Below are 144,179 nucleotides of genomic sequence, written 5' to 3' on the forward strand. Positions count from 1 at the left end.
AACATGTACATTTGTATTTTTAAAGATATACAGTATATTTGAAATATATTTTTAAAAATATTTTTCATATATATTTTGGTATATATATATATATATATATATATATATATATATATATATATATGAAATATATTGAATATGGCCAAAATTGTAATATTTCAAATATATGGCAATATATTTGGGAAGAATATTTTTAAAATATATTTCAAATATATTTTTCTTCCATGTGGGTTGTCTCTAGTAAATTTAGGTCTATCCTTGCTATTTAAAATTCTGGCTGACCTGGTGTCCTGGATGCTAGCAGGTAAAGAGGACTGTTCATCTTGGATGAAGGTACCTGTGGACACATCTGGGAGGCGAGCTCCAGAATTTGCCTGTCTGGTTCCGGTGCACACAGGAGCCACTACCTTTGGCCAGATGTAGTCCTAGGCCTGAGGAAGGAGATGGGAGAGGGAAATCTCCTTCTCTACCTCGACAAGAAACGACACATTAATATGTTAGCAAATGACAGCCCTGAGCAGAAGTGTTTTGGGAGCAGGTGGGCCCCCGGCAGTCACCACGATATCCAGATAGTCACAGTCGACTGGTGCTCACCCATGACCACTCACTTGGTTGGCACAGCAGTGTTGCCGGGGAGAACAGCTTCCTTTTCAGAAGGAACCTGGGTCTCCCGCAGTGCATATCACCCCAAGGTGAACCCCTGGGCACAGTGGCTCTGTGCCCTGGTCAGGCAAGCCCCCGGCAGAAGTGGGTTGCGTCAGGAGGGAAATTGCAGTCCCCTCCAATGCAACCACCTGAGGGGGGAGCAAGCGTACACACAGAGATGGACGCAGTCCAACCATTTTGCTCCAACCCTCCATTTTGTTAAGAATTATCCATGTCTCCCTCATTCTTCCCTCCTTCCTCTCTGTTCAGCCACAGTGACATCTGGTTGTGTGTGTGTGTTGGCAGTGTCACAGGAGACCAAAACCCAGCAGGGGGCTACGAGCTATAAAACTCCCAAGGGAGCTGGGGCCTCACTGTCCAAAGAACCTGTGCAACCTAGCACCTTGTAAAAAGATAACGCAAGCCTTTCCAGGAGTTTAAAGAAATTCCAGAGAAGCATGACCAGATAACACTTTTAAAAATCCATTTTTCCCCTATGTTTCATATCTTGGAATATGAGAGACTTACATAAAAACCAGGCATATCGTCAGATTGGCCAAGAGGAGACGAACAGTTTGGTAGGTCACTCTCCTTGGCTGGAATACATAGGAAAGCAGAAAATTAGATCTCGTGAACCATTCAGTGTAGAATTTCATATTTCATGTCTAATCAATCCTCAGACGTGTCTGCATAATAATCTACCCGCAGGTGGAGTGTCACTTGTGCACAGGGAAAGTTATGAGCCAAAATATGAACTAGAAGAGATTTTGGCTCTAGTTTAGGTCTACGCCCAGACCTTCCCGCCCTAAACGGAGTATTGGTCCTTGACTTCAGAGACACCCCTGCTGGGGAACTACAAAATGAGCTGTCAGGCCTAAGTGAGCTAAGTTGAAGAATTCTTCTGATTAACATCGGAACCACCTGGGGAGATCCGTACCCTTTCGCTCTGAAACTTGATCTGCAAACCCAAGGCTGATTGGCAAGTACTTTAACCCTTTAACCTCCTTCTGTTACCTCTTTGCTGTGCTGTTGTTCTCTGTATATTTATATATATATTGGTTACATCTTTTCCTGTAAATATTTTTATTGCACCCTTTTTGACCTTTCAGTAATAAATCTTTCCTTCTGAAAGTGTTGAACTGTTTCTATAGCTCTTAATTGCAATTTACGAATTCCTGCCTCTAAAAGAGTGCTACTGTGTTTGTTTAACCCTCTGTATATCCGGCCTGCGGTGACCGTGTTATACAGACGATTATCTCAACTATTATAGTGTTATAGCTGATATCGCCAAGTTTCCTCTTTCTCTGTACAAAAAGGAGGTGGTGGCAGGGTGAAGGGTTAATTGCGTAATTAACCTGACCCAAATGTCAGGGCAGGGCTGTGGAACGGACAGGTAGGCCTAGTGGCAGGGTAACGCACTGGCTGACGACAACCACCACCAACAGATCGAAGTCCCTCAGGGCGCGGAGTCTAAGTCCCAGGCTGCCCTTCACCAGGGCCCCTGATGGTGGGGATGGACTTGACGCAGCCAGGTATCAGGTCGCGGCCCCCGAGACACCCCGGCTGCGGTAATGGCCGCCGCCAATGGTGTGTAGCTGGTGAGAATGACAATAGCGTAGTCAGGCAAGCTGGGTCGACAACAACGGGACAAAACGGTACAGAACATTAGACAGAGAATCACAGGTCACGGGCCAGGTTCAGCAACGGAAGGTCAGATCAAAGGGAAACACAGAGAATGGTCTTAATCACAAGCCGAGTCAGAATACCAGAAGAGTCACGAGCGTATACACAGAGCTGTAGGAAGACCAAGACACAAGACACAAGTGCAAAGAGCATGTGCGGGCCACAGGCTTATATGTCATCAGCCACACCCCTCTGGGGGATGGACCTCAGAGACCTGAAGGCATAAAAGGATTCCCACCATGCACAGCAGAATCCAAGATGGACGCCAGCACATGGAGTAACAAAACCTCAGCGAAAAGGTAGGACCTTGACACCAGTGACAATCGCTCAGGCTGCTGGTACATAGATTGTGGTCCAATTAGCTGGAAAAGCGTTGTGCAGGGTGCAGCTGGGTGTGGCATTGTTACACACGTGACATCGTGGTTTTAGATTGGCTAGTCCTTCGGTCACGAGTTTGATGAGAAGGGCTGGGGTCTGACGCTGCGTTCGTCACAACTGGCCATTTTACACTGCTGTGTCCTCTGAAGTCTCTTAATTGTAGTCGTAGTAAAATATTTGCATGTACTCTTTTTCTCTAGTAAATTTCAGCCAATTCTCCTTAATTAAAAATGTCCTGCTGCTAGCCAGTTTTACACTGCTGTGTCATCGGTGGTCTCTTCATTCTTAATTCCAGTGGCAGAACTGTTTTGCATCAGAGAGCAACAGCCACAGTGAATTTCTGGCTAATTTCCATCTGCTAGACAAAGCTGGGTTATTACTGTTTGATGAAAAAAGTATGTATTGCTGCTAAATCTATCTGTAAAAAACTTTGATTTCAAACTGAAGGGGATGAGACGGAGGTGCTTCTGCTCTATGTAAAAATCAATTCCATACCCCAATATGCACTGCTGGTGTATGCTGTGGTTGTGACCAAGCATGAAAATCATGCTGTTCTGTAACAAACTGCACAGCTTTAAAGCATCCCCCAAACATGTTATGTAAATGTATTTTGCATTTCCAATGTTGTCCTTGAAGCTGAATGAAAAAAGCCATGGCTTAGTTTTATGGTAGTTTTCCTACTACCATCACTAAGCAGCAGAAACACAGCCTGGTAATAGACATACTCCCAGCACGCTGGTTGGACATTGAGAGAGCAAAAGCAAACTGAAGAGTCATCAGGCTGCTCTCTGCTCCTGTCAGCATGATTACATGTTAACACATTGCATAAACTGTTGGCACTATATAACTCTTCTATAACAGGGGTAGGCAACCTTAAAAAAGTGGAGATCTCCTAAACAATGGGCAGCACAGTGACTAAATGGTTAGCACTTCCGCCTGGCAGTACTAGGGTCGTTGGTTTGAATCCCAACCACAGCACCACCTGCCTGGAGTTTGCATGTTCTCCCTGTGCCTGCGTGGGATTCCTCTGGGTAGTCCGATTTCCTCCCACACTCCAAAGACATGCTGGTAGGTTAATTGGCTCCTGTCTAAATTGGCCCTAGTATGTGTATGTATGAATGTGGGTTGGGGACCTTAGATTGTACGCCCCTTGAGGGTTAGGGACTGATGTGAATGTACAATATATGTATGTGTAAAGCGCTGTGTGAATTGACAGCGCTATATAAGTACCTGAAATAAATAAACAACATGGGAGAAGTCAAAGATCACCAGGCACAGTGTCGCCTCCTCACACCTGATTAGTCTAACTGACGTACTACCATGTCACAATTGCGTGCGTCTCACAGCAATCATGGGTTTAAATCAGGTGGTGAGGGGGCAACATATGCTGCTATGTGTTATCATCCAGAGCCTGTGAAAGAAGCCCTATACTATTATGCCCAGTGTATTGCTTCATACTGACCTGACGATCTCTTCTCTCCTGCTGCTGGCATCACTCTGGAGACCGCTAGCTGGGATAAGTGGTGGGGTGCAGTTGGTATCACTCTGCATGGGACAGGAGCCAGCACTACAGAGGAGGCATTGCCTTATCTGGCTCTTACTCTCTGCTACAGCTCCAACACCAGCTCCAAGAAGTCCCTCCGCATTGCACTCTGTTTGATGCTCTGGGATGGTAGGTCAGCAAGCCCAGACTGTGATCTACCAGTCTCTTGGCTGCAATCTACTGGTAGATCATGATCTACTGCTTGCTGACCCCTGCTCTATAATAATATTAACATGTGCACTGCTGCAGAAAGTGCCTGACTCTCATTACTGTCCTCCCCTCTCACAAAATGACAGCTGCTGTACAGATGATTACAGGACAACACAAATTAATGTGTTGCAATATACATATATGTATTTTTTTCATTAGTGAGTTGTTTATTCAAAACATAAATGTCTGCATGTAGCTATTGGGGACGAAGACAAACTATTTTGGCCAAATGGCAGTACTGTCCCTGATGATATTACAAAGTATTTGTAAGAAAATAGTACTTCTGCCTGCTCGGACAATTTATTATGTGACTTGCTGAGATGAGTAAAGCTCCATGTACACGAGCCTACTCTGACCGCCAGCCACGGGAAAACGCAGATCGTGGCAAAACGCAGCAACCGCGGTACCGCTGTTTTGTCACATTTTGCAGTTTCCCCGCAGTCGGTGGTCAAAACGTTCCTATTCTGACCGCGATTCTTCCGCATTCAGGAGAGGGATGTTTAACCTGACCTAAATGCGGCAGCTCCTAAGCTCTGCTAAAAGTCTACAGTCATGGCCGAAATTGTTGGCACCCTTGATATTTCTCCAGGAAATCATGTATTTCTCACGAAACGTATTGCATTAACACATGTTTTGCTATACACATGTTTATTCCCTTTGTGTGTATTGGGACAAAACAAAAAAAGGGAGGAAAGAAAGCAAATTCGACATAATGTCACACAAACCTCCAAAAATGGGCTGGACAAAAGTATTGGCACCCTTTCACAACTGCGGATAAATAAGAATGTTACAAGCATGTGATGCTCCTGTAAACTCACCTGGGGCAAGTAACAGGTGTGGGCAATATAGAAATCACACCTGAAAGCAGATAAAAAGGAGAGACGTTCACTTAACCTTTGCATTGTGTGTCTGTCTGTGCCACACTAAGCATGGACAACAGAAAGAGGAGACGAGAACTGTCTGAGGACCTGAGAACCAAAATTGTGGCAAAATATCAACAATCTCAAGGTTACAAGTCCATCTCCAGAGAACTAGATTTGCCTTTGTCCACAGTGCGCAACATTATCAAGAAGTTTGCAACCCATGGCACTGTAGCTAATCTCCCTGGTCGTGGACGGATGAGGAAAATTGATGAAAGATTGCAACGCAGAATAGTCCGGATGGTGGATAAGCAGCCCCAAACATGTTCCAAAGACATTCAAGCTGTCCTGCAGGCTCAGGGAGCATCAGTGTCAGCGCGAACTATCCGTCGACATTTAAATGAAATGAAACGCTATGGCAGGAGACCCAGGAGGACCCCACTGCTGACACAGAGACATAAAAAAGCAAGACTACAGTTTGCCAAAATGTACTTGAGTAAGCCAAAAGCCTTCTGGGAAAACGTCTTGTGGACAGATGAGACCAAGATAGAGCTTTTCGGTAAAGCACATCATTCTACTGTTTACCGAAAACGGAATGAGGCCTACAAAGAACAAAACACAGTACCTACGGTAAAATATGGTGGAGGTTCAATGATGTTTTGGGGTTGTTTTGCTGCCTCTGGCACTGGGTGCCTTGACTGTGTGCAAGGCATCATGAAATCTGAGGATTACCAAAGGATTTTGGGTCGCACTGTAGGGCCCAGTGTCAGAAAGCTGGGTTTGCGTCCAAGATCCTGGGTCTTCCAGCAGGACAATGACCCCAAACATACGTCAAAAAGCACTCAGAAATGGATGGCAAAGAAGCGCTGGAGAGTTCTGAAGTGGCCAGCAATGAGCCCAGATCTAAATCCCATTGAACACCTGTGGAGAGATCTTAAAATTGCTGTTGGGAAAAGGTGTCCTTCCAATAAGAGAGACCTGGAGCTGTTTGCAAAGGAAGAGTGGTCCAAAATTCCGGGTGAGAGGTGTCAGAAGCTTATTGATGGTTATAGGAAGCGACTGATTTCAGTTATGTTTTCCAAAGGGTGTGCAACCAAATATTAAGTTAAGGGTGCCAATACTTTTGTCCAGCCCATTTTTGGGGTTTTGTGTGACATTATGTCATATTTGCTTTTCTGCCTCTGTTTTATATTTGTTCCAATACATACAAAGGGAATAAACATGTGTATAGCAAAACATGTGTTAATGCAATACCTTTTTTGTGTGAAATACTTGATTTTCAGGAAAAATATCAAGGGTGCCAACAATTTCGGCCATGACTGTATGTGTACACAGACACATAGGCTTTTATGGAGTTGAGTTCAGGAGCTTTGGCAAAAAAATGCCTAAAGCTCCTAAAATCAAGTTTAGGAGCTGCTCATGTACATGAAGTCTAAATGTTGCAGATTCCCTTAGTCCAATAGCTAGAGAATCTGGTAAACCACTATTCCCGCTTATTTCCTTGTACACACACAATATGTGTATTTTGTGTATACACTTTTATATCTGCATTGACTGTACTTCTTTTGCTACTAAACTCAATTTTTTAATGTATATATATTTTTTAGCTTGTGTCTGATGTAACAGTATCCCATGAAAAGGAAGTGGCAGTATAAAATAAGAAACCAACAATGGTACAAACAAGTTTAGACCTATGAAGATGTAGCCTGTGACAACCAATCAGATACCAGCTTTCCTCATTTTAAAGCAGCTTGGAAATTTAAATATTGTTGTTTTTACACATTACTGTTTTGCCTTCTTAACTTCCTATTCCCATAAATTGATCTGTTAAAATAAAAGTTAAGAACAGGAGAAGGGAAGAACAGAAGATGCTTAGACATGTTAATGACCGTGAAGGCAATAAAGCAGCCCACAGTCTCTGTATTGCTGTGCTATCAACAAATGGGTTTTTCAGACTTCTATATAGCTAGCTTCTATATAGCTAGCCATTTCCTCAAAATTACTTTCCCAAGATCACAACTCTTTAGATCCGGCTAAATGTATGTATTTGAAACTTAATGATATTGTCCATCTATTGTAAATGTTATCAGTTCTACCATAAAAAATGTATCTTGACTTTGATCTTTAGATTTTGCAATGCCTAAACCCATTTTTGCCTCTAGAGTCTGAATAGTTAGCTAAAGGCTTTAACATGCAACTAATAGAATAGTTTGTGCAGGACATCCTGAAAGCACAGGCAGGAAACCTTTGATGGTGAAACCTCTTGTTTGGAAAAATATTTAGTTAGTATTACACCATGGGTCATCCAGACATGTTTTTCAATACAGAGTAAACTGAACTCTAGGTGATGTCTTTTCGCAGTAAAGTCACAACATGCACAAAGCTGAGTTTACAGAGAATCAGTGAGTTTTGGGTTTGTTACCACTGTTCTCTGCAAAATGTAAACTGCATTAATCACAGCAAACTAAACAATCAAATAAGTACCATAGTGAATGCAAAGATTGTGAGACATCCATCCAATGCAGGTGCTGGTAACTTTCTACTTGATATCCCAAGCTATATAGGCCTGTACCATCATTAGAAATATTAAAACAGTGTAGGTTGTGTGTTGTACTGTTAATAATATTTGTTCCAAAAAAACAACTAAGGAAGAATTTAGTTTCCATATTTACATCAGAAACTGAATTCTCAGTATTGGACAGACCACTGTATAAAAGATCCAAAGAAAAAAATACTGTAACTGTATGTATGTCATTGAAATTTAGTTGTAGGGTAGTTTAAATAATTTACATCCACCTAAAACCAGGTTATTTGTAGACCCTTTATCACAGATTTGAGCAGATTCTTTGTGCTAACAGGAACTGATAGAAAGCAACTCCCCTACCCCTTCATGCCAAGATCTGCCTATACTTCTTCAAAACCTCTGAAGGTGGGATTGGAATTTTGACACCTGATAACTGCCAGACTACTGTCTTTACAGACTTACTTGCCGGCAACAGGTGACAGTCCATACTGGAAGGTAGCACACCAACAGTGAGGCAGAGTCATGGTCAGGTTCAGCAGTAGATCAGGTCAGGGCAGGCAGAAGCAATAACCAAGGGTACCTAAGCAGTAGTCTGAAGCTGGCTTTACACTAGAAGTAGTTAATCAGGAGAAGATATCAGAGACGATTACAGCAATCACAGGAATAATTTCAAAGAGTAACAACATTTTTACTGAGGCACCCAACATGTCCACTGAGCCATATTTAAACAGACCCTGTTGCCAGATCATTAACTCCAACAAAATTATTTCCATAAGTCTGTATGTGCATTTAACATATCTTAGGGTTGTTATTTACTTTTAAAAGCTTCCAATGTGCAGACATCCAGAAACTCTGAGGCTGACACTAGGCACTGCCATCTTGGATGTGACGTCAACAACCCAAGCCGACTCAGAGCTGACATATAGGTGGTTATTTACTAAAACTGGATGATGCAAAATCTGGTGCACCTCTGCACAGAAACCAATTAGCTTCCAGGTTTTATTGTCAAAGCTTAAGTGAACAAGCTGAAGATAGAAGCTGATTGACTGCTATGCACAGCTGAATCAGACTGAGTGCTCAATTTTTAGTAAATCTACCTCGTAGTGTTCCTTTTCTCTTCTATCCCAGTAGCTACATTAACGTTTATGTAGGGAGGTGAAAGCTGGGACAGCACAGACAGTAATTAGACACTCTCAGAAGAGCAGGGGGCTATAATATGCAAGGAAGGAGGGGGCTACGCTAAGGCATTCGCTCTTCCTAAAGAAACCAGATTTTGTAGCACATTCAAAGGCTCAAATCCCAGCCTAACCCAAGTTAGCAAGCATTCCAGGTAAGTCATTGCTATCACTAACATCACACTTTCTTTGTCTCCGATGTATTTTCTATTTTTTAAATATGTAATATGTGTGTGCAAAATGTAGATAAAATGCAAAAAAAAACTAAAACTTGTGATTGATTTTGAAACACTTTTGTAAAACATGCAAATTTTAAAACCAAACCAAATACAAAAACCGTCACCTTTTTACTTCAGTATGCTGGGTGTAATTATCAGTACTAGTATTCTGTATGTATAGTCTCTGCATCTTAGCACTTCCCTTCTTCTGTAATTGGGTATAATTCTCAATATCTGTTCTTATTCTTTATACAGTATATGGACAATGCATAGTAGCACTGCTCTTGCATCTCAGAGGTAATACTTGATTTTTTTCTTCTTTATGTGATGACAAGTGCCCTGCACCCATATCTGCTCAGTATGGTTTTCAGTGTCTCAGTAGCTGCTCATAATTGTAAAAGCACACATGTATGGTTCATTTGTTATATATTGAGAGTAATTCTCAGAATTAGTTTTTACGGTACATTGGTACTTTCAGAGTACAGAGTGGGTTGTAATTAGTGTTTGTTCTTACTCAGTATGTAAAGAGAACTGCACAGTGCCATTTATTTGATTACATATGATGAAAGTGAACCTCTATGTATGCTCTACAGTGTATGTTTGATGGGATTCATGTTATTTGTATTCATGCTAATAGTTTATAAGCTAAAAAGAAGATCCATCTAAATATGACTGAAATATACTGTACATTGGGGCTTATTTACTAAAGCTGGTTCACTCAGAATCTTGTGCACTTCTACATAGAAACCAATCAGTTTCCAGGTTTTATTTCTAAAGCTTAATTGAACAAGCTGAGGTTAGAAACTGATTGGCTACCATGCACAGGTGCATAAGATTCTAAGTGATCCAGATTTAGTAAATCTCCCCCAGTGGTTCACTATGTAAATAGAGGGTGTGAACTTTTTATCACTCCAACATGATTTTTATTATTCATTCAGATAAGTGACACCTGTGTTTCATAGATGTTAAGGTAAACTTTGATGTATTTCACCTGGGAGTTGTCACAGGGCCCCTGTGCTTTTGGCTCAATAGCAGTTATTATAGCTATAGTTATACAGTATGTTTGACTCTGAGAGGCATAGACAGGAAGCTATTGCCTTCAAAGAAATCAAATAGAGAATATTAGACTTTATGAGTTATTTATTGCAGCTATTTGTCACCAAGCACTTGATAATGCTACCAGAAATAATAAATAAATCCAAATCAGAATATTCTTTATTTTATTTTATGCCTTCACTAAAAGTAGAACTAAGTCTAGGTTCACACCTATGCAGGTTGAGTTTGAGGTGTTTCTGCATTGCGTTTTGCGTTTTTGCACTTGCTTTTTTGCCATGTTTTGCTGCGTTTTTGATGTGTTTTGCGTTTTTTTTTTCATTTTTTTTTTCTTGTTGCTAGGCAGATTTTAAATGTAAAACGCAGCAAAAACACAATGCATGCTTTTCTGAAGCATTTCCATTGAAGTCTATAGAACCAAAAATGCAATGTTTTGCGTTAAAAAAAGTCCCTGACCCTTTCCAAAAAACGCACCGGGTGAAAACGCGGAGATGTGAACCTGTCCCATAGGAAATCATGTTAAATGGACTGTACTGCGTGTCTGCAAAACGCTGCAGAAAATGCTTAGGTGTGAACCTGGGGTTAAGGCAAAACTTTTTTTTTTATTTTGGACTGAAGGGTTATAGCCCCTGCCATGTTTTGTGGCCTCTAGGATGTTGTCCTCCTAAAAACACACTTCTTTCCTGCTTTTAGTACCTTAGATCAGCCTTGTTCTTGTTCAAAAATGTCATTGATTTAACAAAAAGCATGGTACAAACAAAAGAGAAACAAGCCACCATAGTACACTAAATAATTCTGGGTTACAAAGAAATTGTAAGGAAAGGTCAACATCTGAAATGTCACATTACTCAAAAGAAGCGACTAATATTTAACTTATGCAATGACATGGTGTATTGAAAGAGTCGCTAATGAACTGAAACTAGGCGAGTACAACAGGTACTAGACCATTTTAGTACAAGGTGACAATAAGCATTACAATCCAGAGGTAGTCATAAATCAAATCATGTAACAGGCCTGAGAGAGAGAGAAACAGTATAGATTAGGGAGGGGAGAGTGAGCCTTAAAGTCTGTACAGTATGGTGAAGCCGACTGCCGAGTCACAGGCTCAGCCATATAGAGAGCTGTGATAGCAGAATACATAACCCATTCTATGATAAAGAAAGAATATAATAAAGAGGGAAGGAAAAGGAAAGTAGAAAGAATGAAGAAAGAAAGAAGACAAAGGAAGTGAGGTTATCCCAAACAATGACTGGAGTGTGAGCTGGGCATGCACACGGGGCTACAACGGTAGGAGCACTGTCCCATCAAAATCAGGGGGCAGACAGTGCTTGATCCATGGCTGCCAGATCTTATCAAATTTGCCTAACTGATCTTTTTCTATGGCTTCCATTTTAGCATTTATAAGAGTACGATGCACTCTGTGTTTAGTTTCAGCCAAGATTAAAGATGGAGATTTCTTTGCTTTAGCTATGGTCTGTTTTGCAGATGTCAGGACTGGAAGCAGGAGTTTTAATTATCTACACATCAAGGACGCTAGTCTCAGGTTTGGGAGAGCGATGGCAGAGTCTGGGTGTAAAAGTACCTCAAACAATTCCGAGGCCAGTGAAAAGATTGCCTTACAGAAATCCTGGACCACAGGGCAATCCCACCAAATGTGCATATGCATACCAGGTTCCTGACAGCTGCAAAAACAGCAAGCTGAAGCAGAGGGTATGAATTTTGAGATTTTGACTGGGACTAGATACCATCTAGTGAGCACTTTACAATTGGCTTCCACAGCCAGTACATTGGGTGAAGAAGCCTTGGTGGATTGCCACATCTCTGACCATTCTGCTGTATCGAAACTATGGCCTAGATCTTTCTCCCATTTCGATACATAAGAGCGGGTGCTTTCATTAGGTTTAAAAAGTATATGGTTGTAGAGACTTGAAACAAGGCCCCTGGCATGGGGATCTCGGTTTCAGTAATCCTCGAAGCGTGAGAGTTTGTTCAAGGGGTTGCCCCTCTGGATAAATTGTGAGTATAAGTACTTTATTTGTACATAGTTGAAGAGTTCTGACCGGAGGAGTCAGAAGGATTTGCACAGAGTCGGGAAAGAGAAGAATGAAGTTGTGTTGACCAATTTAAAGAGATGAAAGAGGCCTGTGGTAGTCCAGGTTTGGAAAGAAGCGGGGCTTACCCATGCAGGATAAAAGGCTGGGTTTTTAAGAAATGATAGGAGTTGGTTATGTGGAGACTGTAGTCCGTACGTAGCCTTCAGTTTGTGCCAAATGGGCTCGATCTGCTGGGTGAATCCATAGGAGGCTGGCCACTGACAAAGGATCGCAACCTACTGATTTGATTGCGACCCACAAAGGGGTTTCACATACAGAGTGATACTTTGGTAGGTGGGCCAAGTGAGCCGTATAATAGTGAGAGGTAAAGTTTGGGAGACCCAGTCCCCCTCGAAGTTTGGGAAGGTATAAGGTGACTTTGGGTACTCTCAGTTTAATTGTACCCCAGACAAATGACATGACTCTCCAGTGTAAAATCCTAAGATAGTAGGACGGAACAGGGATTGGTAAGACTCTGGATAGCTCAAGAAGCTAGTCATTTTGAGAACATTGATTTTACCTAGCCAGGAAAGTGGGAGAGAGGACCACTGTGTCATTAGGCCTGTCACCTGCTTCAACATTTGAGGGTAGTTTGCCACTAATAAGTTGGAAAGTTTAGCCATGAGCTGATTGCCCAAGTAGGGGAGGCGGTGTGTAGCCCATGTAAACAGCAGTGCTTCCTGCACCACACTTAGTTCCATTTCCAATAAAGAAATATTTAATGCTGTAGATTTCTGAGCATTAACTGTTAGTCCCAAAATCACAGCAAGCCGGTCCAAAGTGGCCAGCAAGTTAGGGAGAAAGCAGACAGCCTTGTCACGTACCCCTTCTTATATTGATTGTATCTGATTTTGTAACCAGCATATTTAATGTATGCCCTAGATGAGTTGTATAGAGTGGTGATCCAACGTAGAAAGTGGGGGCCAAAACCTCACTTTTGTAAAGAAAAATGTAGGTAAGACAATGATACAGTATCGAGCGCCTTCCTGATGTCTAACGACAGAAAACAGGAAGTGATAAGGCCTGATTTGGCTGCATGGGCTATGAGCATGGTGCGTCATATGTTATCACTACCTTGGCGGACTGGGATAAACCCTACCTGGTCACGGTGAATAAGACAACTGATAAAATTGTTTAGCAGGGTGGCAAGGACTTTAGCCAAGAGCTTCACGTCTAGGTTTAACAGAGAGGTCAGGCAGTAGTTAGTCCAGGAAGAGTCATCAGTGTGTGGTTTTGGGAGCATACATATAATAACAGTCAGAGTTTCCAGTCAGAAAGAGTAGATCAGCCTTTTTCAACCAGGGTGCCCAGGCACCCTGAGGTGCCTTGAGGTTTCTTCAGGTGTGCCTTGGCAAAATGTAAAAAAATTCCCAAAACTTGTATACAAGCCAGTGGTTGGAAAAAGCCTGCCTTTTAGTTACACAAAGCCACACTCTGTTCACTATTCACCATGACAACCTTCTAGCTTCCGGAGTCCTAACCAATGACATCATCAGTTGATAAGGAGAATGTCGGTTGCCTGCATAGCATCCTTGTTTGACCCTCCCTTGCCCCTCTCCATAAGTGCTGGGGTCACATTAGCTCAGTGATGGAGAAAAACTGAGGGAGAAGAGAATTCATTGGAATACTACTCAGTACCAGTGTGCAAAAGTGTATTTGCTTTGGAAGAATAAATTACCTCTAATTTTGGGTGTCCTACATGTGTGGATGTTGCTGCGTTATATAAAACTATTAGAATAGTTTTTACATTTTAGAATGGGGTGCCTCAAGACTGTCCATAATTTTAGAGGGTGCCTTGACATTCTCCATATTTTAAAGAGTGCCTTGACTGAAAAAAGGTTAGGTTCCCACACAGTCTAGGCAATCATAATGTTTATGGGTACATTTACAGCTGTGCAGATACTGCCATATGCTCTATCAGCAGTGGAAAAATCAGTTCATTCTTTTAGATGTTTCTAACTGTATGCTATTTTTACCCCATGATTAAAGTGGGAATTGGGGTGCTGTATAATTTCCAGCTTTAAGATGTAGATAGGTACCTGACACAGGATGGGTAGTGATGGGGGCAGGTTTTCCAAACTATGCAAATTGTCTATCCAATAAAGGAATAAAGTTCAAAAAGCACAGATTGATGATCTTCCCAACAGCAGATTTCTAGACAGACTTGTGACTGGAACAAATGGTAAAATTGCGCACTCACCGAAAGCGCATAGGTAATGCGCATATATATATGTGTAACCACCAGGGATCTCTTAGATAGGCAGATGGTATCAGATGTGTGGTGAGCTTCCTTCTATTATTATTATTATACAGGATTTATTTAGCACCTACAGTTTGCTCAGCGTTTTACAATATAACGGGAGACAATACAGCAATAATATAGTTCAATACAATATAGTTCAATAGCTTACAATCTAGGAAGGAGGGGCTAGTGGTACAAAAGGTAGTAACTGTAGGGGGTGGACTGGTTCGAAGAGTAGAAGATTCCAGTATTAGCTGAGGGCAGGATAGGCTTCCCTGAAGAGATAGGTTTTCAGAGAACACCTAAAAGTGAGCAGAGTAGGTGATAGTCTGATAAATTGGGGTAGAGAGTTCCAGAGGATGGGGGAAGCTCTGGAGAAGTCCTGGAGACGAGCATGGGAGGAGAAGACAAGGGAGCTAGAGAGTAGGAGTTCTTGCGAGGAGCGGAGAGTACGGTTTGGGTGATATTTAGAGACAAGATCGGTGATGTAATTTGGGGCAGTGTTATAAATGGCTTTATACGTTATTGTTAGTGTTTTGAATTCCCGCACTTCTTCCACTCAAACCACTCCGCCGCATCGCCCGCTCTGAGGCATCAACAGAGGAACTTCCGGGTCACACAAGCACTTCCTGCTGCCAGCTACGGAGAGCCCATGGGGGCATAAAGCTAGAAGCAATAATCCCCATTGATCCAGCATCCAGAGGAGGGAGCCCTGTACCCAGACTGAGCACCCACCCATCCTTAAGGGGACCTCTGGACCCAGCAGATTTCCATACTGCCCTAGGCTTGATGACCATACCATAGAAGGAAGCTCACCACACATCTGATACCATCCGCCTATCTAAGAGATCCCTGGTGGTTACACATATATCTGTGCATTACCTATGCGCTTTTGGTGAGTGCGCAATTTTACCATTTGTTCGTCACAAGTCTGTCTAGAAATCTGCTGTTGGGAAGATCATCAATCTGTGCTGTTTGAACTTTATTCCTTTATTGGATGAACTATTATTTACCATTTATTATCCACCATTTATGTTCACTATCTATTTTTATGACTGCATATTAGCGCTGCACTTTATTTATTGTCATTTGAAGGTTTATTGCGGTTACCTTGAGTGTTACAGCTGCTATTTTTAGAGCGCTCACTTATCACTATTCTTACTTTATGCAAATTGTCTACCTGATTCTATATATATGATTTATTGTCTTCAGCTGGATCAGGTGAATGCCATCATATGAATATGGACACCCAAAGAGCTGTGGTTACTGTAAATGTAACAGCAATCTTTCAAGGTAAAATTCTCCCATGACCAAACCTTTAACCTGTTTGAATTGAACATAATCAGCCAAGAGGGTATTGTTCCTTACTGTATGCTTTACAAGGTCAACAAGTCATTATGTTACACATGTACTTTAGAATTTAAGAAAAGCTGATGACATAAAAGGCTTCCTATGCAAAGGATATCATTGTAAAAGAGCAGAATACAGCAGCCCAATATACAGTAGATTTTTTATATATATATATATATATATATATATATATATATATACACACAGTGCTCAGCATAAATGAGTATATCTCAACGGATACAAAAATCTATACTTTCCTTTCAGGATCAACATTTTCTATGGGACACTGTACTGCAAAATACTCCCACAAATGCAAACAAGATTTGTTCATTTGCACACACAAAAAAGTATTTTTCCTAACAAATTCATTGAAGACCATGTTGCAAAAATGAATACACCCCAATGAAAGTCTTACGAGCAAAGCTAAATTTAAGACAACAAAATCCTAATTAACAAGAATTCAAATATAGGTCTAATTATTCATTAAACAGGTGTCCAGCAGACAGTTGATTATAAAAGGGCGATACTTAACAAAAAAAAAGCCCTTCCCATTTCATGCTGTCAGCAATGGCACCACATGGAAGAGAAATGTCACAAGGCCTGAGAAAGAAAATAATTTCTTTACACAAGAAAGGTGGAGGATACAAGAAGAACAGCAAAATCTTACTTATAATAAGAATACTATAGCAAAAGTGATACAAAATATAACAAAGATGGAACTGCAACTATCACACAGAGACGTGCAGGCCGTCCATGGCAGTTAACATCTCGACAGGAGCATCTTCTAAAGAGAAAGGTTGAAGAAAATCGTCATGCAAGTTCACTGCAGTTAGCTAAAGAAGTAGAAAGTCAAACTGGGGTGATTGTTTCCTGTGACATAATACGGCGTACGTTGCAGAGGATTGGCATGCATGGGTGTTGTCTAAGAAGGAAACCTCTCCTAAAGCCCATGCACAAAAAAGCTGCCTAGAATTTGCCAGGGCCCAGGCTGAAAAAGAAGAATGTACTCTGGAGTGATGAGACCAAGATAAATGTTTTTGGAACTGATGGCTTCAAAACTGGATGGTGTCACAAAGGTGAGGAGTACAAAGAAAAATGCCTACAGTGAAACATGATGGTGGCAGTGTCCTTCTGGGCTGCATGAGGGCTACTGGTGTCGGGGAGCTGCATTTCAATAATGGTTTCATGAATGTACTGCTCTATATTGAAAGAAAAGATGCTACCATCACTCCGTGCCCTTGGTCATCAAGCACTTTTCCAACTTGACAATGATCCAAAACACACATCTAAGGTCACTGTTACATTTCTGAAGAAGAACAGGGTGAAAGTCATCATTCAGTGGCCAAGTATGTCTCCTGATCTGAATCCTGTTGAACACTTATGGGGAATTCTGAAAAGACAACTTGAGCATCACTCTCCATCCAGCATCCAGGCTCTAAAAGAGGTCGTTCTTGAAGAATGGAAAAAGATAAACATCGCAATATGTTGCCAACTTGTTCAGTCCATGCCTAGAAGACTAAGTCCTTGAAAATCATGGCGGTAACACAAAATACTAGCTGTAGTAGTTTTTATTGTGGGGTGTATTCATTTTTGCATCAACTAATTTGAGTAAAACTGAAGATTTTGTAATATAAGTTATATTATTAACCATACTTTCATGTAATGAGCTAAACAAGTGTTCTATAACACTCAGCTTTGTCAAAATATTGGAAATTGTTCTTGTGTTCATTGAAATATTGATTCAAATCTTGCCTGCATGTATAAAACAAAAATCATGAAGTCACCACTCAGTTAAAGATACCCTGAGTTAAAGTCTGGGGAGGCACCAGGGGATAGCTGTCCAAATGTAAAGATAGAAGAAGGTAGTGGGGAAAACAAGGAGAATAGGACAAGGGAAGGAAATAGAGGGGGTAATAAAGGAGAAGGAAAAAGGGAAGAGAAGGGAACACTATCTCCAGATCCAGGGGGACCACAATTTATCATACTTCCATGGCAGCCTTTGATGAGATAAGTAAGTTTGTACATGGGCAGGGCTGCATCTACCATAGCTTCCCAGGAAGACACCATAGGAGGATATCTTTCTTGGCATAGAAGAAAAGGAAAGAAATCAGCAATTTGGTATAATGCGAATGCTGATCCTCCTCCTGAATCCCCAGAAGAGATAACTCTGGGTAGGAAGGGATAGTTGTAACCTGAGATTTATCAATTCAAGAACATCAGTCCAAAAACTTGCTGGACTTGGGCAATCCCAAAACATATGAAGATTCGACACTGGATGGACACGGCAGCGAGGACACACAGGGTCGTGTGTCGGGTATATTCTGTTTAGCTTCGCAGGAGTATAGTATACCCTATGAAAAAATTTGGATCAACTTATCTCTAGAAGAAATTACTAGTTTAGGACCGCCCTACAAACATTCTGCCCAGCTAACTTTATCCAGGGAGGATATATCAGCTCTCCACTTTTCCAACACCAGCTCAATCTTAGGGGAGTCAGTAGTAAGGAGGGCTCCATATAGTGTAGAAAGAGGCTTGTCTATATCACCCTGGGTGAGCAGCTTTTCGATCGGATCACCCTGAAGGAGGGGCAGCTGAGGGAATTGAGCCCTAAAAGAATGTCCCAAAGGGCATAATATCCTCCAGCATTTTGATACCTCTGTGTGCCCAAACTTGAGAGTCTGGGAGAGTACAGAGATGAGGGAGGGAAAGATCACCCCACAAAGGTTGTGCAGGGGACCACTGATTCTAACTCAAAAAATGATGACGGGCAACCCCCAAACCTTCCAGGTGGCATGTGTCGGAACTGGAACCCTGTCATAGGCCTTGGGACCCCTGAATACCAATTTCAGAGATCAGCAAAGGAAGCCACATAGGCAGCCTCCAAACATATCGCAGCATTGGATCTAGGGCTCGTGAATCACAAATATATGGAGACCAGCATCGCTGACCAGAAGTAGGTATGAAAATGAGATAGAGTCAGCCCCCCCAACCGAGAGGGAAGCCAAAGGGTGGATTTAGCCAACCGGGGCAGTGCACCGTTCCATATGAGGGAGCTCACACATGAATTGATCTCACAGAAAACTGAAACGGATCCAAATAGGACAGTTTCGAAAAATGTAGTTAAAATTAGGTAAGAGCATCATTTTAATGATATTAATGCGAACAAGGAAGTGCAAAGGGAGGGTATCCCAGGAAGAACAACACAACTTAAGAGAAGCCAGCAGCTGGAGAAAGTTATGATTGAAATAATAGGGCAGGGCCTTAGTTACAATAACCACCAAGTACTTAAATTTGTCCATCCAGCACAATGGAGAAGGGTTGGCAAAAGCAATTGCTTGCTCATTAATAGGAAAGAGGAGAGATTTGGACCAACTGAACCTGACACCCAAAAAGGTTCCTAAAGTATCAAAAATACACAGCACAGCCAACAGGGATGGGCCTGCATCGCCGAGATATAGCATGGCATCGTCCGCAGATAGTGATATCATCTCCTCCAGCATCCCCACCCGCAGAACTCTGAAGATCCCAGAACCAAAATAGCCAGTGGTTCCAAGGCCAAAGTGAAAAAACATGGGAGAGGTGGACAGCCTTGACGAGTACCATGATGTAAAGGAAAGGAGACAGCTAGTCGTTGGTGCGGACACACGCTGTAGGGGCACGATATAGTAGTTGAAGCTAGCGTGGAAATTTAGTTCCGAATTCTGCCTATTCTGCTGAATCAAATGCCTCCAATGAGGCAATAATTCTAGTACCCATATTGTCATGACACAACAGATTAAGGAATAAGCATTTGTTATTAACCACTTGCCCTTCTGAGGATTTACGCCCCTTCATGACCAGGGCATTTTTGGCGTTATGGTGCTGTGTTACTTTAACTGAAAATTGCGTGGTCATGCAATGCTGCACCCAAATGAAGTGATGGTCTGTACGTTTTTATTTTTTACTCTATAAGCAAAAAAAGACAGCCAATTTTGAGAAAAAAAAAATATATTTTTTTTTCAATAAAGATTTATTGAGCATCAAAAAACATAAACATAGAATAAAGCATGGGTTGTATCGATACAACAGTTTGCTAGAAGCATCTAACCTTATAACAAGAGTAAGGCTACGTTCACACTAGCGTTGTGTGCAGGCAGCATAGAGGTGTTTGGTGAGCGTTTTTACCGCTTCCCAAATGCCTCGGACAATTCTGCACATTACAGCTGTTCTAACGGGGTTGCAGCAAAACGGACGCCTCTGGTCGAGTCAGGAGGCGTTGAAGCCTCCTATTCTAGTCTATGGTGCAGTCTACGGTGCGGTTGCGACGAGGTTGCGGGGCGTTTGCAGAGCGGTAACGCCATTTAAACTTCATTATAGGCATTTGTGGGGTGTTTTTAATGCTCGGCAAATGCCTAGCAACCGCCGCTAAACCGCACATGCAGCGTTTGCGGAGTATTTGCCGAGCATTAAAAAATGCTCCGCAAACGCCGGACCAACGCTTGCTAAACGCTATAGGGGCGTTTGGCACGCGTTGGTAAAACAGACAAGTGTGAACTTGGCATGGAAGTTGAACACAGAAGAATGAGGGGGCAGACCCAAAACAACAACTTAGAGAACTAAGAGGGGGATGTGAATCTAGAAAGACAAAAAATAAACAGGTTTTGAGTAATATGGTCATAAGAACCTATTGTCAATATTGTGTGTAGATTCATGATAGACAAGAACATTTTCAGAACGGTGGATGTGGAGAAATTACACTGAGGTACGTTGATTGATAATGTGATTCTAGGTCAGGTATGAAAATGTTCAGTTTAGCATGTCGGAAGCACCGTCCCAGCAAAAGACAGGGAAAAGAGAGAGAAAGAAGAAGAAAAAAAAATTGTGGGGTGGGAGGGGGAGAGAGAGGAGGGAGGGGTAGGGAAGGAGGGAAGAGTAGGGAAGGCGGGGGGGAGGGGGAAGATGAGTGTTATGAAACGTAACTTAAGTTATCGAGGAAGAATGTCAGAGGGGGGTGGCATGTGTCTCTCGCCCTCTCCGCCGAATATTTTTGACTTTTTGCTATTAAACAAACATGCCCAGTAAAAAAAATTTTAAAAAATCAAATTTCGGCATAAATTTAGGCCAAAATGTATTCTGTGACATGTCTTTGCTATAAAAAAATCCCAATATGTGCAAATTAATTGGTTTCCGTTAACAAATGTTTACAAATGGCGGTATAGATAATGGGATTTTTTTTCTACTAGTAATGGAGGTGATCAGCAACTTTTAGTGGGACTGCAGGACTGTGGTGGACATTCTGACACTGGGGGGAACTAACTTGGTGTCACTGACACCGCAGTGACACCAATACAGTGATTAGTGCTAAAACAAAGCACTGACACTGTACTAATGGCACTGGGCAGGAAGGAGTTAATGTGAGGGGCGATCAAAGGGTTAACTGTTTTCTGGGAGTATTTTACTAGGGGGTGGGGGGGGGTGTTATTCATTGTAAGCACACTGATCGGGATGGCTGTACTGTGCACAGCCATCCCGTGCAGTGTGCTCGAGCTGACAGGGAGGAAGATTGTTTTGTTTGCAAAGATGCTGTCGAAGATGCTCAGTAATCAACGGGCGCTGGTGGGTAATTACCAGACGGGAACCGGTTACTGACATCCGCGGCCACGACTGGCGGCGCGTGTAGGGCGTGCACGTGGCTCGCACGCGCACCCTTCCTGGAAATGCAAAATCACGTATACCCACATGGAAGAAAAATATATTTGAAATGTATTTTAAAAATATTCTTCCCAAATATATTGACACATATTTGAAATACTATAATTTTGGCCATATTCAATATATTTCAAAATATATTTCAATAAATATATATATATATATATATATATATATATATATATATGTTGAAATGCATTTTTTTACAAAATAGATGAAAAGTATTTTTAAAAATACATTTCAAATATACTGTAAGTCTTTAAAAATACAAATCTACATTTTAGAATGCATTTAAAATATGTGTAAAAATATATGTTAAAATGACTATTTTATATGTTAAAAAAAATCTGAAGAATATATTAAAAAAAAAATATATATTCTTCAACACAATACCAGCCTTCTCCATTGTCTCAGGCAGAGAGGACATGGAAGAAAGAGCAGCAAAAAAGAGCAGTAAGTTTAAGGGCTACAATCTCTACAAATTGAGAGTAGAATTCCGCCGGCAGGCCATCAGGCCCGGGGGAATTACCACACTTCAACCACCTAATATGTGCACCACCTCTAAAGTAATGTCAGCATCAAGCCTGTCCCTATCAGAAGCATCCAAAGCAGAAAAAGAAATAGAGTCCAAAAAAACAGTGAGGTCAGAAGGAAGAATGGTGGATTTAGATGAATATAAATACTGAAAAAACTCCAAAAACCAAGCATTAATGAGGTCAGGAGTGGTGAGCAAACCAACACCCTGTCCTGATTGCTACCAATGTGGGTCATCGGAGTCTGACTCTTAGCTAACCAAGCTAGCAATGTCCTGTTTTTGCCCCATCTTCAAATATCCTCTGGGCTGAATGAAGCAGGGCCTTTTTAGTTTGGATCCACTCTGCCAATCACAAGCTAGCGCAAAACCTGACGCTAGGCTGAATAATGTTCTGAATCGGGCTGCCTAACATATGTGGCCTCCAGTGCAGCTGTCTCCTCCTCCAGAGCCTCATGCAACCTAGCTGACTCCTTCTGCAACAATGATATGTGAGAGATGTACCAGACCCACGCCTTAAAGGTGTCCCACAATACCATGTACCATGGGAGAGGCTGAGTCCCCATTCAGCACCCAGAAATGACAGGTTCCAGTAGAGGTTCATGCAAGTGCTCATCCATTGCCCAAAATCTAGACAGATGCTACAATCGGGATCCCGGTGGGGAGGAGACCAAAAGGGTCAAACACAGAGGTGCATGGTCAGATACACTGCAAGGGAGAATAAGGGCCTCTGTGATACAACAAAGTGTGGAGGGGGAAGCAAAAGCCAAATTATATCCGAGAGAGAGTCTTGAATGAGGCTGAATGGCAGGTAAATTCCCTCCTGTCAGGGTGTAAATGTCTCTACACATCAATGAGATTAAACATAGAGGCCCATGACATAAGATGAGAGTTGACTCGCGTCTGGGTGTGGAGCCTGTCCAGATCAGGGCAAGGGACCATTTGAAGTCACCAAGAAGTAAAACAAATTCTTAATCATATTGAACAAAGAGCTGCATAATAGGTAATAGAAGATGGGTAGATGCTGGGGGTGAAGACACAGCCCCACAATCAGCACCCGCCTATCATCAATACATGCACGTAAAGAACATAACGACCCTCTGGATCAATGTAAACAGCCAGGACCTGAAATGGTAGGAACCTCCTGATGAGGACACTGACCCCGCGAGCATAGGTGGAGTATGTGGCATGAAAATAGAGCCATCCCAAGGTTTCTTTAATCCAAGAATCCTAGATCCTTGAAGATAGGTTTCCTGGAGTATACAAATGAGGGGGCCATACTTCTTCAAATAGCGAAAGACCAGGGAGCGTTTCACCACAGAATTCAGGTCCTGAACGTTCCAGGACACTATAGTAAACTGAGACATGGCAGGGCTATAAGACAGAAATACAGAGAATAAAGGTTCGCGGGCCCAGTCCCCCCAGGAAAACCGAACCCAAGTGGTCGACAAACACTCTGAGACATAGGACATACATGAGCAATAATGAAGCATGATAAAGGTATGGCAATATAAAGAAAAAAAAATCAGAATAGTGAGCACATCCTGAAAACATAGAAAAAATAATCCCAGAGCAATCCCCCAGCAGAAGATCCTGGGGTTGAACATTCCTCTCCCCTCCCCACATTTCCAATCCCAACACTAAAATGCTTACATCCCCAAATACTGCAACCTCAAACAGAAAACAGTAGAGAGGCTGAAACCAGAAATGTAAAATCCTGAGATAGGTTGCTCAGCAAGTCCAGAGTGGCCTGTATAGTAACTGGAGAAGAGTATATTCTATAGAAAAAAAGTATAAATTTCCAGTAGAGGCGGGGGGACTGCCATATATCTATAAAACAAAAATTGTTTCTACCCCCCTATGGGATCCCATCAAAAGGCACCAGGACAGGTGCAGAAGGAAAGTATTCCACAGACAGGAACAGCCATCAGTAGTAATATCTTATATTAGTGCCGCGCATATATCTCCATATACTGTACACAATCTACTAAGTGCATCAAAAACATGTGATTTAAACACTTGTGAATATATTAATAACCACAATGTATAGTCCCTCATATGTGATTTTATCTGTGCATGTATAACTTTGTGCCAAACAGGTGCTCCTTTTTCCTTGTGTCCACATATATTCTTAGATATGCTCCTCCACCAGAGACATACAGATACAGTATACTCTCACCTCCTTTTATGACTCAAATCGCATAGGTCAAACAGTGCCTTTCCCTTTTAACCTGAGTAGGTATAATGTTAGCTCCACTATCCTCCGCACTCTGCTGCAGATGATCTCATCTCCTCTTTATCCTCCGCATATGTAAACAGAAACGCTTGCCATAGTGCAGTACTCAAATATTGTATCTCTCCTGAGGAAGTCACGTGACGTAACGTGCAGGGTGGGCCGATGACGTCAAGCCACTAACCTGGAAGTTTACAAGCCGCCATCTTGGAATTTCTTGAATGCATTGGAGTTAATAGTGTGACAGGCGTTTTTACTGTGGTGTCCCAGCAGGACACTTTTAAATGTGAGTGCACTTTGATTTTTTTAAATAAATTATACAATATTTGAGTACTACACTATGGCAAGCATTTCTGTTTACATATGCAGAGGATATGTGGGATAAAGAGGAGACGAGATCATCTGCAGCAGAGTGAGGAGGAGATTGTAGCTAACATTATACCTAACCGGGTTAAAAAGGAAAGGCACTATTTGACCTATGCAATTTGGGTCATAAAAGGAAGTGAGAGTATATATATATATATATATATATATACAGAGGGGATCGAAAGTTTGGGCACCCCAGCTAAAAATTTGTATTAATGTGCATAAAGAAGCCAAGGAAAGATGGAAAAATCTCCAAAAGGCATCAAATTACAGATTAGACATTCTTATAATATGTCAACAAAAGTTAGATTTTATTTCCATCATTTACACTTTCAAAACAACAGAAAACAAAAAAATGGCATCTGCAAAAGTTTGGGCACCCTGCAGAATTTATAGCATGCACTGCCCCCTTTGCCAAGCTGAGACCTGCCAGTGTCATGGATTGTTCTCAATCATCGTCTGGGAAGACCAGGTTATGTCAATCTCAAAGGTTTTAAATGCCCAGACTGATCTGACCTTGCCCCAACAATCAGCACCATGGGTTCTTCTAAGCAGTTGTCTAGAAAACTGAAACTGAAAATAGTTGACGCTCACAAAGCTGGAGAAGGCTATAAGAAGATAGCAAAGTGTTTTCAGATGTCAATATCCTCTGTTCGGAATGTAATTAAGAAATGGCAGTCACCAGGAACAGTGGAAGTTAAAGCAACATCTGGAAGACCAAGAAAAATATCAGACAGAACAGCTCGCAGGATTGTAAGAAAAACAATTCAAAACCCACGTTTGACTGCACGATCCCTCCAGAAAGATCTGGCAGACACTGGAGTTGTGGTACACTATTCCACTATAAAGAGATACTTGTACAAATATGGTCTTCATGGACGAGTCATCAGAAGAAAACCTCTTCTACGTCCTCACCACAAAAATCATCGTTTGAACTTTGCAAATGAACATATAGACAAGCCTGATGCATTTTGGAAACAAGTTCTATGGACTGATGAGGTTAAAATTGAACTTTTTGGCCGGAATGAGGAAAGGTACGTTTGGAGAAGAAGGGGCACAGAATTTAATGAAAAGAACCTCTGTCCAACTGTTAAGCATGGGGTTGGATCAATCATGCTTTGGGGTTGTGTTGCAGCCAGTGGCACAGGGAACATCTCACGAGTAGAAGGAAAAATGGATTCAATAAAATTTCAGCAAATTTTGGATGGTAACTTGATGCCATCTGTGAAAAAGCTGAAGTTAAAGAGAAGATGGCTTCTACAAATGGATAATGATCCTAAACACACCTCGAAATCCACGGGGGATTACATCAAGAGGCGTAAACTGAAGGTTTTGCCATGGCCTTCACAATCTCCTGACCTGAACATAATTGAAAATCTATGGATAGACCTTAAAAGAGCAGTGCGTGACAGACAGCCCAGAAATCTCAAAGAACTGGAAGACTTTTGTAAGGAAGAATGGGCAAAGATACCTCAAACAAGAATTGAAAGACTCTTGGCTGGCTACAAAAAGCATTTACAAGCTGTGATACTTGCCAAAGGGGGCAGTACAAGATATTAACTCTGCAGGGTGCCCAAACTTTTGCAGACGCCATTTTTTTGTTTTCTGTTATTTTGAAAGTGTAAATGATGGTAATAAAATCTAACTTTTGTTGACATATTATAGGAATGTCTAATCTGTAATTTGATGCCTTTTGGAGATTTTTCCATCTTTCCTTGGCTTCTTTATACACATTAATACAAATTTTTAGCTGGGGTGCCCAAACTTTCGATCCCCACTGTATATATATATATATGTATGTCTCTGGTGGAGGAGCACATCTAACAATATATGTGGACACAAGGAAAAAGGAGCACCTGTTTCACACAAAGTTATATATGCACGAATAAAATCACATAGGAATTACTATAAGTTGTGGTTATTATTATATTCATAAGTGTTTAAATCACATGTTTTTTGATGCACTTAGTAGATTGTGTACAGTATATGGATATTTATGTGTGGCACTAATATAATATATATCTATTTGTATGTAGGAACGCATGTGTCAGCAGCACTAGTGTACACAGAAGGTTGGTTGATTTAGCGCTGAAGTTTTATTTGTGCAGCCATCAGTAGTAAGGTGGAAGGAAAAGCTTTGCAATACAGAACTCCTCCAAGCAGGGGAGACAAAGCAATCCACCAGACTCCTGTAGGCAAAGGAAGGTCCATGGTACAGTAAAAGATGGCCATTGATCTTCTCTTGTGCATTATAATAAAGTATACATTTCAAGCATATATACAGAACAGAAGCAAAAGTTCTCCTGAAGTAACCAGGGATACACACTTAAGTACAAAATAAACCATTGAACAGGCACAACTGGTGCAAAAAAAAACAGTGGGGTAATGGTGATGGTCACCTCTCCCCTTTCCAGCCATTGGCTGGGACCAGGAGTGAAAACTGTGCAGTAGGGACACAGAAACCCCGGTCAACGGTGTGGTAGAAACAGTTCAACCCAGGAGGAGGCTTCACGGGGCCAGATAAAGAACCTGACCGTTTCTCTGTCCTGAAACCGAAGTCGAGCTGGAAAAAGCACACTGTAGATGATGCCACATGCACACATGGCTGCCCTCACCTGATCAGAGGATTTCCTGAGTTTCTGTGTCTCAACTGAGTAGTCAGAAAAAATAAGTAGCTTACTATTCTGATAGCGGAACTCACCCTGCAGACCAACAGAGGACCTCATTTCAGTTAAGAAAATGGTAAAGAGATTGTAGGATAAAAGCTTGCGGAGGGGCACCAGGCGGTCCAAGGTTAGGAGGTATGTGGTGGGCTCGACCCTCTGTGTAGTAGGGGGAGAACTGAGCCCCCGGCAGCAGGTCTCGGAACAGGCCTTCTACAAAAGCCACCAGTTTGTCAGACTCTCTGCACCTTTAGCCAGCCCCACAAACCTAAGGTTGTTCCTCCTGTTCCAATTTTCTGCATTCCTCAGCCTTGTACTCCAATGCCCGGATTTTTGTTTGGAGTGAGCAGAGGGCCGTCGTGTGGTCAGAGATGGTAGTCTGTATTTCACAGTAGAGAGCCGGGAGCAGATCTTATCCATGTTCTGCCACAGAGATCCGACATCCAGTTGGACTGCCTGCATTTTGGAGGTCAGGGTGGCTTGACATGTCACTATGGCTGCCATAACATCAGGAATACCTGGAGGATCAGCAGTTCCGTCTCCTCCTGCTCTATCTGCAATGCCATGTTTGCACCGTTTTGGCACGAGGCTATATTAGGCCACCAGTGGCCAGAGGGGTTTCCTCAGCTATCGGCCGAAACCAAAGCTTCCGATTCAAGGCCAGGCCCGCAGAGCTCCGGCAATAGTAGCCGCTCAGGTCGCCATCTTGGACTGCCCCCCGAACCAATCACATGTTAGTTTTCTATTATAACATTATCTGAGAGATCATTTCTGATTGGTTGCAAAAGGTTAATTTGCACATTATGATTGCGCTTATGACACCATTTTTTCCTTATTTGATCTATAAAATATTCTAGAATATGTAACAGTTCTATTCTAAATTTACTTCTATTGCCTGTTCTGCATCTGCCTCTTAGGTTGTGCCCTCTAGAGTCTGCATGAAAAATATGGTTGCCTTGCCTCCTTGAATGCAATTATTTAATGCTTCTGCTTATACTGCAGAACTTGCTTTGAAACATAATCGTAATCATTAGTGCCAACAGATGACCCTGTTGCCAGTGGTGGTGATGAAAGGCAAAAATACTAACAGCACAAAAAAGAAAAATTGATCTTCTGGTGCTCATCAGGTGGAAGTTGTACAGTAGTTTTAGGATGCTCATCAGGAGGATGGTGTGGGCCACCAGTCCAGGGGTGGATGCTAGTAGGATGGCATGTGACTTTTATTCTAGGACAGTTTACTGGTAAGGGGTATTAGTGCAAAGAGCTGACCTTATTTTCACTGAAAGGTACAGAAGCATAGATGCTAATGGCACAAAAAAGCAGGAAGAACTGTACATGTTGCTATCCTGCTGTCACTTTACCATCCCATACTATTGCCATAGAAATAGTTATGCCCAATACCATGTGCTTGATAAAATAACCAAATTTCTCATTTCTGCTTTAGAGATACAGCATTACAACACTCTTCCATTTACCAGTCAAATAAAACCACAGATACGGGTACATAACAAAGCACTGCAAGGTATAGTCTTACAAGAAGCTGAAAGCTCTTTACAGTGCCATAGAAGAGTATGGAGTATAGGTAATATTTTAAAAGGCTTGGAAGTTTGATAGAAGGGATCCCCAGCAGTGATATTGAATAGAGAAGTGAAGGTATATTCATTCTTAAGATCAATATAAGAAAATGTAAAGGAGGAGTAACTTCGCGGAAAGGTGACTTAGGTTCACTTCTTATGTTCTTTAACTAAAATGTTCCCGCTGTGACATTTAAAAGCCAATAGATATGTCTGCATTTCTAATATTTTTACAGTATTCAGAACTGCACTTTCACAGTGTTTCTTCTATATAATCACATGGCTATGGGATTCATTATGTAGCTTGCTTTAGTATGTTAGTTATAAATATAATTATATTAAAAAAAAACACAGCAATGGGTTGGAAATGTAAACCAAGCCATCAGAGAACCCCCTACTAGCTTTGGGTATGAAAAAAGATTCTCAGTGGCAGACCCATCTTCTTTGCTGGTGCCAGCCAGAAAACAAGATGTATGTGCATGCTGTGAACCATGATTGCAATGTACTAGTACTCTGTCCGGTTATTGAAGAAGAAAAGCAGAAATTATCTAAAACAAAATGTGTCTCCCCATGTTCAAATATAGTGATGTTGTGAATACATCAGAACTGGGCTCTCTGTACAAGTTAGTATATCAGACACTTGTAAGAATGCAGTATAATAGGACATATCACCACTCTACAAGTCTATTACATTTAGCCATTGGGGGTCTGAGCGATATGCAACAATGAACTTCAGATAATATATAAGGACATGGCAGAAGTGATGATCTGTAACCCCCAATGGCTTAATGTAATAAACATGTAGGGTGGTGATATGTGGATGGGGAAGGTGAAAATCCACTTTAAACATCTATTTCATCTGAACAAATACCAGTTCCATACTTATGGAATATTTATGCTTGCAAACTCAACATCTTCATGAGAAAATTATCATGAGGTAAAGTATAACATTCATCTCACCATTTTTCATCTCTGCAGAAATAGCACAAGAAATGAGGGCAATGAGGGTAACAGGATTCCCCAGGCAACAATTAAAACCTCAGAGGATCTAACCTTTCCTCTTTGTACCAACAAAATGCTTTTTTTTGTTGCAGTCACTGCCCTCATTGAAATAATTTCCCATCACTTTCTGTCCCTCTGACCCTTGTCAAAATCTATAGTTAGACTTTTCATATGATTCTTTAAATGACAAAAGTATGAATGTACAAGGGATTAAATAGTACCTCTCAGAATAAATATATGGGAATCGTCATTGCAGGAGGGTCAGAGGTTACCTGAAGTCTGACATTTGCTGACCTTCAATAGACTACCATTCTGCCTCCCATTTTGTGACTGTGTTGTGTGAACTCTGGTGCGTGAGAGGCAGCTACTGCCAAACTTCAGGTGACCTCTGATCCACTGAGGCTCCAGCTACAGTGTCAGGAAAAGTAGCTGAAACCAAATAAGGGGGAAAACTAAGGACATATAACTAAGGACATCATATTCGGATTACTGCATAAACTGGATCATGGTCAGTTCACTTTAAAGAAGACCTATATTAAAATGTTGACTTAAAGTCTTACTGCGTTGAAAAAATAAAAAGTAATACAAGTGCTCAACATCATCACTTCTGCCATGTCCTAATATATTATCTGAAGTTCATTGTTGCATATCGCTCAGACGTGATGATCTGTAACCCCCCCCCAATGGCTTAATGTAATAGACTTGTAGAGTGGTGATATGTTCTATTGTACTGCATTCTTACAAGTGCCTGATACACTAACTTGTACTGAGACAGCTCAGTTCCTCCCCACACCTCCCTATTTAATCTTCTATGTAGTTTTGGAGGAAGAGTGAAGGGGAATATTATAGCTTAAATTAATGTAACAAACTCCTGCGCTCCTACCTAAAAACTAATACCTACCAACAAAGGTAAAGCTGCTACATACAGTCATATACCCACAGACAAAAAATATAAATGAAACACAAATGATGCAGCGCTACTACCATAAAAATTCTTCACACATAAATGAATAAGTAAAACAGTGCAAAATTAGTGACACAAATAACATAAACACACAATATTAAATAGTGTCAAAAAACTCATAAATAATCACGTGTGACAAGTGTCAATACGAGGTCCTAAAAGGACCAAATAACATAAATGGTGCCCCAAGTAATCCAATGGGATCCAACAGTGCTCCAAATCAACCAAGTAAGTCACAACAGGACTCAATGTGCTAAAAAACCTCCCACCGGAACTCCCACCATATAACACAAAACACACGTGCATCCCAATAAACGCATAAACTAAGAACTGATCATGCAAACAAACATGAATAAATGAATCAATATATAAAGTCCCGTGAGGTGTAAAACACCTGACAATATACAAAAAACCATATATAAAGTCCACAGCAATTCTTGAAAAAAAAAAAAAAAAAGTGCTGATAAATGTGCAGAGATATCCAAAAATGGCTAAATTGCCCGCTCACCTCCCTCTTGCGACCCGCACAGGGTCAAAAGGCCTTCAGGATCACTAACACAAGGACCCTTAATAGTAGGTAATCCTCCACAGCTCTCCACACTGACCTCCCCTCATGTACAGATTCCAGCACAGGCTCACAGGGCAGCAGATCTCCTCTTCAGGCACATAAAGTGGCTGCAGCCACTTGATCCCTCAGAAGAATATTATAGCTTGTCACTTGAGTGAAAGCTCTGAGTCTGCTGGGCCTCCTAACATCATGTCTAAGATGACAGCGCACAGCCTTAGTTCAGGAAGCCTGGATGTATACACAAGAGAGGAATTCACTGAAAATATGTATAATCTACTTGTAATGGAAAGAGCGTTTTTGAAATGAATAGTCTGATGACAGGGCTCTTTACTGGTGCTAGCCAAAACCAAAGCACTTGGTCATTTGCTCTCTGATCAAGTGGAGAAGCAGAGTTCAGATTAACTGGTCCTCCCCTTCAGTAGACATCATGTGACACAATTCACAGTCTTCACATGTGTAGCCAGCAATGGGAAAATCAAAATTCTTATTCCAGGAAATCCAAGTATGTTGAGCCCTTCTATTACTTTTTGTTTATTCATTGCAGTAATACTTTAATACTTTAAAGAGAACTGACCATGATCCAGTTTATGCAGTAATCCGAATATGATGTCCTTAGTTATATGTCCTTAGTTTTCCCCCTTATTTGGTTTCAGCTACTTTGCCTGACACTGTAGCTAGAGTCTCAGTGGATCAGAGGTCACCTGAAGTTAGGCAGTAGCTGCCTCTCACGCACCAGAGTTCACACAACACAGTCACAAAATGGGAGGCAGAATGTTAGTCCATTGAAGGTCAGCAAATGTCAGACTTCAGGTAACCTCTGACCCTCCTGCAATGGCGCTTCCCATATATCTATTCTGAGAGGTACTATTTAATCCCTTGTACATTCATACTTTTGTCATTTATAGAATCGTGTGAAAAGTCTATCTACAGACTTTGACAAGGGTCAGAGGGACAGAGAGTGATGGGAAATTATTTCAATGAGGACAGTGACTGAAACAAAAAAAAGCATTTTGCTGGTACAAAGAGGAAAGGTTAGAACCTCTGTGAGGTTTTTATAGTTGCCTGGGGAATCCCGTCACCTTCATTGCCCTCATTTCTTGTGCTATTTCTGCAGAGATGAAAAGTGGTGAGATGAAAGAGCATTTGTTATACTTTACCTCATGATAATTTTCTCATGAAGACGTTGAGTTTGCAAGCATAAATATTACATAAGTATGGAACTGGTATTTGTTCAGATGAAATAGATGTTTAAAGTGGACTTTCACCCTCCACATTCACAATCCATCACTGCATTCCTACCTTCGCCGCCCCCCCCCCACCCTCATCTTTCACAATTGGACCTTTATTTATTTATTTTTTTAATCACAAAATATGTTATATAAAAAGACAATCCACACATACAGCCCCACCTGCTGATAATACAATGGCAGCCCCTGTTTTAAACTAATACAAAATTAACAACCAGCGCTTGTGAACAAAGTTATAAACAAACTAGAAAAGCTACAATTTCTGGAGAAATTGTGTGAAGTGTTCTTGCCTCCACCAGTAGTCTACAACTGCAGTGGGCGGAGTAACTGGGTGGAGTGGGCGGAGTAACTGTTGTGTGGTTGGAGTGGCTGGAGTAACTGTGAAAGGTTGGACTGGGCAGAGTAACTTTATGGAGTGGGCAGAGTAACTGTGTGGAGTGTTTGGAGTGAGTAAAGATAGTAAACATTATACTAACCAATTGATTGATCAAATTTAAAAAGTGCACATGGCAAGCTTGATAGAGTGAGAAATGCATTTCAACTTTTAATTATTTATATAGCACATTTAATTGCAATGTTGTTGCCCAAAGTGCTTCACAGTTACAATTCTAAAAACATTAGCAGGATTATCACCTCAAATACTCTCTACTGTAGAAAACTTATTTCTAAACCTTTAACCAGAAGGCGGCCAAACTGTCACGAATTCAAAATTAGATTTCAAATAGGGCAGAGAAGAGCGGTTAAAAACAAACTGCTCCAACTTGCTCACTTCACTGGTGTCTTCAAATGGTCATAGTTTTAATAACTATAAATCCTACAGCGAAGAGCTTTATATTGTGAGACTCACAAGACTTAGACCTACATGTTGATGCATAGAATGTCTCTGAAATATTAAAAATGAAGGCGCAGTCACAGTTTAGAAATTGCCCTTCAAATTTGAGATGGCTAGAGTGGAGTTTCAATAAATGTCAATGGGCGGCATGAGTTGCAAACAAATGGTCTTATTGTGAAAACTATCAGGACTATGGCTTAGGCGTGGACATTTTTAGTGGCAGCAGGGATAGCTGAACGTTTTGATATAAGATTTGTGTAGGTGGGCTTGAAAATGAGGGAGTGATGGCAGTTTAGAAATCATGTCTTGATTTTTCAGCTCACACTCTAGCTTTTGTCAGCTCCCACTCTAGTTTTGAACATTCCGCCATTCATTCCTATGGGACCAATTTCACCACAAAAACGCCAATATTTGTGAACCATTCGGCAAAACGTTCCACAAAGTAATAGCACACCAATCGGGAACAATCCGCACGTTTCGGTATATTACTGTCTATGTAGTGTAAAAACTGTGGGAGGAGTTAGGGTGGTAAATTTGGCTATAATAATAAGAATATATATGTGAGATAACAGTAAGTGGTCTTGCCATGCAAGAACACTTAATTACAGAATTATATCAAGTAAAATATACGTACATACAGACTATAGTGATAAAACTATATTAGTGCAAGGTATACATTCAAAAGGTGAATCCAGTGTAGATATCAGTGATCAATTCTCGGCGTAAAAAAATATAAAGTCTGTAAACAATCTGCCACTGTTTTCACCTCCATGCTCAATATCTCCCAGATAGGTAAATGGCTTACCAGATAATTATGACCCCTTATAAATAAAGGAGTCTTCTCATCCACCTCCCCTCAGTGTAGCACCAATATCAAACTGTGGTTTTTGTTTTGATATTGGTGGCACACTAAGGGGAAGTGGATGAGAAGAGTTGCAGTACGTTCTGTTGACCTATCTATGCCCATGACTATGCCTGGTGAAAAGGAGAAATCCTTGATATCCTTCTACATATAATCTATTATGAAATAGGTTATTTATGAGGGGTCATAATTATCTGGTAAGCCTTTTACCTATCCGGGAAATTTTGAGCATGGAGGTGGAAACACTGGCAGATTGTTTACAGACTTTCCATTTTATTACGTGGACAATTGATCACTGATATATACACTGGATTCACCATACTCTTACATGTACTGTATGTTTTCACTAATATACTGAATTTTTGTCACTATTTTTTGTACAGTTGTGTCCAAAATTATTCAACCCCCACTGAAATTGAGTGTTTTGGCCAGTTTGACATTGCTTTTGATCATTCAGTCATCTTGCTTACATTTACATTAAAGAGGCACTTGTAGGTCAGACAAATATAACATAACAGTTATAATGAAATAACCACAAATGTCTTTTCTGTGCTCACAGCATTATCAGTTTTATTCAACCCCCAAGTGACATTCAATCTTAGTACTTAGTACAGCATCCTTTTACAGTTATAACAGCTTTTAAACGTGAAGCATAGCTTGACACAAGTGTCTTGCAGCGATCTACGGGTATCTTCGCCCATTCTTCATGGGCAAAGGCCTCCAGTTCAGTCACATTCTTAGGCTTGCGCACTGCAACTGCTTTCTTTAAGTCCCACCAGAGGTTCTCAATCGGATTTAAGTCTGGTGACTGCGATGGCCACTCCAAAATGTTCCAGCCTTTCCTCTGCAACCATGCTCTAGTGGACTTGGAGGTATGCTTGGGATCATTGTCCTGTTGAAAGGTCCAACGTCTCCCAAGCCTCAGGTGTGTGACGGACTGCATCACGTTTCCATCCAATATCTCCTGGTACTGAAGAGAATTCATGGTACCTTGCACACGCTGAAGCTTCCCTGTACCTGCAGAAGCAAAACAGCCCCAAAGCATGATTGACCCTCCACCATGCTTCACAGTAGGCAAGGTGTTCTTTTCATCATAGGCCTTGTTCTTCCTCCTCCAAACATAGCGTTGATCCATGGGCCCAAACAGTTCTAATTTTGTTTCATCAGTCCACAGAACACTATCCCACAACTTTTGTGGTTTGTCCACATGGCTTTTGGCATACTGCAGTCGACTCTTCTTATTCTTTGGAGACAGCAAGGGGGTACGCCTGGGAGTTCTGGCACGGAGGCCTTCATTACGCAGTGTGCGTCTTATTGTCTGGGCTGAAACTTCTGTACCCACATCTGACAAATCTTTTCTCAGTTCCTCAGCAGTCACACGGGGACTTCTCTCCACTCTACGCTTCAGGTAGCGCACAGCAGTCGAAGTCAGCATCTTCTTTCTGCCACGACCAGGTAGCGTTTCAACAGTGCCCTTTGCCTTGAATTTGCGAATGATGCTTCCTAAGGTGTCTCTTGGTATGTTTAACATCTTTGCAATCTTCTTATAGCCATTGCCCTTCCTGTGAAGAGAAATCACCTCTTCTCTTGTCTTCCTGGACCATTCTCTTGCCTTCACCATGTTTGTAACCACACCAGTAAATGTCTAGAAGGAGCTGAGTATCACAGTCATTTTAAAGCTGCCTAATTGGTGCTTATTATGCTTGATTGCTGCTCGGTGACATCCACAGGTGTTTTCAATACCTGATGGAAAGCCCCTGTATGAACCTCTGTTCTTCAGAGTGGTAGTCTTTAAGGGGTTGAATAATTGTGGCAATGAAGAAACCACATAAGAACCATTTACTACTGTATTACATAAACAATTGATGTCATTTTAGTTGCATTTGGGTAGTTACAACGTCCTTGTAGGATTTGATTCTGAATACAATTCCAAATGTACACTATAGTCCCTAAACCCCTTTACAGCATTGGGGGTTGAATAATTTTGGACACAACTGTATATGTACAAAAATACTTGACATATGTGTTCTAAGCCAGTACTTTTACTGTATGACAGCTTATGACTTGTATCCTTATTGGTTATTCAATATGATGGTGAACATTTCTGCCTAAATATAAAAAGTCAAAGAAAAGAAAAGAAGATGGCAGCGTGGGACACAGAGTGTGACAGAGCATTGCAGAAGGACAACATTGGATCTGCGCTAGAGGTGTATGTAATTTGAGGTTACCCAAGCAAATAAGGTAAAATAATAACACGGGGGGGGGGAGCTCTGTATTTCTTGTCAATCAATCTGTATTTTTTTTCTATTTTACATGGCTCCATTTCATATTTTTTAGCAGGCACTTCATAGAAGGTTACAATAATTACCAGTAAGAAGCTAGTGATATTTTAAGGAATGATAACCTGAGCAATAATCTCATTCTGTATATACTGTATTTTTATGTGTTAAAATACTGCATGATTTGGTAGAATGAAGCATTTTCTTTGATAATATAAAGTAATGTTTTTCTGAATAAGCCAATGAGAACATTTTCAACAGATGATGAAAATAATGCACAGTAAAGCACATAACACATTCTGTAAAACATTTTGAGTTGACCCCAGTTAGCAGCAGGTTTAGTGACCCAGTGCAACCAATCAGAATGAATCTTTTATTCCTAAGTGATTAAAGGTGAAATAGTACTGGTTACTGTGGGTTACTGCATTCATATCAATGTTCGTTGTACTTCTACAGTTTTTTTAAGCCCAGTGATTCAGACAGCATCATATAATCTCTGTTTTTAATATAGTTTGGTACATAAAAGTCAATCTAATGCTTTCATTTAGACGAACCCTGAGGTCTATGCCCCACTTTCATTGCCTGATTACAGCCTGTTATCTAACACAATAGGTTGTCGAGTTTTTAAAGAACTTTGTGGATGTGGCTATTCTTTATTTTCAAGAAGGTATTTTTTTTAAACATGAACAGCGCTCTTTGAAGTGTGTAGCTGAGAAGATGCTGGGGGCCAAAGGTGAAAGCCGAGCAATAGGAGTGTACTTTCCAGTCGCAAAGTGAGTTGAAAGGGTGCTGGAATAAGTCTATTGATATTCAGTGTTTTGAACTGCCAACAATAGCAGTGGTACAGGGGTCATAGCAGCTGCACAAGCCTAAATCATGCATTACTGCAGTGAGAATAAATGTAGCTAATTTAACCAGTTCAGCTCTGGACGGGCCTCTGACCTACTGCTTGAAAGTTAGACACAACTCAGACAGAAATTTACTTTTATTATACATATATAGGAACCTTTGAGAACTTATGATAAAATGAAACCTATGGATATACTTTTACATTTGAGTTGTACTATTATATCTTTCAATAAAATTATATGAAGTCAACCAATAGGTCTTGCTTATACTATGGAATAACATCTTTATTTAGAGTTGTTTAAAAAAAAACAGATATATTAAAGTGCACTATACTCATTTGGAACTTTGTAGGTATCATATAAAAATATACTGAAACTGTTTAAGATGAACTTTAGATTGCTTTATTAGGTAATATCAGTGTATGAATACTATTGGTCTGAGAATTGTATCTGTTTTACATAAACATTCACATAAAAACACCCAAAACCACCTCTTAATTCTAGTTTCACTATGTTGTAATCGTACGTCTTGTGCAGTATATGCTATATATCATTATTTTATAAGCATATAGTATCATACATTTTACAATACATCAGGAACAGCAACAGATAGTAACCATGGTGAGATGTTTTATGATTTGCTACGATTCAACACTTTTATTGAATCAGAAAACAGAAAAGAATCAGTCTTAGTTTGTCATCAACTGTGCATGAACATTGACCAAGTGAAGGCCACGGAAGTACCATAAGGGATCACAGGAGAGGGCACACCAGATCATAATATATCCCACAGGGACAGTGCTTGATTCCCTATTCGAGAGGCAATGTTATAAAGTAGTCACAATCAAGAAGTTTAAACATCTACAATATATCAAAAGTCAGTGGGATCATTAATTTCTATATATAGGGTACACACAGTTAGATAAGTGAATATTTTTTTGGGGGTCAAAAATCCATTTTGGGTACTGGCTTAAAAATGGCATCTAAAGAAATGAAGGCTAATGATTTAACAATAACAGATGTCTCCATCCTGGAACCAGTTCTGTGCCTGTGTAGACTGGGGAGCTTCATATCTGTCTGTGCGGTAAGACAAATGCCTGGGCGGCCAACCTCTAAATAAGCTGTGTGTATAGAAGAAGGTATAGTGAGAAAATTTCAAAACGCGTTGGATACCCTAGGCTGCCAAACCAACAATTAAGATGTTCAAATTTGTAGGGTTTGAATATGAACAATTCGGGATACCACTAGTGGGGAGTACTAATTTCTTAGACGCCCAGTGCCAGCCCCAAGCCTCCAGAGAGGGAGCCTTCGGGTTCAAGCACCACGTGCTGCACTCATCCATCCCTTATAGGGGAACCCTGGACCCACTTGAATCACTCCAATAAAGCCCCAGGATCTACCCCACCCTGAGAGGGAGCCATATCTACACCTGACCTGATCTGGCCCAGATGTTCCCCTCTGATGACATCAGGATATAATACAAAACGCGCATAATTACTGCGTGTCCGGTGAGTGCACATTTCTTCTGGTTTTTGGATTGCGCAAGCACCGATTATAATCATCAGTATTAGACGGGTACGAATTTTCACTTATACGAACTATAATTTATTGATTATTTATAACCATCATCATTTATGCATTTTATGGACTTTTGTATCTATTTACTATCACTAAGTTTTTAGCTCTGCACCTATATACTTTTTGTCTATTTAGAGGTTTTTTTTGGTTACCTTTGTGCACAGCGGCTGATATTTTATATTCTGACCTTTTAGTGCGCTCACTTACATTTACCATTTGGAGATGTTGACATTATTGTCTTGATGCCTTACATATTGGTCTATGAGTGCCTTATGCTAAATAAAGCCTTATCTATAGTTGGAGACTGACCTGTAAACATAGACCATGACCACTGTGCACTATAAGTAAAGCTCCTATAGACATAAAATGATAGCTGCCTAATGCAACTAGATTGGAATACAATCTGTTGTCTGTGGGACATCACTAATGCTGCCAGACAGCTGCTGTTTGGTGGAACAGTCCATCAAACAGGATTGAAAACCTGACAATGTTTTTGTCTTCCCTGAGATATGAAGTGCAGTCAGCCTCTGCTTCATCTTGCCACCTCTTCCTCTTTCTATTGATATAAATAACCAAAACCAATTCTGCAAATTTATGGAGCGCTAAAAATGTTGTTGCTTTCTAAGGTCTTATTCATACTAGCTGCACGTAACAGAGCTAATATACACTAAGCACAGCAACCTAGACAAGAGCCTAGGGCCTGTTGGATGTCCAGGGGGCCAGATGCAACCTTTATGCTCCTGCAACATAGAGCAAATGCTCAAAACTGAGGACCTGCCTGTCACATCTCAAAAAAGGATATACAGTACTTGTAGACAGATGGGGGAAGAGTTACTAAAACTGGGGAGTGCAAAATCTGGTGCAGCTCTGCAGAGGAATCAATGAGCTGCCAGGTTTTTTTGTCAAAGCTTACTTGAACAAGCTGAAGTTAGAAGCAGATTGGCTACTTTGCACAGCTGCACCAGATTTTGCACTCTCCAGTTTTAATAAACCAACCCTTTGGTGTCTGATGGGGCCAAAAATGCTTCCAGTTGTGTATTTAACAGTCTAAAGGGGAGAAAATAAGTGAAGTTCACTAGTAGGGTATACACTTTAAGCCATCTATGTCACTAAAGATGTGTACTACTAAAAAATAATGTTGCTCATGTGGCTGCATATTTCCATTTAACCAGTGTCAACTAATAAAAAATGATGTAAATGCATTCCTGAAAGTGAACTGAGAAAGCAAACCAATGTAAAAATAAAAAAAGCTAAGGTAGAAAAGCAAAAAAAAAGTTTAAAAATGCTTCCTTCAACTTGTACAAAGATATACTACTTGTGTAAGGCAGATTCCTCACAAAGACCAACAGACAATGAGATGCTAGGCTGTCTGTGCCCATAGTCCATTCAGATCTGTTGATATTCTATGAGTTGAAGTACAAGGTGTTAGGATCTTTCGCTTTTTCTGACATAACAGAAAGTGTTTTGCCGTTGGTTGAGCTGAGATTTTTCAGTCTGTTGAAGAATATCTTCATTTAAAATTCCATATTTAGAAATGTTTGCTTACTTTTTTATACAAGAAATGTTGAAATGTGTTGCATTGCTTGCTTTTGAAGGCTGTGCATTCATATATAAGGAAAAGATTTAATGGGGATAATGATAACCTGACAATGGGAACTCAACACACTGCATAGCATATTCCGCATACTATCACACTTTCATACAGTCTCTATTATATTCTATGGTAGATATAAAGCAACATTACAAACAGACCTGTAAGTTTACATTTTTTGGGATTTGGATTTTTATGTGATTTATTTGTGCTTAAGCATCCCGAATAACATTAATTTTTCTCCTTATACATAAATTATTTTGTATACCTTCACAGATGCCACCCTACTGTGAACAGTTCCATTTTAAAGGGAACCCAGTGTTTATTTTATATCAATAAAACTCTTAATCTAGAGGACCATGTTGCACACATTTTCTCATACTCCTAACTTCCTTTTTTGTTGTAACACATTCTGATGCTTGCTTTCAGATGTTCCAGACCCAGCAGTGTGGATAATTATTGCTACTCCGTCAGGACTCTGCTGGAGTCCTTGCTGATGTCTTTAGTCCCATTGCTTGCTCTTTGTTTATACAGAACTCATTTTATCCCTTTGGAAATGAAAAGTTAAAGCATTACTAAAGTTAAACATAGCCAGCAAACTATTGTCCTTCGCCTGTCCTTCTCTGGGTCAAAGATCTCTTCTAGCGTATGTTTGCTGAACAATTTTTTTTCTGCACTAGCTTATATACATTAATGCATGTCCTGAGTCCTTTAGAGGCTTATTTTTACATTTTTAGAGAAATAATTCATATAAAGCATAAAGAATTGTTTGGAAATAATACTACATGTGTTTGGAATGCCTTAAACAAATACACATACTATCAAGTATTTGAAATAAGAGTAATTTTATAAGTCATTTGGGAACTGGTGAGCCATTTGATAAAATTGTAGAGTATGTTTGCCAGGAAGATTCGCCTGCACAATCGCTGGGTTAGCAAACTGTGGCTAAATAGGGCCCTCCTATCCCTCTTGTATTGAACTGTATTGTTGCTGTATTGTCTCCCATTATATTGGCGCTATATAAATCCTGTATAATAATAATAATTCAAAATGTGGATTAATGCTTACTTTACTCTACTATTATGTACTGTATAATATCACATTCACTGCACATCTTACACATAAGCAATACCAAGTTTTCAAACTATTGTATTTTACAATAGAAATGCAACGATTCCTTTTGGAGACCAGTTGTCTATTGTACTGAATCTGTGCTTTACTTCAGCACTTGAAGGGATAATTTTAGTTACATTGCTCAAAAAAACGTAAGGAACACTTTGAAAACACATCAGATCTCAATGGGGAAAATTATCATGCGGGATATCTATATTGATATGGACTGGGTAATGTTTTAGGAATGTAAGGATGCCCCATCGTTTGATGGAAATTAAAATTATCAACCTACAGAGGACTGCATTCAAAGACACCCCGAAAATCAAATTGAAAAAATGATGCAGCAGGCTAGTCCATTTTGCTGAACTCTCATTGCAGCAACTCAAAATGGTACTCAGTAGTTTGCATGGCCCCCACGTGCTTCTATGCATTCCTGACAATGTCGGGACATGCTTCTAATAAGACAACGGATGGTGTCCTGGGATATTTCCTCCTAGATCTAGACCAGGGCATCACTGAGCTTCTGAACAGTCTGAGGTGCAATCTGGCGGTGTTGGATGGACCGAAACATTATATCCCAGAAGTGTTCTATTGGACAGGTCAGGTGAGCTTCGGGGCCAGTCAATGGTATCAATTCCTTCATCCTCCAGGAACTGCCACATGAGACTGGGCATTGTCGTGCACCAGGAGGAACCCAGGACCCACTCCACCAGCGAAGGGTCTGACAATGGGTCCAAGAATTTCATCACGATACCTAATGGCAATCAGGGTGCCAATTTTCTAGCCTGTAGAGGTCTCTGCATCTGTGCATGGATATGCCTCTCCAGACCATCACTGATCCACCACGGTCATGCTGAACGATGCTACAGGCAGCATAATGTTCTCCATGGCTTCTCCAGACCCTTTCATGTCTGTCACATGTGCCCAGAGTGAACCTGCTCTCATCTGTGAAAAGCACAGGGCGCCAGAGGTGGACCTGCCAAATTCCGGTGTTCAATAGCAAATGGCAATCGAGCTCTGTGGTGCTGGACAGTGAGCACAGGGCCCACTAGAGGATGTCGGGCCCTCAGGCCACCCTCATTAAGTCTGTTTCTGACTGTTTGGTCAGAGACATTCACCCCAGCGGCCTGCTGGAAGTCATTTTGTAGGGCTCTGGTGCTACTCATCCTGTTCCTCCTCGCACAAAGCAGCAGATACCAGTTCTGCTCCTGGGTTAAAGACCTTCTAAGGCCCTGTCCAGCTCTACTAGAATAACTGTCTGTCACTTGAAATCTCCTCCATGCCCTTGAGACTGGGAGACACAGCAAACCTTCTGGCAATGGCATGTATTGATGTGCCATTCTGGAGGAGTTGGACTGCCTGTGCAACCTCTGTAGGGTCCAGGTATTGCCTCATGTTACCAGTAGTGACACTGACCCTAGTCAAATGCAAAACTAGTGAAAAAGTCAGAAAAGATGAGTAAAGAAAAAATTGTCAGTGCCCTCCACCTGTAAAAACATTCCTGTTATGGGGATCGTCTCATTGTTGCCCATCTAGTGCACCTGTTGTTAATTTCATTAACACCAAAGCAGCTGAAACTGATTAACAACTGCCTTTGCTACTTAAATGACCAGATCAATATCCCAGAGTTTAACTGACTTGATGCTATACTCTGATTAAAAAGTGTTCCATTCATTTTTGGAGCAGTGTATAAAAAACGTTTTTAAAAATGCCACTACCCAACACTACAGTTCAGTACTGTTAGGAATTCAGTATATAGCTCCACAGAACTATGTGCTTTTCTGTTTCACTGCAATAAGGAAAATACATAAGGGTTGATTTACTAAATTCAGATAGACTGTGTACATTGCAAAGTACAGTTGCACTCTGCAAGTGCAATTGCTCCAGAGCTTAGTAAATAAGCAGAATCTCTGCTGACTTCCATCATCCAATCATAGCAAGCAACAAAGTTGTTCTTTTTAATTTACTTGCAGGTGATTGGGTATTCTTTGTAAAGTGAAGCTTTATCTCATTTACTAAGTTCTGGAGCAACTTCACTTGCAGAGTGCAACTGCACTTTCCAAAATGCATAGGCTCTTTGGCTTTAGTAAATCAACCCCACTGCGTATACCATAGATGCATCTACAAACTTATAAACAGTGCAATCTACTGAATATTGATGAATTTGCTGCACAAAATATATTAACACTGTATTCCAAAAAGTACTTCCAGGGAAGTGGGTTTTATGAATACGAGTGTTAATGTCTCTAAAGTAGGAGGTATAACAGGAATGAAATAAAAATATGTTGAATTGTGATCTATAAATGAGATCACTGGTGTCTTTCATTAAATTTGTCTCATACAGACATACTATAGCAGGTTGATATTTATCCTGAGCACAAAACAATTATTTCCTCTGAAGAGGTTCATGGGGACCTCTTACATTCCAAAAGAGAAAGCTAATTTGGTGTAGTTTAGCCATTGAAGTCCCCGTTCCATGTCCTGATCAGTATTAGTTTTCATATGAATGTGGATTTAGGAAAATGGGCAGGTGTGGAAGGAGGCCAGCAAGCTTGGACATGAAGGACTATCTGGGAGTAAGAGGAATAGAGGAGACCTAAACTTAACTGGTCTTGCAAACCTAAAGAGATTACATTGGATTATCAGGGACGGGGGGGACTACAGTATAATGAACCATGCAGTGCTAAACCCATTGCTGCTTGGTAGGATAAGTTACCACAACTATGGGATATGATAAAGAGGTAGGCACAGAATGAAAACTAGTCTGGAGAATGTCATAGGATTTTTTTTACTATGATCCAGTCAGGCAACAGGAGCAGAATCAAAGAAATGGCAACCACTCTAAATTTACACGGGTACAACATGGAGTAGGGTATCTGTAGATTCCTGCATTTTCCATCCAGGAACTAGGGTCCCCCATTTTTTTACATCAGAGGAGAAATTAGGAAAGATGCAAAATTTGGAGGTGCTAACAGTTTTTTTCAGGGTACTCTAGATAGTCATAAGTATTGTTCTCATCATAGTAATTTAGCAGTTTAATTAAGATTGGCCTGGGGGCATTTCAAATTTCAGATAATTTGTCTTGGAACAAAACAGGGCTGTATCTTGTTTCAAGGGTATAACATCATTCTCTAAATCACCCACCTTGTGCTCCAGGGTAGAAGTATGCGCTTTTGCTTTCTGTGCATTATATCTAAGTAAAAAAACATCTTCTTAGAGGCTCTGAATTTGTGCAGAACAGTTAGCACTGGAAGAATTTTCTTTATTTCCTGCCTGCAGGAGCTTTGCCAAAATTGGTTAGGACTGGGCTGCATTATCAGCATGTGCAATAATGGCATTATAGCATTCTGAGTCCCCAGTGATAGGCCTCTCCTTCATCATCCACCCCTCACCCCACTGATACAGCCACAGCATTCTCATGCAACTATTCAAGATGGTTTAGGGGAATTGAGGGTTTTGTACCTGCATGCCTTCCCACAGACTCCCTTGCCAGCAAATTATTCAAGCCCGGCCTCCACATCTAGTTGCATGGGAGCTGGCGCTATTTTGTGTTGCTCTGTTCACAGCTGAAGGATCCTCCCACCTTTTTTTTAATTATCTGTGAGGTGGCAGAAAGGCTCCAGTATGCAGGCAAGGTTTCAGCGGTTACAGCAGCATAATTAACGGGATAAAAGGCAGAGCTATAATTTTTGCATCATACAGCATAGATGATCAGCCATGTTCCCTCTAGGCAAGTGGTTTGCTATACCTATGGATATATCAGCAGCTGTTTACTTGATCATTGGGGGCATGCTCTTAATACCAAATAAAAGGTTTCCCCTTCCAAAGCAAAGATACCAGATGTTGACAGGCACTGGGCTCTGCAGCACCTCTGAATCTGGTGAGTAATAATATTTTATATTTAATGCTTTCAGAACTGACAACTAATAAATACACTGATGTACTACTTCTACTATGCTGTGAATAGCCATAATACCTTATTTAATTCGAATTTCTTAGAATTAGAATCTAACACCTATTAACAATACACACAACCCAATGAAGAAAGACAAACCCTCCTCCGTTTTACTGCCTCATAAGGTTCATAAGGATTTTCAGATAGAAAGAAGGAATCAGCATGTGAGCAGAGGTGCTGAACCTTATAATGCTCTCAAAATAATCTTTACAAAATTGTAAAATAGAATGGATCAAAAGGAAATATAGTTTTCCTATATATATATATATATATATATACATAACACTGTGAGCAGGGACTGGGCTCATTTATAGTGAATACTAGCTATATATATAGTTTCCCATCTACTCTTTAAAAGGGATGCTGCATCATGAATTGCTCTCTATATACTTAAAACAATAAGGATAATAATTCTTGAAGAAATACTTTTTTGTGCTAGTATTCACTATAAATGAGCCCAGTCCCTGCTCACAGTGTTTATGTTTCTGGTGGGCAGCTTTAGGATGCCAAGTCATGGATTTCAGCCATTCAGAAAGCCGTCCCTCACTGTTCCCCAAGAGCTTGTGTATGTCTCGCAGACCAGTCATTAATCATTGGGAGTGACTTGTATATGCACTTTTGCATTGTTTGAAAAAAATGAATGGTAAAAACTTGCATTCACCTTTGATTTAAAATAATAGACTCTCTATAGTAAGGTTTTTCGCTTTAGTGTGTGGATAAAGAAATTGTTGCATCCCACGCTGAGTGTTTTTTCAATAATTTTTTATTTTTTACTACCACAGCTCTTCTGGGCCGCACAGCCTCTCTTTTTTTGTTCCTGGTATCACACCATCCACAGATACATGCAGCATCCAAATCAGAACAGGAGAAAGCCAAATTGATAACAGGAATCAGCAGAACACAAGCCAGAAAGCAAGGAACATGGTGAAATGAATTTGTTGTTTGGTCTCAGTGAAGGGTGGAGGCAGTTTGGATAGACATGCTGGCAGTCTCTGGGCAGTGTTGAGGCCTGGTGGCCGGTCCTTTTGTGATTAGCTAGCAAGTGGAAAGCATGGTTTATTTAGCTGTATAGTGGAAGCTGGGTTTGGCCATTTGAGCTTGTAGCTGCTGATGAGCCTTATGTATTTTTTCGAGACTTCTAAAGACATTAGGAGTACACATTATTATCTTTCTAATCATCATTAGGAACATTCCGAGGAGGGCTTATGATCCTTGCTTTATACAACTAAGCACTGCTTACTAAAGTCCAACCCTTTGATATATTTGCAGTCGATACTAGTGGTTCATCTAAAGTGTGGGTCCTGAGGAAGCAAAGGCAGGGAAACGCGTTGATCCTATATGCTTATTGTGCATCTTACTGCTATTTGATTGTAACCACATGCTGATATATTCTTCAAAGTTCACTTGGTTTTAAAATGTTGAGTGTGACTTTGTTTTTTAATGATGAACCAATAAGTATACATATTTTTTATTACTGTTGTTCGATGTGATATTACAGATTTATCCTTCCGGTGGCTCACACATACAAAGTTCCGTTTTCACTGGAGATAGAACAGGACGACCAGGTTTGACCAGATGCAATTGTACACTCCAGTTTTCTGTTTTAGACATATGCTGGGATGGTGTCATGCAGGGGGTACATATATGTAATTCCAGACCCATCTTCCGTCTTATAGATACAACATTATGTGGTATCCCCATACTCCTCCTGTGTTTTTCAATGTTTGGGCTAATTATGTAGTGATGATTGTATCTTGTGAATCACAAAAAAACAGCTAACATTGAATCAAAAGCAAGGTACTGTAATGGTCACCTTTGTACAAGTGGTCAGGGAATATAGCTTTGTATGGTGTTGCCTGTAGAAATCCCCACATGTGTCTCACGTGAACATAGTAAGTGGGATGAGCAGATGGGTCAGTTCAAGGGGCAGGCAGAAACGTGATCAGCTAACAGGCAAAGGATCAGTCCAGGTGGCAACACTGTTACTAATTTATACTGGTCTGGTGAAACTGGGATTTGTCTGATGGCAATCAGGAACACTGTTGCTGGCTTACACTGGTCTGATGACACTTAGACAGGTGTGGTCTACATCAGCAACACTGTTACAGGCTGCACTAGTTTGGGTCACTGGTACTGGTGTAGAGGTGATCAGAAACACTGTTTCAGCCTGCCTGTGGCAGTGATGAGAAACACTGTTGTTGGCCTTCTCTGGTCTGGTGACAATTAGACTGGTGAGTAAGTGATCAGGAACACTGTTGCTACCTGCACTGGCCTGGTGACACTGGGGCTGGTGTGGCAACAACCAGTAGCACTATTGTTGGCCTACACCAGGGGTGTCCAAACTTTTTTCAAAGAGGGCCAGATTGGATGAAGTGAACATGGTGGAGGGCCGAACATTTTTCCGAACATTCTTTGAACCATTACAATTAAAGGCAAATAAACTATTTTATGCCAAGTTAATTGCAAACGACATACTTTTCATTTCATAACATTAAGATCAACTGACAGCTGAGTTTTCACAATGTATTGAAAATAAATTTTAAAAAAACTTACCTGCACTAATGTGAAGGGTGAAAAAGGTAGCTGGAGCTGAAGTCTCTGCTCGGCAGCTGGGAGGGGAAGAGAAACACACTTTACGCTGGAAGCCCGGCCCTGACGTCACCGCCCTCTGTCGCTCCCAGCGCGGCGCAGTCACGCATGAGCACTGCTCTCAAGCAGAAGACTGTCTGCCACAGAAGGGAGGGCTGTGCGACAGCTGCATTTACACAGACCAGGGAGAACGCATCGCAGTCAGGCATGCGCACTGCCCTCTGCTCTCAAGCAGAAGACTGTCTGCCATAGAAGGGAGGGCCGTGGGAGGGCCACATTACACAGAGCAGGGAGGGCTGTTGGAGGGCCGTATTAAACCGACCCCCGGGCCGTAAATGGCCCGCGGGCCGGACTTTGGACATGCCTGGCCTACACTGATCTGGTGACTCTGGGACTTGTGTTATGGCAATTAGCAACACTGCTGCACTGGTCAGACGACACTGTGACTGGTGTGGTGAGAATCAGTGACATTGTGGCTAGCAGCACTGATAAGATATGGTGATACTGTACTGGTGTGGTTGTTGATCAGGGACACTGTGGCTGGCAGCACTGGTATGGTGACAGTCTACTGCTGTGGCTAATGATCAGTGACACTGTGGCTGGCAGCACTGGTATGGTGACACTGTACTGGTATTGCTAGTGATCAGTCACACGGGCTGGCTACCCTGGCATGTGGTGTAACCAGAGCAGTCAGCCAGTGTCCCTGATTCCCAGCACAGCATCACCATAGGGAGAGGAAACAGAGTACTGGTTGTAGCATGCAGCCTTTGTTTAACTGCTTCCCGGCCGCCCTATAGTAGAAATACTTCTACAGGGCAGCACGTGTGTGCAAAGTCACGTATATATACGTGATTTTGCATCTCCGGGTAGGGGGTGCGTGAGATCCGCGCGCACACCGTACTCGTGCCGCAATTCACGGCCATGACTGTCAATCACTGGGTCCCCGCCGGTAACTATTCGCCGGCGCCCGGTGATTTTTGAAGATCTCTGACGGGGAGGAGAACTCTTTTAAAAAAAAAATAAAGAAAAAATATTCCTGCGCCAATACAAATTGAATGAATCACCCTTCTAAATTGCTGCTGTACAAAAAATTGTGAATACACAAACAGTGAAATATATAAATAAACAGCGCAAAATAGATATTAATAAATCACAAAATATCAAAATCCCATATCACTTAGTGCATATTTGTATCAAAGGAATCTTCAAATAAAAAACTCCATAAAGTCCCTTGTGGTGAAAAATAAAGACCTCCAAATGAAATTTCTATCCTTCCACCTTTCACCCGTGCACACCAACAGTGCATTTGATGTTGGTGTGCACGGGTGAAAGGTGGAAGGATAGAAATTTCATTTGGAGGTCTTTATTTTTCACCACAAGGGACTTTATGGAGTTTTTTATTTGAAGATTCCTTTGATACAAATATGCACTAAGTGTTATAGGAGAACTCTTTTGTTTACTACAGTTCTCCTCCCTGTCAGCTTGGGCACACTGCTCTGGATGGCTGTGCACAGCACAGCCATCCAGAACAGTGTGATTGAAGTGAAGCACACTGACACCATAGTAAAACACTCCCTGCATACAATTAACCCTTTGATCGCCCCTCATGTTAACCCCTTCCTGCCCAGTGCCATTAGTACAGTGTAAGTATTTTTTTTTTAGCACTGATCACTATATTTGTGTCACGGGGGATGCGCCGTAACTCAAAAAATGGCCTGGTCAGGAAGGAGGATAAATCCTCAGGAGGACAAGTGGTTAACCAATTCAGTACTGGACCTTTTCACCCCCTTCCCTCCCAAGCCAATTTTCAGCTTTCAGTACTCTCACACTTTGAATGACAATTACTCAGTTCTGCAACAATGTACCTAAATGCAATTTATATCATTTGTTTGAGTCAAATAGAACTTTTTTGTAGTATTTAATTACCTCTGGGTTTTGCCTGGTCAGGAAGGAGGGTAAATCCTCAGGAGAGCAAGTGGTTAAATATGTGATTGATCAATGCATCAACATCTGCTTCAATGGATGTAGTAGCAATTCTCTATGAATTCTCAAGGTGCTCATTAGATATTTTGGTTCTTATTTTATATAGGTACTACTGAAAACTGATGACATGAATAAGGCGTGATTGTGAAAAGTGAGATATTTTTCTTTGGGAAGATAAAACGTATAAAAGTCCAATAAATAGACAATGTCAATTTTTTTGAGTGTAGATGCATTTTCACAAAACAAAAACCAAAAAAACGAACATTTTTAAGTTTACAATTTTGTGCTCCATTCATAGCTGTCTTGGGCTGCATGTGGCCCATGGGCCACAAAGTTGGACACCCCTGCATTACAGCATCCTCGGTACATTATTATGCAGAGCTCTACATGGCAGGATGTACATAACGTTGGATGCACAGTCTCAGAAACTGACAAATCAGCACTTGCCTTCATTCCCTACCCACACATTTGTAGTCAGATTTCTGTGAGATTCCCTATGAATAGGTTGGGAACAAAGCTGCGTGCTCATTTTTCAGGGCTGTGCATCCAATTCTCAAAAAAATGGAGCATTGCATAGTAATGTACTGAGGACTGTAATGCTTAGGGATGTTTTTGGCAAAAGTCAGTAAAGGTGAGCTAACCCTTTAACACTTGCCATCTCGCTGTTACACGTAAACATCCTCTTACAGCTCATGTGCACTCTGTGATTGCTGTAAGTTTATAACATTATTATTATATTAGAGCAGACACCCTAAACAAGCAATCCTAGGAGGGTGTTATTGGCAATGTGGCATTGGCATTTTAGTATTTGTTCTCCATTATTCTTCCTAGGGAAAAGCTGAAGATGAACCTGTACTTTGCCTGTGTACATAATCTTCCATTACATCCTGACCAGTCAATTCATTTCTTAAGTGTAAAGAAAGACAGCCATGGGTAAGCTCTAGTTTGAGCTCACACTGGGGTCTCCATTTGTTCAACAGCACTGGGTCAGTCATCAACAACCAGTGCTGTCACATGGAGTGAGTCATATGCTTCTACATTCACAGAAAAACTGGTAGACCAAAGGGCAGATGAGTATATGCTGCTTCCATCTAGCAGAATATTTCCTAAGGTTGCGCCTACTAAATCAGAATTCCATCTAATATTTAAGCTGCCTAGAATCGAACAGTAAAGGATTTACCACTGCTGACTTGTTTTTTTAAAGTGCAGGTTCCATGGCAGTCATCCTGACCTTTTACTAGGTTGTGAGAGAACTGGACACCTGAAATGTTCTGGGTCAAAGAAACACTAAATAGAGATTTAAGGAAAAGTAGTGATTTAAGGAAAAAATAAAAGTAAATATCAACTCTCCTATTCTTGGCCTTAAAAACTTTTCTTTCTTTTTATAGTTTTGGGTTTAATCTTATATTATACACGTGAAATGTCTGACTAAATCCATCTTCCTCAGGTTTTATACATAAAATAATACGTGATAAAATGAACAAATTTATGTCTATGCAAATCTTATCTGCATTCATTTACATCTTTGGACCATAAATTATGTCTGCTCAGTGTATACATATAAATGTCCTGAATGCTGGTAGCAGATTTTGTTTCCAGAATATAAATTACCACAAAATTTTTATATTTCCGAAGCTGTCTAGCCTTTACAGATTATACACAATAGATTCTGTCTTGTGGGCTATAAAGTGTCATGCATAAACTGCTGTGTGTAACACGTTACTGACTGCAGTCTGGGAAAGTAATTCTCAGCAAAATTAACCATCGTGTACTGCTCTGCCTGAAGGTGTACATTATTCTGATTAATGGTCATTAGAGCCATTTTCCTGGTAAATGTTGTATTACGTCATTTGGAGTACAACAAAGAAATATTATTTGTACATATGCAGCTTTATTTCATACTACTAGATATGAGGGCGCTCATTAATGTTCAGCAACATTCAAAGAAGCTTAAAGTAAACCTGCCTCTAATCAAACAAACAAACCAACCTGCCCCTACCGTATACTAGGCACCTTCTGAAACTTCAACTTACAAGTAACACCAATTCTTCCCCTTTTTTGAGCTACTTCTGGGTTTAACATACTGCATTAACACAGCCACTTGAACAGACAGTCTCCAGGCCAAAGTCCCTGTCATGTTAGGAAGAATCAAACTCCAACAAAAATACATTTTTGCACCAGGTCATTGTGTGAACAGCAGCAGGGAACAGGTTGGTGGGCAATTAGTTAAGATAATGGAGGAGGCCTAGTACACAGAGAAGGGAAGGGAGATGGAGGTTTTTCTTTAAAGAGGAAGCCCAGGAAACAAGGAAAATATAATTGTTACTTTAAATTCAATAAAGAGAACATTACTCTGTAATGCACAGCCTCCCTCTAATACTTGGGTAGGTGTACGTAAGTCTGCAATCTTCTCAAAAAGAGTTCTAGATTGGCTGGAAAATAATCATTACAGGTCACTGTCTAATTTAAAGTGAACCTGTGGCCAGGCTTTGGAAATTCAAGTATTCCATATTCCTAATGTAGCCACCTTGCCTTAAGCAGGATTGTCTATTGAATTTAGCAGTGACTGGCTGTATCGAGCTAGTGCTTGACTGATAGATAGCACTGTTGTTCTATGGTTTCTCAAATTCTAGCCTGATTTTTATACTCCTAACAGCTATGAAGGAGAGCCTCTGGTAATAGAGAGGCAATAGAGGTGAAGCATGAATATGTATATCCTTCCCTGGCCCACTAGGATATTGTTATTAGTGGTGAATGCTGGGGAAGGCTATAAATATTTGGGTTAACCTTGAGAAGACGGTCTTTCTCCCTGGGCTTGGGTTTGAGGAGTAGTGCTTTCAGTACTGCGATCCTTCCAGGTCTGCTGCATAGGGAGGGCCTACACAGTCTTTGAATGTCAGGCCTGGGTCAAGGTCTGGAGCCATCCTGCCCGGGATGGAGGAAACTATGCTCAAGCTGCAGTATCAGTTGAAAAGCGCTTCACTGGATGATGTGTCCTTGCTAGCTGTGAGAGGCTGGAGCCCCACAGAGGACTAGTCACTCCACTCAAGATACTGCTAAATAACCAAAACATTGGTTTCGGTTTAAAGGCTCATATTCTGCAAGCTGGAATTTCTGATTATCTATCACATTTCTTGAGGTGCTAAAATGCCAGGGCAGTACAAAAATACCCCAAATTACTTTTTGGAAAGTAGACACCTCAAGGAATTTGCTGAAAGGCATGTTGACTCCATGGAAAATTTTATTTTTTGCCAAACGTTTTTGAAAAATGACAAAACTATTTTTTTTTTACATATAGTTGTCAATTAAATGATTTAATGCTCACACATGCCATGGGTATGTGTGGAATAACACCCCAAAATACATTCTGCTACTTCTCCCAAGTATGGGGATACCACATGTAAGAGACTTTTTGGCAGCCTAGCCACATACAGGTCCCCAAAATCCAATGACCACCCTCAAACTTTTAAACAGCATTTCCTCATGTCACTTCCTCACTTCTTATCACAGTTTGGGAGAACCTCAAATGCTAGGATAGTGCAAATACACCCCCCCCCCCAAATTACTCCTTTTTGGAAAGCAGACACCCCAAGAAATTTGAAAAGAGGTATGGTGAGTGATTTTCAGATATAGTTTTTTGTCCCAGGGTTTAGAAAAAGAAAAAAAAAATCTTTGTTTTCTTTCATCATTTAAAAAAAAACTTGAGCAACAAATAAAATCTGCAAAATACTCACCATGCCCCTTTACAAATACTTTGGGGTGTCTACTTTCCAAAAAGGGGTCATTTGTGGGGTTGCTTCTACTATCCTGGCATTTCAGGGCCAACAGTATGCCACATATCACCCACTCTTCTAACCACTTGAAAACCAAGCCTTTTCTGACACTTTTTGTTTACATGAAAAAAATAGGTTTTTGTGCTAGAACATTACTTTGAACCCCCCAAACATTATATTATATTTTTAAGCAGAGGCCCTGGAGAATAAAAAAGTGATCATTGCACTGTATTCGCACAGCAGTTTTTCAAATGCAATTTTTTGGGAAAAAATACACTTTAATGAATTTTAATGCAAGAAAACACAATATACAGTATAACCCAATCTTTGGTAAAATATAAAAGATGACATTACGCTGAGTAAATAGATACCTAACATGTCATGTTTTAAAATTGCGCACACTTGTGGAATGACACCAAACTACTGTACTTAAAAATCTCCATAGGCGATACTTTGAAAATCTTTACAGGTTACCAAGTTAGAGTTACAGAAGAGGTCTAGCACTAGAATTATTGATTTTGCTATAATGTTCATGTATCAATACCTGTGTGGAGTGAACACTGTTTACTTATGCGGGCGCAATCTATGTATGAGTTTGCAACTGCGCATGAGCACAAGGAGACGGGTGCGCTTTAAAAAAAAAATTTTAAATTCATTCTTTATTTTTACTGTCCCAATTTTATTTTTGGTCATTTTTATTGCTATCACAAGACATCTAAACATCCCTTGTGAAAACAATGAAGCATGACAGGTCCTCTTTATGAAGACATCTGGGGTCTATAAGACCCCAGATCTCTCCTCTACCCTTGAAAAAAAATTGATTTGATGCTTCCCCCCCACCCAAAAAAATGGTAGTGTTTACATCTGCCCTAAACCGGAAGTGGCATCACAATGTCGCTTCTGGCCTCCTAGACCATACAGATGATTGGAGACGTTCTGGTCTCTCTTCACTTCTATGGACAGCTGCATGAACTGCCAGATCGGATCTGGGTTTCCTGTGGGATAGGTAAGCCCAAGAAACTCTGGAGAGTGGCGAGACGGGACGGCAGCTAATCAGCTGCTTAGGTCACTTTTAGCAAAAAGAGGCTGAAAATATTAATACCAGAGTTATGGCTGACAGCTGAAGTCATGGCCTCGGTAAACCCCTTCAAAGCCGCAACATATATATACATATTGTGGTCCTGAAGTGGGTAATCATCTTTTATGCCATCTTGACCTCAAAACAGATTTCAAATTTCCTCTGATTTGTGAGACTTGTCCATTGATCTTTTTTGTTTTTCTTCCATGTTCTGAGACTTGGAACCATCTGACAGAGCAAACCTATGGCATGAACAAAATAGTAAAATTAATCAACTTAGTAAATCCTCCTTTATCCACATCAATCATACTTTTTTATTTTTTCCAACAATGTATCTCCGTTTATTGAAGTTAGAGACAGTATAGTTAATGTTTTCACTTTCTTTTTATTGCCTTATCTGTGGATTAGCTGTTCTGCACTTAATCTATAGAACAAAAAGGGCAAACTTCACTTTTGTTTCTCCTAAATCCATCACCAATGCTATTGTTGTTGTCTCAGTCACAGCATCTAACCAGTGGCCTATTGGCTTACGAAAACTCATTTCCTCTCACTTGTCAGAGGATATAATGATGGTACTATGCCTTTCAGTAGATAAACCTATTGTTCCGCAAGAAAAACATTTGAACAATTTAATGCTTACTATTAAATACTGTTACTGTTGCCACATTGAAAGATTTTGTCAAGATAGAGCACCTCTAGATGTAGGCTAAATGTAAAACTAAAAACAACACTGTGCTTATTTTTCCCTTCTGCTGCACATTCGTGGTGTTTTTTGTATTCTGTTGGCTTTAGCCGGCGGCACTGATCATTCGAGAAAAACCCAGCAGGCTGGTTGTACACAAGTTGATCGATAGATCAGCTTGTGTACAACCAGCAAGCCCATTCATAGATTGCAATTTGGCTGGTTCCTTCTGAACCAGGCAAATTTTGATCCTTGAACTGGCTTAATGCATTCTGTGCATTAAGAAATAAAAACACCACACTGCCTGTCCTTCCACTCCCCCCCCCCCCCACTGTCCCCAAATATTTAATACAGCCAAGCTCAAGGAGCTGACTTATAGCCAGATTTCTGCTGGAGTTTTTTTTATTAGCACACCTGTCATGTGTAATAATGGGGGTTGCCATTACTGATCTCCTTCTGAGTATGCTAGTTGTCTGGTTGTGTGTCTGAGCTAATGACCGTGGATACAAATATATATCACCAGTACACCATGGAATAAATTAAAATAAAATAAAGTCAAAACATTTATTAAAGCAATCACATCACATCGGAGAAAGTGCAACGTTTCGGAGCCTCACAGGACCGCTTGTCAGGCATGTGATGAAGTTATTGACGTGGAGCAAGCATACAGCAAAGCAAGCTGGAATTATTTGTCTGCATCATTTTTCCATCTCAGGGATTTGAAAAGTACTGAAGCATGAAAATAAAAGGCAGAAAACGAGCATTTTCAGAAAGAGAGGTCAGCAATGGTAGCAAGATATTTTATGACAGGTGTCCTTTATTGACTGTTGAGATAGGTTAGCCTTATAGAGAGTTTTTTGCTTTCAGGAAGGTGACAACTAAAAAAGCGAAGAAGCCAGGCTCAAGAGGGAAAAATCTTGTACCCTGCCCTTTTAAAATTCACTAATGGCATATCCATCCTTGGGGGTTCACTTTAAGTCAATTAGAGAGTTTCTCTATATAGGAGTTACATTGTCATCACGGGACCAGTTGCATGTTAGTATTATGGAACACCTACCCCTCTGTAGTCCACAGCAGAATATTTGCTAAGCTTGATAGCACTGCTTGGGATTTTAGTACAGCAGAGACACAGGAAGTTACAAGCTCACTGGATTTCTGGCAGGATGTGCAGGTATACATTTTTGCAGTTATCAAACAGATATAATAAAATGTTTTCAATGGTATATGTAAAAGACCAGATTGGAGCAAATAAGAGAAGTTTATTGTTAGGGCATATATACACTTAAATATTCCATGAACATTCTAACTGTGATCTGAATCCCAATCAAAACAGCAGGTACTGGAACATTGGCACTGAATGTGTATAAATAACATTGTATACAAAACTCTGATGTAAAGCTTCTTTACAGATTGTACTATTTATGTACTGTTTCTGCCGGCAAGTTTTAGGCTTTATAAAGCATCCTAATCTAATTTATTTTTTGCTAGACAATTCACATTGTGTACTTACATCAGCGGGTACTTAGTGATCTTCCGATACAGTCTCCTAGTTTTAAAACTATAATGACCAAAAGCTATATTGATTTTTTTTTCTATTGGCTTAATTGCCAGGGTGCAGTTGGCAGCAGCAGCACTCCATTGTTCCTGTCTGCTGATCCAGAGCATCAAGGATACAGGTTAACCAATTGTATATTGTATTCTGAGCTTTCTGTGTTAGCTCTCAGTAAACACAAACAGTTTGATACCCTTTACTGTCTAAGTCAAACATTTAAATGCAAGCTTGCAAAGCACATAAATCTCCAAAGAAACTAGAAAGTAGTACCCCTTCTTTTGGGGTAGTGCAGAATGACTGCCCTAAGTGGCACACTAACATTTCATATCAGGGTCTAGTTCCTGGTATATGGTAGGGAGAAAAATAAGTTGGTTGGCAGTCACTTTAGTCTTTTTAACTCTTTTTTTGCAGAACACATTTCTAGGAGAGAAGGTTTAGGGGAGCAGGATGCCCAAAAAATACTACAAAAATAGGGCAGGTTTTCTGAAGTAGTAGTAGTAATACTAGGCATATTAAGAGTGGCCTCTTGGTAGTTTCTAGTGCTGTAAGAGCATCCATTCAGATCTTTGACCCTGTGGAAGCAGTCACAGTCTTTCTTATGTTGTAGTCAAGCTCTCTTTAAAAAATATGGTTCTTAATCATATGATAGTAGTCAAAGATATGTTGACTGATGAGCAGTGAGTCCCTCTTACAATGTCCAGCAGTAACTTCTATTGAGCGTCTTTGTGACATTCTTCAACAAGATTATTTGAAGATGCTACTTCTCTGCAGCCATCCTTAAAACCAGCTCCAGATATACACTCTAACAGGCAGCTAAATTCCTTGTACCCTCTACATATGCCCTTGGCTAAGGCAAGGCTCAAGAGAGAGAACACATACAGTATGCTCCAATTAGAAGCCCATGAGGTGAAGAACACACTGGAAAGATGATCCAAGCATTTTTCATCTCCCAGTCCATACCTCTGTACAAGATCATGACTGGTTGGTTCATAAATATATATATATATATATATATATTCAGAACTCAGTGATTGTCCTTCACATGCTAGCTACTAGAATCTCCTTCAGAGTAAAGCACAGAAATAATCAACCCACAGAGCTTAGGTAACACCTGCAGAGCTTAGAAAAAAGGTAAATGGTTGCTCAGGCTAGAGTCTAGCAAGAAACCAAACTAATCATAAATAGGGACACAGTATAGGGCATGGTCTCTACACAAACATATTTCAAAAATGTATGCCACTTGACAAAGAAAACTACATTTTTTAAAAGGCTGCATTTTTAATTCTTAATTCCATCCAAAATGTTTTCTCATTGTTGATGAAGTGTGTAAAAAGATACATTCATGCATTTTTTAATTTCTGTTTACGACTCATTCAGGAACATTTTATATTAATATATACATATTTTATACAGGTACTTCAGTATGCAAAAAATACTACCATTTTCAATAGAAGCAATGTAGGCAAGTAAACAATCACCCCCACTTCCATTGATAAAAAAAGCAATAGTAATAGAAGAGTCATACCATTTGTATTGCCTGTATTGGCAGCCTGCTCCATCAGACACCAAGGGGTTTATTTACTAAAGCTGGAGAGTCCAAAATCAGACTCCCTTCTGCATAGAAACCAATCAGCTTCTAACCTCAGCTTGTTCAATGAAGCTTTGGCAATGAAACCTGGAAGCTGATTGGTTTCTATGCAGAAGTGAGTCTGATTTTGGACTGTCCAGCTTTAGTAAATAAACCCCCAAGTGCCTGAGAAGTGCATTCCTCCTTGTGATGTTACAGGTGTGTACACAACTTTGACAAATTGAGTTATCCCTTGGTTTACTGCAAGAGCAGGAAGGTTGTAGCTTGGCCCTCTGGACATCCACCAGGCCCTAGGCTGTCTACCTTGCCTTGTGGGTGATCCAGCTCTGCCTTGAAGTCATGCTATATCAGCAAAGGCTTGATCTAACATTTTATGGTACAGCTTCTCCAACAGCGGTTTTCTATTTGTTTAGCGATATTTACACACAATTATGCATGGCAAATGTCTACAGGTTGTCCAGTTAGTAAGTTATTTTTTAGAATTGCTGAATACAAAAGTTCAGGACCTGTTTTAAACATACAAAATAGCACTGTAGTTATAAAAATGCATGCAGATTTAGAGCATATCATTGTCAGAAGAAATAACGTTAGTGCCATATACGCACATACCATAAAAGCATAAGTAAAGTCTACTTTATGCCTTAGTTCAAAAGACTTAAGAACAAAAATTGGACCAAAGAAGCCTAAATCTTAAACAGCAGCCATCATAGCACATGATTGTGATTGTTCTGCACGTGGTATAGGATGAGCCCACAGCTTGTTAAAGTATAACTAAAGGCATTTTTTTGGTATAGTTCTTGATAGAGTGGAGAGGGATTACAACACCTGTCAGTTTTTTAATGTTGTATGTGCAAATGTCAGGAAGATTCACACTCTGTATGTGTCATATTTACCATTATCACCAAGACTAAAAGTTACAGGAATCCTAAAATTGGGTTGTCACCAAAAGAGGAATAGAGGTGAAATCTTCCAATAGGGACACTAGTTCTGGTGACCCTGGTGGCAACCAGGAATGCCCTCATTTTGGAGGTATTTCCTTACTTCCTGCTTTGACTTTGGAACAAAAAGCAAAAAGAAATCTCCCCAATGGGACACAGATGGCAAAAATAACCTGAGAGAACAGCGTACTCTATCCAAAGTAAGAAAAAAAAAGTTTGCCTTACTATTACCTATTTCCCTATATTTTTTGCATAATTTCATTGGACCAGCTTGACTCAATGTAAGTATGCATATCTGATATCTAGAGGGCCACTGGGGATGTTTTGTAAAGTACTGTAGTAGTTTGTGCTACATGCAGTGAGAGCTGTGATCTTCTGCATTTTATGCAAGCAGCTTCCCCTCTACATACTGGACACAGGGGTTCACTTGTTCAACACCTTGTATTTTTTTCAGTTAATACATGGTGCTCCCTAATTGGACAAGGTGGCAACACCTCTCATAACTATACTACATCCATCTTCCTGCTGGACCCTCCTATTGAAGGCTACAAAGCACAGACTGTGGGTCTTTGTTGATGTCACTGGTCATATGTTCATAATACATTCATGTTCATACACAGAACCAGAGCAAGTCAAACAAGAAATCCTTATTGGGCAATGATGTAGAAGAACAGAAGGAGGCTGGGTACCAAGCCTAGAGGTGAGTTTTATTATAGGTGAGTAACAGCCATGGGTGGGACCACAGGAGGAAACTCTAGGCCAATGCACATGTCCTACTCACCCTGTAATTATATGGTAGCATCACTGTTCTAAATAAGGTGATTTCAGGTTGATTTCATATTGACATTTATTGCTGTAGTGCTCAGTACTTTGTGCAAAATAAAACCCAAAGCTGAATGAAAACTGTCATCAAATTGTGATCACAGAGAAGAGACATCATTCTGTCACTATGCTTGCCTGCGACAATCCTCCAATAAAGGTATGGTGGATCATTGTTCCACTTATAGACCACCATTTTACCTTAACAGGTTATTTATGACACCAGCAGTGGAATGCAGCAAAGGATTTTCCTTGTTGCTACACTGAACGTTTATGAAAGCAGATTAAAGAAAAAAACTCTTTAATGGAATAGCTTTTATCTTCTACTGTTATTTTTGCCTGAGTGAATTTGATCGGTTTTATTTTTCATGGGGTTTACGTACTTGACGAACAGTTTGGTGTTAGATTTACTTTCTTCTGTTTTTCAGCTTTGATCTTTGCTAAGCTGATTTCTTTTTAACAAACTTTTGCTGCACTCCATGTATTTCCATCTTGCATTTTCACTTAGAACAATTTAAATATTCTCTTTTTTCTTTACCCCCTGATACTTTCTTATGAATCACAATGGTTGTGCCTAGGAATTTATTGCCAACAAGTATTTAAACATCTTAAGGAAAAAAAAACCTCTATATTCAGTGCTTTTATTTAAAAACACATATTTCCAGTTTACATGCATCAAAGCGTAGCTAAGCTTATTGTACTTTGCCATTAAATGTGTATAACTTATGTGTCTTCTTTGCGAAACATCTGACTGCATTCCCAATAGCTTTGATGCCTCTTACCTTTGTTTGGCAAAGGCATAATTTATAGAGATTAGACAAAACTTTCTAACCTTTCTGATCACTATTCTCTCTAATGAGCCTGAATATGAAGTGTCTGTGAATACTCTGTACACTTTAAATCGTAAACCTTTCTAGCCAGATTAGGAGACTGCTATATTAAGGGCTATTGTATCTTTAGCATGGTAACACTAGCAGTTTGTATGCTCTGCCATTGTCTTAAAATGTCTAGATTTTGAAATGCACCAAAATGCAGGTACAAGAGAATATATAGACCTGTACAGGTGAACAATATCGATCTGTTCACCAATTAATTCTAACTATAATAAAAAAAATACAAGTATTTTTTTCTTGGAACACATGAATGGTATATGTTATTCAATTGTCAAGAAAAAAACCCCAGTATTTTCTAAATATTTGTGTTCCATTGCCATCCCTTGTAACTCTTTGCATAAATATTTGGGTTTTAGAACCATTTTAGACATGTATGAAGTCTGAAAAAAAGATCTAAGGCATCCGGAAGGTTTGTATCTTTAATTACAGTTGTGTTCAAAATAGTAGCAGTCAGACATCACTAACCTGATCAATCACTGTTTTTGGTAGAAATGATATTTCTACATGGCAAATAATTTACTAGCAGGTGTAGTAGAGTAATAGAAATCCAACAGACCCAACAGTCATGACATGCATGCTGCTGATTCTGTGTAATTGAATCACTAATTGAAAGGGGCATGTTCCAAATAATAGCACTGTGGAGTTCTATTAGTGAGGTCATTCATTCTTTGAAAAACAGGTGGCAATTATTGCCCTTATTTAAGGAAGGAAGGCAGCAAATGTTGTACATGCTGGTTACAGTGCATTTCTCTCTGAAATTCTGAGGAAAATGGGTCGTTCCAGATATTGTTCAGAAGAACAGCGTACCTTGATTAAAAAGTTGATTGGAGAGGGGAAAACATATAAAGAAGTGCAGAAAATGATAGGCTGCTCAGCTAAAATGATCGCAAATGCTTTAAAATGGCAACAAAAACCTGAAAGACGTGGAAGAAAGCGAAACACTACCATTCGAATGGATAGAAGAATAGCCAAAATGGCAAGGACTCAGCCAACAATCAGCTCCAGGAAGATCAAAGAAGGTCTAAAGTTACCTGTGAGTACTGTTACAATTAGAAGACGCCTATGTGAAGCCAAGCTATCTGCAAGAAGCCCCCGCAAAGTCCCACTGTTGAAAAAAAGACATGTGCTGAAGAGGTTACAATTTGCCAAAGAGCACATTGACTGGCCTAAAGAGAAATGGCGCAACATTTTGTGGACTGATGAAAGTAAGATTGTTCTTTTTGGGTCTAGTGGCCGGAGACAGTTTGTCAGACGACCCCCAAACACTGAATTCAAGCCACAGTACACTGTGAAGACAGTGAAGCATGGTTGCACAAGCATCATGATATGGGGATGTTTCTCATACTTTGGTGTTGGGCCTATTTATAGCATACCAGGGATCATGGATCAGTTTGAATACATCAGAATACTTGAAGAGGTCATGCTGCCTTATGCTGAAGAGGAAATGCCCTTGAAATGGGTGTTCCAACAAGACAACGACCCCAAACACACCAGTAAACGTCCAACATCTTGGTTCCAGACCAACAAGATTGACGTTATGGAGTGGCCAGCCCAATCCCCGGATCTTTATCCAATAGAAAACTTGTGGGGTGACATCAAAAATGCAGTTTCTGAGGTAAAACCAAGAAATAGAGAAGAACTGTGGAATGTATTCCAATCATCCTGGGCTGGAATACCTGTTCACAGGTGCCAGAAGTACACAGATGTACAGCAGTTCTCAGAAACAGTGGTTATACAACTAAATATTAATTGATTCAAAGGAAAGCAAAATCTTCAAACATTTTTCAGTTTATATAGTGAATGTTTGAGTTTGTAAAGAAGAATACAAACACTGCTATTTTTTTGAACAGTCTAATATTCACTTTTCTTCACTTTTTTTAGAGGAAAAACGCAAATTTGATATATTTTTCTTCATGTTTTGATGTAGAATAGAATGTGTAGTGTTCCCAATGCATTTGTGTGTACGGAAATAAAAGCTATTAGAAGGATTTTGAGCTTCATTCACTTTTTCCAACACACTGCTATTATTTTGAACACAACTGTACATAGAGTGATATTAAATTCAAAAACAAAAATGAAATATATTGCAGCTTACCAATCTTTAAATGTGATGGCTGCATTCAATTATTTGTTAGACTTTTTTCTTTTATTTTCACCTGGTGATATGACTAGCAACACACTTTCTCTCCTAAGGTGTCTCCACTTTGGATTGAGGAGTAACGTAGATGCATTTGGACGGCAGCATTGTCAATCTGAGTAGGCAGTGTTAAATGCACTAGCAGATTTAAATGGACTTGACTAACAAATTAAAGTGGCTGTAAAAATAAAAAATATAAATTAACTGCTTCCCGTCTGCCCTACATCAGAAGTACTGCTACAGGGCAGCACGTGTGCGAAAAATCACATATATATACGTGATTTTGGATTTCCATGTAGGGGGCACCCTACCTGTGACGCCAAGCATCTCCGATGGGGGGGAGAACTGTTTGCAAACAATACAGTTCTCTCCCCTGTCAGCTCCTGCACACTGCTTTGCATAGCACAGCCATGCAAAGCAGTGTGCTTACAGTGAAGCACTAACACAGCACACTATGTAAAACGGCACACAGCACACAGTTAACCCTTTGATCACCCCACATGTTAACCCCTTCCTGCCCAGTGCCCTTAGTACAGTGTCAATGCTTTTTATTAGCACTGGTATTGGTGTCACTTGGGATGTCTGTGACACCAAGTCAGTTCCCCCCAGTGTCAGAATGCCCATCGCAATCCCGCTATAAGTCACTGATCGCCACCATTACTATTAAAAATGTATACCGCCATTTGTAAGCACCATAACTTAACTTAAACCAATTAATTTACACAAACTGGAATTTTTTTTTAGCAAAGACATGTACCACAATAAATTTTGACAAAATTAGATTTTTTTAATTTTTTTACTGGACATGTTTAGCAATGTATAGCAAAAAGTAAAAAATATTGTTTATTTTCTCAAAATTGTCAGTCTTTTTTTTATAGCGCAAAAAATAAAAAATGCAGAGGTGATCAAATACCATCGAAAGAAAGCTCTTTTTGTGGGAAAAAAGGATGTAAATTGTCAGTTAAAGTAACCCAGCACCGTAACGCAAAAAATGGCCTGGTCAGGAAGGGGGGTAAATCCTCTGGAGGGCAAGTGGTTAAACTAAGCAGTTTACCTGGTACAATTAAGCTTGAGAAGTCATCTGTCCCCATTCTTGCAAAGAAAGGTGAATCCAGCAATGATAAATCTTCCACGCTTTCTTGCAGGCTTTAAAAACGACACATTGAAAACAATTTGTGTCACCACACCCCCGCTCCTTTGACTGACAGACTAGGTAATTTCTCTCATGCACGAGCATGAGAGAATGGGGCATGTGTACAGCATTCCCTAACAGTTCTCTCCCCTTACCTTCTCTGGCTCTCCCAGGATTGGCTGCTCCATGCCTGAGCATTATTGATGAAGTTGAAGTCAGGTGTTGCCTTCCACGAGTTCCAATCTGTCGGTACTCGTGAGAGGGCATGGCCAGTTGATGGGGATTCATGAAATTCCACTGTCTGCCTGGATATCAGAAGAAGCACCAGCAAGGCATCACAGAGGCTAAATGGCTAGCACATCTGTCTGGCAGTACTAAGGCCGTTGGTTCGAATCCCAACCACAGAACTATCTCCCTGGAGTTTGCATGTTCTCCCTGAGCGTCCATGAGTTTCCTCTGGGTACTCCAGTTTCTTCCCACACTCCAAAGACATGCTGGTAGGTTAATTGGCTCCTGTCTAAATTGGTCCTAGTATGTGTATGTATGAATGTAGGTTAGGGACTTTAGATTGTATACCCCTTGAGGGCTAGGGACTGATGAGAATGTACAATATACTGTATATGTAAAGCGCTGTGTAAATTGACAGCACTATATAAGTACCTGTAATAATAATAAGGCAGAGGAAACCAAATATGGAGCACTTGTGGGGACTACTGTGCGTGCACTTTTCAATGTCCAAGCCTGTCGGAGGGAGTGTAGAGATGGGAGGAGGTCACAACTCTGTCTTCTTGGATGTTCACTGCAACTGCACCTGTTTTATTATTCCTTTCAATTGTGGCAAATCTAGTGGGCATCAGGTACCAACAAGAGATTACTTTACAACCTCTTTTTACTAGTGACATATTCAGTATGTCTTTTGTCTGTATTTTAGAAATTAAGGAGTATCCATTCCCTGGTCTCCTTTGTGACGAATGAAGCCAGAAGCGACAAAGATTTCCTCGCTTCTTTTTTGCTGAACTGTATTTCCCTTGCCAGTGCAGCCAGGGAAGCACCTGATCAAACAGATATGTATTTGATCAGATGCTTTGAAGGACTGGAGAGATATCAGGGGTCTAATAGACCCTGGATGAGACATCAGAGTACCGGTCACTAGAAATACCACCAGTACTATGAGCACAACCCAGTACTTTCAGACTTGAACAGCTGGCCAGTACTAGGAAAGCATTTCACAACACCACGTACTATAAAAACATAATAAAGTGCATTGTTGGTAAAGTTAAATTCATCATCCAAAAACAAAATCAAATCCAAGAACATATGTAAACACAATAATGCCAAACGGATGAATACATCCACGCAATCTTCCTAATATATCACATATAAGACATATGAGTTAACATTAAAGTGTGCAAACAACACTACTGTGATGTCACTCGATATCAAACAAAATGCCCATTGTGCAGCATAAAAATGTGTCAAAACAATCACAAAACTTTATTATTGTGAAAAATGTCCATAAAAACACATTAACAGATGTCCATAAACTAAGCATTCTTCTTGTGTGATACCTCTCCACCTGGTGTCATTCCAAACGCTAACCTTGTGTACAGACCCCCAGAAATTAAAGGAGGTTTGTAAGTGCTTTGTATAAAAAAAAAACTAGTGGATGTAGATGTCTCCTCACACGACCCTATCCAACATAAGGAATGTAAGGGGTTAATCTCAATCAACTCCACTGATCACCAAAAACTCATCAGGGAATGAAAAAACATAATTTTATTGTCAACACTATAGAAATGCAGTCCAGATGCTTTCTGCATGCACGTTTTTGATGTTTTTGGTGCGTTTCGGTGCATTTTTGATGCGTTCCAGTTAATTTTTCCCCCTCTCTTTATCCTCAATTTAAATAGGGACATGTATGTTCCATTGCGTTTTTGGTGCCTTCCAATGTGCTCCGGTACGTTTTTTATGCAATTTACTGTGTTCCAGTATAGTTCTGTGCAGGAAAAATGCAGCCTGTTCTACTTTTTTTCCTGCATCCAGAATGCACTGGAACTGCAAGCACTGATGTGAACTATGACATTGACAACCATATAACCTACTTTCTGTGCTTTTTGGATGCAGAAAAAAGCACACTGAAATGCATGTAGTGTGAACTGGCCCTCAGGGGTAGTTCATACCAGATGCAGTTGAGTGGGTTTTGTTTCTTCATCAAAAATGGATGCACAGTGTTTTCCATGTATTCCCATGGTCCTCGTTTACACTAGTGCAGTCAATTCCAGTAATTTTCTGGTGCAGAAAATAAAAGTAGAGCATGCTGCATTTTTTCTCCACAGAACTGGAACATAGCAAACTGCACACAAAAACACAGTCTAGATGCAGTCCAGATATTTTTTTGCTTACAGTTCACATCAAACTCTGTTCCGGTGCAGTTTTGATGCAGTTTGCTATGTTCCAGTACTGTTCTGTGCAGAAACAATGCAACATGTTCTACTTTTTTTTCTGCACCAGAAACTAACTGGAACTGACTGCACTGTTGTGAACTAGGGCCATTGGAATACATGGAAATCTGTGTGCATGCATTTTTGATGCAGAAAAAAACATGCACTGGACTGCATCTAGTGTGAAGTAACCCTTAAGGCTAGTAGAGCACTGCCATTTAAAAGGGTTAAGACAGGCTAAAATTATGCACAACTCATCAACCACTCTGACTGCAATGTACTTAGCTGGCTCGGGATAGATCATATGTATGTATTCCAAGGGCGCTCTGCAGAGATTGACAGCAACCTCATGTAACCAACATGTAACCGAGCAAATTCCACCTTATGTGTTATGACCTTACCGGAACATCTTCTTCAGTGATTGCACCATGCATGTTTGGTATTGCTGCAAATTTCAGAAAGAGAGCAATAATTCTAGTGTCATAGCTCATGTTTAATGGCTAAGTTCACTTAAAAATAATAAATGCACGTTTAAATGCAGGTAAAAAAAAAAAGTGCATTTATAATTTTTTTGTTAGGAGCTTACAGAGCATAGCACCCACTGGTGCAATGTCAAGCTCCTGCAGACTCTCAGTACCGCTGTTGTACAGGAGGTACAAGCAGACAGTTACTGAAGAGCAGGAAGAATCAATGAACTACAAGGGGAATTATCAGTACGGAGGAAGATGGGACTTGTAGTTCATTTATTCACAGAACTCCATGAATGATTGATTATATGGGTAAATCCTCCTGCGCTGCCAGTCACTAACCGACATGTAAGAGTTGCAGCAAGCACCTAATTGTGTTCCCACAAATCCAATATGTACAACTAAATTGATGCTGCGCTACTCAAATAAAAACTAATCCACCATCATTAAATAAAAAAAAGGCAAATAAATAATAAAAACCCAGATGAGCACCTCACCTAAGGTTGAAAAAGGTGTCTAATATACAATCAAATACTGTCACACATAAAAATAACCAAACCTTCAATGACACCTGACAATAGAAAATAAAATAAAAATAAAAATTGAAAGTAAAAACCCAGCTGAGCACCTCTCCTGAAAATTAAATTGTTGTGACTACAAAATACTATTCAAAATCATTTGTAAATGGAATTACAATTTACAAAAAAAAAATATATTAAAATAAGTATAGATCAAATGATATTCAGTTAAAACCCAGCTGAGCACCTCCCCTGAAAATGGAAAGGCAGTGAAAATGACTGAATCAATATTGATATTGCTCAGGTTCAACATGAAATCTTCAATACAGAAATTATAAATTAATAAACACCCATCTGAGCACTCTACACAAGTCCAAATATGTGTGAGAACTATAACAGTGTAAAGTCACCTCCAACTCTGACGTATATGTTAAATAGGTAATAAACGCTTTTGATCAATAAGTTCACCAACAGCTTCCTTGGATGTCACCTCCTCTGTGATGCTTCACATGACTCCTCTCTTGTGAACCACATTCAAAAGAACAAATCACAAGGGGCTTCTCATAGTGTAATACATTCTTGTTTTAATAAGTATACAGGTGAAACTCGAAAAATTAGAATATCGTGCAAAAGTTCATTTATTTCAGTAATGCAACTTGGTGAAACTTGGTGAAACAAAAGGTGAAACTAATATATGAGATAGACTCATTAAATGCAAAGCAAGATAGTTCAAGCCGTGATTTGTCATAATTGTGGTGATTATGGCTTACAGCTCATGAAAACCCCAAATCCACTATCTCAGAAAATTAGAATATTACATGCAATCAATAAAACAAGGATTGTGCATAGAACAATAACGGACCTCTGAAAAGTATAAGCATGCATATGTACTCAGTACTTGGTTTGGGCCCCTTTTGCAGCAATTACTGCCTCAATGCGGATTGGCATGGAAGCTATCAGCCTGTGGCACTGCTGAGGTGTTATGGAAGAACAGGATGCTTCAATAGTGGCCTTCAGCTCTTCTGCATTGTTCGGTCTCATGTCTCTCATCTTTCTCTTGGCAATGCCCCATAGATTGTCTATGGGGTTCAGGTCAGGTGAGTTTGCTGGCCAATCAAGCACAGTAATCCCACGGTCATTGAACCAGGTTTTGGTGCTTTTGGCAGTGTGGGCAGGTGCCAAGTCCTGCTGGAAAATGAAGTCAGCATCCCCATAAAGCTTGTCTGCGGAAGGAAGCATGAAGTGCTCTAAAATCTCCTGGTAGACAACTACATTGGCCCTGGACTTAATGAAGCACAGTGGACCAACACCAGCAGATGACATGGCTCCCCAAATCAACACAGACTGTGGAAACTTCACACTGGACTTCAAGCATCTTGCAGTGTGTGCCTCTCCATTCTTCCTCCATACTCTGGGTCCTTGGTTTCCAAATGAGATGTAAAAGTTGCTCTCATCAGAAAAGAAGACTTTGGACCACTGAGCAACAGACCAGGTCTGTTTTTCTTTAGCCCAGGTAAGATGCTTCTGACGTTGTTTGTTGTCAGGAGCGGCTTGACAAGAGAAATACAACATTTGAAGCCCATGTCCAAGATCCGTCTGTGTGTGGTGGCTCTTGATGCACTGACTCCAGTCTCAGTCCACTCCTTGTGAAAGTCCCCAACACTTTTGAATGGCCTTTTCCTGACAATCCCCTCCAGGCTGCAGTCATCCCTGCTGCTTGTGCACCTTTTTCTTCCACACTTTTCCCTTCCACATAACTTTCTATTAATGTGCTTTGATACAGCACTTTGGGAACATCCAACTTCTTTTGCAATTACCTTTTGAGGCTTTCCCTCCTTATGGAGGGTGTCAATGATGGTTTTCTGCACAACTGTCAGGTCAGCAGTCTTCCCATGATTGTGATTCCTACTGAACCAGACTGAGAGACTATTTAAAGGCTCAGGAACCCTTTGCAGGTGTTACGGCTTAATTAGCTGATTAGAGTGGGACACTTTGAGCCTAGAATATTGCACCTTTTCACAATATTCTAATTTTCTGAGATTGTGGATTTGGCGTTTTCATGAGCTGTAAGCCATAATCATCACAATTATGACAAATCATGGCTTGAACTATCTTGCTTTGCATGTAATGAGTCTATCTCATATATTAGTTTCACCTTTTAAGTTGCATTATTGAAATAAATGAACTTTTGCACGATATTCACATTTTTTGAGTTTCACCTGTAAGCCAGATAAAAACTACTCACATTTTGTGAGTGACAAAAGAAAATAAAAATTGAAAGTAAAAACCCAACTAAAAACTACTCACATTTTAAAATTGGGTCCACAGACCCTTACAATCATGTGTAGTATATAGTATAAGCATGGGTGTACCAAGATGGCAGCTGCCATCCGAAACTGGAAATTGCTTCACAAATTACGTGACTTCCTCCCTGAGGAAGCTTGGTGATGTCATTCTTGGTTTCGGACAGCAGCCACCATCTTGGTATACCCATCCCTATACTATATAATACACATACTTGTAAGAGTCTGTGGTGGACCCAATTTTAAAATGTGAATACTTTTTAGCTTGGTTTTTAATTTAAATTTTTATTTTCTATTGTCATTGAAGGTTTCATTATTCATATGTGTGACGTTAATTGATTGCATATTAGTCACGTTTTTCACTCTAAGGTGAGGTGCTCAGCCAGGTGTTTATTATTTTTTGTCTTTTATTTATTTAATGATGGTGGGTTCATTTTTAATTGAGTAGTGCAGCAATAATTTAGTTGTACATGAATGATTGATGCTGCTGTGTGAGCTCCACTGTTTTAAATTGAGACAGCGGGTGTGGGGTGAGCATCCCCTACCTACTGTCCCAATGAAGGATCGGGAGGGGCGGGGTGTAACATGTTACAGTGGCGGCAGGCCCCCTAGCTGTCTCTCTTATTTACCTTTAATGGGCAGTGTAATGATTGTTCGCAATAGAGACATGGAAACTGTACATGACAGCCATCTTGTTAAGGTCTCAGCCATTTTGTTTTTCCCTCCTCTTGAAATGGAATTTGTAGCTGTAAGTTGTAACGGACTTCGAAAGAGCCTCTTATTGTAAATAAAACACAAATAAAGGCCAGCTCCAGAGCTGTAAACCGCTTGGCAGGATGTTTATTTTGCAAAGGCACTTTCCTCTGCCCTATCATAAAACAATAACTCAGTCAACCATCACACATGATCTGTTAGGCCATCAGAGCTAGGAATGCAGGGCGTGCCATAAAACGTCTATTCCAATTCATAAAATTCAACAGGAACTGGGCACATTAATATTAGGTATATATTTGGATAGATAATGTCATGCCAAGCCAAACAAGGTCCTACATGACTATATTAGCACATAGGAAAGGGAAGAAAGCAGTCTCTTCCCTCCTGGGTGACAAGGGTACACTGTGTTTGGTATCCCTGGGTTTGAAATATAATTCTGAATATTAATCTGCCAGTTGCTAGAATACCACCTGCACATACTGGAAGTTATTAATATTAGTATGAAATTGTAGTTGGGACTTGGTCAAAAACTTGGTGACCTCCTAGAACCCATCCACTAAACCGGGTGATTGGTCAGTTGTTCTCAGGCGACACGCCTTTAATATCATAGAAAAGGACTGACAGGCTTGGTGAAGGGGAGCTCCTGTTTAACATCAATCAAGAAACATCTTAACAAACTTGAGCGCCAAGGCAACATTTTTGCTTGGACAATTGGACTCTGCTAAACCAGGACTTTGCAAGTATTCAGCCTTTTTAACTCCTTCCTTTTATTTCCCTGTTACATTATTGTTCTCTTTATGTCTTTGTAACATCTTTTTCTGTCTCTAAAGCTTTTAATGCAAACTAAAGAATCCCTGTCTCTTGAAGAGTGTTACTGTATGTAATAACCCTCTGAATATTCCTGTTTGTGGTGACAGTGTGTGTTGCAGACACTTATGCTAATATCATAGTGTTATTGCTAGGATTTGTGAGTTTCCTCCTTCTCTTAAAAAGGTGGTGGTGGCAGTGTGAAGGGTTAATTGCGTAATTAACCTAACCCAGTGACAATCGCTCTCAGGCTGCTGACACATTGTGTTCCTGCGAGCTGGAAAATCTTTGTGCAGGGTGCAGCTGAGAGTGGCATTGTTACGCAAGTGACAGTGCGGTGCGAGATTGGCTGGTCCTTTGTCACGAGTTGGTGAGAAGGACAGGGGTCTGACGCTGCTTTCTGTCACAGGCAGTGCTTCTTTGCCCCATTGACATCATTTGCTGATTGTCCTGACTTCTGACCTTTTGGTTCCCTTCCCACCCCCACTCTTCTCCTTTCTACCCTCCCTCACTAATGCAGGCCATAGACGGGGAGAAAACCAGACGGTTTTTTTTTTAGAAAAACAAAATATCGGTCGTTCAATCAGCCGACGTTACCACCATTGTTAAAAAAAGTCGGCTGATTTTCGTCCCGTCTACAGGCAGCAATTATATACAATATGCAGAAGAAGAAATAGAAGAAATACAATATGCAGAAGAAGAAGAAATATAATATGAATAAAAAGAAGAAAAAGTTGCAACATTGTATCTATTTGTAGCCATTTCGGATACAGATGTTTCTATTCGGATACAAATAGATACAATGTTGCTATACTTTTAAATGTCAAATATAATATTGGACTGAAATTCTTTTTTTTTTCTTCTTCTTATTCATATTCTATTTCTTCGTTTTCTTTTTCTTATTCTTCTTCATATTCTATTTCTTCCTTTTCTTCTTCTTCATATTCTATTTCTTCTTTTCTTCTTCTTCATATTCTATTTCTTCTTTTCTTCTTCTACTTCATATTCTATTTTTTCCTTTTCTCCTTTTCCTTCTTCTTTCATGTCACTGCTCATGCGCATTTTTTAAAATCGGAAAAGATCGGCAGATTTGTCCATCATTGCCGTGAAAATCGGCAGAATGACAAATTTGGCAGATTATTTTCTAGCAGGACCGATAATCAAAAAGGGCAAAAATCACTAAAAACGGCCAACCGATTACCGCACTAACGATCCGAAAATCGGCCGATTTTTCGTTTTTCATCCCATCTATGGCCCGCATAAGTCAGACATTTCCTATTTGCATACAAACAACAATGTGTGATGATTATTTGAAAAGATCCAAGATTATTTGGTATTTATTCACTTTACTGATGTTTTTCTTATTGAATGGCAATGTCAGTTTCAGTTTTCTATGATAACATCTGGAAATACATATAACACACTGTATTATTTCTTATGGTTTTCAATAAAAATTTTGAAACCGGAAGTAATAAGCTGGTTTGTGCAGAATCTTCAGTCACTCACTACATCCCACCCCATCCTCTTCCCCCCTGCATCATTTTTCATCATTTGTAGGGGATTATTTCAGTGATGAGAATAAAACACAAAAACAGAAGCTTGGCACTTTGGTACCCAAAGTATACAGTATGTAAACGACATCAATAAAGTCTCATATAAGCTTTAGCATGGTAATATACATTTCTGAAGTATGTTTATGTAGACAAGAACTGAGTGCAAAGAGGATGCAGAACAGCACCACTGAAATTAAAAAAAAAATACATTAAAACAAAAGTTGAAAACAAGTATTTAATTAAAAAAAAGACAACTGTTTCTAACACAGAGTACTTTAGCAAACCTAAATTGGCCATACAAAAAGAAAGCTGGCCAAAGACAGGTAGTTTGGTTTTTTTTTGTTCAACCAGCAGCTATGCAGGAGTATACACACGCAAACATGATCCAACCAATTGCATTCGACAGGCAATACCACCCACCAAACATTATCCATTCAACCGCCTTGCAACTGTCCCGTAACTGTGGTGGTGCAGGCTTTTAGGGGCTTAAAAGGGCAGTGATGAGACACCATGTGGCCTGCTCAATGCCTGCCAAACACTCTCTAAAAAGCTATCGACTGCAGATCGCTTTTCAGAGGGCAATACTTGTGTAAATGAGCATTTAGATCCACTGTAGGCTGTAATGTGCTCCCTATTATCGCTCCCAATCATAATAAGTATATCTTTCTTTTTGCAAACTGGTTTTGCTATATATCTGGATAAGGCCACCTTGTCCATGCTGTGTCAGATTGCACTGATTCCAGCATATTGTAATTAATATTTTAGCTTTATTATATCTTTTGTTATTAACATTTTTTAAAACAGCTTCTTTTTATCTCCAGAAAAATTTAAGAAAAAATTAACACCAAAGACATGCTGGTAGGTTAATTAGATCCTGGCTAAATTGTCCCTAGTATGCGTATGTATGAATGTGAGTTAGGGACCTTAGATTGTACCCCCCTTGAGGGTTAGGGAGTGATGTGAATGTACAATATATATGTAAAGCGCTGCATAAATTGGCGGCGCTATATAAGTACCTGAAATAAATAAACAGACAGTGGAAAGTCAGTTGTCTTTAGTATGTATTACACTCATTTCGAGTCATTTGATTATTTCCAATGAGCTGTTTGCAAACTGTGGAGAAAGTTTACTAAATTACTCAGAATTACTACACCATTGACAACGCATAAAGCCAAACACCTGCACGTAGGCAGCTCTACAGGACTGCAGAGATAAATAAAGAACTTTTCAGACCTTTTACAGCACAGGCTGTGCTTTATCCTGAATCGAGAATCCCCCCTGCTGGTCTGTGAACAAACTGTCTTTATGTCCGTATGGTTCCCTTTTTAAACTCAGTCAGCAGCACAGAACCACAACCCTCAAAGCCAGCTCCAGATAGAAAACTGGGAATTCAAAAAGGAAATCAGCCAAATTAAGCTGATCCCCGTACACAGGCAGCCATCAAGTCTTATCTTAAAAGTTTTTCATACAAGAAATCAAACTGCAATATTAGCACAAGCTTGTTCTTAAGCATTACGTTCTAATGTTAATACACAGACAGAGCAGTTCAGGTTTGCAACAGCAAATGCTGTAAGTATAACACATTTTTTGTTAATTAAATTTTTTTAATCAAGTAAAATTTAATAGGAGGCTCATAATTAAAACCAGGGTTAGCACTTCTGCCACAACACTACCTGCATGGAGGTTGCATGTTTCCCTGTGCCTGTGTGGGTTTCCTCCAGGTACTCCAGTTTCTCTCCAAACTCCAAAGACTTGTTGGTAGGTTAATTGTCTAAAGTAGGTTTAGTAGGTATGAATGCAAGTAAGGTTGGCCATACATTAATTTTTTTTTTTTTGTTGGATTACCTGTTGGATGGGCTGTGCTATTGTATTCTGAAGGTGGGGAGCCGGCTATAGCTGGCAGCACTGATCGTTCGGGAAAAACCTGACAGGCTGGTTACACAAGCTGATTGATACATAAGCATCCTTTCCATATATGTATCAAAATTTGGCTGGTCCCTGTTGATCCGACTGCATTTTAATTCATGTATGGCTGCCTTAAAGGACCTTATATTGTAAGCTACTTGAGGGCAGGGTGTCAGCAATCGTGGCGACAAGCGAGCCGGCGCATGCTCAGTGTGCCGATTCATGCAAGCCGGCGGGTACTAGGACCTGGGCGGTGGCGGCCGCGCATGCGCACTTGCGATCGCGGTCGCTCGCCTGGCACCAATGGCAGGGCGCACTATTTAAACCTGCCCTGCACAGACTTCCATTGCCATATGGTCTGATTGTTTCCTGTGTTCCTGCCTGGTGATTCGTTGGTGACCTTGCCTGATCCTGACCTCTGCTGACTTCTGCTCTGGCTTGTTTTGACCTCTCTTCTGGACATTCCCTATTTTGATCTAAACTCCTGTTGCCGACCTCGGCGAGTGACCTGACTACTCTTCTGCCTGCTGCCTGGTACTTCACTGACACCACTGTTACCGACCCGGCCCGTTTGACAACGCTCATCCGTCCATCCATCCATCCTGTACGGATCCAGCCATCCCTGCTTCCGCCTTCTGCCTCTTCACGTCAGGCTCTCCACCTGCATAGACCCCTGGCGGATTACTCTACCTCAGACAGGTGTACTCAGGGGCTGTGACCTGGTTCCTGTCTGCTCCAAGTCCATCCTCACCATCAGGGGCCCTGGTGAACAAGCAGACTGGGGCTTAGACTCCGCGCTCTGGGGAATCCTGTCCTGTGGACTGCTAGAGGTATTTAAATCAAACTGGGACTTTTAATTTTACAGGCATAGAAAGGGATGCCAGAGTGGTGGTACTACATGCAGTAGTAAGTGGCAAATGTGTCTTATTACTGATAGGCAGTAGACGTAACACAGAGACTGTTAATCAAGATGGCAGACAACAGTGTTACTGTGTGCATGGAACAGTGTATGGTGATAACGTTTGTCGTGAATGAAGGCATAAAATCTGCGGATATCTACAGAAGACTTTGAGCACAGTATGGTGATGAGACGTTCAGCTGCATTAAGGCATATGAATGGTGTAGACATTTCAAAGATAGCCACATGTCCCTCAGTGATGATCCCAGCCTTGGTGGTTCCCAGCTCACAGCAGTCAATCCTGTGAACATTCAGCCCATGGCACGCCTGATCCTGGATAATCAACGCATAACCTGTCATGAAATTGCACAAGAGACGAATCTTTCTGTGGGAACGGCAAACACATTGATGATGAAGTAAGGCAGGCTGTCCTAGGATGGTTCAGGTGTACTGACAAATCTTTCTATGCCGAGGCTTTCTAGATGTTAGTTAAATGCTGGGATAAGTGTAACAATGTAGCAGGGGAGTATGTTGAAAAATAAATGCAGCTTCCACTCCTTGAAATTTGTTTTTTTATTATACAAACTCAAAAGTCCCGATTTGACTTGAACGCCCCTTGTAAAATACCAAAAAGATCAACATTTAATAAAAAGAAAGCAAAGCCAAGTGTGGACATTTAGGAACAAATATGACTTTAGGCAATAGTTGTGGTCATGACTGTAAACCCAATCATTGGCACATTGACAGTAAACCCAATCATCTTTTAAAAATTCTAGTTACCTGGCTACCACTGACATCACTAATTATCTGGAACAATAGCAGTCAGCCTAACTCAGAAAGGAGCCAATACAAGTGATCTTCATACTTATTGCGAGTCAGTGACTCAAAGTATAATAGCCAGGCAACTATCATTATTAAGAAGTTCATAAACTGCAGGTTTCATATTATTATTTTTTATTATACAGCATTTATATAGCACCAACAGTTTGCGCAGCGATTTACAAAATGAAGGTAGACATTACAGTTACAATACAATTTGGTACACAAGGATACAGAGGGCCCTGCTCCTTAGAGCTTACAATCTAGGACATATATCTTTCAGTTAAAGTTTTTTTTATTTTAGGGAAACATGCTACAGAAATGTTATTTGTAATCCTGTCCATCCATTCCTGAGATTTACACAGCTCCAATAAAAAGCAGAGCTGGACAGGCAACATCACTTACAGTCAAGGAACACAGTGGTGTCTTCTCCATCCCCATGCCTGCTGAAATTGTTGAGAAATGGAAAAAAGAATCTAAATCTAAAATTTGTTGGTGCAGTCTCCTACAAAAGAATTTACTTTTATAGTAGATTTAATTAAGCTGACTAAAGCGCACATATGTATGACATCTGTTAGAAAGCACACAGTGCAAAATCGTAATAAAGGGAAAACAACTAGCATACAGTAATAGCGACAATAGTGAAAAGATGTACTCATCCTTTTTGTCATGAACAAACACATATATAATAAAGATTATGAAGCCAAGTTCATAATGTCAGTTGTAAAAAATATTTACTGCTACTTTTCATATGGTGTCGTTATTAAATACAAGCCTAGGAAAGCGGATCATATGGATCATATACAGTAAAGTGGGAGAGAGACCTGGTGTCAGGGGCGGACTGACCATTTGGAAACTCGGGCACTGCCCGGGTCAGTAGGGGGCCCCATGAGATGCCCCTGGTACCTTTTTCATAGGCTTTTTTGAGTTTGGGCAAGGACACAGTTGCCCCATGATCCCCTATTGCCCAAGGGCCCCATGAGTTGTCAGTCCGCCCCTGCCTGGTGGGCAAGAATACCAGAATGAACTAAGGTGTTCACATGAGCCAGGGCAGGACCCTTATTCCCCCATATTTTTTCAAATTTTGCAGGACACCCTCCAGGTTAGCCAGATAGGTTGGGTTCTTTTTAAGCAGAGGCTGAGTAGCAGCCTGGGATGAATGAGCCTGTGAGTGACGCAGGAGTTCACCTCAGGACAGTCTAGGGAGGTTCTGAAGGTTAGAATTTCTGGAGCCCTCCCACCTCTCCAGATACCTCAGAGCTTTCTGGAGGAAGGATGGAGGAGAGGAGGCGGCTCAGATCTGTGTGCTTGAGGGAACTTGGCCAGTCCCCTCACATGAGGCTGGGCATGGTGACCAAGGCAACCCTTAAGTATCACAGAGCCCAGGAGCAGAGCCAGTGGGTGACGGGTTGGAAGATGGAGTGAGGAGCTGGAGTTTGGAGCCTGGAAGGGGGTCCCGGAAGGGGGGGGGAGTCCACCTGCAGGCAGGATTCTGGGAGGGAAGATCTAAATCCCATTGTTTCCTTGGGAGGATGGCCTGTGAAGCAGGGAAGGAGCCAGCCCAGCAAGGTCTGAAGGCATCCACCAGCCCCCCAAGCAAACAGGAAAAGACATAATGAGTACTCCTACACCCCCTGAGCCAGATAAGGGGAGAGGGTGGTCAGGTGCAATACTAAACTTCATTCGAGACTGTTTCAAATCTACAATTCTTGAGAACCCCTTGCCCTGGGAATACAATAAAACAATGTGGCTACAGCTGTAGAGGTGGCCTCTTCTTATGCAAAACGTTTTAACTACTTGCTGACTGCGCTATAGCTGAATGACAGCTACAGCACGGTCATCCAGTCCTCCCAGAAACGCACCCAGCGCTCTCTGTGATCGCTGTGTTCTTCAGACACAGCTGATCACATGTCACAGTAAAGGGCCAATCACAGTGGCCATTTACCACATGATCAGCTGTGTCCAATCACAGCTGCAAACACAGTTGCTGGGTATCAGCAGTACTTTCCTCATGCTGTCAAAGCCGATAACCGGGAAGTGTGAAAGGAGACATCTACACTGCCAATCAGGGCACTGATTATCAGTGCACATAAGTGCTTCCTATCATTGCCAATCAGTGCTCAGCAGTGCTGCCAATCAGTGTCCAGCACTGCTGTCAATTATGTGTCACTATGGTGACACTGTACTGCTAGGGTGACAATATGTAAAAAAAAAAACACAAAAAACTCATAAATAATATAAATAATAATAATAATATAAAAAAATAAAATACATTTTATAAGAAAAACACTTTTTTCAAAATGTTTGAAATTTTTCATTTATATCATAAAAAAAATAAAAATCCCAGTGGTGAATAAATACCACAAAATAAAGTTTTATCTGTCTCAAAAAATGCTAAAAAAATTCATATGGGTGCAGTGTTACATGACCGCGCAATTGTCATTCAAAGTGTGAAAGCACCGAAAGCTGAAAATTGGCCTGGGCAGGAAGGGGGTGAAAGTGTCCGGACTTGAAGTGGTTAATTATCCCCCCAAAATACAAATTTTAAGCCCTGCATATTTCCAATTGCAATCTCCTTATGTTATAGCTTGACCTTTGCCACAAATCCTAACAACATGTATTCACTTTTATGATCAAATAGCATACAAAAATAATAATGTGATAGAAGGGTGATAGATAGATTATGGGATAGAATATGAATGGTGAGCACTTCCAATACCCCAAAATTTGAACATTTATAAAAAGTCTCTTTGTTCTTCTTTAAAACTTGCATTAGCTAAATAATTACCGTATATGTTAAATGTTAAAATAAAAAATACAAACATATACAGTATATATAAACATAAATGCAGCTTAGATTTATATGTAAATAGATGCATCAGCATGTGGAAGTACATCTTATCTGAGTGACACAAGGGCAGAACGTTTACTTGGATCAAAATGATTTGCAGAAAATAAAAAGATACAAACACTGAATGAGAAAATCCAGATGGATTCAGAAATAAATAAAATATGTACATCCTAAGAAAGCTTTTCTTTCCTTTGGGAAAACTCTTTAAATATGTCTTTTTAGAACGGTCAGAATTCACAAGCTGCTATAAATTATTCTATTTCATTACTGCTGGGTGAAGTTGGCTGTTTGGCATAATGGTTAAAGCAGACTCTGTTTAATTTTTACTATACCACACTGCTGTGATCTTTTTAAAGCAATAATACTGAAATATCAAGAGAAAAACTAGACTCTTGTGTAAAGAGTAACAAGCGTGTAATAAGATCAGAAAGGTAAGATGGATTTTCCTAATAGTTCTGTGTTAAGGGTGTAGTGGTATGTCACTCGAATCCCACATCCATATTTATAGAGGTGTTTTCTTTATTAGAACTTTAAAGTGACACTGTTTAAAATGTGTGTTGTAACATTTCTTGCTCTCATGTATACATTTATTGCCAATGCGAAAACCTGCTCTGGTTCACCACCTAGTATATAAGCACATGATTCATTTGATATAGTTGCAACATTTGTACATGGAAAGAGGGGTATATGATATGTGAGGTCAGAATATATATATCTATTGTATACACACTATATTGCCAAATGTATTGGGATGCCTGCCTTTACACACACATGACCTTTAATGACATCCCAGTCTTAGTTAGGGTTCAATATTGAGTTGGCCCACTTCTTGCAGCCATAACAGCTTCAACTCTTCTCAAAAGACTGTCCACAAGGTTTAAGAGTGTTCCATGGGAATGTTTGACCATTCTTCCAGATGCGCATTTGTGAGGTCAGGCACTGATGTCAGACAAGAAGGCCTGGCATGCAGTCTCCACTCCAATTCATCGCAAAGGTGTTCTACCGGGCTGAGATCAGGACTCTGTGCAGGCCAGTTAAGTTCCTCCACTCCAAGCTCGCTCATCCATGTCCTTTATGGACCTTGCTTTGTGCATTGGTGCGCAGTCATGTTGGAAGAGGAAGGACCCATCCCCAAAATTGGGCACATGAAACTGTCCAAAATGTCTTGGTATGCTGATGCTTTAAGAGTTACCTTCACTGGAACTAAGAGGCCAAGCCCAACCCCTGAAGGACAACAACACACCATAATACCCCCTCCACCAAACTTTACACTTGGCACAATGCAGTCAGGCAAGTACTGTTCTCCTAGCAATCAACAATCTCAGACACGTCCATTGGATTGCCAGAGAAGCGCAATTCGTCACTCCAGAGAACACATTTCCACTGCTCTAGAGTCCAATCCATCGGATTGCCAGAGAAGCGCAATTCGTCACTCCAGAGAACACATTTCCACTGCTCTAGAGTCCAGTGGCAGCATGCTTTACACCACTTCCATTGGACTCTAGAGCAGTTGAAACCCATTGAAACCCATTCCATGGAGCTCTCTACACACTGTTGTTGTGCTAATATGAAGACCTCACAAATTTTTGAGGTCTTTAGCTATTGACTCTGCAGACAGTTAGTGACTTCTGTGCACTGAGCGCTTGAGCATACGCTGACCCCGCTGAGTTGCTGTTGTTGCCAGTTGCTTCCACTTTATTATCATACCACTAACAGTTGACCGTGGAATATTTGGTAGCATGGAAATTTCATGGATGGACTTATTGCACAGGTGGCAACCTATCACGGTATAATGCTTGAATTCACTGTACTCCTGAGAGCGACCCATTCTTTCACAAATGTTTGTAGAAGCAATCTGCATGCATAGGTGCTTGATTTTATACACCTGTGGCCATGGAGGTGATTGGTAAACCTGAATCCAATGATTTGGAGGGGTTTCCCAATACTTTTGGCAATATATTGTATATCTATATATTATGGAAAATTGTATACCTTACCGTAATTTTCCTTTCCTGGATCCTGCCCATGTCAGCCTACCATGGGTCAGCTCTGCCCTCTCTGACCCCTCCAGAACAACCTCTTTCCTAGCCCATAAGAGAGGATTTCTCCCCTCACTTAGCGTTCAACATATCATTCCTCCTGACTGGGGTGGGAATCCTTGGTCAAAAGGACAGGACTAGTATTGCCCCCAATTCTCGTTGCATCGTCGGGAGAACCCTTAGAATCAGAGGGATTGGAGGAAAGATGTGCACTAGATGAAAGCTCCATGGCCTGGAAAGGGCATCTTGGCCCAGGATTTGCGGGTCCCAAATTAGTAGAAGTAGGGGGGAACCTGGAAGTTCCGCAATCATTTCAAATTGAGGCACCATTCGTTGCGATTCACAAAACTCTGGCTCTGGTCTGCCAGAATGTTCTCTGTTCCTGGTAGGTATGAAGCAAGGCTACATTCTCTACTGCCCAAAGGAAGATTTGACAGGCTATTCTCAGCAGAGTAAAGCTTGTTGTGCCCCCTTGACAGGCCAAGTAAGCCACTGTTGTCCGAATGGCTGAAAGCAGCTTGACCACTTTTCCACGTAACAGATACTGGAATGCTAGCAGTCTGAGTCAGGAAGCCTCTGACTCTTGCAGATTGGAATTCTTCCAACGATCTTGGACCTGGTAACCTAAGCAGCGAGCTCCCCCAACCCACCAGCCTGCTTCTGGAGGTTCAAAAGGGACACAGCCCATCTGATTGTGCAAAACCGTTCACCAAGTTAATGAACAGGCTATTGGACCTGGTATGAGGATCTTCTGGTTCAATACTTGATAGTCCCACTGGTGAAGGAAACTGTATTGAAACTTCCTTCTTCAGCATCTGATCCAAGTAACAACTGGGATGGTGGATAACAGAAGGCCTAAGTATTGCATGCTCTCTCTTGCCAATAATCAAGGCCTGCTCATTACTTCCTTCATTCGAGCCTGGATTTTTTGGACATTCTTCTGGGGGAGAAAGATATTGCATGGCCTGCGTTGGTTGCAATTGACTCTTTTGATTGTTGTTTATCCACCCACTCACAGTTGCACTGATAATGGTAAATTACATTTATTAGTTATTATATTTACTGGGACACACACAAAATGTGTATAATTAAACCTCAGATTGGTCCCATTGCCTGCACTTTCCCACCTCAGATTAGACCTGATTCTTCGAATCAGCGTTATATCCTGCACATTCATGCCTCAGGTTAGTCTTCAATTCCTGCACATTCTCACTTCAGATCAACCCAAAGTCCTGCACCTTCAAACCCAGGGCCGTCTTTAATGCAGGGCAAAAGGGGCAGCTGCACAGAGCCCAGTCATTGTTGTGGGGCCCAAAGCAGCTGCCCCTTAAGCCCGCGCTGCCCATACTTGCCATCTGCCACAGATTCTAATAAACTGCTTGTCCCCAGCTGCATCCCAGAAATCAGAGCTGCAGTTGGCTCACAGCTATATCACTCCTACATCACGAATCACTGTGTCAATATTAGAAATTGCTGTCCAGACACATCAGGACTGTAATCTCTGCCCCCTGTACCTCCCCTACCTCGATCCCCCAGCCGCCCTCCTGCAGACCTAAGGAACAACCCGGAGGTGGAGCTTTCTAGCTTCTGCTGGTTGAGTGGGCGGGATGGGGATGTGCCTGACCTCCAAGATCGTGCCCGCCTGGAAAAGGCTGGTGTGACAGAATGGAGCAGAGAGAGCTGAGCGAATGTGCCTGGAGTTAAATCATCTAGCAGTGCATAATGGATTAGCTTGCAGGCACATCTATGCTAAATCTGTTGAATTACTGCGGCTTAGCATAAAATTGCTGTTAGCTGACAAATGTAAAGTTTCATATAGCACTGTGAGAAATTGCACTCAATAAAGCATTATCACTGCGTCCTGGTGTGTGCCCTCCTGATCTCCCTTGTTTGTGCAATCCCATCCACCCTGGTGTGTGCCTTCCCGACCCCCTGGTGTGTGCCCTCCCAGCCCCCATATTAAGCCCTCCTGACCTCCTGGTGTGTGCCTTCCCTACCTCTATATTGTGTCCTCCCAACCCCCCTGGTGTGTGCCTTCCTGACCCCCCATACTGTGCCCTTCTGACCTCCCCTGGTGTGTGCCCTCCCAAACCTCCACTGGCGTGTGCCACCTGACCCCCCCTGCTGTGTGCCCTCCCAAATCCCTTGGTGTGTGCATTCCTGACCCCATACTGTGCCCTCCTGATTCCCCGGTGTGTGCCCTCCTGACCTCATATTATACCCTCCTGACCCCCTGTACTGTTCCCTCACTACCTGCACTGTGCCCTGCGCTCTCCTGACCCCTTTTATTGTGCCATGCCGACCCCTCTGTACTGTCCCCTCTTGACCCCCTGTCCTCTGCCCTAATGAACCCTGCACACTGTCCTACATTCTGATGACCTCCATATACTGCTCTACATTCCACTGACCCCTGTCATGTCAACTCCTGTCCTCTGCCGTGCTGATCCCCGTTTTCTGCCCTGCTGTTCCCTGTACAACAATGCCCTACATCCTACATCCTACTGACCTCTGTATACTGCCCTACACCCTACTGACCTCTGTACACTGCACTACAGCCTACCGAACTCTGTACACTGCCCTACATACAATGAAGGAAATACGTATTTGATCCCCTGTTGATTTTGAATGTTTGCCCACTCACAAAGAAATGATGAGTCTAAAAATCAAATGGCAGATGTATTGTAACACTGAGAGATATAATAGAAACAAAAAAATTCAAAAGAAATGCATGTCTAACAAATTATGCACTAATTTGCATGTTCATGAGGGAAATAAGTTCGATCCCCTATCATTCAGGAGGATTTCTGGCTACCAGGTGTCTTTCATACAGGTAACAAGCTGAGATTAGAAGCAGTCTCTTAAAGGGAGTGCTGCTAATCTCATTTTTTTTACCTGTATAAAAGACACCTGTCCACAGGAGCAATCAAACAATCAGATTCAAACTCTCCACCATAGCAAAGACCTGTCCAAGGATGTCAGGGACAGGATTGCAGACCCGAGGCTGAGCTACCAAACTATCGCCAAGCAGCTTGGTGAGAAGGTGACAACAGTTGGTGCAATCATTTGCAAATGGAAGAAACACAAAACAACTGTCAGTCTCCCTAGGTCTGGTGTGCCATGCAAGATCTCACCTTGTGAAGTGTCAATGATCATGAGAACAGTGAGGCATCATCTCAGAACTACACATGAGGATCTTTTCAATGATCTCTAGGCAGCTGGGACCACAGTCACCAAGAGAACAATTAGTAACACACTACGCCGACAAGGATTGAAATCCTGCAATGCCCGCAAGGTCCTTCTGCTCAAGAAAGCACATGTCCAAGCCCATCTGAAGTTTGCCACTGAACATCTGAATGATGCAGAGGAGGACTGGTTGAAAGTGTTGTGGTCAGATGACACCAAAATCAAGCTCTTTGGCATCAACTCAACTTGCCGTGTTTGGAGGAGGAGGAATGCTGCCTATGACCCCAAGAACAATATCCCAACTGGTGGAAATATTCTGCTTTGGGGGTGTTTTTCTGCTAAGGGGACAGGACAACTGCACCGCATCAAAGGGATGATGGACGGGGCAATGAACTGTCAAATCTTGGGTGAGAAACTTCTTCCCTCAGCCAGGGCATTGAAAATGGGTCATGAATGGGTGTTCCAGCATAACAATGACCCAAAACACATGGCCAAGGCAACAAAAGAGTGACTCAAGAAGAAGCACATTAAGGTTCTGGAGTGGCTTAGCCAGTCTCCAGACCTTAATCTGATTGAAAATCTGCGTAGGGAGCTAAAAGTTTGAGTTGCCAAATGTCAGCCACCAAACCTTGATGACTTGGAGAGCATCTGCCAAACGGAGTGGGCCAACATTCCTCCTGAGATGTGTGCAAACCTGGTGGCCAACTGCAGGAAACATCTGACCTTTGTGATTGCCAACAAGGGATTTGCCACCATGTACTAAGTCATGTTTTGTGAAGGGGATCAAATACTTATTTCCCTCAGGAACATGCAAATCAGTGCATAATTTGTTAGACATGCATTTCTTTTGGATTTTTTGTTGCTATTCTGTCTCTCAGTGTCACAATACACCTACCATTCGATTTTTAGACTGATAATTTCTTTGTGAGTGGGCAAACATTCAAAATCAGCAGGGGATCAAATACTTATTTACTTCACTGTAACACCGACCTCTGTACACTGCCCTACATCCTAAGGCTAGGTTCATACCTGAGCGGGTTCGCGGCCCATTCATTTGTATGGGCTGCTGTGCCTGCGTTTTCCAAATGCAGTCACAGGGAAATTGCATGGTGCTTTTTCACATTGGATTTCCCTGCGATTCCTGCACTTGCAACCACCCGCAACAGAGTGAACCCAGCCTAACGCTCATAAACTCCTAAATTCTTGCCACTCTGAGCATTTTTTATGCTTCTTTTTCTGCCACGTTTTGGTATTATTTCTGCTCTTAGTCTGCATGTACTCCTAAGGTAGGCTACATTTATATTTTTACAGTGACATTTGTGTTATTATATTTTGCAAATTTTTCTTCATGCTTTCCTTATTTTTTAATAGAAAGTGGAAAAAAGACCCAGACCCATAGTGTTATCTTATTGGTACGGTTTCCTTGGCTTGTAGTGTAATATAACAAAAATAAAATTGTTGCCCTTCTTTCTAATTTAAGTAGTCATTCGTGAGGACTGGTGACCAAAATTGAATTGCATATTCCAGATGAGCGTGAACCAGCAGTAACTTTTAGCAACCAATCAGGGAGCCGTAATGATGTCCTATATAAAAAAATCTTTACAATTCCGCGCTATGATATATAAAATTATTAAAATTAAAAAGGTGAAATAATCAATAATTCAATCCACATGAGCAGCCACCACAATATTGCAGGTAACAATACACATAAAATAATATACAAATGTGCAGCGCTTCAAAACGTTTTTGAACTTAAACGTCCATTTAACAGAAATTAAGATATATAGAATAAGCTCCTCTTCACTGGAACCTCAGTGCTGCTATAGATGTCTCAAAAATGGCCAGGGAAAGATAGAAAAGGGTCCACCATCACCAAACACTCTTCCTCTTACCAGATCATGATGACCCCCAGTTATGGATGGGTCAAAAATCGCTGTGGACCCTTTTCTATTTTCTCCTGGCTGTTTTTGAGACATCTATAGCAGCAATGATGTGCTGTAACCTCTAGAAACCAATCAGTAAGCAGTAATAAGCAGAAACCTATAGCAACCAATCAGTTAGCAGTAATGATGTGCAGTAACCTCTAGCAACCAATTAGTGAGTGGTAAGGATGTGCAATAACCTCTGGCAACCAGACAGTGAGCCTGGTACAATCAGTGAGCCTGGAGCAGTTCTTTATGTTTACATTATTAAAATCTATGTGTGTGTTTGTTTTATGGGATGTTGGGGTGGAGAGTAAAATTGCATGGGGGAGCCAAGAAAATGTTTGCGCAGGGTCCAATCAGTATTAAAGACGGCCCTGTTCAGACCTCTCCCCAATTCCTCCAACTTCACACCTCAGATTGGCCCAAATTCCTACACTTTTACACCTCAGATCAGCCCCAGTTCAGGAACTTTCCCACCTCACATCAGTCCCAATTCCTGCTCCATCATACCTCAGATCACCCCTAATACATACACCTTCAAACCTCTGATCAGCCCCAATGCAATCAGGCCCAAAGTTTGCAACCTCAGAAAGGGGATTTAAAATACCTGCTGCATGGTCTAAACAAGTGTGTAATTGTGCTGGTAATATTCTTCCACAAACTGATCCTTTGTCGCTGACTGGAAATAGCTTCCAGTAAAATCAGGGTGATTGGCGGGCCATGAGTGAGGCTTTGTACTGGACAACCTAAAGTAGGGTGATTGCCATGGCAACCAGATATTTCCTCTCAAAGCCTCTGCGTCCCTTGTCCACCACTGATCACCTCTGTACCCCTTGCTTCTGAGTTCCCTTCAACTTTCCCCTACCAGTGCACTTCTAAAACACATGTACCACTATTGCAGCCCCGTTAGGCTTGTTCCACCACTGCACCGCTACATACCTCTTTCACCACTGTACCTGTTTTCACCACCACTCCACATAACTCTACAATCACTCTATCCACACATGTGTTCTACTGTCACTCCACCTTCTGTACACCTGTTCTGTCATCACTGCACCACACCTGCACACCTGTTCAACTACCACTGTAAACCCTGCACACATGTTCCTCTACCACTACACTGTCAGCAGACATGTTCTACCACTATACTCCCTTGCACACATATTTCATCACTGTGCTGCCTGCACACGTTTTGTCACTTTAACCCCCCCCCGCCACTGTAACCGACCTGCACATATGTTCCATCACTGTACCCCCTGCACACATGTTTGGTCACTTGGTCTCCACCCTCCCTCCCACCTGTTCCACCACTGAATCCCCCGCACACATATTTTACCATTTTACTCCACACCCTTGCACACCTGTTCCACCAATGTACTATCCTGCACATATGATTCTCCACTATACCCCCCCCTGCACACCTGCTCCACCCCAGAACCCCCCTGCACATGTGTCCCATCAATAAACCCCTGTGTGCATGTTTTACCACTGTACTCCCCTGCACATCTGTTCCATCATTGTACCCACCTGCACACATATTCCACCACAGTACTCCCCTGCACACATGTTTGGTTACTGTAAGCACCCACCCCCCCCCTCCCCCCCCGGCATACCTTTTCCACCACTCTACCAATTACATGTCAGTTCTGCCACTGAACCTCTCTTTCACATCTTTGCAGGGACTGTACCCCTCATACACTTCGGTTCCACCACTGTGCTCACTTGCAAACTTGTTCCCGCCAGTGTAGGCCCCTGCACATTGGTTCCACAACTGCACTTCCTCCCTTGTGTCCCTAAGATCAGCTTTACCTCGTGTGCTGACAGGATTTCATGTGTCTGCCTGTGGTCCTGGTAGGAGCTGGATGGTACGGTAAGTCAATGCCACTGGAAGGAGGTGTCCTCAGTGTATGAGCAGTAGACTGTGACACTGGAAAAGTCACTAAGTGCTACTGTTGGCACATGTCCTGGGAGTTCTTGGTCCCTGTTTTATCGTTTGCTACTTTTGCCAATAGTACTTCTTTTGGCGAAGAAGAATGCAACTATTGATTTTATTGGAAGTTGAACTCCAACTAAAACTTCCATTTTAAGCCAGGAATGGTCAGATTTTCTATCAACTATTTACTTCTATCTACTGCATATGATTGTTGGGAAGATTGTTCAGTAACCATCTCAAAACAGGGGATTCTCTCTATTATATTATAAGCCAAAAAATGTTTGGACAGGAGCCAGGGCCCTGTTTATTATAAAAGCACTTGTGGGTCATTGCCTAGGGCAGTAGGGTATCCGAGGAAACACCAAGCCTCCAACTTTTCAATTAGTAATACAGATTTATTTGTTTTGCTTTCCTTTTCTGGCCACCGCTGGATATTTGTGGCTAAATTTTTCAAGAAACCTACAGGGGAAAATGTGTGCAGGGAGCAGCCAGAAGGATTACTATAGTTAAAAAACATCTATAGTTTAGCTTGTAGTTAAAAAGTAGCTAAATTAATCAGAATCCATGTTTAATCCAGTTTTGTGTTATAGCAGTAGTTTTGACTGACAAAAATTGCATGACAGTAAGAGCTGAGCTTGTACTAAAGGAGACCACCTTGCAGAAGTCCCCAGGACATGTCTAAATACAACTCTAGCTGGAATTACACTTCCAATCCGATTTCAGTTTACTGTTCAGATCAGTAAATATCAATTCCCATGGGTTGCTGAAGAATATGGAACTTTACACGCTATGGGGTAGATCTAATAAAACTGGTGCACTCAGAATCTGATGCAGCTGTGCATGGTAGTCAGTCAGCTTCTAACCTCAGCTTGTTCAATAAAGCTTCGGCAATAAAACCTGGAATCTGATTGGTTTCTATGCAGAATTGAGCTTGATTTTGTGTTCTCCAGCTTTAGTAAATAAACCCCTACATGCCCTATTAAATAAAACCACATGTCCCACTAATCTGTTAAAAATGAATATGGGAAATATTATTGTATGAAGTGAATATAGGCAGTGGGAGTGGATACTTTTTTTTGTCTTTTCACTTTAACTAAACCAGCAACAAAAATACAAAGCTATTAATCTTTCATTAAGTTAAAGGGATGAAAAGGAATCACTTATAGTATCATCTTTTCTTTGCACCACAAGCTTGCATACCCCCTACTAACTTCAAAAGCAGCAAAGAGAACTTGGTAACTTTGCTGGCAGCAAACCAAGAAGAGGTTTACTTAAAGTTCTGTTATGTATTTAAAAATGCAACATGGTCATCAAATTACAGAAAAAAGACAAGAGTGCTTTGAACATTTAACTGTAACTGTGACATATTATCCACGGGTGTGTGCTTTACTATTATAATTTCTCAACATGTCAATAATTAGCTGTGTATATCACCTAATAAAGTTGCAGAAGGGGGCTCATACCTACACTCTAGGGCAGCCAAACCTATTTGCTTAATACACAAACTAGCCCTTTCAAGCACTACATACTGAAATGGGGTTATATAGAGAAGTAGTATATATTTTATTCAGGTTGTCATGGAAATTTTGTATTGTTGGTTGAACTTTAAATGTGTCATATATGAGTGTTATTTATATGTCTCTCGTGTGGCTTAATTAAAGCTCTGAAGGCTGCAATTGGGCCATGCGCATGTACAATGTATGTATTACAGTACTCAGCTCGGTAATGGATGAGATGGCAGATCTGCGCTTATAGACCGGCGTGTATACCACCACGGCATTCGATGCGAATACCGCTGGCAGTAGACCGCGGGCCTGTATCCACATATCAGCAGCATAGTACCACATGGACTTCATAACGCAAGGCGCCAAGCGGTACGAACTCCGCGTGTAGGCTTATGCATATCTTACAACCCATTACCGACCTGAACTGTATCCGGATGGATGTGTTTTAATAAAGATCGTATCGGGCCCATCCAGGTACAGACTGATGTTCCTAGGGGATGCTTGTACAGGGAATGGACATACTGCTAGGAGCTGGGACAAGAAATATGCTCTCCATAGAGGGCTCATGGGGGGAAGGGGAGGGAGTCTGCTGACCTCAGAAGGCTCATGGGGGAGGACCAGTGATAGATAATAGGAAAGGCTATGCTCCAATCGGAATGTACATCCTGTGTATAGGCACTCCCCATTGCATTGTTCTGTGGGAGGGGTTTGACCTTATTCATGTGGGGGGCGTGTGTGTATTTGTAATAAAACCAAAGGGGAGAATGAAAACTTCCTCTATGTGAATTCCAACAGCAAGCTGAAAGTGTCGTGTGATCATTTCCAGGTATAGGGAGCTCCAATCACCCACATCTCAACAGAAGCTAAAAGTAGTTGGATGGGCAGGAATTGTGTAGTTTAGCTGCAGTCGTGGTAAGCGAGATTCGCACAGCTTTATGGGGGATTTCTGCGCATCCAACTGCGAGTACTCACGGTAAGGAGAAATTCGTTAAAGCGAATTTCCAAGACAGTTTGGCGAGCCAGTGGATACTGACGCGAAATCTGCAATAGCTAACCGAGTACGAGGGGGGAATGAGCCATCATGAACTAGCAAAAAGTATGCCGGCACATTTCAGGTCTCTCTGCCTTTAAGAGGATCGCTTTTTGCGCGTTCGTGTGGCTGATTTCGCTCTCTGTTAGCTAACGTGAATTTCCGCTTAGCAAGGACCTTTATCCTAAAATATTGATTTGTGGGTGAAAGACGAGGGTTTTTTTCTCTGCTGAGAGCAGCAGAGGGGTGGGTTTGGTTGGCTAAATTTGGTCAAGTTTAAAAATCTTCCAACCAAAAATTAAACGGGTATATGTTTTAGCGGGTAAAAGTTGTTGCATAGTGTTAGGTAAGTATTTGTGGGTTGTAGGTACTGTGGTAATTGCTCTACCCCCCTCCACGTGAGGTAATTATTACAGTGCTGAAAGGTTTAGGTTAATTGTTAACTGTTGTAAGATCTTTGTGTGTATGTAGTCTGTGCAATGTTTTGTCTGTACTCTGTTACATGTGCATGTTAGTGTGATATGTTGGTGTTTTATGTCTGTTCTGTGATTATACCAAATTGTGTTGTATGTGTGCTGTATATTGCTGTGTAATTGTCCAAAAGTCTGTTTTATGTAAGAGGTTAGAGGCAATTTTGAGGCTAGTGTTCCCATGTGCTTTCCCTGTTTGTGGCCATTTTGTTGACTGCCATGTGTTCCCTGTTGGTGGCCATTTTGTTGACTACCACATGTGCAGTAATCTCTATGCAATGTGCATGAAGTTTCCTATATGCATTTGACCCATTTTGTGTTTTTAATCCAAATTTTTACAGTTTAAGTTGTTTGCTTTTAGCTTTAAATTTGCGTATTGCCAGCCAATTTAAAGTGTGTTAAGCGAGTTTTCCCCTCACGTGTTCCACATTTAGTGAGCGCGGTGAAGTTTGGGTTTTTGCACATAGATTTCTTGTATAGTGATTATGTTTTTCTTGTGTTTTTCCTGTTAAAAGTAGTTCCTTATTGTAAAGCGGGTTTGTTCTAAGCTGCTGCGTCACGTGTTTCATGTCCAGCAGACTTTTTGTGTAAACGGTTTTAGGTGGTTGCAGCGAAGATTGCGTGTGTAACGTGGATCGTTTAGCGGCGCTGGTATGAGTGATTTTTGCATCAGCAACAAGGTTACTTTTGGCGCAGTTTTTCGGTTTAACTCAGTGTAATTGTTTTACTGCGAAACGTCCCGTGTTTTTCATAAGGATCCACTTTGTCCTTTTTAACGGTTTTTCAGGTTGAAAAGTGGTTTTTCTGTGCGTATTAGGAAAGTTTTTTTCTTTACACAAATTTCCTAAAGGTCAGTTAGCAGGTTTCCGGCCAACCAGTGACCCCTAAGTAACATCCAAGAACCCCTCTTTTTGTTTTGACTTGTGTTAGCTACTGTGTGCAGGGAGAGAAAAGCCACTTTCATCATTGTGCGGTGTGGCCTGCCAAACACAGTGGGTGATGAGAACCACATAAATTGCGCTGTGCGAGTGGGCGGTTCAGGGAAGTGTAACGCTTACCCTGGTTACCACAAACACTTCGGGTGGTCAGGATCACATAAATTGCGCTGTGGGAGTGGGAGGTGTGCTCTCAGTCTGACCGCCACTTGATGCGCTTCGGGTGATCGATAAGAATCACATAAATTACGCTGTGCTGGGAAAGTGGTGGAATCAGGCCTCTCGGTAGGATCCCACTGAGTGCTCCAGGGGGTAAACAGGTACACGGACACGGGATATATACCAGTGACTAGTCACGATGGGCAGTAGTCAGTCCATGAAGAGAGAGGGGGAACCAGCCCTCTTCAGGGTAAGGACAGCTGCACAACTGATGAAGGTGAGTTTGGGGGCGAAGTCTACAGAACCCCTCAAAAGGTGGAATTTATGGTCGAAGGGTACCAGATGGGAAATTCCCCGGGAAGGTACATTTGACGCATGGAGGTGGGAAAAATTCATCTCTGAATTTGAACCACGGATGCAGGCGTCAGAACTAGAGATCGCACAGCTATGGCTTCACAGGTCAATCCAATTAGGGAAGCAGGGCATACATAAACTGGTGTCTGTCCGAAAGAACCAGGTGATGTATACCTGGCCTCCAGAGGGAATAAAACAGGAGGATCCAGTGTCAGAGGTGGAGGGAGCTCTTTCAGGGCTGACTCTACTAAGGCAGGCAGGGTCAGGGTCTGCTGGGGTCCCCGAACAACCAACAGTGGCTGAGATAAGTATAACTGCACCTGTCTCTTCTGTTAGTGACGTCACTCTTGACGTACCTTTCGTGTCTTCTGTCTCAATGCCTCAGCCTCTACCTCTACCTCTCCCTTCTCCCTGCTTCACCCCAGCTCCTTCTGTTTCCAGCTATGAAGCCTTCTCAACAACCGATTTGCAGACTATCTGTGAATCAAGGGGAATAGACACCCGGTTAAGAAACAGGGCGGATTGCATCAAAGCGCTAAGAAACCACTGATCAGACCCCTGCCCCCCAGCTATACCCTGATCTGAGGGACCTCAAACCTGAAGGTGCAGTAAGCAAGGTGGTTAATCTAAGCCCACCGATGAAGCTGGGCCAGCCCTTGCACTCTTCCCGGACCGAGGCCTATCCAGTCAGGGTGCAGCAATTTGAAGGTCCTCCCAATGCACAGGGGGAACGGACATTAGGGGAACGGGTAGTTTGGCATGTCCCCTTCACCCCGGCAGAGATCCGCACTATTCTGGCTGAGCTCCCGGACTATCGAGTCAATCCGAGAGGATTTGCTCGAATGTTTGGACAAAACCAGTTCAGCTATGGTATGAGCGGGTCAGATTGTGCGCAGATCCTGCGGGCAAAGGTGGGCATGGAAGTGGCCAGTACAGTGATTGCAGGGTGCTCTATAACCACTCATGAGGAGATGACTTCAGGGGGCAAAGAGTTCTGTACACAGCTAAAAGCAAAGCTTCCAGAAATGTATGGTGCTACCTCTACTACAGACATGATGAAGCTCACCCAAGGTCCTAATGAGGAAAGTGCCTGCTTCTGGCGCCGTCTCAAGCAGACGGCACTGGATGCGGATCTGGAAGTTGGACCTGATGCTCCAACTGAAGGGGTAAAGGTGACCGCGACGCACATTCTGTTGCGGGCCAAATTTTTGGAAGGCATCAATATTAAAATTCGGGAAAGGCTGGTTCTGGCCCGACCCGAATATAATGAGATGTCTATCCCTGCTATCCTTTACACTCTTGCGGCAATAGAGAGGGAAATGAATAGAAGAAAACAGGACAAGGCCAAAGTTCTTATGTCCCAGACCCCACACGAAAAACCAAGGGATCTGGGTCACAGGAAGGATAGGCCCCCTCCCAGGTGCTTCCAGTGCCACCAAACGGGGCACATGAGGAGGAGCTGTCCCCAATTACCTAAAGGTCGGTGGCAGTTCATTCCTGATGAGTCCTCCGCCCCTGTGACCACCATGGTAAGTAACTCCTATGAATCCTCATAGGAAGTTGACAAATCGGTGTCGGCCCAGATCCATCTTTTTCTAGAGGAATTAAAATATCCCCTCCCTTGCCTCACCGACACCAGTGCAGCAAGAACGGTCTTGCGAAAACAGGACATCCAAGGCAAGGTACCCCTCTCAGGGGAAAGCCCTCCTAACCCCCACTAACCTCACTATCAAACGATGCACTATTCTTAACCCAGCTTCTCTTCTTCCTGTGTCGGAAGATGAGAAGGGGGGGGAGGACAGCAACGACAGTGCTGAATTTTGCAACCCGACTAACAATACTAACACCTCTTCTGCTAACATGTCTTCTTTGTCCACTACTAACCTCTCTTCCAAATGACACGACTGCATTTCTTTGGTGGAACTGGAGTCAGCGGCTACACACCCCATATCACCCCGAGAGTAGCGGTAAGGTTGAACGTCTTAACGGAATCCTTAAAAACAGGATCTCCAACATCATGGCCGATACCCAAAAACCTTGGCCTGAGTGTCTCCCCATTGCCCCCTATTCCATCCGGAATGCCCCTTGGCAATCACATGGGCTGTCACCCTACGAGGTGTTGTTTGGGGGACCTCCCAAAACAGGGTTGTACTTTCCTCAACAGTTGTCGTCTTTGCATTCACAGCTTACAGGTTACGTGCAATCTCTGCAACGGGAGCTGCAGAAGATACAGCATCGGGTTCGCGAATCGCTCCCCGATCCAAATGCAATAACAGGTGTTCTTTCTATTGAGCCAGGCGATTGGGTCGTCCTAAAGAAACATCAAAGAAACGGACTCGAGCCACGGTTCACCGGACCATACCAAGTCCAGCTGACGACACCTACCTCACTCAAGCTCGAGGGACGAGACAACTGGGTGCACGCAAGCCACTGCAAGAAGCTTTTCAGCTACACCAGAGAATGAGGGGTGTCATTTTCCTTTTTCTTTTTGTTTGTATGTCTTACATGTGTGTGAACGGAGGAAAAGACGGCAGATACCCCAACCTTTTATTTAAAATGCATCTGCGTTTAGCCAGAACCGCCAACAAAACCAACTGTTGGGTATGCTCTAAGCCCCCACCCAGTCATCACATGTCCGCAATGGCCGCTGTTCATGCCCTATATGACATCCGCGTCGGCATGAAAAAGCAAGGGACCCCTGGTCAGCCCCCACGTAGACATTTGTCTGTAGAACTTAATGACACATTTTTAGCAGGTAACATCAGTTTTAGCACCAATATTAGCTCTAGCTCCTGTAGGGCCCTCACCAGTCCATTATGGGTAACTGGACAGCTAGGCAGCCCTCAGGTGTGCTTTAACATCAGCTTTGGCACAGGTAACAAGTTTGTTGGGACTACCACCTGTGAGGGAGGTATAACTGTCAATCTGACTAACCAGACTTTCCTTCTGAGTAACCACACTGACCGACCAGACCATGTGTGTTGGAAGGACGGATGTGATGTGCAGACTGAGGGAGCAATCCCCCAGTCTGTGCAACTGTTGCTCAGTGGCAGAGGCTGAACGAGGAACTCCTCCTGCTCTGCTCTGACAGGTCCATACTATTTTCTGTGTGGTTCGGCAGCCTATAGAACATTTCCCCAGAACGCGAAAGGTTTGTGTGCCCTCATAAAGCTAGTCCCCGCATCCTATGTAGTGATGGATCATGAAGAGTTGATGGTCCACAAGAAGGTAAGGATGGCAGGGAGAGTTCGCGGGGAGCTGTTCTCTAAGGACGACCAAGCATGGGCTTGGTTCCCCTCATGGACAGGTTGGGGAATAGAACTTATGAAGCGCCTGAACAATTTTTCTGTCATCGTGGATAGTATGTTTAACGAGACCGTAGAGGCTGTCAGAGAAATTGCCCAAGAACAACGGCAGATGGGAATTTTAGTGCTTCAGGAGAAGATGGCCCTTGATTATCTTTTAGCCGCCAAAGGGGGGTTCTGTGAGTTCATCGGGGAGGATTGTGGTACTTGGATAGAAGACACCGATGACAAGGTCCAGGCCCATATGGACAAAGTTAGTGAACTACAGGGAAAAGCTAGAGCTATAGCTAGTGAGGGTTGGAATCCGTTCAAGGGTTTGGGAGGATTAGGAGATTTCCTGTTCTCCATTGGATCTTGGTTGAAGGAAGTGGGAGTGTATATCCTGATGCTTCTCTTTTTCCTCTGCCTCCTATATGCCGCGGTGAGATGTTCCTGTTGCCTCATCGACCGTGTAAACCAAGCTCGGGCAGACGACCACATCTCCATGCCCGCTCCTGGGATCCCACTCCAACCACTGATTGGAGGAAGACCTCACCAACCAACCACCTTCTCTACAGATTACATCCTGGCTTCCCTCTAATTTATCTCCCTGAAGACCACATTCTCCAAGACCTCCAAGCAAGCTTCAAGCCTCATCATGGTTTGTGTCTGCGATTTGGAAAATTGTCTGGGTCGAGACCAGCCTTGTGTGGCCCCGTCTGCAGGGGCAATTTGAGAATCTGTTACTGGATCTCCCCAGACCACCGTGGGATCACAAGCCTTATTCATACCACAAGTCTGTTTGTGGTTTTTGCAAGAGCCTTCCTGTAGTGAAGGTTCCAACGCTCTTGAGGATCAATCAAGCCTGTTTGCGTCGAGTCTGCATCGGGTCTTGTTGTTTCAGGTACCCCGTGGAGCTTTATTCTCAGGGACAACTACAGGAACTCTTTGAGGTTTTGGGACTACACCCATCAAGCTGAAGAAGATCAAGAAGGGACACGAGGAGAATATGATAAAACAGGAGGGAATGTCATGGAAATTTTGTATTGTTGGTTGAACTTTAAATGTGTCATATATGAGTGTTATTCATATGTCTCTCGTGTGGCTTAATTAAAGCTCTGAAGGCTGCAATTGGGCCATGCGCATGTACAATGTATGTATTACAGTACTCAGCTCGGTAATGGATGAGATGGCAGATCTGCGCTTATAGACCGGCGTGTATACCACCACGGCATTCGATGCGAATGCCGCTGGCAGTAGACCGCGGGCCTGTATCCACATATCAGCAGCATAGTACCACATGGACTTCATAACGCAAGGCGCCAAGCGGTACGAACTCCGCGTGTAGGCTTATGCATATCTTACAACCCATTACCGACCTGAACTGTATCCAGATGGATGTGTTTTAATAAAGATCGTATCGGGCCCATCCAGGTACAGACTGATGTTCCTAGGGGATGCTTGTACAGGGAATGGACATACTGCTAGGAGCTGGGACAAGAAATATGCTCTCCATAGAGGGCTCATGGGGGGAAGGGGAGGGAGTCTGCTGACCTCAGAAGGCTCATGGGGGAGGACCAGTGATAGATAATAGGAAAGGCTATGCTCCAATCGGAATGTACATCCTGTGTATAGGCACTCCCCATTGCATTGTTCTGTGGGAGGGGTTTGACCTTATTCATGTGGGGGGCGTGTGTGTATTTGTAATAAAACCAAAGGGGAGAATGAAAACTTCCTCTATGTGAATTCCAACAGCAATCTGAAAGTGTTGTGTGATCATTTCCAGGTATAGGGAGCTCCAATCACCCACATCTCAACAGAAGCTAAAAGTAGTTGGATGGGCAGGAATCGTGTAGTTTAGCTGCAGTCGTGGTAAGCGAGATTCGCACAGCTTTATGGGGGATTTCTGCGCATCCAACTGCGAGTACTCACGGTAAGGAGAAATTCGTTAAAGCGAATTTCCAAGACAAGGTTTTATTGTATTTCTTCTAGTCACCAAAGAGGCAAAATACTAATAGAGTTACTATATGCACAAATGAGGTTCTACAAATGTATCCATGGAAAGAATTAAGGCTAATCTTCACATTTAATGTCTCTTTTATTAGTCCCTTTAACTATTTACTGCACTGTACTGTTCACTTGCTGGGTGCGCTGTTTATATAGCCTCACCTACATACAGTATACAGTGCTGTGTTCTGGCAGGAAAATGGAAAATTTTTGTCTCACTTTTTTTTGTCACCAAAACAAAATAGAGTTGAGCTGAGCGTCACATTCACGGGAAACTTTGTATGCTATGAATGAATACAAAGCTTCTGCTGATTGGCTGAGGCTGATGTTTTAGAACACAGGAAAAGACTGCACATATCGAAAGAGTTATATGATTGGGTCAGCCTCCCAGTCCAGGGAATAACTGCTGACCCTGGTTAGTGCCCAAACAAAGATGACTCTGTCCTATAGAGAAAAATGGAGAAAGGGGAGAACTGTGAACCTATATCAGTGCAGGCAGGTGAAGTCTACTTTTTGAACAATAAGAGACTGGTGTGGAGAGAGAAGTATATCTCTGTAGCTGTGAAGATCCCCTTGGTGGAGCTTAGTAGATGTCAGCACCCTGCCTGGATAACTACAAGCCTGTGATGATTTATATTTTTTTTTGGTAAGGGTATTTAATCTGCACACTCTAGAAGTGGACACAGTTTTCATAGTATTGGTACTGTATTCAATTGTCACGAGATTGTTTCACGGGCACGGTTTATACAGTTGTTCCCTTTACATAGTAGTGATCACGTGTGTTTTTGTGTGTGATTCACATGCGTTATGGAGTGAATATATTTATAGTTGATAAGGGTAATAAACTATGTGAGTTTTTTTCTTTTTGAGGTCTTGGTCTCAGAAGTCACTTTGGAAGCTGTTTTCAACTTAAAGGTTTTTGACCTATATGAATGACTTTATAATTTTGAAGGACAATTTTATTTATTTTATTTCATTTTGGGACTTGTATTTTTGATTATTTAGGGCACTGTTTATTTGGGTTAGTAAGCATATTTATATAATAAAAGTCTACTTTTTCCAATGCAGGTGGCACAGCAGAGGGAGGGGAAATCAAGAGGAACCCACTAATTACTGTGCAGATTTGCACAGGAAATTTTTTCAAAAGCATAATGCACTGGATTATGAACTATGGTCAGCAGGCATATAAGGGCCTATAATGGGGTTTTTATAGTTAAGCCAGTCCATTCACCACTATAAAGGAGGGGGGGGGGTGCACAGAGCAGCTATAGGATTTGTAGGGAAAGATGACAAACCTCATAGGAGGAGATTAGGATCTATTAGAAAACTGTACTTTAATCCTGACTGCTGGCTCTTTGGGCAATCAACCCCTTCCGTGTCTTTTTTTTCTGGTCTTATTTTTAGAAGCCATTTTGTCTTTCAATGTATTTTGTGGTTTATTAAGTCTTTACTTACACTGGACGTTTTTACAGCTGCTCCAAGGGGCGACTGACATTTTTTTATTCCCTGCCTCTATACTCCCCTGCATGTTAACCTATGTTTCCAAGCAACAAACATTTAGAGGCATTTAGTGGCAGGAAAGTTTAGAAGCAGGAAAAAAAACACGCATCCAGTTCATGCATCCAGGAGAAGCATATTTTTGGAAAAACTGCATGATGCCTGTACACGCATCGAAATGTGCGTCACCGCTAGGTGCATTTAGCGCTTGAGCGTTAATTCTTTTCAATGGCCAGAACAAATTATTTATTCTGGCCAATGAAATGAATTAACACCCAAACTATTGACACGGGTAACGCAGCTAAACGCATTACTCACTTTTACAAGCATCAGGTTTTTTTTGGCCAAAACGCTGCTGCCAGGAGGAGGCTTCTAGGAAAGATAAATAAAACGTCCAGTGCGCATGAGGACTTAAAGTTGAACTGCACTGCATCTGATCACCACAAACCAAAAATGCTATTTAATTAATTTTTAATATTCAAAGCAAACTCCCCCATCTATCTCTGTCTCCATGCTTTATTTTGCTGATAATTCATTTTGAAATTTAAAAATGACAATTTCCTGCGCTCAGAATGGGCCCTCTCTCTATAGCTGCTGACACTTGCCCTCCTACCAATGTGAGTTAAATCAATACATACATAAATAGTGCAGCGCTATATAATAAATAAACATAAATAAAATAAAAAATATTCAAATCAATAAATGTCTGTGCAACAGTGCAAAAAGTATAATTCGTGTGTTCCACCAGGAACCATCAAAAGTGACCATGTGACAAATAAATAAATTAATATACTAATCAATATATATCATACACATGTGCAAAATTGCAAATAAAGTGTAACACGTGTATTACACCAAAATATAAAGTGATAACGTGACAAAATATTGCTTAATAAAGTGCAATCAATGTGTTCCCTATACGGGAATATTCAAAGTGACCAAGTGACCTAATAACCTATATACCACAAATGATCTAAAAACCAACACTCTGTGTAAACATGTCCATACATATATATATATATATAGTGTATTCCATACACAATCTTCATGCAGGTGCCATTCAGTGTCCACACTGTGTATATCCAATACTAGCTGCAATGGCCCCTCACCTCCTTACATTGACCCCACAGGGCCAGCTCGCTTTGGGACACAAACCCCACTCCGGTTTATTACAGGATCCTCCTCAGCGATGAATGCTCTATACCCAGCTGCTCCTCCGGTTCCTCTTTATATAGAACTTAAAGGGTACTTTGCCTCAAGGATCAACCACCACTATGTTGTATTTCCAGATCTCTCCAACCGCGGTACACTCTAAACTCCTCTCCGGTACATACATAAACAGAAGACTCCCATAGTGTAAAACCGCATTTAATAATTGGTTTATGCAGAAAGAAAATTACTCACATTTTATTTCCTCTTTCTTACAACATATATATGGCTCCTTCACCTCATGCTATGCCTGCCTTGCATGGGTTTGATATAGGGATTTCAAATATGGCCGCCACGCCGGAAATGACGTCACCGCGCTTCCCAGACTCCTAATCGCGCACCGACGCGTTGCGTCACGCTAATCACGTGACTTCCTCAGGGTAAACGCCCCCAGAGGACTGGAAATATTATATAGCACCCTGGCTCCAATCATACACGAGGGGCGGGCTCGGGCGGCCATTTTCCCGAGGTCCGCTCTCCTAATGCAGATATCTATGCACATACCAGTATTGCGGTGATAACCACGATAGATAGATTTTAAACAACCTGAGAATACTAATGGGGATTTAGATACTATGTACAGGAGGCTTGGACATCTGATGGAAAAGAAAGTGGCCATATGGTGGGATATGATTACCTATGAAAAGTATCTAAAAGACCGATTAGTCCCCAGGAGGCTAAGGTGGGATATTCCCATATGTGATGGCTTAATAGATGAAGAATCATCAGATGAATGGTTCAATTTCTTTAATGAGAAGGGTATAGAGCTTTTGAAATTTTTATTAAAAAGGAAAGAGAAGAAATTGAGAAATTTGAATGTACAGGTGGGAGAAATCAAAGGAAAACTAGAACCGTTTAAAGATTCTCAAGAAATGTCCAATTTGACCAAGCGATTGAATAAAGATCTGGAAAAACTGGAGCAAGAAATTAAATATAAAAAAGGGAAAAAATACCAAAGGGACCTTAATGATTATAAAAAAGATGCTGTTTTCAAATGGCAATCTTCACCTAAGTCATTGGAAACAGCATCAGTTAATACTACTCCGGTAAAAGAAACAAGAAGTGAGGTATCTAGGATACCAAGTATTAAACAAAATGGCTAGTTTAGAGTGTACAGCGGTTGGAGAGATCTGGAAATACAACATAGTGGTGGTTGATCCTTGAGGCAAAGGATCAACTAATCCTAAGTTGGGATTTAAGTTCTATATAAAGAGGAACCGGAGGAGCAGCTGGGTATAGAGCATTCATCGCTGAGGAGGATCCTGTAATAAACCGGAGTGGGGTTTGTGTCCCAAAGCGAGCTGGCCCTGTGGGGTCAATGTAAGGAGGTGAGGGGCCATTGCAGCTAGTATTGGATATACACAGTGTGGACACTGAATGGCACCTGCATGAAGATTGTGTATGGAATACACTATATATATATATATATATGTATGGACATGTTTACACAGAGTGTTGGTTTTTAGATCATTTGTGGTATATAGGTTATTAGGTCACTTGGTCACTTTGAATATTCCCGTATAGGGAACACATTGATTGCACTTTATTAAGCAATATTTTGTCACGTTATCACTTTATATTTTGGTGTAATACACGTGTTACACTTTATGTGCAATTTTGCACATGTGTATGATATATATTGATTAGTATATTAATTTATTTATTTGTCACATGGTCACTTTTGATGGTTCCTGGTGGAACACACGAATTATACTTTTTGCACTGTTGCACAGACATTTATTGATTTGAATATTTGTTATTTTATTTATGTTTATTTATTATATAGCGCTGCACTATTTATGTATGAATTCATTTTGAAAAACACCCCCTGGTATTTCTGGCAGTGGCCATCTTGAGTAAAGGCAGATGATTCATGTAGTATTTACTTTCTGGAATTAATTTGCCCTTAGCTCAGGCATTGGCTGATCTGAGAACCCTCCCTCCCCTCCTGAAGACTGCTGTGATGTGTGACATCATTTTCCTATTCATGGAAAGCAGGAAGTAACTGAAGAAATGTATAAAAAAAAGTTTAAATCAAGTAAATATTATATATTTTCCTGTCAATTTACTAATGCAGCTTAAGGATTAAAAATAGTCGATTGAGAGAGCAAGGTTCCACTTTAAGGTCAGTTGTCAGTTTTAGCTGCCGTTTCTTTCATAGTAATTTTTTTTTTGCATCAAGGCTTTTATTTTACAGGGTGGTATTTTGTTGTTTTTATATATTTTGTTATTTTGGGTATGGGGGCATATTTTTTATTTAGGTATATATTTAGTTTAATTTTGCTATGTGGCTTCCCTTGTTACTGCCCATTTTGGGGACTTTACTTTTGTGTTTTTTGTTTTTTTTTTATTTTGATTAATGTTGCTGGGGTCTTAGAGGTGCTCAAAGTGGAGCATTCTTTTGTTACTGACGCAGCAAGCCACTTCATTGTTTGAAAGAGCCAAATATGCATTTCAAGAACAGTGTGCACTTAAACCGCCTCACATTGTACCCCATGTTTTTTGTAACCCCCTATCCCCATACATAAAATAAAAGTTAGGAATACACCAGTTAGGTTTACAGTATTATCCCTGAATAAAACTGTCTTGCTATCATCTGCAGTATCTTATTTATCCTAGTAAAGCTCCAGCCTGTGCATTTTGTCTTTAGTAAATTTGGGTCTAGCCTTACTATTTAAAATTGTCCTGCTGCTTGCCAATTTTACACACCTATGTCATCTGCAGTTTAATTCTTGCAGTAAACTCATACCCGTTTTCTTTTTCAAACTTTTTTGTACTAGACTAAAATGAATCATATTGGGGTACTGCTGTATGCAAACCAAACTAACTAAAATAGTAAAAAATCAATTCCACAGCCAGATACAGTATGAGCCACTAGTACATGTTGTCTCTCACTGTTCGTGAAAAATGTTTTGTAATACCACATAGAGCTTTAAAGGATCCCCAAGTGTGTTATTTTCAATGTTGCCCACAAAGCTGCATAAAAAGACTCAGCTGTACTGTATTTATTTTTTATACAATTTAAAATGTATTGGTATATGTTCCCCTGGAAGTGCTCAGCTTGAATGTGTTTTGTACAGTAGTTTGCTTATCAGCCCTAAAAATGGACAGAATTAACAAAAAGATTTGCCCCAATGGCATCCATCCCTAGGTTTGGGTCCGCTGAATTTCGAACACGATTTTCCGAACCTGTGGCTAATCGATAAGTAGTACAGTTGTAAACTTTAGGTGTTGAAAGTATTACAGTATAGAAAAATGGCCTCTGAAACAAACATTTAATAAATACCAAGCGGACATAAATTATTTTATGTATTATCATTTTGATGTAATGTTTTTCTTGGATATATGAACATGGCCTATATAACGTATTATAAATGTTAATTAAAAAAATGTAACTAAAAAAGCTGACACAAAATTTATATGAACTATATTTATTAAAAAATGATAGCACATACCGTATGTTAAAAAGTTTTTTGACAGAACAGTCTTATAAGTTCTGATCTACCAATAAGACTGTACTCGTTGTCAAATTTTAGTTTTTAAGGTTCATTTCCTCTTTAACCACCCCCAGAAGATTTTACCCCCTTCTTGACCACTCCATTTTTTGCTATTCTGTACTGTATTTTAATGGACAAATGCGTAGACTTGTAACACTGTACCCAAGTGAAAGTTATAGCGTCTACAAACTATGCGATATATACTGGAATTTCTTTTTTTTTATGTTAGTAATGGTGGCATTCAGCGATTTTATAGGGGGACTGTGATAGTGCGGAGGGCAATCTGACACTTTGTGGGAACTGACTAACTGACACTGACATCATGTGTATACTGTGTGATGTTATTACTAAGGGATATGACGGTTTTTAATCCCTGCTTTGCAGAGAGACAAAAACTGCCACATCCCCGAGACAATAGAGAGATTTGTTTTGTTTCACAACACAGATCTCTCTCCTGTCAGCTGGTGTTGGCCATAAATCATTGGGCAACACCCGCTAATCGGCTCCTGCCTGAGCCAGTGATAGCGCAGCTGGGTGGGTGTGGGAGTGCCTACCCCCTATCTGGAAATAAAAAAATCACGTGTATATATATATGTGATTTTGCACACAGTGGCTGCCCTGTAGCAGTAAAAGTACAGGAGGCGGTCAATTGTGAGCCAATTAAAAAAAAAATTAAAAAAAATCTCCCTGCAAGTTAACAGCATAATGTGCTAGTATGCGTCACATACTAGCACATTTTGAGAGACTTACCTGGAAACGAAGCCCTCCAGCGTAACGCTGTCATTGCTCCCCGAGCTTCCATATTCACCCAGTCTTCCTTCCGGATTCGCGAGCTGCGGCCATCTGATTGTCCGAGCAGCGATGTCGTCACTCCCGTGCATGTTTGAACGAAGTTTTGGCAGCACCGTTAGTTGAGAGCGCAGTGCGTATGTGCCAGTAAAGTCACCGGCACTTCTACAGTAAATATTTCAAGAGATATTTACAGTACCTACAGGTAAGCCTTGTTAAAGGCTTACCTGTAGGTAAAAGGTGCAAAATAGAGTTTACTTCCACTTTAAATGTGTGTTTTACAGCACATTACCAAAGCACATAGGTCTGAAGGGGGCCCAAAGGATATACTTTCAAATAAATGAATACTAACCACCCTCTTCCCATGCTATCTAAACCTACTTCCACTTGACCCTATAATTGTTCAACCCCCATCAACTGAAAACAAAATGTATACAGTACACAAAGCTGTACTGTTTAAATTTTTTTGTTATTTTGTCATCCTGTCAATTTGTTACTCTGGAATAGTTTACCATTATAATTTGAAAAAGTGAAAATGTTCTACATACAGTATAAGTCAACACACATTGATTCTGACCTCCAATAATATTGGAGATGTTTTACTTAATTCAAATTTTTATGTTTTAAGCTACGTATCTCAGTATCATGTTAAATAGCATGCTGAAAAATAGGGAATGATCAAAACAGGGTGGTTATCATAATGCAAACCTTGTAACTGAAGTAACATCAGATTAGTATTAATTTGTTAAGAGCATTCTCCATGCTTTGGGTACACTGCCTAGGTTAATACAAGAAGATCCATAAACAATTTTGTCATATGCCTTCTGTCCAGATTTGCAGCAAGATAAACCATGCAAAAATGCGATTTTTTTTTTTTTACTCATCGCAAAATCCCTTTTTCTGAGTTAATTGATGGACACAGCCTTCACAATCTTGACCATAGGGTTATATTGCCACCTTCAGGAGTAGGACTAGGCAGAAAAAAAGAACCAGCACAGCACAGCCAATGGGCAGTCCTAACTGGTAGTAAACCCCGATTCTGCGATAGGCAGCTCAGTTACAAATAAAAGGAGGAGAGGAATTTTATGGTGAGTAACAGAAAAAAATCCTGTTTTATTTTTTGTTCAGTGATGGACCCAGCCTTCACAATCTTGACCGAAGGGACGTACCAAAGCAGTGCCACAACGAAGGGTGGGAACTCAATAAAAAAAAAAACACAACAACCTAAAGGAATCCCCCATAAGAGGTCTCAGAAACCTTAGACAACCGCTTGCAAAACTTTGCGGCCAAAATATGCATCCAAAGATGCCAGAACGTCAACTTTGTAAAACTTGGTAAAAGTGTGCACAGGCAACCAGGTAGCTGCGTTACAAACTTGAGACACAGACACCTGATGATGGAACATGCAGGAAGCACTAATCGCCCTGGTAGAGTGTGCCATGACAGGTAAGGGAGGCACCCGATCCCTAATTTTATAAGCCTGGACAACTGTCTGCCTGATCCAATGAGAAATAGTGGCTGAAGAAATCGCCAGACCCTTTCGTGGACCATCTACAATCACAAAGAGCAAATATGACCTCTGAAAGGGGGCCGTAACAGAAATGTACACATGGATGGCCTGGACCACGTCCAACGAGTGCAGCGCAACATCCTTAGGATGAGATGGCCGTGGACCCAAGGAAGGGAGGACAATGTCCTCATTTAGGTGAAAGGCAGACACCACCTTCGGAAGAAAGGAGGGAGGACGAAGAACCACCTTATCCTTGCTGAGAATCAGGTAGGGAGACTTACAAGACTTGGCCGCCAGCTCAGGCACCTGACGGGCGGAGGTGGTAGCGACCAGAAAGGTGACCTTCTGAGAGAGCATGAGCAAGGAGAGATTCCTAATATTCTCAAATGGTGGTTTCTGAAGGACCGAGAGAACTTGGTTCAGGTCCCATGGCACCAATGGTGGGCATACAGGGGGTACAACATGTCGATCCCCCTGAATAAAGGTATGAACCAAAGAGTGCGTAGCCAAGGGGCATTGAAAAAGGATTGCAAGAGCAGATACTTGGCCCTTAATAGTGCTCAAGGCTAGTTTCTGTAGAAACGCCAAAATCCGAGATATGGAAAAGGAGCATGGAAGCCAACCCACGGGTTTTTCTTTGTATCCTGAACAATTCTTCTGGCAGTTGTGACTGTAATCTTTCCTGGTCTATCTGACCTTGGCTTGGTTACAAGAGATCTCTGAATTTTCCACTTCCTTATAAGTGATTGCACAGTACTGACTGGCATCTTCAAGGCTTTTGATAGCTTTATATATCATTTTTCATATCTAGAAAGTTTCATTACCTTGTTACACAGGTCTTTTGACAGTTCTTTTATGCTCCCCATGCCTCTGTACCAAGCCTGCTTAGTGCATCCATGTGAGAGCTAACAAACTCATTGACTATTTATACATAGACACTAACTGCAATTGAAAAAGCCACAGATGTGGGAAGTTAACCTTAAATTGCCATTTTAACTTGCGTGTGTCTGTACCAAGGCCAAACATTCCAGGGTATGCAAACTTTTGATCAGGGCCATCATTATCATTATGATTTTAAAAAGAGCCAAATAACTATGTGATAGTAAATGGCTTCATATAGTCACTATCATTAAGAAGAAGACAGTTTTTTGCACGATCAGTCATATTTTCAATATCAATGCCAAACTTTCACGATTTTGGCCAGGGTATGCAAATGTTTGAGCACAACTGTATGTAAACACACAATCAAAATTGTACTGTGCAGAGACGCTGTCAGTATGGTACTAACACATTTAGAAACATGTTCCCAAAGACACAATCAGTATCAAACTAATAGAACCAGACAAGTGTCTGCAGAGACAAAATTAGGAAAATGTCAATAGGGAACACTGATATTGTTTCCTTGCTGTTCAAATTGCTGCATTATGCTTCTTGCCAACGAGGCAGCAGCAACAGTGCGTCTTGTTGGTTTGGCAGGTTGTGAGAGAATGATGCCATGGAAACATGTGTTGTCTCTTCTAATCCTGTTGTAGGTAAGTTGCCACCAGCAATCAGAATGCCAGTGTGACATATGACGACACAGCTTCATATTTACTTGGGACCCTATATAAAACAGAGTACATATACTACTATCTGCTGCACAGCACAGTATTTTACATCCTAGTCATAAAATGCAGGTCATGGTATGGAGGAATAGTGCAGACAATGTTGTGGAGTGTTCCACAGAATGTTCTCTGTTTAAACCTGTTAACAGAGGCAGGTAATATGACTTTGACTACTACGAGCTGGTATCAAAAACACTAGTTTTGTAACATGCTAACAGATGGCAGCACTAGGCTGCATGCACAGTCACAGGGAATGCCGACCTTCATAAGTCACTGTGCCAAAAGACATCATCCTGTGTACATCGGGAGCTGTGCAACTGGTGCTAATCTGACCACGTGCATTACCACGTCTGCTATTTCATCATGGACTGCAAGTTAAAACAAAGAACAAACGTGAAATTCTGCGTGAAACTGGGCAAATTACTGGATCTGCACAATGTTGTCCAAACCGTGATCTGTGAACTGGATCTTCATTTTCTGGAAGAAGTCATTTTCAGGGATTGAGCACGCTGAAGTTCTTCCTGATCTCTCACTGTATTCTAGTGATGTACTTCCGCTCTTGAAGCGTGTGTGCCACTCAAAACACCTTGAAAGACTCATTGCAGCATTGCCGTAAACTTGCCAAATCATGTCAAATGTTTCTGTGGCAGTTGTCCAGTTTCATGCAGTTTCATGCAGAATTTCACATTTGCTCTTTGTTTTAACTTGCTGTCCATGATGGAATAGCAGACGTGGTAACACATGTGGTCAGAATAGCACCAGTTGCACAGCTCCTGACAATGTCTTTTGGCACACTGACTTATGAAGGTCAGTGCTCCCTGTGACTGTGCGTGCAGCCTTGTGCTGCCATCTGTTAGCGTGTTACCAAACTAGTCTCAAAACTTTTTGATACCACCTCGTATTATATGTAAGGCCCTATTCACATTCCTATTCATAGTCCTGTTAACGCACCCACATTGCACATTAACTTACATTGCATTAAGACAGCCCTTTATTATGCCAAAGCACAGCAACACACTAGAAATGCGCATTGTGGTGCACTGCAGTGTATCGTCTTCTGCGGTGCAGTGCGTTGAGGTACCATTCATATGACCACACAAAGATCAGTTGTTTTGCAATAACTCATACATTTTCCTATGTGTTGCTATACAGTGGTTGTAAAGAAAAAAAAATAACAAAAATGTCTATATTTACATGCTCTGCGCAATAGAACTGCGGGCTGGCTCCCGAGCCCCACTGCTGCGTCCATTGACACAGACAGCAGGACTCGGCCCCGCCCCTTGCCACTGGAGCTGATTAACAGGAGCGGGAGCCAATGGCTTCTACTGCTGTGGATCTGCCCAGTGTGGGACAAAGTCAGGAGAGCTGCAGCTCTCATGCACAACGCTGGATCATGATGGGGCTCGGGTACTGTAACTATAAGGGGGGCATTCTGTAGCATAGAAGGTTTTTACCTTAATGCTTGTAGCATTTGACTCCCTCAGGAGCTGGTGGATTGATGGGTTTTTAGCCTCTGCCAGTGGTGACCCACCCTTAACTCTACCTGACAACTCACCAATGTAGCAGGAGTTTACACAAAGGCTTTATTTAGGCCAGGACAAACACTCCAAAGTGAAGTCTGGTTTCAGCCATGAAAGCAATAACAGGGTTATCTGGATATCAAGCACAAGAACAAACAGTGTTCTGACAGGGTCTATTTCCTCATATTGCCTGTAAAAGACCTTGCCAAATGCACTGGGTGGTTAAGAGCAGAATGACCTAGGTTCTAACAATGGAATAAAAAAGAATAGAGAAAATACCTGGAGTTCTCATAAACAGTAGGACCTGTATTTGTAGACCCTATGTAAATCACTGGCTAGTCTGCTGGTCGTTGGGAAACGTAAAGCAGGACTTCACTCTCTCAATCAACATTGACTGTAAATAGATAGAAAAGTAGTTCATATTTTCTTGTTTTAAACATTTTTTTTTTACATTTCTATAGTTACTTCCTGGTTTCCAGGCCTAGGCAAATGATGTAATACATCCCAGGAGTCTGTAGTAGGGGAGAAGTGTTTTTCTCAGCTAAGCACACCCTCCTGTCTGCATGCCTGAGCTAAGAGCAGATGGATTCCAGGAGGAAAATGCTGCATCAACCACCTGCTCTTACTCAAGATGGCAATGGCCAGAAATGCTAGGGGGTGTTTCTCAAAGTGATTTCTCAGCAAAATAAAGAATGGAGACATGGATGGATGGGGGAGTTTGCTTTGAATATTAAAAATGAATTAAAAAGCATTTTTGGTTTGTGGTGATCAGATGCAGTGCAGTTCAACTTTAAGTCCTCATGCACACTGGACGTTTTATTTAACTTTCCTAGAATCCTCCTCCTGGCAGCAGCATTTTGACCAAAAAAACATCTGATGCTTGTAAAAGTGGTGCTCAGCTGCAGTATAGTTCCACTGTAAACTCTTGTTGGATTGCTCACTCTCAAATAGTATTTGTAACCTGCAAGGGGACACAGTCTAGGAAAATTCTTTTGACAGCATCAAAGTTCCAGCAGCAGCAAAACAAGTTCCATTCACATTAAGGGTAGCAAGAACGGACAGTATGGCACTACAATCACCTCAAGAAAAGGGGTAGCCAAAAGCCTTTGACCATGGTCATTCCACAGTCTGGCTCTCCTCATTCAAGGCTGGAGTTCACAGTCCACATCTCAGTTTGCCCTCAGATGCACCTCTGGGGTTCTCTCCTCCTGTCCTGATGATTCTTTCTCCCCTACAGTCCAGTGATGTCTTCTCCTCCCTCTGGTGCTGGTGGGTGGGCCAAAGTCCCAGCTGCTGATACAGTCACTCAGGATCCTAATCTCTCCTCTTGGTGCTGCATTGTCCTATCCTGGCAGAGAAGAAAGAATAGCTGTGGTGGGATGGTATCAGAAATGTGAAGTTTCCGCCCTTTAAAGGGGTCCATGTGAATAGGGCCTGGATGTTTGTAATAAGGCTAGAAAATAAAATAAAATAAAAATCATGCATGAACAACCCATGTGCCAACGAGGCACCATAGAGGGCAGATCAGTTAGTGAATACTTTTTCTGAGCCTATCCCTGATATATAGGTCTATATAGTGTAGTGTGCGCAGGGTTGATTGGTCCAACTAAACTCCACTCACCCCATTTTCAAACATTAAAAAAAGGCTCTCAATATTTGACTATATTACAGTTACAGTCCTCAGGTAGATGAATCCTGCAGCCCAAACAACAGTGCCAGCAAGCAGCTATTGAGAACATAGAGACCCAGCCACACTATGGGCAGATTTACTGTAACTAGTACACTCAGAATCTGGTGCAGCTGTGCATGGTAGCCAATCAGCTTCTAACTGCAGCTTCATCAATTAAGCTTTGACAATAAAACCTGGAAGCTGATTGGTTTCCATGCAGAGTTGCACCGTATTTTGCACTGTTCAGTTTTAGTACTTAACCCCCTAAGTGTCACTGAAGCAGATTCCCAGCACATGCCTGGCAAACAAGCCCCACCCAGCATTGCTGTCAATGCATGCTCCTGTCAGGGATAGGAGTAACTGGCAGCTACGGCAGAGGGCACAGATTCATGCAGGCATTATTAGCGAAGGTGCCCACAAATAACACCTTTAAAGTGGACATACAGAATAAACAGCCTAGACAGGAAAGTTTTGTCCCTAGCAGTAATGGAACCCTAGGAAATCCAGCCCTGCTGAGTACTCAGGACCCAAAATCTGGTACAAAAAGATGCTTTAACTTAAAGGATAAGTTCAGCTTTGGGATCGTGTTACCTAAAAACAGGTGGAACACGTAACATGTTCCCAATGCTGCAGCCGCTATCTCCCCCCCCCTCCCATGACAGCCCCCTACAAGCTGTCACTTTCTAAAAACTAAGCAGCCGTGCGGGGCTCCACCCACATAGCTGTGTCATTTATTCACAGAGTTCTGTGAATGAATGAACGACAAGTACAGATTTTGGCTTGCAGTTTTTAATGTACTACCATCTTGCTGTGGAGCGCTGCGGTAGTTCGATCTTTCCTATCAGTGTACCTGCTTCCCCGTGCATCTCGTACAGGCAAGCAGCTATACTGACAGGTCTGCAGGAGACCTGCATGGCACCAGTGATCTGATGATCGCTGGTGGAATGCTTTACAGGCTCCTGCAACAAAAAATAACAAATGCACATTTTTTTACCTGCAAAAAAATGTGCATTTATTAATTTTTCGTCAAAAGGTGAACATAACTCTACCACCTGTTTATACCATGAAGTGCTGTAAAGGTGGTGATGCAGTACCATGAGCTTTGTACAACTGCAAAGTAGCAGTACTGCATCCAATTCTTACTTGGCTAAACAACATGGCTGCCCAATTAGTGATACTGTATGTTCCTGTCTATGCTAAATATATTAAAAACTGACTAGGAAGTGTTAAAGCTGCGATATTAGCATCAGTTTCCGATTTTACTTAGAGAATAAAAATAGGTCATTTTGTCTGTAATTCTAGTTAAATATAACATGCAGTCATATTTTGTTATATTGCCACTTTAAGAATATTTATTTTACAGAACGCTATAGCCATTCCTTTTCAACTTCATAAATCTATGTGGCAACTGCCGATGCCACCTCTGTGAGACTCTGCTGGACATCTGATATTATTCTGCAGAAAGGACTTCTCTTTAATCAGCTGAAAACACATTGCGAACAAAAACTCCTCATATTTAAAAGTTTAACTTTACTTTCATCAATTTATAATCAGAGTTCCTCTGCTATGTTTGATTCCTAACAAACAAGGATAAAAGTCTTGTGCCCCCATTGCTAATGAGATGATAAAACAGCAGGGATCAAGTTTTTAATTACTACAGGCTATGCACAAGAGAGGTACCAGTGGTATTTTCTATTGCATGTCTAAGTTGTAACTTCAGGCTTATGACAGTCATGCTGTGTTGCTCTTCCTTTGATGATCTCTCATCTTTGTCTCCTGAGAACATAAGAAAAATTTGGAGTTGGGTTCCTCAGGGCTCAAGCAATTATTGTTGCAACCTGGTGCAGGTTCTGTCGTAAAATTACCACCACTTGTTGAAAACCAAGTGTTCTTATGGACGTCATTGTGTTTTAAATAGAATGATGCTGCATAATGAAATCAACAAAAAATGCAATCTTGCAAAAATAAAAAGATGTATTTATTAGTAATCATTTTAACATGTTTCCTACTCTTAGCTTATAAGAACACAGTGAAATAAGGTAATTTACATTAATTACATTCATGAAATACATGATACAAAAATGTAAGCATAATTAAAATCTAATTACAAAACAAACACATTAATATTCTGAAGCCTTTGACATTAATTGTTAATAGGAGTTGTTTTCAAGTAAGAAAATGTCCTTTTTCTTATATTTGTAACATTTATAGAGCCCAATTTTTATACGCAGAAGGACAGAGCAGCCATATTCCAGCCAGGATCTTGACAGCAATTGGAAAATTGGGAACAAGGATATATGTCGTCACAGGATCAAACATAGCATAATGCTCCCATTTTTATGCTCAAAGACAAACATTACCAGGGATTAAATCTAACTGTATACAAATCTGTAACTATAGAGTTAAAAAAGGTACAGAAATTACTGCTGGTAGATAAATGAACAGTGACTCAAACTTATACGATTAAAAAATATATACTATATATACAGTGCTCAGCATAAATGAGTACACCTCAACAAATTTGTCAGTAAACCTTTACTTTCCTTTCAGAATCAACATTTTCTATGGGACTCTATACTACAAAATACTCCCACAAATGCAGGCCATTGATTGCAAAGAAGGTATATTATTTGCACACACAAAAAAAGTATTCTTGCTAACAAATTCATTCAATACTATGTTGCAAAAATGAATACACCCCAGTGAAAGTCTTATGCAGGCCATAGACGGGGAGAAAACCAGCCGCTTTTTTTATAGAAAAATGAAAAATCCGTCATTCAATCAGCCAACGTTACCACCATTGGTAAAAAAAAGTCAGCTAATTTTCGTCCCGTCTACGGCCGGCAATTAATATAATAGCGGTGTCCCTGCAGACAGCTCTGCTATATTTGACATTTAAAAGAAGATATAGAATATGAATAATAAGAAAAAGTTGCAACATTGTATCTATTTGTATCCATTTCAGGTACAGATGTTTCTATTTGGATACAAATAGATACAATGTTGCAACCCTGATACTTTTAAATGTCAAATATCATAGCGGAGCTCTCTGCAGGGACACCGCTAATAGATTTGACATTTCTAAGTATTGCGGTTGCAAACATTGTATCTATTTGTATGGATACAAATAGTGACAGATGTTCTTCTTTTTCTTTGGTCACGGCTCATGCGCATTTTTTTAATCAGGAAAAAGATCGTCCGATTTGCCCATCATTGCCGTGAAAATCGTCCGATGGGCAAAATCGGACGTTTTTTGCCCAACATGAACGATTAAAAAGAGTGTCAAAATCAAGAAAACCGGCCGACCAATTCAGCCACTAACGATCCGAAAATCGTCCGATTATTTTTTTGGACAAATTTTCGGCCGGTTTTCTCCCCGTCTATTGCCTGCATTAGGAGCAAAGCTAAATTTTAGATGACAAAACCCTAATTAATAAGAATTCAACTACAGGTGAGTCTAATTATTCATTAAACAGGTGTCCAGCAGACAGTTGATTATAAAAGAGCATTACTTAACAAAGAAAACTCCTTCCTGTTTCATCCTGTCAGCAATGGCACCACATGGAAGAGAAATGTCACAAGGCTTAAGAAAGAAAATAATTTCTTTACACAAGAAAGATGAAGGCTTCAAGAAGATCAGCAAATCTTTACTTATCAGTCAGAATACTGTAGCAAAAGTGATACAAAAATTTAACAAAGATGGAACTGCAACCATCTCACAGAGATGTACAGGCTGTCCATGGACGTTAATACCTCGTCAGGAGCGTCTTCTGATGAGAAGGGTTGAAGAAAATGGCCATGCAAGTTCACTGCAGTTAGCTAAAGAAATAGAATGTCAAACTGGGATGATTGTTTCCATGGCACAATATGGTGTACACTGCAGAGGAATGGCATGCATGGGTGTTGTCCACGAAGGAAGCCTCTCCTAAAGCCCATGCACAAAAAAAGCAGCCCTAGAATTTGCCAGGGCCCGTGCTGAAAAAGAAGACTACTGGGACTCTGTACTCTGGAGTGATAAGACCAAGATATAAGTTTTTGGAAATGATGGCTTCAAAACTGTTTGGCGTTGCAAAGGTGAGGAGTACAAAGAAAAATACATGGTGCCTACACTGAAACATGGTGATGGCAGTGTCCTTCTGTGGGGCTGCATCAGTGTTGCTGGTGTCAGAGAGCTGCATTTCATTGATGGTATCATGAATTCACAGATGTACTGCTCTATATATAGAAAGAGAAGATTATACCATTACTCCATGTCCATGGTCGTTGTGCACTTTCGCATGATTCAGTGGCCAAGTATGTCTCCTGACCTGAACCCAATCGAACACCTATGCAAAATTCTGAAGAGACAAGTTGAGCATCACTTTTCATGCAGCATCCAGACTCTAAAAGAGGTAATTCTTAAAGAATAGAAAAAGATAGATGTTTCAATATGGTGCTGTCCTTACAAATCATGGAGGTCATATAAAATACTAGATGTAGTAGTTTTTGTTGTAGGGGGGTATTCATTTTTGCATCAACTAATTTGAGTAAAACTGAAGATTTTCTAATCTAAGTTATAATATTAACCTTACTTTCATGTATTGAGCTAAACAAATGTTCTATAAAACTAAGATTTGTCAAACTTTTGGAACATGTTTTTCTGTTCATTGAGATATTGATTAAAATCTTACTTTTCAAAAGGGGTGTACTCATTTATGCAGAGCACTGTATATATACAAATATTTACCTGTGCTTAACTGTCAATGGTCTATATTGCCCTTGACACCCTATGAAGTACCTATTCCTATACTGTCTTTCTGACAAAGCACTTCATAATCAACGTTAAAGTGAGTCGTCATCCTCTGTCACAGGATGTTCAAAGCAAATGCACTCTGGAAATTAATAGGGACACTCTAGAGCAGGGCGGCCATTCTTACCTTCCATATGCCACCCCACCTGCCTGCAGGAGCCTAACGCAAAGTTGCTGTTCAAAGTTGCTCTAAACATGTTTTACCTTAATGCATTTTCTGTATTAAGGTACAAAATGCCCCGCTAACTGTTCCATTCCCCCAAAACCTTAAACAACCCTGATCTTCTCTCTTCCTGGTCTCACAGGAGACACAGGCAGCAGCAATAGGAGCGTGTGAAGGGAGCAGTGGCGTGGCTTGTCAGTGCGGTGTGAGTCTATGGACACACACAGACCAACTCAGGAGTATGCCTGCACAGGGCTTGCTGAGGGGGCAATCAGAAAAAGCAGCAGACTGCCAAGGAAAAGGTAAGCGACTGCTCTGTGAAGTATTGTTGAATAGAGAAGGTAAGTATAGCACCATTTTTATTTTAAGAAAAAAAAAACCTTTCATATAATTTTATGTTGTTGTCCCAGCCCATTTAACCCCATCCACAAACCACCCTCCATTTATAGCCACATACACAAAACAACCCCCAAATTTTTAACTTGTCCTCAAAAAATTGGTAACGGACTTTTGCAATAAGAGACAGACATTCAAGGAATTAATAAAGAACAGATGTTATATAAGAGGCACCAATATATGCAGACAAAGATAGGAAGCATACCTTGGAGGTATCAAGAAGAAAAATGCAGAATGGACACTACCAATTGGGTGACAGGGTGTCACTATATTTCAGCGGTCATTTGTAAGTAATACAAAGTTCAGGGGTCAGGAGTAAGTAACATAGAATTTAGGGGTCGGTAAAAAGTAATCCAGAGTTCAGGGGTCAGTAGAAAGTAATGCAGATTTCAGAGATCAGTAGTATGTAATGCAGAGTGAGTTCAGGGGTCAGTTTATATTTGTTTTTACACAAGACTCACATTTTACCCAAGATACAAACATTTTTCTATTTGGATACAATTTGAAAAATGTGTGAATCCTGAATGAATGTTGTGTGTAAACATAAAAAAAAGACTGCTTTAAGCCCACATTAACATAAGTGCTTTGTTGTTTGAAGCTCCAATCTCCAAGACACTTAACCAGCCAAATGCAATGCTTTTAAATTATCTTTATTCACATTTGACCATTTAGGTGACTGTACCTCAACACCAGAAGGGCAAAAAGGTACAAGAGCTATGTTTAAAGTAGATTTGGGCATTTTTGGCCCCACTGACTTCAATAGGAGCGCATGCAAAATTGCATAAAAATATGTGTTATGCACCTTTTTCAGACTTTCCCATGATAAAAGTCTAAGAGGCCAAAAAGACACAATGCTGGCCCAAAGCAGTTCCTGCATAGCACTTCACTCCTAAAAACATGCTAAAAAAAATCTTTGAAAAACCCTCAAATCCCAACATACACTTTGCATACATGTGAATGAGGGCTATTTTGTTAAAATTGTGTGCATGCATCTCTGTGGCCTATTTGTGTGATGTAGTCAGCACAACCATAACACATTGCAACAAAGTTTTGCATTGGTTACTTTTTTTTATTCATGTACAGAATGATCACTTGCTTTTAACATGTGCAGATCAACAGCACCATAACCAATATCCTCTCTACTATGAGAATTGCCTGAGCGATGGAAAAACATAAGGAAGGTGGGGGATGTGAACTACAATAGGTGCATTTTGTCCATAAGCATCAGAGCAGCTTGGTCTGCTATGACACCGGTTCTGGCACAATGATTTTTGGCTACTTATAGGATCATTAATAAGCAAGAGTAAGAAGGAAATAAACAATTCCTACTGATGGCAATTTTTGCAAGATTACTGCAAATGGTGACATAACAATGCAGTAACCAATAGCAACCATTCACAGTTTAACTTGTATCATTTAAAAGTAGTCACTCACACCAAAGAATAACAATTGCTGATTGGTCACTATGAATTGTTGCATATCACAATTTAACTAGTTGACTGCATATTAATACATAGTTATTGATCTTTTGCTGATTAAATAAGTGTGTTTTTGCAGACATACACTTCCATAGATGTTAAAAACTGTTTACTCACTTCTAGACTAAAAATGATTAACTGTTTTAATCAGCTGCAAGAATTTAGCAGAAAAAGGTTTTACGCACCAAGCAGCATGAACTTTTTCTGTATGAGATAAATCAACTCTTTCTATACATATGTCATCACTGCAAAGTAGAAATGTTTCTCTCTTTTTTTTTTAAATTCACGACCCAATTAAAAGAAGCAAATCTGATTTAAGCCCTGCTTTGAGAAAACCGATGTGTACTGAAAGCTTATCTTTTTAATTGTACAATTCTTTGTAGCCTTAAGATAGATAACTAATTCACAGCATAAGAATAATAAAGAAATAAAAAAATAAAAAAAATATTTTGCGGATTTAATCCCCCCCTACCCAAGTCATCTCCCTCCTTCATAAGTCCTTCTTTTACTCTATAGCCTTTGTTTGAGGCTGACTCCCACCTCCCCTTCTCATTTGTGTTTCAAATGCATGTTTCATACACGTTGATTGGTTTTGGTATGGGATATCAGCGGCTTTGAGTCCAGCACTCAGCTTGAGGCCTGCAGATTATTCATCAACATCCCAGGCAGGGGGGACTATTCCAATTCTTACTACTGAGCCGAGAAGTATTCAGCAGGGTTCCCCCACAATTCCCTTCTCTTTCCTTTCACACAATGTAATTTTTCTTTTGAAAAGGTTACGCGATTAGCTGTAACACTGGATCACACTAGGTTACAAGCAAATTCCTTAGAATTATTGCCTCCTGAAAAACAGAAAGAACCAATATTCTATTAGCAAGTATACAGATAATATTAGCCAGTATACAGATAACCTGTCTAGACAACAAGGAAAGCACTGGATAAACTGGTTGCAAACATTAGCATATTATTATTGCAGGTATTTTAAAAAAGAACTCCAGACAGTATACCTAACGTATAAAACTATTCCTTTGACAATATGCTGCTGCAGTATAACCTTTCGTCGTTCTGGGTGGATGTCATATAATGTCTTCCCAGGACGCACAATGCGTGCGGCCCTGGGGCAACGCTGCAGCACGATGTGTTATGGGCTGTATCCACCAGACACAGCCGTTGACTGATCACTGTATTGGCCTGTTGCCAGTAGCATGTTATCGCTGTGAACAATCAGTTCAGATCACATGACAATTGTAAACAATTTCTTTCATGCCATTCATTGCTTACAATTGTGTTGCTAGCTGTGATTGGTTACAGTCACAGCCAATCACTGCCCATATGTACCATTGATTAGCTGTGGCCAATCACAGCTAATCACAACAATACATACTGAATTAATAATTTTCATTCAGTAAAAATGGTTGTTTATACCAATGAAATTCACTGGTATAAGCAATCATAATGAGTAAAAAAAAATCCTGATCACTTGCTCAGAATATAACAGTGTTACTATGGTAACACTGTATTGATCTGGTCACAAGGGTAAAAAAAAAATATTAAAAATGTAATAAATTTAATAAAAAAAATAAAAACAAATTGAAAATAATATAATTTTTTTTTCACATACTTTCCCCAGTGTCCCTGATCACCACCACACCAGTTATATGATGACACTGTGCTGCACTGGTGACAGTATGTAAAAAAAAAATGTGAACTTTTTTTTTTATTTCTTTTTTCCAAAAAAGTATGACAAAAAAATCACAACTTCAAAAATCTCACCATGCCTCCTACTAAATACTTCAGACTGTCTACTTTCCAAAAAGATGTCATTTGGGGAATATTTGTTCTGTCCTGGAATTTTTGGGCCTCAAGAAATGAGGCTGTCACTACATCAGGATTGATCGATTTCCAGATATATACCATAGTTTGTGGGCTTTACAACTTTTCTACCAACTAAATAATAAACACCGATTTGGGTTATTTTCACCAAAGAAATGTAACAGAATACATTTTGACCTAAATTTTTGAAGAACGATTATTTATTTGCAAAAGTTTATAACAGAAACCAAGAAAATTTTTTAGTCTTTTTCCACTTATTTAGCAAAAAATAAAAAACCCAGTGGTGATTAAATACTACAAAACGAAAGCACTGCTTTTGTGAAACAAAATCAATTTCATATGTGTACAGTGTTGCATGACAATGCAATTGTCATTCAAAGTATGACAGTGCTGAGAGCTAAAACTTGGCCTGGGCAGGAGGGGGTAAAAGTGATCCGCATAGTTGTAAAGGGATACAGCTTAATTTAAAAAGAAATCACATTCTTACAGATCACCTCCCCTGCCAGAGATAGTTGTTCTGTGTGGCAGAGCTTGGTAAATATCAGGACTGGATGAACAGAAATACAAATCCTTTAGCAGGAAAAACATCAGTGTATTTAGCTGTTTGTCTGGAATTTAGCTTTAAATAGCATTAATCATAGGATGACAAGAAACTATCTCTGATCAGATCACTATTATGCCAGATCCCAAGCCTGTTTAAAAAATGCTTTACTATCCACAATTTGTGTAGTACAAACCCCATACTGTTTCCCCCTGAATGCACAATAAAGTTGTGACGGCAACTCCACATCCTTTCTAACTGAGAATAGCTTGACAAATATTGGTGGCAATTAAAAAGTAGCTAATGTTTGCCCTCACTGCAGCTCTATTTTCAGCTCAGAACCTAAATTAAATATATAAACCTCAATGCAATGCCACTGTAAACCAAAGATATCCTACAGACCCCTACAAAATTAAGCATTCCACTTAATCTTCCAATTCTACAAGTCACATTATCTTTCAGGGCCTATCTAATGGCCCCCATTGCAGCTCCAATCCTAAAAGAGTGAGAATCATACATAGACACCTTAAGCCCCATTCTAGACAATGAACATTTCACTGATGCAATACAATAGATAATTGACAAAGTGAAACCATTGTTATGTACTAGCAAAACTCCACAACACACATTTTTACCCCATGCGACTAAACGCAAACACATTCTGACTGAACACCTTTGAAAAAATGAATTAACTTCCTGTCCCTGTGTACTGCATCTTCCAGTTGTTAATTCTCTGCCATTTCCTTTCTATGGATTTTCCATGTTAAATCTTAATTAACAGCAAAATCTTTTTTTAACTTTGGATAGCGTGGAGAGAGATTAGAACACCTGTCATGTTTATATTGATGTCTGCTAGGCAGATTTACTCTTTTTATTTGTCCAGAGAGTAAAAGTGAAAAAAAAACTAATTTGGGGATGTCACCAGAACAGGAATAGAGGGGAAATCTTCCAATGGGGACAACAGTTATATTGACTCTATCCAAAATGAAATAAAAGCTCTTTCCTTTTGTTCTACTTTAAACTCCATTAATCACTTGCCGCCCTGCCACTGTAGAAATACGGCGGCAGGGCGGCACTGGCAGGCAAAATCACATTTTAAAACGCGTGTTTTGTAAACAGATAGGGGGTGCGCGCGAGACGCGCCGCCGTCCTATCTCTCCCGCCGATCACCGCTGCGGATGTCAGTCGCCGGGTCACAGCCGGTCTTTACCGGCTGTTTCCCGGCGATCGGCGGCAAACAGTGACAGACAGCACAGCTGCAGTAGCTATGCTGTCTGTCACTTCCCTGACAGCTCGAGGACGAGCTGATCGAGAAAGAAGAGTTTTTCTCTCTCGATCAGCCTTGTCCCGTCCAGCACACACCCCCGCCTCCTAGTAAAACACTCCCCTCACTCAGATAACCCTTCCCTGAAAAATAAAGTTAACCCCTTCCTCCCCAGTGCCATTAGTACAGTGTCAGTGTTTTTTTTTTTGCACTGATCACTGTATTAGTGTTTTTGGGGATGTCAGTGACCCCAAGTCAGTACCCCCCAATGTCAGAATGTCCGCCGCAGTCCCGCCATAAGTCGCTGGTTGCTGCCATAAGTCACTGATCGCCGCCATAATTCGCTGATCGCCGCCATTATTAGTATAAAAAAAAAACTAAAAATCCCAGTATCTTTCCCGCCATTTGTAAACGCTATAACTTTCACATAAACCAATTAATTTACACATATTGGTTTTTTATTTTAGCAAAGACATGTCGCAGAATGCATTTTGGCAGAAATTTATGACTAAATTAGATTTTTGCTTTTTTTTTTTTACTGGACATGTTTTATAGCAAAAAGTCCAAAATATTGTTTTTTTTCCCTCAAAATTGTCAGCCTTTTTTTTATAGCGCAAAAAATAAAAACCGCACAGGCGATTAATTAAATACCACCAAAAGAAAGCTCAATTTGTGGGGAAAAAAGGATGTAAATTTCATTTATGTAACATATTGCATGACTGCGCAATTGTCCGTTAAACTAGCGCTGTATAGCAGAAAAATGGCGTAAATTGCAGTATTTATACCATAGTTTGTAGATGCTATAACCTCCACACAAAGCAATCAATATACACTCATTGAGATTTTTTTTACCAAAAACATGGAGCAGAATACATTTTGGCCTAAATTTATAACCAACTTTGAGTTTACTATATATTTTTTATAGCTGAAAGTAAAAAATATTGTTTTTCTTCAAAATTTTTAGCTTTTTTTTGTTTATAGCGTGAAAAATAAAAAGCGCACAGGTGATCAAATTACACCGAAAGAAAGCTCTATTTGTGTGAAAAAAAGGATGTAAATTTTGTTTGGGTGAAGCATTGCATGACTGCGCAATTATCAGTTGAATTAGTGCAGCGCCGAGTAGCAAAAAGAGGCCTGGTCATTAAGGGGGGTAAATCCTCTGGAGGTCAAGTGGTTAAAGGCACAACAAAATGCTAACCTAATTCCCCTAAATACTTTTTTCAACATACAAAATATCAAAGACCTTCTTCTGTCTACTTACCACTAAAACCCTTTCATCACCTGGCAAAAGTTGTGAGATGCCTCCATTCTCTCAAGCTGAAATAATAGGAGAACCCTACTTAAATACTGTATAGCATTAGAACTGAAGCCTTGAACTACACATATGCACAACAGGTTTCTCCTCACCTCCTCTGATGAAAGGTCCACAACCACAGCTTAAAGCTCACAACGCTGCCTCTATATCCTGGAAAACACTTTCAGGCACAGCAGAATTTCTCACCCCACCTACCAATCTTTCAAGGAAAGAATGAGAATTATATTTGAAATGCTTTTGTATTATTATTATTATACAGGATTTATATAGCGCCAACAGTTTGCTCAGCGCTTTACAATATAAGTATGCATTTAATGTAGTTTACTGCAGGAAAATGTACAAGTGTAAATAGGTCCCTAATATGGAGAGACACAGGCATCTTCATAGTGATACATCTCTCATTAATGGATTGGGGAAAATTGTCCAGTGACACCACAGTTTGACTGCAGACAGGCCAATTGAAGACCCAATCAACCTTGATCCTAAACAAAAAGAGAGTTGCATCCCTCAAATATGGGTGGGTAAAAATTGTCCAGTGGCAAACTGATGATAATGCAAATGGATCAATGCAGGAACCTAAGGAACAGTCCAAGTGGTTCTAAAGTTAGAACTATTACCTTAACGCAGGGCATTATCAGTCAAATACAGTAAGGAGGGACCAGAGGACGTGGCTGAGCCACACTGTGTGTTATGGATACACACAGCGTGCCCTCTCAGCTAAAAAAAGAATAAAATAAATAAACAAAAATAACATTAAAAATAAATACATAAATATATTTCACATACACTGTATACACATAAAAATAATAAGCATTAAAAAAGTAATGTAAAACATTGATTACATTATTTAAAAAATGAATGTCAGCTGAAAATCTGCCACTGTGGGGCCACCCAAGCCGGGATCTTTCGACTAGATTATATAGGAGGAGCTGCAGCACCAAGAGCGTACCCAAACATGGGTTTAGACCACTAATGTGGGGTTGGTTATAGTGGAGCTTTTTGCAGCTCTTGTTGGTGAATGTTTCCTGCTGTCCATTGCATAGTGTCTCTGATCTTCAACAATCCCCTACCTCTTCCAGCAGGTCATTGCTATCCACTTCTTGACACCTAAGTGCAAATCTTCCTCAAAGATGCTCAGCTCAAAGAAAGCATCAGCTGCTGAAACTTTGAGGGCTTATGCATGGCTGCTGTCTTCTGACAGAAGTGTAGCATAATGGGGAGTGATGACAGGCTCCTAAGGACACCTCCACTTGCTACATTCTCTATTAATCACTTTTTCACTGCCAGTCTCCCTCCTGAGTAGAGCTGTGCATGGTTCATCCTGCAGCAAGGCAGAAATGGAATGCTCAAAGAAATCTGTAGACTTCTAGCCAGTTTGAAGGACTATTAGTGGAGTCCAAGTGGATAGGCAGATATAATAGACAGACAGACAGACAGACAGATAGATAGATAGATAGATAGATAGATAGATAGATAGATAGATAGATAGATAGATAGTGTTCAAACAATTACATGGATTCCATTTATTGCTGGTTTCAAGGGTTCTGGAAGAGGAGGAATAGGGCATATCAGAAATGTTGGCATTTTTTTTACATAATAAAGTATTTTGGGTAGCTTACTCCTGCTAATAAAAGCATGCCTAGCATTGCTTGATAAAAACATATGTCTTGCTGCTAAAACTATCTGAAAAGTATTTTTCCAACCTATATGAATCAAATAATAGTAGATTAAGTTACTCAGTAAGCAAAGCACATCATTAAAGAAGAGAAAAACTGTAATTTCATACCCAATATACATTGCAAAAGTATGCCATCAGTGAGGCTGTTCCCTTAAAACAGTGCTGGTTATGTATCAGCAAAAAAAGCTTTAACTCATTCCCCAAACTTGTAATTTTAATGATTTTTCATATCATCCATCATCAGGCCTCATGCACAATGAGTGTCAAGCAAGCTGCTTTTACGGACATCTGGCATTTTTTTTCCTGCCTCTGAATGACCCTCCATTTTATCCTACAGAGGATATAAAAATTCTACACACCCCTGTTATGTAAATGTCAGGTTTCTGTGAAGTAAAAAAATTAGACAAAGATAAATAATTTCAGAACTTTTTCCACTTTTAATGTAACCTATAAACTGTACAACTCAGTTGAACAACAAACTGAAATCTTTTAGGTGGAGGGAAGTAAAACTAAAAAATATGGTTGCATAAGTGTGCACACCCTTAAACTAATACTTTGCTGAAGCACCTTTTGATTTTATTACAGCACTCAGTCTTTTTGGGTATGAGTCTATCAGCATGGCACATTTTGACTTGGCAATATTTGCCCACATCCCTTGGAAAAACACTCTAAATCAGTCAGATTGTGAGGGCATCGCCTGCACACAGCCCTCTTCAGATCACCCCACAGATTTTCGATCAGATTAAGGTAAGGGCCTGGTTGGGCAATTCCAAAACTTTAATCTTCTGGTGAAGCCATTCCTTTGTTGATTTGGATTAATTCTTTGGGTTCCTCTCTATGTTTAGCTTTCTAGAAGAAGTCTGAAGGTTTTGTGTCAATATTGACTGGTATTTGGAGCTGTTCAAAAATCCCTCTACCTTGACTTAGGCTCCAGTTTCAGCTGACAAAACAGCCCCAAAGCATGATGCTGCCACCACCATGCTTCACTGTGGTGTTCTTTTGGTGATGTGCAGTGTTCTTTTTGCGCCAAACATATCTTTTTTGGAATTATGGCCAGAAAGTTCAACTTGGTTTCATCAGACCATAACACAATTTCCCACATGCTTTTGAGAGACTTCAGATGTGCTTTTGAAAAATGTAGCCAGGCTTGGATGTTTTTCTTTGTAAAAAGAAAAGGCTTCCATCTTGCCACTCTACCTCATAGCCCAGACATATGAAGAATACAGCAGATTGTTGTCAATTGTACCACACAGCCAGTATTTGCCAGATATTCCTGCAGCTCCTTTAATGTTGCTGTAGGTCTCTTGGCAGTCTCCCAGACCAGTTTTCATCCACTTGATGATGACTGTCTTCACTGTGTTCCATGGTATATCTAATGCCTTGGAAATTCTTTTGTACCCTTCTCCTGACTGATACCTTTTAACAGTGAGATCCCTCTTATGCTTTGGAAGCTCTCTGTGGTCCATGGTTTTTGCTGTAGGATGCGACTAAGAAAATGTCAGGAAAGACCTACTAGAACAGCTGAACTTTATTTGGGGTTAATCAGAGACACTTTAAATGGTGGCAGGTGTGTACTGACTCCTGTTTAACATGATTTCGAATGTGATTGCTTATTTCTGAACACAGCTACATCCCCTGTTATAAGAGGGTGCGCACACTTATGCAACCACATTATTCTAGTTTTATATGTTTACTCCCCCCCTAAAAGATTTCAGTTTTTCAACTGAGTTGTACAGTTTATAGATCACATTAAAGGTGGAAAAAGTACTGAAATGATTTATCTTTATGTCTTTTTTTACATCACAGAAACCTGACATTTTAACAGGGGTGTATAGACTTTATATCCACTGTATGTGTTCCAGCACACATAGGTGTTTAGAGGCAGAAAAGAACCCCACTGTCAGCTCCTCCAGGAGCAGCAGCGTTTAGGCAGAAGAAGCACTTGACGCGTCTAAATGTACGTTAATGTTAGGTGTGCTAAATGCTTGATCGTTAATTAATTTAAATGGCCACAATAACTTATTATTCTGGCTAATTAAATTAATTAATGCTCAAGCGCTTGACAGCTCTGCTGTTTACTTGCAATTTCTAAGGACTACATATCCTATGGTACTTTGCTGCCTGAAATCAGTGATTCCTGTACTGACTCCATCTCCTGAAACCCCTCAGTATTTCAGAAGCCAGGCCTTAGTGAATTATGTGACACAGCAGTGCCTAAATACAGCTGCAGCTCCAGACCCCTACTTTAATATAGGCCCAGCCACCCAAAAAGAAAAGGCCACAAATGGAAAGCAAAGGCCAATGGGAGAGATCTCCCCTGACCCAGGTCTGCCGATAAGGGGGTACCACCTGTCCTCCTGGGCCTGGGCACACAGGGGGTCCTGGGCAGCAGTCACTCTATAAGGATGCAGCGGCTGTATGAACACAGCCGAAAGTCCTAATTTGATAAGAGTGCAGGTGTGTGTGAGTGGCCCCAAATACACACTGTGTTCGGGGCACCCACATGCCTGTCAAATTAGGGCCCGCGGCTGTGTTTGCACAGCTGCTGCATCCTCATAGTGTAACAAAGGCTGCCTGCACACAGCAATAGCCACATATAACAAAAAAAGTGATTCACACCTTACAGGACACAGCACCTACGTGAATGAGCCTCAAGACACGCAGAACTTTATTAATTACCTTAATACAGTTGTATCTATTAGATTTAGAAGTGATTTTGCAAGATATGTTTTGTGTGTGTCCTCCAATAATGATTTTAGAGTAATTTAGAGTATTTTTAGTGAAAATATAATTTTGATATTTTTACTTTTTTGGGGGGGACTTTCAGGTAGGATGTATGGGGCCCCATAATTTCTAACAGCAGCAGTGCCCTGAGCTGCACTTTATTGTGAGCACACCACTTGGGCCAGGTGGCAGGATTAATAACGGGTGCCGGGTGAGCAGTCCTAATGGAAGTCTGGTATTTGGCTTCCTTAGCGCTGTGTTAGGCCTGCATGGCTGCGCCCTTCCACCTCATCTCAGGACATATGCCGATGCAAGGGCTTCCGCAGCATTGGGCCTGTGTGGCCGTGTAACTTCACCTAAGGGCGCTTGCCGACACACAGCCCTTAAGGCCCACCAAAATCCTCAGTATCAGGCCCATGATGCTCTTATTCTGGCCCTGTACATGTCACAATATTTAAGGAAATGAAAGTGTGGGGATCTCACATAGTTATATAGTTAGCCTAGTTAAAAAAAGGCACAATTCCCTCTGTTTTCAGACTGACCCTATACCCATTTTGTATAGGGCCTTTTTTAATCGATTGACCTCTTTTCACTGAATTATATAGGTTATATCCATGTTTTTCTTTTTCTCTTTTGATGTGTTTTTGTATTTTGGCTGCATACATCAAGCTGACATGTGCTTTTTGATATATTGTCTAGTTGCCTTATAATGACTTTGATAACACTGTATCATTCTGTATCTTCTATTTTTGATTGATATGGTGTCACCTACCTGTACTTGTATGCTGCTATTTTAATAAATACTTTGCAAGTTTACAAACTTTAAGGTCATTCAGATTAATGGGAGTTAGCTACAAAAAAACTGAAATACAATGTGGATATGTACTCTATGTGTGATTTTACATTTTGACTAGAGATGAGCGAATTATTCAAAAATTCGATTCGGCTGATTCGCCGAATTTGCGGAAGAAATTCGATTCGATGCGAATTTATTCGCTGCTAATTTAACTTATTAAAAGGGTTTCTAGGCTTCAGAGAGCCTTTATATTAGTGCAGAACACTGTACCTTTAATTTAAATGCCCTTGGAGTCTGCTGGGGAAGAGAAATAATACTGTCAGTCAGTATGACATGCAGATGAGTGCCGTCGATCTTAGAATCACCGCACACTTCACTCATTTGGGCAGTCACGGGGCACAACGACGAAGAAGAAGAAGAAGAAGAAGAATGAAAAGAAGAAGAAGAAGAATGAAAAGAAGAATGAGAAGAATGAAAAGAAGAATGAAAAGAAGAAGAAGAAGAATGAAAAGAAGTAGAAGAAGAATGAAAAGAATAATGAAAAGAAGAAGAAGAATGAAAAGAAGAAGAAGAAGAATGAAAAGAAGAATGAAGAGAAGAATGAAAAGAAGAATGAAAAGAAGAAGAAGAAGAATGAAAAGAAGAAGAAGAAGAATGAAAAGAAGAATGAAAAGAAGAAGAAGAAGAATGAAAAGAAGAAGAAGAAGAATGAAAAGAAGAATGAAAAGAAGAAGAAGAAGAATGAAAAGAAGAAGAAGAAGAATGAAAAGAAGAATGAGAAGAAGAATGAGAAGACTGAAAAGAAGAATGAAAAGAAGAAGAATGAAAAGAAGAAGAAGAAGAATGAAAAGAAGAATGAAAAGAAGAAGAAGAAGAATGAAAAGAAGAAGAAGAAGAATGAAAAGAAGAATGAGAAGAAGAATGAAAAGAAGAATGAGAAGAATGAAAAGAAGAATGAAAAGAAGAAGAAGAAGAATGAAAAGAAGAATGAAAAGAAGAAGAAGAAGAAGAATGAAAAGAAGAAGAAGAAGAATGAAAAGAAAAAGAAGAAGAATGAAAAGAAGAATGAGAAGAAGAATGAGAAGAATGAAAAGAAGAATGAAAAGAAGAAGAAGAAGAATGAAAAGAAGAAGAAGAAGAATGAAAAGAAGAATGAAAAGAAGAAGAAGAAGAATGAAAAGAAGAAGAAGAAGAAGAAGAAGAATGAAAAGAAGAAGAAGAATGAAAAGAAGAATGAAAAGAAGAAGAAGAATGAAAAGAAGAAGAAGAAGAAGAATGAAAAGAAGAAGAAGAATGAAAAGAAGAAGAAGAATGAAAAGAAGAATGAAAAGAAGAAGAAGAATGAAAAGAAGAAGAATTCCATTCCAGCAAAAAGTGTATCTGCAGAGAGCTCCGCTATTTCTGACAGTTCTCTGACAGTTCCTTCACATTTACAGCGGTTGAAACATTGTATCTATTTGTTTCCGAATAAAAACATCTGTATCCTAAATGGAAACAAATAGATACAATGTTTCAACCGCTGTAAATGTGAAGGAACCGTCAGAAATAGCGGAGCTCTCTGCAGGGACACTTTTGGCCGGCTGTAGAAGGGATGAAAATCGGCCGATCGGGAAAAATTCGATTCGCGCATCCGAAGTTTGCTAATATTCGGATTCGGTGCGAATCGAATTTTTCCTAATATTCGAAACGAATTCCACTTCGCCAAGTTCGATTCGCTCATCTCTAATTTTGGCCATACAGTAGATATGCTTTAATCCAGTCCCACAGGAGTTCCTAGCTTCTCATGCTATTTGCCAAACTTTGCCTTTCAGCCCCATTAGGTGTCACAGTTGTCCATCAAAAGTCATCACTGACTTCAACACAATTTGCCTCAAAATTTGCATTAGGTAATTTTTAAAAATGTTTCAGTGAATTCAGTCATCATTATTAAAGTGATTGTAACTCCTAACTTTGTAAAACAACCCATTCAGTATAAAATAGAAATGAAAAACAAAACATTTGTGCATAGATTTTAAAATAATTATAAACACCTTTATTCGCCCTTTTTTTTATAAGTGATTGCATACCATATGTTCTCAGCTGCATAAGTGCTGGTGGAGGAGAAACAGCAACACACTCATCTTCCCAGTGATTAGCTGTGCACCTTTTGCAACATGTTACACCTGTATGCTTGCTCATTTCTGTTCCAACCCTGTTTTGCTTTGTTTTACCTTTGAACCTGTTTAGTAAACTGCAAGTTACAGTTAGGGTTAATGTACACTGCAGCTCCTAAACTGACGTTCAGGAGCTGTTTAGCGTTTTTTTCAGCAGCCCCTGAACCCTCCCTAATATTTTCCTATGTGTCCATGTACACATTGTCATTTACAGGCAGTTGAGTTTACAGTCATTTTTTTTAATGCACCAAACTTGCGTTCAGGAGTAGATTTTACTGGTGTTTCAAACGGCAAGCGCTTGTAAACGCGGTTAACCACGTTTATAAGCATTTGCATTTGGAAGCGTTTTTTAACTGTTCCATGTCCAGATGCTGTACAGAGCCTTTTTTCATCAGAAATGCATATAAAGCGTTTTCCATGTATTCAAATGGACCCAGTACACCAGCACAGTCAGTTCCAGGTTTTGCGTGAAGGAAAAAATGGTAGAATGTGCTGCATTATTCTCATGATGGGATCCATAGTGAATACAACCAGAAAAGACAGGTAATCTCAACACATACTGGTCTCTCTGCTTCTGCTCTCTCTATTCCTCTCAAAATGTCTGAAATAGTTAATTTTTTACTATTTTTCAGTGCATTCTGGGCATTTGGGAAGGTCTCCTGAGGTTATCTTTAAAAAACGATTCCAAACGCAAACACACATAAACGCGGTATGTAAACGCAGCTAAACTGCCGTTTTTTAACCTACGGTTTCCAGCAGTCAGTGTCCATCGTTCAGAAGAGTTTTCCAAATGCCCAGTGTACATGAGCCCTTACTCTCTGTGTGATCGTTTGGCAAATTACCCATTCTATTAGTTTGCCAACTTCAGTAAGGTTTATTCTTACCACATGATAGCCTATAGCAGAAAACAGGTGACTTCCGACCTTCAGTTATGATAACTTGATTCTAGGGCTACTTTTGATCGACAAACATCTTTATATGCTTTCTTTGTGTACCTTTAAGCAAACCAGTTATAATCTGATTCTATTTACCAGTTCACTTTAATAATACATTAGGAACTCCTTTGAAATTGTGCTTGTAGAAACATTATACAACTTTTTACTATTGCAATATTTATTCACTATTTACTTTTCCATGTCACCTTTAAAATAAGATCATTTCCTTACATACAGAAAGTTATTGCTAAAATAACATATCTGATTATAGAACACATTTTTCTTCTGCCACTTCTACTAGTTTTTCATTTATTGCTTTAGTTCCACCCATTGCTCCCTCATAAATATAATATTGACTGCAATAGATCCTACATACTGCAATAACTTTTAACAGAGAAGTTAAAAGCCTTAATGCATATCTAAAGCCAAATCATATGTATATTAATATATTAGGGTATGATTTGTTTTTTTGCTATCTGTGTGCCAACTGATTTCCATTCACTTCCTGTCCTGCAGATATGACAAAAAGCAAGAGCAAATCTCTCTAAAGAAAATCCTAGGCGGCACCCTTAAACCCCCCCCCCCCCAAAAGAAAAGTATCAAGCTCCCAATAAAAAGACAGCATGAGGAACACATAGTGTGTCACAGTAGTGTCCTCTGCCCCCCTCTCCCCACAGTAGTGTTCTGTACCTCCACCCAAGGCAGCTCCACCTATCCCATTCATATCACATCACCCCCTGCAGTAGTGTCCTCTGTCCTCTTCATTTCACCCCCTCCCCACTGTAGTGTCCTTTTGCCTCCCTTCCTCCACAGTAGTGTCCTGTACCCCCCTCAAAGTAGTGTCCTATTCTGCCCCCCAGTAGTATTCTTTGTCCCCCCAAAACAGTGTCCTCTGTCCCCTTCACATCACCCCTTCAGTAGTGTCCTCTGCCCCCTTCACATCACCCCCTTCAGTAGTGTCCTCTGCCCCCTTCACATCACCCCCTTCAGTAGTGTCCTCTGCCCCCTTCACATCACCCCCCCGTAGTGTCCTCTGCCCACAGTAGTGTCCTGTACCCTCAATGCTGTGTCCTCTGCCCCTTCACACCTTAACCCCCCCTCCCATTGTAGTGTCCTCTGCCTCCTTCCCCCACATTAGTGTCCTGTCCCTCCCAAAGTAGTGTCCTCTGCCCCCTCCCCCCGCACTGTAGTGTCCTCTGCCCCCAAGTAGTGTCCTGTACCCCTTCAAAACAGTGTCCTCTGCCCCTTCACATCACCCTCCCCCTCTCACTGTAGTGTCCTCTGCCTCTCTTCCCCACAGTAAAGTCCTGTACCCCCAATTCCAAAAACAGTGTCCTCTGCTCCCTTCACATCACCCTCCCCCTCTCACTGTAGTGTCCTCTGCCTCTCTCCCCCACAGTAAAGTCCTGTACCCCCCAAAACAGTGTCCTCTGCTCCCTTCACATCACCCCCCACTGTAATGTCTTCTGCTCCCCACAAAGTGTCCTCTGCCCCCATTCACATCCCTCCCCCCCACACACACATTGCGCTGTGGTAGATACCCTCCTACCTGACAGCTTGTATCCAGAAGAGCGGCGATCAGGACACAGCATAGTGCTGGGTGGAAGGCAGGAGCTGCCGGAGTTCATAATAACAGGCTGACGATTGGTTGCTAGGACCTCCTAGCAATCAATCACTGAGGCAACACCTGCCCAGGCCCCTCCATCCATCCAGCACTATGCTGCCTCCCGTTCTCCGTTCTGCATAGACAGAAAAAAGTGACAGAGACTGGGGGAAGGCAGAGCCATAGTCACGATCCACCTGTCGGCTCCCCATGATCAACCGCAATTGATGGCTTACCGGTCCCCAACACAGTGTGTTTAGGGCCGTACACTCACCCACATCTGCACAACTGTCAAATTAAGACCTATGGCTTTGTTTGTACAGCTGCTGCATCCCAGGCGGCTTCATCCACATGAATAATCTACTCATTCATACAGCCAGAGTACCTGTGTGAATGCGTCCTTAGTTTTGGTGAAATGTCAGGGGTCTAAACAGACTCCTGATGTCTCACATTTGAGACTGAGAAAGGGACCAAGGACAGAGATTCATCAGTTCCTTTCTCTCCAGCTGCAATAAGGTTGAATGAATAGGAAGTGATGTGTGCTGAGAAGCTTCCTGTTCATTCACAAACTGAAGCATAGTAAATACAGTTCACTGTTTCAGTGCTGAATGATGGACACATGAGCACATAATGATCGCTCACTATGTTCTTTCAGGAAAGGAAGAGGCCAGTATACACTAACCAGCCACTTTATTAGGTACACCTTGCTAGTACCTGGTTGTACCACCTTTTGCCTTCAAAACTACTTTAATTCTTTGCGACATAGATTCAACAAGGTGTTGGAAACATTCCTCAGAGATTTTGGTCCATATTGATGTGATAGCATCACGCATTGGCTGCAGATTTGTCGACTGCACATCCATGATGCGAATCTCCTGTTCCACCACATGCAAAAGGTGCTCTGTTGGATTGAGATCTGGTGACTGTGGAGGCCATTGGAGTACAGTGAACTCATCATGTTCAAGAAACCAGTTTGAGATGATTTGAGCTTTATGACGTGGTGCATTATCCTGCTGGAAGTAGTCACCAGAAGATGGGTACACTGGCACCCGGTGTGGTCTTCTGCTGCTGTAGCACATCTGCGTCAAGGTTCGACGTGTTGTGCGTTCTGAGATGGTGTTCTACATAACTTGGTTATGACGAGTGGTTATTTAAGTTACTGTTGTATTCCTATCATCTGAAACCAGTCTACCCATTCTCCTCTGACCTCTGACATCAACAAGGCATTTCCGTGCATACAACTGCAGCTTACTGGATATTTTCTTTTTTTGGACCATTCTCTGTAAACCCTAGAGATGGTTGTGTGTGAAAATTCCAGTAGATCAGCAGTTTTTGAAATACTGAGACCAGTCTGTCTGGTACCAACAACCATGCCACATTCAAAGTCACTTAAATCCCCTTTCTTCCCCATTCTGATGCTCAGTTTGGACTTCAACAAGTCGTCTTCACCACATCTAGATGCTTAAATACACTGTGTTACTGGCAATTTGTGTTGCCAAGCAACTGAACAGGTGTACTAACTAAGTGGCCGGTGAGTGTATATGACATGTTTACAAGCTTCCCCGCTCTCCAACCTGAAACATCCCCCTGTATGTCTCTAGCAGCTGCCAGCAAGAGAGGGGAGGAAGGAAGCCAGCAGTGCTGTGGGGAAGGGTTCATACAGTGGGGCTCAGACAGCAGGGGGATGGGGGTGCAGATGCTACAACTGATCCCCCTGAACACACTGGAGGTAGGGAGAGGAGGAAAAGCCTGCAGTGCTGCAGGGGGAGGAACAAGAGGATCGGTGTCTACAATAAAGCAGTACAGCCATCCCTCCTGCCATGTCCGGGCCCCCCTGTTGAACTGATGGGGCATCAGGGCCTGCTGTGCTGCCTTGTCAGTGGCCCTGCCTTAGAGATGTCCCTATTGGAAGATTTCCCCTCTATTCCTATCCTGGTGGCAACTCAAAATGTAACATTTTCAGAAACAAAGAGGCTGAATCTACCTAACAGGTACAGAGACAGCATTAAATAAAAACTGACAGTGGTTCTAATACTTTCACACTCTACCTACAATTACAATTGATTTTAGCTGTTAGGCTGTGTTCCCACTTAGTCACTCGGAAAACTTGGTCAGAATTGCATGTTTGCGTTACTATTATTTCTTAATGGCACATCAAACGTAGTGCACTTTTGGCACATACTGTATGTCTATGTGAAAATCTGGGCAAAATGTGCATCACCAAACATGCTTGGCTAACTGCCAAAATATGGTACAGGAGGCTCTTTGGCGCATTTGTCGTACATAGGGCAGCTCATTCAAGAAAAAAAATATAGGTGGCAATGCATATGCCTAGTGTGAATAGGGCCTAAATGTTATAGCCTCTCACTTCAACATGAAAACTGTCTATTTTATTATGCCTATTGAGATTCTCTACCATTTATATACAGTCATGGCCGAAATTGTTGGCACCCTTGATATTTCTCCAGGAAATCATGTATTTCTCACGAAACGTATTGCATTAACACATGTTTTGCTATACACATGTTTATTCCCTTTGTGTGTATTGGGACAAAACAAAAAAAGGGAGGAAAGAAAGCAAATTCGACATAATGTCACACAAACCTCCAAAAATGGGCTGGACAAAAGTATTGGCACCCTTTCACAACTGCGGATAAATAAGAATGTTACAAGCATGTGATGCTCCTGTAAACTCACCTGGGGCAAGTAACAGGTGTGGGCAATATAGAAATCACACCTGAAAGCAGATAAAAAGGAGAGACGTTCACTTAACCTTTGCATTGTGTGTCTGTCTGTGCCACACTAAGCATGGACAACAGAAAGAGGAGACGAGAACTGTCTGAGGACCTGAGAACCAAAATTGTGGCAAAATATCAACAATCTCAAGGTTACAAGTCCATCTCCAGAGAACTAGATTTGCCTTTGTCCACAGTGCGCAACATTATCAAGAAGTTTGCAACCCATGGCACTGTAGCTAATCTCCCTGGTCGTGGACGGATGAGGAAAATTGATGAAAGATTGCAACGCAGAATAGTCCGGATGGTGGATAAGCAGCCCCAAACATGTTCCAAAGACATTCAAGCTGTCCTGCAGGCTCAGGGAGCATCAGTGTCAGCGCGAACTATCCGTCGACATTTAAATGAAATGAAACGCTATGGCAGGAGACCCAGGAGGACCCCACTGCTGACACAGAGACATAAAAAAGCAAGACTACAGTTTGCCAAAATGTACTTGAGTAAGCCAAAAGCCTTCTGGGAAAACGTCTTGTGGACAGATGAGACCAAGATAGAGCTTTTCGGTAAAGCACATCATTCTACTGTTTACCGAAAACGGAATGAGGCCTACAAAGAACAAAACACAGTACCTACGGTAAAATATGGTGGAGGTTCAATGATGTTTTGGGGTTGTTTTGCTGCCTCTGGCACTGGGTGCCTTGACTGTGTGCAAGGCATCATGAAATCTGAGGATTACCAAAGGATTTTGGGTCGCACTGTAGGGCCCAGTGTCAGAAAGCTGGGTTTGCGTCCAAGATCCTGGGTCTTCCAGCAGGACAATGACCCCAAACATACGTCAAAAAGCACTCAGAAATGGATGGCAAAGAAGCGCTGGAGAGTTCTGAAGTGGCCAGCAATGAGCCCAGATCTAAATCCCATTGAACACCTGTGGAGAGATCTTAAAATTGCTGTTGGGAAAAGGTGTCCTTCCAATAAGAGAGACCTGGAGCTGTTTGCAAAGGAAGAGTGGTCCAAAATTCCGGGTGAGAGGTGTCAGAAGCTTATTGATGGTTATAGGAAGCGACTGATTTCAGTTATGTTTTCCAAAGGGTGTGCAACCAAATATTAAGTTAAGGGTGCCAATACTTTTGTCCAGCCCATTTTTGGGGTTTTGTGTGACATTATGTCATATTTGCTTTTCTGCCTCTGTTTTATATTTGTTCCAATACATACAAAGGGAATAAACATGTGTATAGCAAAACATGTGTTAATGCAATACCTTTTTTGTGTGAAATACTTGATTTTCAGGAAAAATATCAAGGGTGCCAACAATTTCGGCCATGACTGTAGCTAAAACCATTTTTTTGACCACAGTTCTCAAGACACAAAGATTTTAACTCTAAAATATGATTATCGCATACTAGCACACTATGAAGTACTTACTTCAAAACGAAGCCCTCCAGTGGCACGTTGTCACCGCTGACAGGGCTTCCATCTTCCCCTGGTCTTCCTTCCGAGTTCGTAAGCTCCGGCCGCCTGACTGGTCGAGCCACAATGACATCACACGTACAGGAGTCACGGGCCATGGCACAGTGCTCTGAAGGAACGGAACAAGTATGCTGTTCCTTCAAAGCGCATGCGCCGGCTGCCAAAAACAGCGAATATCTCCTAAATGGTGCACGTTTAGGAGATATTCATTTTCCCTACAGGTAAGCTTTATAATAAGTAAAAATCACAAAGCAGACTTTACTACAGCATTAATAAGTATGAAAAACTGGACCACACTCTTAGGCTGCAGTACTGGTGCAATGCATTTAGGCTGCACTGCAGATGTATGCATGTTTTCCATGCATTTTTAGCTGCAGTCCCCATGACTTCTATTAGGTCGCACATTTTTGCGTTTTCTGAAAGTGGACCAAAGATTTGTCATGCAAAACACACGAACTAATAGAAGTCACTGGGATCGTGGCTAAAAATGAGTATCTATAACTTATCATTCCTACTCCAAACTTCAAATTATTCTTATTTCAAAAATACCCACAATTTCTATGTATTAGGTAGACAAGCAGGAACTGGGGAGATACCCAGGCTTTTTCTACCTTCCTTTCCACCATTTTTTGTTTCCGTAACAATGTTTGACACTTTGCTGTCCATAATCTGTAGATACAAGTGTATGTAAACTCTTACAATTAACCTTACTTTTTTGCATTCCTTTTGATTTGTTAAACATGAAAGTCTTCTGTTATATCAGTTTGATAAGTGCATAAAATACATGTTTATATAGCCAGAAATCCTGTGCTGTCCTGTGCACTGCAGTGTTATCTCAAGCCCTGCCCAATTCTTCTCTGTGAACTACAGTACTAACCCAAACATGTGTACGTTTTGATTTGTAAGTCAGCTATGTATGGTTGATAAACAAGTGTATATATTTTTGATTTCTAGATATTAAGCATTTTCGAATACAATGGCTGAAATTCAAAAATTGGCCTGGGACAACATTAAAGCAGAGCTCCACTCAAAAGGGGAAGATCCGCTTTAAGGCTTTGTCCCCCGCTCCCTGTTAAGGATTGGCACCTTTGGGGAGCTGGGGGTACCCAAATTTGACAGGTACCTGTTCCCACTTCACCTAGGTGATTGGAAGCGGAAGTTGTCCTCCCCCCTCCCTCCCCGTAGTCTTCTGGGACACGTGACAGGTCCCAGAAGACTACAGGCCCATTTACAAAGGGCAGCGCTACTTGCGCATTCGCAGTGGGCACCTGGCTGTGAAGCCACAAACTGACACAGCTGCGTGCCCACACTGAAGATGCCGGCGCCGAGGAGAGAAGACAGCCGGTCAACCTGACCGGTGTGAGGACACCGCAGGATCAAGGGACAGGTGAGTGTCTGTTTTTAAAGTCAGCAGCTACAGTTTTTGTAGCTGCTGACTTTTATTTTTTTTAATTCCCACTGGACCTCCGCTTTAATGAGCAGTAGGGAGACTTTGAATAGAGCCTGTGCTGAGTGAGCATCTCCAGTGGATACTATGCAGCAGGGAAGCTAACACAGGACCCAGGAGACAGTGAGTAGCAATGACTGCAGTAGCAACAAACACCACAGTGATTCTTCACTCAGGGATCCCACAGGTATGGAACATGCATAATTACATTGGTCCAAGCTGGACCAATGTAACTATGTAAAAAAACGTATTTGGAATTCAGCCATAGGCCCCATGCACACTAGCATTCTTTTTTAAGCTCAAAAAATGCTGGATAAAAACACTGATAATAGCATTTTTAGTAATGTTTTAGTAGCGTTTGGAAGAGTTTAGGAGTGCTAGCGTTTTATTAGCATTTTTATAGTACATGTAGAATAAAAAAAAGCTAAAAAAAGAAAACTGTTAGGAGCATTCTAATAGTGCTTAGGAGCGTTCAGTGTTTTTTTTCTGCCAGAAAAACGCTCCCAAAAACTCTACAAAAACAAGTCTTTCTGCTCCTAAACACTAAAGGTTGAAAAACGCTACTAGCCTAAAATAGTGTCCATGGACACATAGGATAACTAGATTCTAAGAGCAGAACAAAATTGCAGTAGGAGCTTGAAAAAGATGCTAGTATGCATGGAGCCTAAAACTAAAATGATAATTGTCCTAAAACTATTATTTTAACATTTGCGTTTTCAAGAATATTCAAATAATAGGTATTTGTGTATTTTCATGTGCCAAACATTGTCCATCTATGTGAATGTGTGGGGAAATGTGATAATCCTTTAATTCATTTACATTACAGGTATATTTTATTATTTTTATCTGTTTTTGCTATTTTTTTTGTTTTGCTGCTGTCACAAGGGGGATTTTAAGCCTGTGAGGATGTTAGTTTACAGTAGGGAGCAGGATGAGATTAAACAGAGCTATAAAATTTATATCCTGATTTATACCAGGTGCAGCCTCACAATACATAGTCATTGGTAAATCTCAGGTTGATTTTGTATTCAGACTGCATGCATGTGACCATCTCACAGATGAACTTCACCTTTAACTACTTGCCCTTCTGAAGATTTACCCCCCTTCCTGACCTGGCCATTTTTTGCGTTATTTTAACTGACAATTGCGTGGTCATGCAACGCTGCACCCAAATTAATTTTATGTTCTTTTTTTCCCACAAATAGAGATTTATTTCGGTGGTATTTGATTGCCTGTGTGATTTTTTGCAAACAAAAAAGACTGACAATTTTGAAAAAAAAAATATTTTTTATTAAACATGCTCAGTGAAAAAAATTTTATAAATAAAATTTTGTCATTAATTTAGGGCAAAATGTATTCTGCTACACATCTTTGCGAAAACAAAATCCCAATACGTGTAAATTAATTGGTTTACGTGAAAGTTATAGTGTTTAGAAATGGCAGTATATATACTGGAATTCTTTATTTTTTTACTAGTAATGGCAGCGATCAGTGGAACTGCGGCAGGCATTCTGACACTGGGGGGAACTGACTTGGTGTCACTGACATCTCCAGTGACACCAATACAGTGATCAGTGCTAATAAAAAGCATTGACACTGTACTAATGGCACTGGGCAGGAAGGGGTTAACATGGGGCAATCAAAGGGTTAGCTGTGTGCTGTTTTACAGTGTGCTGTGTGAGTGCTTTGCACTGTAAGCACACTGCTTTGTATGGCTCTGCTATGAAGAGCCATACAAAGCAGTGTTTAGGAGCTGACAGGGGAGAGATCTGTCTTGTTTATACTCAGGTCTCTCCCCCATTGGAGATACTTGGCGATCACTGAGTGCTGGCAAGAAATCACCATCCGGGCCCCAGTGATTGACAGCCGAGGCTGCGAATGGCAGCGCGGGTATGCATTAAGGTAAGAAACCTTCTGCGTAACAAAATGCCCTCCCTACCCCCCTTATACTTACCCCCCATCAAGATCCAGCACTGTGCAGAAGAACTGCAGCTCTCCTGGCTTGTCCCTCTTCACTGGGCAGACTGATAGCAGTGGGAGCCATTGGCTCCAACTCCTGTCAATCAACTTCAGTGATGATGGAGTGAGGGGCGGGGCTAAGTCCAGCTGTCTGTGTCAATGGACACAGCAGTGGGAGTTGGGAGTGAGCCCGCAGGAGTACCCCCATGGGAATAGGGTTTCTACTGGGGGCACCAGAAAGACAGGAGGAGCCAGGACTGCTGGCGGGGCCCCGAGAATAGGAGGATTGGGGCTGCTCTGTGCAATTCTATTCTGACTTTTAAAAATCAGGTATTTACCAATCCCTGAAGTCTGCTGTCTCACTGCAAATGCTTCTTCTCTCTCCTGTTGGTCCCTGAAGCTGCCACCTTGGATTTGGGGACTGGATGTTCCTTCCTGAGGAATCCCATCTGGCTCTTCACTGTGCATGCACAGTAATACTGGTCTTGCAGCCTACTGGGACATGTGATTGTCTCAGGAGGCTGCTGGTGAGGAGGGGGATGAGCGGAGCAATGTAATTCTTGCCTTGATGAAAACTGAGGAGCAAGTATCTGTCAAAAAAATTACTGCTCCCCATAAAAAAACCAAAACAAAACATCAAATGGATAAGGGAAGGAGGTGGGGAGGAGGATGAGTGGTACTTTCACTTCTGAATAATAAACTGGAAGCTCTGCATCCATCAACATCATTCTTTTGTAGCCTAAAGCTATAGCTAGGTTATACATATGCCAATTTAAGGCCTATTTAAGCACCTTCAACCAGCTTTTAATTGCAAAAATGATTAAATGGATGAACATTTAAACATACAAATAAAAATATAAATAATTATTGATGGTAGGTTTCCTGGACCTATCGATCGATTTTAGAAATCATAATTAGCTAAACGTAATTGGAATTGCTAGAAACTACCATGTTTGTTTACCAGCATGATAACATCTGAAAGAGATTGTGAATAGTGGTAATAATGTAGTGGTGACAACATTTTTATTGTGGAGATTCTGCAGGTATCCTATGCATTTAACGCTGTCTAGTCTTTTCTTCAGGAGTCTGCTGTTTTTCCTACTGCTACTTTTATTATTTATTTATCTATTTTTTGTACCCAGCATTTTTTATTTTAAAGACTATGGGGTTGATTTACTAAAGGCCAATAGACTGAGCACTGTGAAGATGCGGTTGAACTCATTTTCCCCAGAGCTTAGTGAATGTGGTGAAGCTCAGCTGATTTTCATCTCCCAGTCATATGCAAGCAAAAATGCTCTTTTTTATTCTCCTTGCACCTGACTGGGCATTTTTACAAGATGAAGTTTTGCCTCATTTACTAAGCTCTTAGAAAAATGAATGCAACTGCCCTTGAAAAGGGCAGTCTGTTTGCCTTTAGTAAATCAACCCCTTTGTGGTTTAACTATTTAAACGTAATGATTTATCTATTTAATTTAACTATGTGATCCATTTTTTCCAATTATAGATTAACATTAACACTGAGTTACTTTTCTTTTATAGATTATCATTAACACTGAGTTAGGACTAGTTTATACTAGCATTGCGTTCAAATTGCTCTTCAGATAGCATTTGGCAGGCGGTGAGGAGGCAATGTATTGTCTCCTCACCACCTGTTTTAACTCTTCAAACTCTGCACTAGCACATGGGCAGTGGGGTGCCCCCACTGAGTAGAATTAGTTTGTGGTACTGCCTGCTGAACACAACTGCGGGGTATACTTTTCCCTCACTGCGATGAAAAGTTTTGTGGCTGCAGAATATTTACTCCCCCTTCCGCTGACTTTGCAGTATAAGGGGGAGCAGTTAGGGACAGTACAAATGTGTCTCAGACATTTTTTCCACTCCTACCCCAAACACAAGTGTATACAAGGCCTTACTGAGTGTATATAAAAACTACACAGGTGATAACAGGGAATTATATTCATGATAGATTACATACATTATGGTATCTCATACTATGTGATTTGTTTATTGACTGTAAAATGGAAACTGCTCCATTTATCAAGGCACAGAAATATAATGTGACAGGTTTACAAGTTAAGACAACTATTTATTGGCACATATAATATGTCAAATCTGGGACTGCAAATTTTGTCTACCATAAGGTAATAACAATTTTTTGACTCAGGTCTCTTCTTACAAGTGGATTACAGAGTGATCACATTTTAGAAATGTTATGGTAAGGTTGAGTTACTAAATAAAACAAATTAGAGCAGGAATAAACAGTTAGGGTGTGGTTGGATCAATGCCTTCATGCCTGTGCGATTGTTTACTCACACGTGAGATTGTAACACAAGAAATAGCTATATATAGTAGCCGATTGCACAATGATGTGTCCTGCATATCTGGCCGTCCATGTTTGCAGTACATGGAAAAGATGAAAATAACATTCCTTTTATGTCCATTATTTAAGTAATTTGCACTACAGAATGTGCATGA

At 41.0% G+C, this 144,179-nt stretch overlaps 1 long non-coding RNA gene across 1 annotated transcript; it reads left to right on the plus strand.

Annotated features, from left to right (window-relative positions):
• The first annotated feature begins 15,834 nt into the window (after positions 1 to 15,834).
• Positions 15,835 to 98,884, plus strand: LOC149445557 (uncharacterized). The gene is made up of 2 exons (XR_016306396.1): positions 15,835 to 15,917; positions 96,140 to 98,884. It is a non-coding gene; the product is annotated as an uncharacterized LOC149445557 (long non-coding RNA).
• Positions 98,885 to 144,179: the final 45,295 nt, after the last annotated feature.

The sequence above is a fragment of the Staurois parvus genome, unplaced genomic scaffold (assembly GCF_062004578.1).
Source record: "Staurois parvus isolate SC_StPar_1 unplaced genomic scaffold, SC_StPar_1.0 ptg000719l, whole genome shotgun sequence".
NCBI lineage: Eukaryota > Metazoa > Chordata > Amphibia > Anura > Ranidae > Staurois > Staurois parvus.